The sequence below is a fragment of the Amphiura filiformis genome, unplaced genomic scaffold, assembly GCF_039555335.1.
Source record: "Amphiura filiformis unplaced genomic scaffold, Afil_fr2py scaffold_207, whole genome shotgun sequence".
In the NCBI taxonomy this organism is placed as follows: Eukaryota; Metazoa; Echinodermata; class Ophiuroidea; order Amphilepidida; family Amphiuridae; genus Amphiura; species Amphiura filiformis.
The window spans coordinates 1-102880 of NW_027305671.1; the positions used below are offsets into that span (position 1 = coordinate 1).

General features: G+C 37.2%; 4 protein-coding genes across 4 annotated transcripts; 2 read left to right on the plus strand and 2 right to left on the minus strand.

Moving 5' to 3' along the window:
* Positions 1-12182: 12182 nt before the first annotated feature.
* On the minus strand, positions 12183-13811 carry LOC140145302 (uncharacterized). Its single transcript, XM_072167061.1, has one exon. It carries the CDS (start codon positions 13809-13811, stop codon positions 12183-12185), a length of 1629 nt encoding a protein of 542 aa, XP_072023162.1.
* A 12366-nt stretch (positions 13812-26177) lies between these two features.
* Positions 26178-72063, plus strand: LOC140145303 (uncharacterized). Its single transcript, XM_072167062.1, has 8 exons — positions 26178-26243; positions 47186-47257; positions 58855-58926; positions 61453-61524; positions 62654-62725; positions 69539-69610; positions 71503-71574; positions 71988-72063. Exons 3-8 carry the CDS (start codon positions 58865-58867, stop codon positions 72061-72063), a joined length of 426 nt encoding a protein of 141 aa, XP_072023163.1. The 5' UTR covers positions 26178-26243; positions 47186-47257; positions 58855-58864.
* Positions 72064-77183: 5120 nt separating this feature from the next.
* LOC140145301 (G-protein coupled receptor GRL101-like) lies at positions 77184-78493 on the plus strand. The gene is given in 2 exon segments (XM_072167060.1): positions 77184-78081; positions 78084-78493. Coding segments are annotated over 2 exon segments (1098 nt in total). The 5' UTR covers positions 77184-77387; the 3' UTR covers positions 78488-78493.
* An 11055-nt stretch (positions 78494-89548) lies between these two features.
* Positions 89549-89869, minus strand: LOC140145304 (dipeptidyl peptidase 1-like). The gene has a single exon (XM_072167063.1). It carries the CDS (start codon positions 89867-89869, stop codon positions 89549-89551), a length of 321 nt encoding a protein of 106 aa, XP_072023164.1.
* Positions 89870-102880: the final 13011 nt, after the last annotated feature.

Consider the following 102880-nt stretch of genomic DNA (forward strand, 5'->3'; position numbering starts at 1 on the left):
CTGTTTCCATTGGGGTGTATGATTTTTAAAACGTCCAAAAAATAAGTTTTCCAACTGGATGCTCAACGCATTGGCACACCTCCACAGCCCTACCCACCCACACACCCAACAAAATCCCCGGGGGGGCACTTCAATTTGAAATGGATATAGGTGTAGGGCTGGCACTTTCGCACCCAGGGGCATTCGGTGAGAGCAAAATGTAAAAAATATGGGGTCATTGGGTGAGAGCATGATTTTTGGCATTCGGTGAGAGCAAAATGTAAAAAATATGGGGTCATTGGGTGAGAACATGACTTTTTTTTTTTAAACGGAATCTTTGGGTGAAAACCGAAACAGCGCCACAGAAACCTCGAAAATCGAATTTCTAGTTCTAAATGGCTTCAAATTTCTTTGTTTTGTTTTTCAAAATAAGTAACAAAATCAGTGATAAATGAAAGTTGCTGTTGAAATTGAACTTATAAGGGTCTTTGGGTGACAGATCAAATGGAAAAATAAGGGGTCTTTGGGTGACAGAGCATGTGTTCGTAAAAAAATACGGTGTCTTTGGGTGACAGCGATGCTGAAAAAGGGGGTCTTAACAGCCCTACATACGCGTCACCTCCAAAGTTGGAGTGCCCCCCCGGGGACAAAATCCTTATCCTCCACACCCTTACACACAACCATTGCTGAACATGTAGGGAATACAAGACAAATGTGATGTAGTTACTTCAATAACCATGAATTAATTGAATTAATCATAGCAACATTGACACACTAAATAATATTCGTTACGTTTCTTATGAACAAAGGATGGTGTGGGCATGTGTGGTCTAGTAGTAGAGGTCAGGCCTATGAAAGAGAGATAGGCACTCCGTTCACTGTTTAAATACAGGTTCGCCTCCTTTACCTTTTTCTTATGAAAATAGGATAGAGAAGAAAACATTTTTAATCAAATAACTGACAAGATCAACCATACACAAATCAAATTTTATTGGAAAAGATTTTTAGACACAGCTGATTAAAATATGTGTCTTGAATTTAACGAAAAATGTCACAGCTTATGTCACAGCTTTCAAAATGTGGCTGTACTATTATTTGTCTTCCCATTTCCATAAGTACTTTGCGGTTTTATCTGATTCAATGAATATGAAGAGGGCTTGCGATGCTTTTTTAAACATCACATCATGATGGCTTTTAATGTGTTGCCCACGTTACAACTTTATCAGAGGTGGCGACAATGCGTCCATAAATAAATGGGGTGACATATCTTTTGCATTTGCAGCACCGCATTTATGGAGTTTACTTCCTGAGCACATAAAATCGGCCAAAACTGTTGATGGTCTTAAAAAGAGATTTAAAACACACACATTAAAATGTGTACTGCCTATTATACATCAAAAATTTACTTTGTGTTTGAGCTCTTTTTCATCATTGTATATCTTCATGTTTTCTTTAAGTTTATAGTTTTGTTTTTCTTAATTTGTAAAAAGATATTAATTTATACAATATCAAAATTGAAACACTAAATAATACTCATTACATGTGTCTTATGGAAATAGGACAGAGCGAGAAGTAGAGCGACTGAATGTAGAATAAATCAAATAGCTGAAGTGATAAGATCAATCATAGAAAAATCAAATGTTATTTGCAAAAGAGCTTTATGTTTGTTATTCAAACGCAGCCATGACAGCTGGTCAAAATATGGGTCGAATAGAAATGTCATAATAACCTGTTGTAGAATACGTATACGGGCGTATTTTGTTTCACCCACAATAAGAAACTTAAGGCAATGGAACAGCAAACAAGTCGTCGTGTAAGAGCAAGAAATTCGTATATGCAACGGCTGCCTAATGTTATATTTTGAAATTGTATTGTAGAGGAATCTTATCTCATGAGGCATTGGGTTTTGTGGTTGTTCATCAGGGTTATTAAAGTTGATCCTGGAAGCACCTCAAGTCCCACTAACCTAAGTTATGACACCTTAAAAGCATGCTACAACCGGCAGCTATTGCACTTACGACTTACACTCAAATGACGAAATGTAATTATACAACTATGACAAATGGTCTATGCTATGATACACCTGTAGTATTCTTCTTCATGGCAGTCGGTATGACGTCATAGTTGTATCGTTAATGTACATTAAAGGCAGAGCAACTAGAATGGTTAAATGTATGGGAAGGAACCTTGTAACATGATTGACCCCCTTCATGTGTCCAAATATCTGCGTCCGACATATTCTTTGCAAATATACAGAAAAACAAACAATATGTTTCTGTCAATCAAAATATATGCTAACACAGAGACATGGCTATGTTATAGCCTATATAATTGACCGCTTTTTGAGGACGTAGAACAAGCAAAAACTAGTATAACTCTGTCAATAAGAAACATGCGTAAATACAGGGTCTCAAAATAATATAAGGGGATTAGCGCTGGGTCCCGACATATTCCTTGTTGAGAAATATAGCGAGGTTATTCAAACGAAGTGCCTAAGGTAGGAGTATTTTGTTTTGAAGTTTAACTAATAACCCACTTGACAAAACAAAAGGGAGACATTTTGTAGTAGTCGCTTACAAGCTCTTACACATGTCCTTCTTTTGATCGCCGAGTTTAAGCAACAAGACGCTGTTGGTGCAGTAACTAATCCGACGTTCGCGTTAAAGTAAATTTGAGCAAGAAATCCAATCGATATTTTCTGAAGTTGCAGTTGCAGTTGCAGTGAACTTTCAAACTTCATTTCGCAAACACTCTATTTAATATAAATTGTAATCATACGAATCACTAAATCTGGGACAAACAAACTATGAATTAACGGGGAAATGAATTGGAATTGAATTCATGACATATATAACAAAATTGACTTTCAATAATTACATTTTGTTGGAAAACGAAAACAACATTGTTTGTTACGGAAATATACTTTGATTTTGAATCTATCACAGAGGAAGTAGAGGTAAACACCCCTGAAGATGCACAATAAAACGGAAATAAGACCTCGTCGCGACAGGTGTTATGTGGAATTGACCATGACGCGAAAGTAAACATTACAAAGAGAGTGTGCCAAGTATATTGACAGTGATAGCTAAATGAGACATACAAGACGGTATTAAACATATTGACCGTTTATAAAGAGGCCCTACTCTTAAGCACACTTGAAATTGTTTAGTTTAAGGATTAATTTTTTTTTGTCAAAAATGATTAAGATGATCATGAAAATGACAGTAAGAAATCATCAGTGTGATAATTGTATTATGATTCTTTTATTGAAAGCCCGCGCCTTCGATGAGTTTTATCAATGGGTTATTCAAGTTGAAATACATACATCCCCAATGAAAGACATGGCCTTTTAAGGAAGATTAAAATAGAAATGTTTTCGATTTCACTCTGGTCTGCGCTCTTCTAACCACAGATTAATGGGTATGCTCTCCCGGAATATTGAGGTGGTTGGTCTTTGGGAGCTGACGGTGTACCTTGAACATTTTGAAAGGGGCTCTTTCGGAGCTGCGAACGGTCAAAATCAAGAGCTCTGTATTGGCTTTCTGCTTGAAAATAACCTGGAATAAACCTGAAATTGACTAATGATTATAATGAAGACGTATATCATGGGATGATGAATTGCCATCCGTTGGCTTTTCATAAACGACTGAGAGCACTGCGACATATCTAGAATAAAAATTTTATGTCTAACTATTACGTAATAGACAGGCATATAGATATGCTAAATTTCGACTACGGTTGGCTTCTCAAACTTTCTAGCATACTCTATAATCAAAGACAAAATTCAAAAGACTAGTTTGCGTCTGACGTCATCTGTCAATCAAACTCGAGCACGATTTGTTTACAAGTATCGTGATGTTGAGAGCTGAAAGCTGAAAGCAGGGCGCCTTATGGTTAATTATATAAACCGTCTCAAAAGTTAGGTCTTCATAGTAGGAAACAACTTTCTTTTCTGGGAGCATCATGTCAACAATGCCTAGAAAAGTTGCTGTAGTACGTAATTTCTCGCCTGTCTTTTTCTGAACAATAAAGAAACCAAAACTATTAAGAACATGAAATGCTCCAATTCTTATTTTATAATAATTATCTAAAGCAAACTCCGTAAACAAAGGCCTGAATTATGCATGATCATCTCGCCTGTGAGTGTACAGAAATACACTTAAAACGTATTCATTTTAAGACGTTTGCGCAAATTATAAGATTCTATTTGATGAATAACAACACAACGCCTCATCCATTGTCACATTTATAGCTTGTTATCTTTACCTTCGGGATATCAACTTCAAGGCGTCACCGTCTTGGCAAGCTTTCGTTTGAAGCGACTGACTGCAACTAAAACATATATCATAATCATGAACATTTGCTATGATAAAGTCATTTATGAATAATTGTGCTGTCAAATAAAGTCAAATGTGTTAACAAATCTCTGACAGGATAAAAAACATATCTAGAGAGCACTTGTGTTATCAAATTGTGTAATATATTAGTTGCCACTGCCTTGTAAAATCCTCACAACTTGAATTCCCTCCTGATATACTGAGATGACCAGATCACCAGGCTGTCATTATAACAAAAGGCAGTATATGACACAGATGGGTCCATGACAATACGTAAAATGCGGTATTTAGTTCCCAGGAAATGCGTTTTTCCTGAGGCAATTTATGATCAAATGTTGCTATAATACGTTTAAGTATGGTTTAAAGGTGAACCTCATTGAAAATAAAGTTATATATCAATGGAAAGCTTATGATGCCAGGAAGCAGAAAAGAATATTTTTTATTTGCCTAACGCACCAGGATAGACATAATCTCCATGCAAAGATTGGATATTGGCACCCCCCTAAATTACAAAACGAAATCGTTCAAATTGGGCGCTTTCGATGATGACGTCAACACGGGGACACACAGTTACTTCCGGGTTTGATTGTAAACACAATGTCCATGCATTACTGTGGCATGCATCGGGCCAATGCACGAACTCAGTCATTGCCAACTTACTTTACATGAAAAATATCTTCAATAAAATAAGAATAACACGAAGGAAACATCATGATCAAATCAAGAATGAAGTTCCTGAATAAAGTGTGTGGATTAAAAAATGGGAAAAGTGCTGGCCGGGATGATTTGGGATAGGCCAACCATCCACGATATGCAGGGAATATTACAGTAAAGCACGAAAGTAGTTAAGGTAGACTTTTTTCGAGTTGAGGTCAAAGGTCACGATGACGTCACTTCCGGGTCAAAGGTCAAGCGAGGTCAAAGGTCATGGGTCAAAGGTCACGATGACGTCACTTCCTGGTCAAAGGTCAACCGAGGTCAAAGGTCAACCGAGGTCAAAGGTCATGGGTCAAAGGTCACGATGACGTCACTTCCGTGTCAAAGGTCGCCAAAGATCGATTTGCATATTCATGAGATGGGCGTGGCTAATTTGAATATTCATGAGTTGGGCGTGGCTAATTAGCATATATGAATATTTACGAGCTGGGCGTGGCTAATTAGCATATATGATTATTCATGAGATGCTAATTAGCATGAATATTCACGAGGTAGGCGTGGAGAAACGTGACGTCATGATGTTGATCAATATGATGAAAGAGTCGCTTTCATTTTATTTCATTTTAATTCATTTTATTTCAATGTAATTTATTTCAGTTTAATTAATTTCGTTTGAATTACTTCATTTCATTCGAATCAATTAATATAAATTTTTTCATTTCGTTTTAATTTTATTTCATAACGATGTGTATATGTGCTAAAAATTACAAAACGTCGCATGACGTCATGATCAAAGTAATTTTCATATTCATGAGGGAGCGTGACGATGCATATTTAATGAGGGGCGTGTCGATGCATATTTAATGAGGGGTGTGAATGTTTCTAAAATGTTCTTTTCGCGTTTTAAAAATATTAACGAGACGCGATGTTTCAAATACGTGAACGGAGTGTATAAATAAGAGCGACCGAGTCTCGTTAACATCACTTTTCCTGAGATTTCAAGAGGATCGGATCGCAAGCCACGCATGATTACGGAGATCAGAGTAACGACTATCAACTGACTAAAATGACTTCGGAATGGAAAGAGGAGAGTGCCTTAGGAAAAGATATTAAAGCGTGGCGTAAACGGGAAAAAGCATCGCCGTATAAGAAACCTCACCCCTGGAACAACGCCCGATGAGACCAGCTGTATTATCCGACGAGATATTGAGGGTTCCTATTTCGGACAGCGATCGTTTCGTCGTCGTGCAATCTTTTAAAGGTAAAGTGTACGTGAACATCCGAGATTACTCCAGAGACCCCGTTACCCAAGAATGGACGGCCGGATTTCGACGAAAAGGGATAAATCTGACCCTGGATCAGTGGACGGCTTTGAAAGATGCCTCGCCCCAGATTGACGATGCCATACGGGCAATGGAGGATAAAGAAGGAGTTAATAATGAATTAGAAACGATTCTTTAATAAAAAATTCTAAAAATCAACACGGTTTTGTCTTCTTTGTTGTTTATTAACTAACTACAATGTTTACACGCATGCATTATAAACTAAATTCTACTTTTTAAAAGGTCGCACAATCTGATTTACTATATAATCCCCGTCGAGTACGTGTTGATTATCGTCGTACTGTAAATTCACAAACTCGTTGACCAGAACGTCGTTGATGTCCGCGTCTTTATGGAACATGCGGGTAATTTCGCGCATATCGTAACCGCGACATCGATGATAGAGGTAAAAGAGGCAGAATTGTCCGCATACGGTACTGAAATCTCCCTGCAATCTTTTATCGTTGTAAGAATAATTTTTGACATTGTTTTGTAGAAAATCCTCAAATTCTTCGGCTAACGATGGGGAGAATTACCGTAAGAGTCGAAAAAGTGCCCGTAATCTTCGTTTTGGAGGTAAAACGCCACCCAATGGCTACCCTCTTCTCGGCTACTGTCCGTATTGACGATGAAGGAGACGGGAAATGTTTCGATACGGTCGGGTAGTTTATCCCTGGGTAGGACCCCTCCGAAAGTTCGACGAACGACGTCGTCCGATTCGACGTTGCGAAGCAGCTCTACCGTATCCATCCTTAACGTTCAAAGTCAGCGATGACGTGTCTCGATTTGTTAATTTCCACCATGGAATCCCACTCGGCGTACACGATGAGATTGACGGTGTTGGGCAGCGGGTTCTGAAACTGTAGCTCTAGACGAATCGAACCGGTCTGTATAGGGTTCAAGTGAGCTCCGTCGGAAGCGTCGGGCGAAAGGTCGAAGGCGAACAAACTGTATCCGTCGGCAAACTCTTCACGATCGATAGGTACTCCGTGATCCTTGTGCAGGATGTTAGTACCCTGAAACAAGGTCTGGTACGCCATGATGTGATCCATGGCGTTGGGAGTGTCGAAACGAAGTCTGAGAGGTTTCCAAGGGATCGTCTCGCCGTTGCAGTGCAATGCCGCGTAATTGAGGTCGAAATGTTTAAAGTGGTACGGGTTCTGGGGGTACGTTCCGTTGTAGGCGGTGTTATCGACCATACCGAAGACGATACTTCTCGGCAATTGTCCCGTAAAAAGGCTCTCTCTGACGAAAGACAAGTTCCCCTGAGGTATGGAGAAACTTTTGACATCTACCCTCCGTATAGGATACTTGGCGGTGACTCCTCGCTCCAACTCTTTGGCGTGCTGCATCGTCAGGGTAGGATTAAGTTTGGCGGATCGAACCAGCAAGGTGGCGTCCATAATCTGAACCTTGTATTCGGGCTGGGCATCCAAGTCGTCGTCATTGGCGCGCAGGAGACAGAATGCGTTCTTGCTTCGGTGTAGTTTGAGTTTGAGTTCCACGCCGTTGAGCAGAAATTTTCCTGACAGAAGATGTCGGCGTGCAGCATTCCGACCATGTCCACCACTCGACTTTGTTGAGCAAATTGGTATCGTTTCTTCAAACCCAAGTTGGCTTGATTATCGGCGGCGGTTGGATTTGCGACGTCCATCCGGCCAGAGGTGTCCTTGTAGAAGAGCGAGCTGGTCAGTTGAGATTTCATCGCGTCCGAACCGTACGTCAACAGCGTCTCGATCATGGCGCGGTAAGGGTACGTGTTGGAAGCGACGCTCACCATCCTATCGTTCAAGTAGACGTCCACTTGATTGAACAAAGAGTGGAGAAAAAGGTTGGCGGGTCCGCACAGGGCATTGGCGGGTAGGTTGGTTCCATCGGGATTGACGATTTTCACTCGCAAGTACAGTTGAGTCTGGAAGAGATCCAAGTAGTTGTCCGGGGATCCGGGTACCGTAAATCCCAGGGGCCCATCGCTAGTCACGGCATTGAGGGGTTTAAATTCCACAAACTGACTACTCAAGATATCCGTCTGCGTGGGTGGCACGCTGAAGAGGTCCGTTTCGGACTTGGAACAAGGGCAAGAGTGATGATTAGCGACTGACATGTTGATTAACGGTCAAAGATATCCGGAGTTCTTTTAGATCTTTTCGCGATCCCGCCTCGCGAGGAAATGGTCGATTTTCCGTTCCGCTTGCGTTTTGTACCTTTTTGTCTCGATGGCTTCTTCCTGGCGATGTTCTTCACCGTTTCTAGACCTCGACGACGAGCCGCTTTTTTAAAATTCTGTCCTCTCAATACGTCTTGACCGATGTTCACGCTAGTACGTAGGGCTTCTTTTCCCAACGCTTTGGCCCCGCTCTTCAGGAAAGGGATGGCTGTACGGAACATACCGGAAAGGATGCTTCCTAATCCGTATCCTCTTTGCATCCTGGAGCCCCTAAACACCGGCATTTCGCTCCCTCCCCGAACGTAACCACCGTACTGTCTACCCACCATGTCACCTTTTAAAGTATTTGGTCTTGACGGGTCTGAAACAAAGTTTGGCGACGATCTTCCCGCGTTGAAACCGGATCTTCTCACCTGTATCTCGTCTGACGCGTACGGTAATAGTATCGAAATGTTTCATTCGAACTTTTACAAAATGCGGGGATTGGTAGGTTCGCGTGACGACGTCTCCGGAACCTTTTTTATCCATGTGAACGATGCGTAGAAGAGGCGCGAACGCGTCGCCAATGATCTGGTCTTCGATGATGTCCGTGTACAGGTAGAGGGAGTACATACCGGCGTTTAAATCGATCGGTAGATTGGCCTCGTGAGTACGTAGGAGACGAAATGACAGTAAACCGTGACCCTTCTCCACGAATCCTAGCATGGCCGCGAGTTCCGGGTGAAATTGTATGAAGGCGTTGTTTTTTAGTTTGACGCTGACTTTTTGAGTGTTCTTGTCCAAAACCAGTTTAATGTTGGATTTTCCGAGCGAATTTAAAAGTTCGTGCACTGCTAAGGACAACTCTTCCAGATCGTTGTAATAACCAGGCGGCACCCGTATCGTGTCGGAGTTTAATTCCGACCCATCCCCGCTGTAGAAGATTTCGTTGAAAGGTTCCGTGATGTTGTAGTAGGAAAGGGAAAGCTGATTTCCGTCAAAGCTACTTCCCATTCGCCGGATAGATCGATGGGTTTGAATAGTTTGGTGGTAAAATCGCTGAGAGTGTTGGAGGGGTAATAGTCGTAACTGCTGTTACTCGGCAACGTGACGTAAAACTCGTCGACCGCCATGTTCTCGTATTGAAATGTATTATTCGATATCCTGAAGATCCACGACCCAACTGTTAAATTTACCCGGCCAACCTAACCATTTGACGAAGTATTCGGTCGTTCCGTTCCGTTTTCTCTTTCTCAGAACTTTCTCCACCTTGAATAAATCGCCTTTGGCTTTGATTACTTTTTTGAATCTCCCAACCGTAAAATGTACCCTCGATTTCTTCTTCGTTAAAGTCTTTCAATACGTAAACGGGTATTCTTCTATCGATTCTCTCGGATACGACGAATAACTCTTCCGACCATTGAGGTAGATATCCTTTTCTGAATGGAAGTTTCTCCGTGGAAATACGTACGATATCGTCGGGATTGAACAATTTCTCCTTTTACGTCTTCTTCGAAGCAAGTGTCCGTACATGGTCTTCCACACGGCGCTTTCGTTGTCCTTGTTGACGCTGGCTGGGGCTCTTCGGATAGTTCTGTGATAGGCGTCGTTATACCCGCGCACCACATCTTGCAAGACGCGTTGATATTCGGATCCGTTCGTTTTCGTCAAGTGTCTAAAGATTCGACTTTTCAAAGTCCGATTAAACCTTTCCACGATGGAAGCTTTGGTATCTGGATTCTGAGTGGTGAAAAAATGTATTTTCTTTTCTTCGAACAATGCGCGCACGTGGGTGTTCAGGAATTCCTTCCTTTATCGCTCTGAATTTGGGTGGGTTGTCTTCCGCGATCGAAAATTCTTTTCAGCGCCGCGGCCACGGTCCGTCCTTTCTTGTCTTTCAGAGGTTCTACCCAGGCGTATTTGGAAAACACGTCGATGCATGTCAAAATGAATTTATAACCGCGATTAAATTTAGTCAGTCCGGGAAGCTCCACCAGATCCATCTGCCACGTCTGATCGATACCGTCCGAAAAGTAACTATTTCGGGAAACCGTCTTCTCGCCGGCTTGTGTAAAGTGTACGCGTCTTGAGCGAGGAGCCATTTCTCGACGTCCTTACGAGTTAATCCGACGCCATCTTCTTTAACCTTTCTGTACAATCTATCGATGCCCCCCAAACTGCCGGAACTCGACGGGTCGTAGTATATTCGTTTCAAGTAGGCATCCATTGCGAATCGCTGAAAAACACATTTAAATTCTACTCTACGGATTATCGCTAATCTTACTACTACTTTAAATAAATATCGATTAATCAAGTTCCCACAATTCCTCGTGAGGGAAAGTCTGACGACGCTTCTTAGATTTTCTTAGCTTCCGTTTCGGGGTGCTTTCTTCGACATGTTCGACGATCGATTTCCGTTCCCTCAAAAGATCGCGTCGTTTGGTATTGGCGATTAAAGATTCGGGGACGTTGTTACATACATACATACATACATAAAGGTGATTTAAGGCGCTTATGCAAAAAATTGATCTAAACGCACAAAACTACATTACCAACAACAAACAATAACCAGCCAGTGGAAAACAAGAAAAGTCAATGTAAAGACAAAATGAAAAATACTAAAAATTGTACAAGTGAGTTTTCAGCAGCTTTTTGAATTGTGGGAGAGAAGAAGCTTCCCGTACGTTCCGTGGCAGGCTGTTCCAGATGGACGGTCCAGCAGCTGTAAATGACTTATCACCACAGGTTAACTTGCACATGGGAATGTTTAGGAGAGTTCTGTCCAGGGCAGATCTTGTAACAGGGCCACTGGACGGTGTTGGCTTAAGACTAATTGAATCGATGAGGTATCGCGGAGCAGAGTCAATCAGGCACTTATAAATCAGAAGACAGAGTTTGAATTGGATGCGGTTGCTAATCGGAAGCCAATGAAGATTGTTCATGAGAGGTTTTGGATCAGTACGTCTAGGGACGGAGAAAATTAGCTTGGATGCTTTGTGTTGAAGGGATTGAAGGCGGCGAAGATCTTGAGACTTGAGTCCATAGAGAAGGCTGTTACCATAGTCCAAACGCGAAAGTATAAGGGCCCGGACAACATGATGTTTAGTGTCCGTATCCAAATGATGCTGTATTCTTCTGATGTTGCGAAGCTGGAGGTTGACAGAGGAAACGATGGAGTTCACCTGTTTTGTCATAGACATATGACTGTCAAAAATCACCCCGAGGTTACGCACATTTGGAGATGGTTTTATAATGCTTTGGCCAACTTTGAGTTCAAGATTCGGAAGCTTTTGAAGGCGATAATGGGATCCAGCAATGAAAAATTCTGTTTTGTCACTGTTCAGTTTGAGTTTATTTATATTCATCCAGTTTTGCAGTTCGTGGATACAGGCTTCAAGAGTTTGTAACGCCTTCTCAGCAGCGCCGGGATGTTAGGACAAAAGGAAACATACAATTGAGTATCGTCTGCATATATATGAAATGAGACATTATGTTTACGAATTATGTCCCCCACTGGCAAGGTATAAATAACAAACATCATTGGCCCAATCACAGAACCCTGTGGAACACCAAATACAAGAGGGCTTGAATTGGAAACACAACCATCAATAAATACACGACTACTTCTACAATTAAGATATGTACGAACCCATTGCAATACATTACCAGACAAACCAATTCTATCCTGTAAACGTTTGAGCATGATACCATGGTCGATGGTATCGAATGCCGCAGACAGATCTAAAAGTGCAAGAAGGACAACTTCCCTCTGTCTACGGCATTCAACACATCACTTTTCACCTTTAAGAGAGCGGTTTCAGTACTTGTGTTGGCTTTGTAAGCCGATTGATAGATTTCACCTAAATTACAGTCATTGATATGATTTGTTATTTGCTGAGTTACAACCTTTTCAATGAGTTTGGATATAAAAGACACATTTGATACCGGCCTGTAATTTTTAAGTTCATCATGATCAAGAGAAGATTTCTTAATGATAGGAGATATAACAGCTTTGCCAAGAGGTTCCGGGAAAATACCAGATGAGAGAGACACATTAATGATATGAGTAATTGATGGAATAAAACGCTCAATGTGGTCTTTCATCAACCAAGTAGGGATTGGATCAAGGATACAAGTACTGGTGGAGGAAGCATTGACAAGTTTGCAAACATCTTCCTCAAAGACCAACATGAAATCACTGAACACATGTTCAGTGCGGTAGTCAACAAATTGAGATTGGGTACCAGGATGCAAATCAAGACATTCTCTGATCGTGGTGACCTTATCATTGAAGAAAGTGGCAAACTGGTTGCACAAACTCACAGTGGAGTCTGAGGAAGGGAGGATCCGCGTATTTTGGTTCAGAAGGGTTTTTACATTCTCAAACATACCCTTGACATCGCTATTGGCAAATTTGTTTTGATAGAATTTAGCTTTCTCAGAATCAATAAGATTATTAACAGCATTCTTTTGATCAAGATAAGCTCGCTTATCCTCATCAGATCCGGTCTTGCGCCATTTACGTTCTAACTTTCTACGCACTTGCCTTTCTTCTTTGATAGTACTATTATACCATGGAAAGCGGGTTCTTACCGTGCGCATTTTAACAACCTCTGGGGCGTGGTGATCAAGAATATCCCGGACCTTGCTATCAAATAAGATAACCAAGTTGTCAATAGGATCATTAAGTTCAGTAAAGTATTCCAGTTCAGTAATAAGATCACTTCTAAATTGCTCGTTATCAATGAGTTTATAATTCCTTACTCTACTGGGTTTCTTGGTTTGAGGTGGCCTTTTCCGATTCAGGTAACAATGAACCATGCTATGGTCCGGCAGGAAAATGCCTTGAGAAAGACAATTGTGAACAAGATTATCTTCAGGTCTTGAAATAATCAAATCTAAAATGTTACCAGACCTGTGAGTGGGTTGGTTAACGTGTTGGTGAAACCCAGAGACCTCAAGGCATGTCAAAAATCGTCTGACATCAGATTTCCATGGTTTATTAACATGCACATTGAAATCCCCGAGTAACACAACCTTATTAGGGAACAAGGCTATCTCACCCATGAAATCCTCAAACTCATTAAGAAAGGTAGATGTTAATAATCCATTCTTTTTGGAATGAGGGGGTCTGTAGATGACAATATATTGAATGCCATAAGCCGGGTCAATTACAGAAGCAGATTCAAAGGTGGTAACACTATGTTGAAGCTGAACAGTGTGCAGTTTTAAAGAACTTTTTGAGATAATTGCAATGCCACCATGATCACTTGTACCTCTGGGTACATTAACAAACGAATACCCTGGAGGGCTACATTCACCAATTACAACATTATCATTCTGATTTAACCACGTTTCTGTTATAAACATAATGTCAACATTATCACCAATAAGGCAATCAGATACAGATGTAGTTTTATGTCTAACTGATGTGGGGTTCCATAAACGAATATTAAGACAGTCTCTTGTGTTGATGGATGTTGTGGGTCTACTTATTCTGGAATCAATATGTTCTGATGTAGGCCTTGATTTGAGTTTTTGCCACCTCTATTTCCACGGTGACGCCATCGTTTTCTCTTGTTAGTCTTTCGGGGTGGTGTAGATTCATGATGATGAGTTAAACATGGCTGCTTAAGAGATTAAGTGAGTCCAGTTTTTTACAGGTTTCAGTTGTTAGCGGGCAGTTGGTATAATTGGTAGTAGACAATCCACATAAGAAGAAAGCTGTGTATTGAAAACTTAATGTCATATTTGACTGAGATGATTTGGATGAGGGCTGATCACACTCCATATTGAAAATACATTGATTAGTCACTGGTAGTGGAGGATAATCACTTCCACTTGGTAGGATGATAAGTGGGTGATCAAGATGATAATAATGATCACCCCACTGGTAGTAAGTTGTAGTCAATAAGTTGTTTCCAGGCTGACTTGGTTGAGTAGGCAGATCAATCAACAGGTAACTGCATGATACTCTGTATACTGTCCATGTAGGCTCATAATAATACAGAAATGTTACCCAAAACAGGCACAAAATACAGAAAAATAGCCATCTATTTCTGTCTGTCTTGCCCATAGTGATGTTCTAGAGGTAAAACACTTCCATCAGTAAAAAGTTGATAACATATCATGGCCTGAATCAGCAGTAATGACTATGGTATTAGAGAGATCTGTGAAAGCAGCCTCTCGGCGCTGCAGCAGTATCTCTTTGTTGAGCGCTATAGCTTCGTTGAACGATTTCCACCCTACGGGATCTTCGTATCCTTTACGATTTCTCAGAGAGTCGTGGATGAGATCGACCAAGTTGGAGCCCTCGACTTTACTTCCCGACGCGATGATTTCTCCCGAAGGGGTCCAATCCAGATAGCCTTTGGACCGATTTCGTTTGAGATTGTTCATGAGAGATTTGGCTTTGGTCTTGAAGGAGGCCGGGACAGTTTCCAAAAGTTCCCTTTCCATCGCTTCGTCGACGCTCTTTACAGCTTCTTCTTTAATCTCCCCTTCTTCTTCTTTTTCTTCGTTCTTCATCCGTTTGACCGTAATGTTCAAAGGTTCTTTCGAACGACGTTTATCTTTTTAAGGAACCTTTGCAACGTCTGGTGGTAGAGTCGCATCATATCGTGCGTAGAGATCGGTGCGGTCAATGTGCGCTTCATATCCTTTTCCGTATCCCCTATTTTTTCATCGTCGTTTTTTTGGACGCGGTCATTGACCCTCTCCAGTTCCCGCGGATCGATCAGAATCATTTTCTTGGCGTATTTTAAAGTGGACATTATTTGAGAAGCAGAGGTACGAGCGCTCTTAAAACGGGAGCGAGGAATGCTCCGACGAATCCTCCGTGTTGCGTAAGAATGGTCTTCTTCTTCTTGCGCGCGACCTTTTATTAGTTAGAGCGCGCAGGCGTTTTTGTGCGACGAGAGTTTCTTCTTTTGTTTCGGATTGAGTCGGACGTGTCCCTTGAGGAGATTCAACGCGCATTCGCACAAGGAATCGATGAGACCGTTGTCGGCGTGCTGTATGACGGCTTTCCTCTGACGAGAAACTCTCGTCGCACAAAAAACGCCTGCGCGCTCTAACTAATAAAAAGGTCGCGCGCAAGAAGAAGAAGACCATTCTTACGCAACACGGAGGATTCGTCGGAGCATTCCTCGCTCCCGTTTTAAGAGCGCTCGTACCTCTGCTTCTCAAATAATGTCCACTTTAAAATACGCCAAGAAAATGATTCTGATCGATCCGCGGGAACTGGAGAGGGTCAATGACCGCGTCCAAAAAAACGACGATGAAAAAATAGGGGATACGGAAAAGGATATGAAGCGCACATTGGACCGCACCGATCTCTCTACGCACGATATGATGCGACTCTACCACCAGACGTTGCAAAGGTTCCTTAAAAAAGATAAACGTCGTTCGAAAGAACCTTTGAACATTACGGTCAAACGGATGAAGAACGAAGAAAAAGAAGAAGAAGGGGAGATTAAAGAAGAAGCTGTAAAGAGCGTCGACGAAGCGATGGAAAGGGAACTTTTGGAAACTGTCCCGGCCTCCTTCAAGACCAAAGCCAAATCTCTCATGAACAATCTCAAACGAAATCGGTCCAAAGGCTATCTGGATTGGACCCCTTCGGGAGAAATCATCGCGTCGGGAAGTAAAGTCGAGGGCTCCAACTTGGTCGATCTCATCCACGACTCTCTGAGAAATCGTAAAGGATACGAAGATCCCGTAGGGTGGAAATCGTTCAACGAAGCTATAGCGCTCAACAACGTCCCCGAATCTTTAATCGCCAATACCAAACGACGCGATCTTTTGAGGGAACGGAAATCGATCGTCGAACATGTCGAAGAAAGCACCCCGAAACGGAAGCTAAGAAAATCTAAGAAGCGTCGTCAGACTTTCCCTCACGAGGAATTGTGGGAACTTTATTAATCGATATTTATTTAAAGTAGTAGTAAGATTAGCGATAATCCGTAGAGTAGAATTTAAATGTGTTTTTCAGCGATTCGCAATGGATGCCTACTTGAAACGAATATACTACGACCCGTCGAGTTCCGGCAGTTTGGGGGGCATCGATAGATTGTACAGAAAGGTTAAAGAAGATGGCGTCGGATTAACTCGTAAGGACGTCGAGAAATGGCTCCTCGCTCAAGACGCGTACACTTTACACAAGCCGGCGAGAAGACGGTTTCCCCGAAATAGTTACTTTTCGGACGGTATCGATCAGACGTGGCAGATGGATCTGGTGGAGCTTCCCGGACTGACTAAATTTAATCGCGGTTATAAATTCATTTTGACATGCATCGACGTGTTTTCCAAATACGCCTGGGTAGAACCTCTGAAAGACAAGAAAGGACGGACCGTGGCCGCGGCGCTGAAAAGAATTTTCGATCGCGGAAGACAACCCACCCAAATTCAGAGCGATAAAGGGAAGGAATTCCTGAACACCCACGTGCGCGCATTGTTCGAAGAAAAGAAAATACATTTTTTCACCACTCAGAATCCAGATACCAAAGCTTCCATCGTGGAAAGGTTTAATCGGACTTTGAAAAGTCGAATCTTTAGACACTTGACGAAAACGAACGGATCCGAATATCAACGCGTCTTGCAAGATGTGGTGCGCGGGTATAACGACGCCTATCACAGAACTATCCGAAGAGCCCCAGCCAGCGTCAACAAGGACAACGAAAGCGCCGTGTGGAAGACCATGTACGGACACTTGCTTCGAAGAAGACGTAAAAAGGAGAAATTGTTCAATCCCGACGATATCGTACGTATTTCCACGGAGAAACTTCCATTCAGAAAAGGATATCTACCTCAATGGTCGGAAGAGTTATTCGTCGTATCCGAGAGAATCGATAGAAGAATACCCGTTTACGTATTGAAAGACTTTAACGAAGAAGAAATCGAGGGTACATTTTACGGTTGGGAGATTCAAAAAGTAATCAAAGCCAAAGGCGATTTATTCAAGGTGGAGAAAGTTCTGAGAAAGAGAAAACGGAACGGAACGACCGAATACTTCGTCAAATGGTTAGGTTGGCCGGGTAAATTTAACAGTTGGGTCGTGGATCTTCAGGATATCGAATAATACATTTCAATACGAGAACATGGCGGTCGACGAGTTTTACGTCACGTTGCCGAGTAACAGCAGTTACGACTATTACCCCGCCAACACTCTCAGCGATTTTACCACCAAACTATTCAAACCCATCGATCTATCCGGCGAATGGGAAGTAGCTTTGACGGAAATCAGCTTTCCCCTTTCCTACTACAACATCACGGAACCTTTCAACGAAATCTTCTACAGCGGGGATGGGTCGGAATTAAACTCCGACACGATACGGGTGCCGCCGGGTTATTACAACGATCTGGAAGAGTTGTCCTTAGCAGTGCACGAACTTTTAAATTCGCTCGGAAAATCCAACATTAAACTGGTTTTGGACAAGAACACTCAAAAAGTCAGCGTCAAACTCAAAAACAACGCCTTCATACAATTTCACCCGGAACTCGCGGCCATGCTAGGATTCGTGGAGAAGGGTCACGGTTTACTGTCATTTCGTCTCCTACGTACTCACGAGGCCAATCTACCGATCGATTTAAACGCCGGTATGTACTCCCTCTACCTGTACACGGACATCATCGAAGACCAGATCATTGGCGACGCGTTCGCGCCTCTTCTACGCATCGTTCACATGGATAAAAAAGGTTCCGGAGACGTCGTCACGCGAACCTACCAATCCCCGCATTTTGTAAAAGTTCGAATGAAACATTTCGATACTATTACCGTACGCGTCAGACGAGATACAGGTGAGAAGATCCGGTTTCAACGCGGGAAGATCGTCGCCAAACTTTGTTTCAGACCCGTCAAGACCAAATACTTTAAAAGGTGACATGGTGGGTAGACAGTACGGTGGTTACGTTCGGGGAGGGAGCGAAATGCCGGTGTTTAGGGGCTCCAGGATGCAAAGAGGATACGGATTAGGAAGCATCCTTTCCGGTATGTTCCGTACAGCCATCCCTTTCCTGAAGAGCGGGGCCAAAGCGTTGGGAAAAGAAGCCCTACGTACTAGCGTGAACATCGGTCAAGACGTATTGAGAGGACAGAATTTTAAAAAAGCGGCTCGTCGTCGAGGTCTAGAAACGGTGAAGAACATCGCCAGGAAGAAGCCATCGAGACAAAAAGGTACAAAACGCAAGCGGAACGGAAAATCGACCATTTCCTCGCGAGGCGGGATCGCGAAAAGATCTAAAAGAACTCCGGATATCTTTGACCGTTAATCAACATGTCAGTCGCTAATCATCACTCTTGCCCTTGTTCCAAGTCCGAAACGGACCTCTTCAGCGTGCCACCCACGCAGACGGATATCTTGAGTAGTCAGTTTGTGGAATTTAAACCCCTCAATGCCGTGACTAGCGATGGGCCCCTGAATTTACGGTACCCGGATCCCCGGACAACTACTTGGATCTCTTCCAGACTCAACTGTACTTGCGAGTGAAAATCGTCAATCCCGATGGAACCAACCTACCCGCCAATGCCCTGTGCGGACCCGCCAACCTTTTCTCCACTCTTTGTTCAATCAAGTGGACGTCTACTTGAACGATAGGATGGTGAGCGTCGCTTCCAACACGTACCCTTACCGCGCCATGATCGAGACGCTGTTGACGTACGGTTCGGACGCGATGAAATCTCAACTGACCAGCTCGCTCTTCTACAAGGACACCTCTGGCCGGATGGACGTCGCAAATCCAACCGCCGCCGATAATCAAGCCAACTTGGGTTTGAAGAAACGATACCAATTTACTCAACAAAGTCGAGTGGTGGACATGGTCGGAATGCTGCACGCCGACATCTTCTGTCAGGAAAAATTTCTGCTCAACGGCGTGGAACTCAAACTCAAACTACACCGAAGCAAGAACGCATTCTGTCTCCTGCGCGCCAATGACGACGACTTGGATGCCCAGCCCGAATACAAGGTTCAGATTATGGACGCCACCTTGCTGGTTCGATCCGCCAAACTTAATCCTACCCTGACGATGCAGCACGCCAAAGAGTTGGAGCGAGGAGTCACCGCCAAGTATCCTATACGGAGGGTAGATGTCAAAAGTTTCTCCATACCTCAGGGGAACTTGTCTTTCGTCAGAGAGAGCCTTTTACGGGACAATTGCCGAGAAGTATCGTCTTCGGTATGGTCGATAACACCGCCTACAACGGAACGTACCCCAGAACCCGTACCACTTTAAACATTTCGACCTCAATTACGCGGCATTGCACTGCAACGGCGAGACGATCCCTTGAAACCTCTCAGACTTCGTTTCGACACTCCCAACGCCATGGATCACATCATGGCGTACCAGACCTGTTTCAGGGTACTAACATCCTGCACAAGGATCACGGAGTACCTATCGATCGTGAAGAGTTTGCCGACGGATACAGTTTGTTCGCCTTCGACCTTTCGCCCGACGCTTCCGACGGAGCTCACTTGAACCCTATACAGACCGGTTCGATTCGTCTAGAGCTACAGTTTCAGAACCCGCTGCCCAACACCGTCAATCTCATCGTGTACGCCGAGTGGGATTCCATGGTGGAAATTAACAAATCGAGACACGTCATCGCTGACTTTGAACGTTAAGGATGGATACGGTAGAGCTGCTTCGCAACGTCGAATCGGACGACGTCGTTCGTCGAACTTTCGGAGGGGTCCTACCCAGGGATAAACTACCCGACCGTATCGAAACATTTCCCGTCTCCTTCATCGTCAATACGGACAGTAGCCGAGAAGAGGGTAGCCATTGGGTGGCGTTTTACCTCCAAAACGAAGATTACGGGCACTTTTTCGACTCTTACGGTAATTCTCCCCCATCGTTAGCCGAAGAATTTGAGGATTTTCTACAAAACAATGTCAAAAATTATTCTTACAACGATAAAAGATTGCAGGGAGATTTCAGTACCGTATGCGGACAATTCTGCCTCTTTTACCTCTATCATCGATGTCGCGGTTACGATATGCGCGAAATTACCCGCATGTTCCATAAAGACGCGGACATCAACGACGTTCTGGTCAACGAGTTTGTGAATTTACAGTACGACGATAATCAACACGTACTCGACGGGAATTATATAGTAAATCAGATTGTGCGACCTTTTAAAAAGTAGAATTTAGTTTATAATGCATGCGTGTAAACATTGTAGTTAGTTAATAAACAACAAAGAAGACAAAACCGTGTTGATTTTAGAATTTTTATTAAAGAATCGTTTCTAATTCATTATTAACTCCTTCTTTATCCTCCATTGCCCGTCTGGCATCGTCAATCTGCGGCGAGGCTTCTTTCAAAGCCGTCCACTGATCCAGGGTCAGATTTATCCTTTTCGTCGAAATCCGGCCGTCCATTCTTGGGTAACGGGGTCTCTGGAGTAATCTCGGATGTTCACGTACACTTTACCTTTAAAAGATTGCACGACGACGAAACGATCGCTGTCCGAAATGGGAACCCTCAATATCTCGTCGGATAATACAGCTGGTCTCATCGGGCGTTGTTCCAGGGGGTGAGGTTTCTTATACGGCGATGCTTTTTCCCGTTTACGCCACGCTTTAATATCTTTTCCTAAGGCACTCTCCTCTTTCCATTCCGAAGTCATTTTAGTCAGTTGATAGTCGTTACTCTGATCTCCGTAATCATGCGTGGCTTGCGATCCGATCCTCTTGAAATCTCAGGAAAAGTGATGTTAACGAGACTCGGTCGCTCTTATTTATACACTCCGTTCACGTATTTGAAACATCGCGTCTCGTTAATATTTTTAAAACGCGAAAAGAACATTTTAGAAACATTCACACCCCTCATTAAATATGCATCGACACGCCCCTCATTAAATATGCATCGTCACGCTCCCTCATGAATATGAAAATTACTTTGATCATGACGTCATGCGACGTTTTGTAATTTTTAGCACATATACACATCGTTATGAAATAAAATTAAAACGAAATGAAAAAATTTATATTAATTGATTCGAATGAAATGAAGTAATTCAAACGAAATTAATTAAACTGAAATAAATTACATTGAAATAAAATGAATTAAAATGAAATAAAATGAAAGCGACTCTTTCATCATATTGATCAACATCATGACGTCACGTTTCTCCACGCCTACCTCGTGAATATTCATGCTAATTAGCATCTCATGAATAATCATATATGCTAATTAGCCACGCCCAGCTCGTAAATATTCATATATGCTAATTAGCCACGCCCAACTCATGAATATTCAAATTAGCCACGCCCATCTCATGAATATGCAAATCGATCTTTGGCGACCTTTGACACGGAAGTGACGTCATCGTGACCTTTGACCCATGACCTTTGACCTCGGTTGACCTTTGACCTCGGTTGACCTTTGACCAGGAAGTGACGTCATCGTGACCTTTGACCCATGACCTTTGACCTCGCTTGACCTTTGACCCGGAAGTGACGTCATCGTGACCTTTGACCTCAACTCGAAAAAAGTCTACCTTAACTACTCACGAAGAACGAATATTCGCCGAAGAACCGGTATGAAAACAGATTGCAAAAAATAACTGCTAGTGCTACCAGTTCAGATCGTCACACCAAGTTGAGATGAACTTATCACAATGAGAAAATGAAGGAATAGAATAAAGTACATGTACGGGATTTTTTAATTATTTCTTAACTTTACAACCGGTCATGTATGATAGGCGAACTCGTAGATACATACGGGGCGGGGTGAACTCACTCAGTCGCCGAGTGTTCCGTATCCGCGACTGTACGTACTGTACTTGCAGACAAAATGACCGATTTGATATTCACATTCTGATATTTCCAACTTATTGCTACTTCATCAGCAAAATTTATTCCTGTAGATGTTCCAAATATAAGGGAACGATTGATCAAATCTGCTGAAACACGGCGCAACTTGAACTTGTGCTACCGGAGAGACGAAGCGAGTCGCTGTGTTTGCCCACCTTGATCGGCGCGGCTGCCTGTAATTTCTTCAGCATAAAAGCAGCAATTTACGCATCGTGTTCGGTAATCCATAAAACATGAATGTTTCACTTTTTCAGTACACTGATGGTAGTATCATTAAAAGAATCGTGACACAAGTGACAATATTTTAATTTTATTCAGAATTCCATCAAATAACGGTCTACTAAGCCTAAATTGTATTTATTTTTATAATAAAGTATCTGTTTCTTTCAATCGTGATTAAAGAATGTACCGGGAGAATGTATTACTGCAATGCGCTATAATATGAAAACCTTTATGGGCTGGATTTGATGAAATCGGCGGTTTTTTTAATTAATTTTTTGATATTTTTAAATGAATCAAGAATAGCGAATGTCACAAACAAGTTATTTAATTTGTTATTCGATCATGTTTATTCAGTCCATGACATGAACGGTATACGGTAGCAGCAATCATTTGCGCATGGAATTGATCCCAGCGCGAAATTCAAACTCAATTACCCAGTTATACCCAGCCAGTTATGACTGATTTTGTCAAAAATTTACGGAACATTTTCGTGTTGACAATAATTCTATTATTTCTAATATATATAGAAGGAATCAGCAACTTGAAGATTCTTCTCATTTCAAGCTTTATTGTGAAAATCAGACTTGCCGGGCAGCTTGCAAAGTACAGGAAGCAAGTCTTGTTTACATGTTTCCGAGTAGGATCACGTGACTGCGAACCCTGAGCTTACGTCACGAGCATTCTCAAGGTCAAAGACGATTGATTTGGGTGCTTTTTGGGCGCCTTAAAAAAGACCAACAATTCATTCATTTTTTTAATTTTTCAGCTTTATTGGCCATCAAAAAAATCGGAAAAAATTATTTTTAATATCCTGATATCATAAGCTTTCCATTGATATATAACTTTATTTTCAATGAGGTTCACCTTTAAGGGACAACTGCATTATGTTTGCCTGACAAGATGTAGAAGGTTGTATTTGAGGTACACATGCTTGGTTCAGGATGGTATTTAGAATATCAAAGGAAAGTTAATGTCATACCGGTATAACATAATATGCCTACTGCAAGTGCAGTAGCATACCATAATTCTCCACTGACGTATACAGAACATATCATTCACAAACTTCCATACTTCTCGGACTTTGAACAAGTAATATAAGTGATTAAACACTGGGTGATCTATAGTCAATAATTGTGCTCATTCATGATGTGGGCGTAACAATGATTAGTCCAATTTGTAAACCTGATCTTATGAGTAATAATTTTAGAGTAGTAATTTTAGTACTTTTTAATGGGTATTTAAAGTTTTAGTGGTGGTGCAAACACAGAACAGGATAGCGAGAATATCGCTCGCGGTCCCCGGGTAACAATGGTATACCACAATATAAGTTGCCGAAGCCATGGTTCAGCTTTGATGTGGTAACCGCTCTAGTTTTTATGGGCTGAAATCAACAGGGTCAACAGTGATCTAGATCGATATGGGTCTGGAGTGATCTGAGGTAACATAGTGTGGACGAGTAATTAAAACCGACTCCAACTACTAACTAAATTAAACAAATTGAACAACCCACAATCAGAACGAGAGTGCAATAATATTATTTCATCCCGTAACAGAGAAATGTATTTACCATGAGTGCACGAGTCGAGACTATTCATAAAACTTCAGCTCAGTAATGCATTCTTAAAATAAATGATGCACTATTGGTTTTTTTGTCAAGCGCCTCGGAATAACATATGTGACCGTACAGCACGAATGAGCCGTAAATGTCCTCAATTGTATTCTGAGTTACAGTGTAAAATGGGCATGAAGGTCATATTCATAGGTATTTCAATTTGGTGCTACGTGTATCTCATTAAATGAGGTACACGTAGCACCAAATTGAGGTACCTATGAATACGACCTTCATGCCCATTTTACACTGTAACTCAGAATACAATTGAGGACATTTACGGCTCATTCGTGCTGTACGGTCACATATAATAGATGTCGGCGCTATATAAATGTCATTATTAATGTATTTGTTGTCGTGTTCTTACACTTTCAATACACATTTTGTGTCACTCGGTACCAGGGGCGTAGCCAGCTTTTTTAGTCAGGGGCAAAATTAAATTTCGGGAGCACAGACGAAAAAAATACAGTTGCATCATACGTACAATACATAGAGACTGTATGTCTTCGAGCTTTAAAAAAGGTTTTATTGGGAATATGTGCGCGAGCGCGCAGAAATTTTGTATTTACACTATTTTCGGCCATTTTAAGGATGGAAATGTCCTTATCTTTACAATGTGCGAGCGTAGCGCGCAAACATTTTGTATTTTACACTATTTTGGCCCATGATGGGGCTGATTTTGGGCAGAAAAGGGGCTCCTTGCCCCCTTTTCTTTTCGTTTGCCCTCCTAATTTTCTCTGTCATTTTTTGTCAGGGGGGCCCTTTTTTATTTGCCCTCTGCCCCCCCCCCCCCCTGGCTAAGCTACTGCTCAGTATATGCTACGACAGGCTCAATCACATTATCTTGCTTGGTTCTCTTGTATACCTGCCGTCGTTTTATCTTTTCAGTTTCTGTTTCCGTATCCGTATCCGTTTTGGTAAGTCATTGTTATTCTGAAGTGGTAGCCTCCCAGGTGTGACCAATCTTTTATTCTAGCCTTTTGTTAGTTACAAATAATTTGAAGCAAGTGAATTTCAGTTTTCGTTTTGGTAAGTTAGGTTAATTTCTGACATGAGACCTTGAGATGAGAGGGTTGGTGCTAATCTAGACAAAAGAAGAGTCTAAATTTTACGGTCCTAAATTCGTGGTAAATTGTACGGCTTCAATTGACTTGCGTTTGGTGTATATGCACTTACGCCTAGGCGTGAGTGGCTCGTAAAAATAGTCTTGCATTAAAATATATACTAACCATGTTGCCAAGTTATAAGCAAAAGTCTTTCATATTGGCGATGAAACGAGCGTCTAAAATAGCCAAATATCTCCCAATGGAGCATTGGAGCAAAGATAATTTATTCTATTCATTCGTAACAATGGCAAGCTAATCTGATAATTGGTTGGGCCTATATGTCAGACTCGGGTTTATTTGTGCAGAGCTTGGATCAAACTGATAAATTTCGCAAGGGAGGGAGACTGAACAAGTGAGAGTGGGAGGGGGAGGAAGAAAGAGAGGAAAGGGAGAGACGGAAAGACTAGAAAGAGAAGAACTCGAGAGGAGAGAGAAGGGACCGGGGAGGTAGTGTGGAGACTGATCATTCTGAGGGGGGAGGAGGAAGCAAAATAGTAAGATAGACATTGATACGAGGGAAGGGCGACACTGCGGCCCTGCACAGGTGCATTGGGGTGCGACAGGCTCATAAGCGGACCTTTTGTGATTTAAGGGCTTATTTTCAACGGCCGGATTAGCATTTTGTCATATTAATGTGAATCAATTTAACAATGTCAAAGACAAGAGGGCGCTAGACCATTAAAAACACCGGTGTTAACACCGGTGTTCCATAATCGTGTCTCTCCAGCCTTTATTGACACATACATCCACATTTATTGAAATAAGCTGATTGATACTTCAAAGTTAACAATGAAGTCAGATTACAGTAAACTTACTTAATCCCTTTCGTTTTCGTATCTGAACAATAGACTTACGGAAACTGAAAAGATAAAACGACCCCTGGTATATAAATGTCCCATTCCACAGCTCCATAGGTCTCAATGACAATAATTATTAAGACAACTTTTCTTCTCTTTCTTTGCCTGTGTTTTTACAGGAATCTGTCAGACAACTCTATTACGAAGGTGGAACAAGGAACATTTGATGGCCTGAAAAATTTGGCATTTTTGTAAGTATTCTGAAATGTTTCTCTCTTGCCGAGAAGTGTAATAATGCTATACTGAAGCCAAAGAAAAAAATACTAGTTTTAACCATACAAAAGAATTGATTTTGTAATTTCTCGTTTTTGTTTGTCTTCCCGAATAAGGAACAAGAATGAAATAATAGAAACAGTGACATTTTAAAAACTTGAATGTGCTATCGTATGTTTAAGTTAGCATCGCATACATTTTAAAGTTTTACCTTGGCAGAATTATAAAATGCATGCGTGAATAGTGCTTGACGTTTAAGGAGTGTTCGACTTATATTAAAAGAATAGCATGCAACATGAGTGAACAATAATAGGTTAAACAATATCAAAGTACATATTTGATTTGAGATTTTGCTTATATTATCTTACTGAAATCAAATTTCTGTATTTCTATACCTATCATAAAGTCGACGGATATTAATATTTACAGAGAACATGCATGGTGAATATTTATAATAGAACGCTGACATAGAAACAAACTAGAACATCTGTATTTGGTGTAGTTTAATAATACTTCAGAGAGTTATTATTTCTATTCTTTTTTAATTTATTAAAGTATCTCAAACATCACATCAGCTTGAATAATGACTCGTCAAAGCAAACATTGTTAATTTCAAGACAATAATTGATCGTGGGTGAAACATTCCAAATGTAATAGTTCATCGACCGGCAAAAGAAAAGGAATATTCATAATGTTCATGAAACTTATTTTTTGAATAGAAATAAATGAACCGAAAGCATTGCGCTAAACGTGCGATACCCTTGACAAATTGTAACGTTTATTCAAAAGTATACACGGTACAAAAACAATTAACGTAATCTTAAAGATATTAATGTTTTACAGCTCAAACTGTAATATCTTTGATATGTTTCGTGTCTTTTGGGAACGGTTCGCATATTTGATTGTCGTTTCATGTATTTTTATTAAAGGTATAAAAAATTGTCACAGATTCGTAAGATACATTGTATCTATTATCTAGCGGGTCTAAGGAATGAAACAACGAGTTTCTCCCATTACACAGCACTGAAAGGCAATTAAAAACCAAATACAGCAGGTGATAATATTATTGATCTATATCACCCTCCTTTCTGAAGCTTTGTGCTTTCATAGGTAATATGAAAGATATGTCTACCATATCCAAAATCTCAAAGATCTCGATTTCAGAACTTTATGTTGAAGACCTTAAAGCCGAATTTATACTAATTTACATCGCTGAGCGATAGCGATTGGTTTCTAGCTAATGAGATAGCTTGCTTTTTGTTGCATTTGGTAAAGCGCGCTACCTTATTGGTCAAATACCAATCGCTAGTCGCGCATCGATGGAGTATAAGTTCACCTTTAAACATGCAATTAAAGGTAACGTCGCGATGCATATGCCGACAGCATTTTGGCCAAATCGGAGAACATGCCACGCAAAACAAATCACCTGTTAAATGCCCGTGGGTTAATTCCATATATGGGAATATAGACACGGTATTTCTTGACCTTTTGGTATCTTTTTTGAATGTTTCTTTTCCTGTTTTCCAATTCAAGGCTAAATTATAGTGGCCGTTATAGCGTTCAGTCTAATCAATTCGTTTGTAACATATCTCCCGTACTCATGTTTGCTAGCCTATTAAAGGGGCATGGAGTGAAATGTAAAACTAGACCACATTTAAAGTCAACAATCGTGATAACCAAAGTGAAATAAAATCTAATTAGAGTCGCATGTCTTCCAATTTCACTTCATCGTAACACGTATATGAAACTATGCGAGGAATGCACTGTGTCTACAAAAAGTGCTGAAAATTTACTATTGAGGAAGTTTCAAAATGGACTTTTCACAAAAATACTGTGCACCATAACTACTTTCGCTTTTCCTAGTTTCTCACATATTTGGAAATATGCTTTATCTAGACGAACTGTCGACGAGGGAAATAACCATTTTCAGAACAAGCTATTTGTTTAAATGATAGGTATAGGTGATACTTTGTTGCAGCAGTTAGACGTACATAAAGTGTCTGGTTATCACTTTAGAGAGATCATTTCACCTTAATGCTGTCCCCATAGTCTAGGATTCTTAGCTTCAACCTTCTAACAACACAGTCTAAATTGTAACAATGCATTGTCTGCGTCAAAAGATTCCCACAACGTCCCAAAGTCATGTCTGGTGGAATGCTATTTACATCATTGATTACTTTTGTCGGTTTCGTATCATGGTCCCTGAGGTTAACATGTCTGGTCTTTTATGTCGAGTTTGGTTTTGTTGATATCGTGAGATAAACCTGCAAACATGCTAAAGATCAGTTTCAAGCTTGTTAGTCTCATTTTTGTAAAAATTATAAGAGTTTTGGTCGTCAAGCATTTTTATGTGGCGTTTAAAGCAAGTCTTCTTACTCAGATTTCCACCATTGTGTTCTTAACCGCAAGGCGCTTCTTTAGATAGAGCGGTCAGACTATTTTGCGTGAATTTAGCCGAATTTTTTAAAGCCATAATGTACGATCTTATAATATGAAATTGGTTAAATTTTTTTCATATTTGTAATGTTTACACATGTCCCAACTTGCACCTAAATGGAATCGGCCAAATTTGTTGTCTTTGTAGGTCAACAGAGCAAAGTTCGACATATTATCATAATTTATAAAATTATGATAATATGTCCTCCCATAGAACTGCATGTTAAATGGCCAAAATAACCAGTAGGGTTTCTTTCTCTTACCTTATTTCAACTTAAAATGGACAGCAACCCTTCCCGGCAGTTATTACTAATATTATTTCAACATTTTGAATAATGAATAACAAAATTAAACTTTGACGGAAATCGTACATTAAGGCTTTAAGTTTAATATCCTTAAGTGATGTCCTTTCTGTCTGATTGCCTCGTCTAAAGTCTTTAGTAATATCCAAGAAACACTTTGGTTAGATAGAGATGTACCCAGTTTTATTTGCTCTATTAACCTAATTTCCGAATGCTGCTTACTAAGCAAATGTACCTTCTCCACTATTCAAATACTATCAGATATAATATATAGCCTATATGTGATTACATTGAGACACGTGGATTGTGAAGGAAAGAAAAAATAATCTCCTTGCTATTTGTAACTTATAAATAGTACGTTTTAATTACAATCAGTAAATTGGATAACACTCCTGTTGAGGAGTTTCAGGTAGCTTACTATGTTTTCGTAGTTTGATTCAAATTTACAAGATTGTGAACGTAAGCCAAGCACCGAGAAATTTATGAAACGTTAATAATGTTATCTCTCTCTAGCTCTCTTTATGTATTTGTATTAATCTATTTATATTTCGAAACTTCATGGATTTAGAATATGCTTTGCAATTTGATATAAACATATACCAAAAAGTAATTACCCCCCCCCCCCCTTTATTATGAGATATTAACTCACAATCTATGCATCAAGAACTTTCTGTTGAAGACCTTAAAGCTGAATTTATACTAATTTACCTCGCTGAGCGATAGTGATTGGTATCTAGCTAATTTGTTTTTGTTGCATTGGGTAAAGAACGCTACCTCATTGGTCAAATACCAATCGCTAGTCGCACAGCGATGGAGTATAAGTTTTGTCTGGTTTCTTATGTCGCGTTTGGTTTTTTGATATCGTGAGATAAACTTGTAAACATGCTAAAGATCAGTTTCAAGCTTGTAAGTCTCATTTTTTGTAAAAATTATAAGAGTTTTGGTCGTCAAGCATTTTTATGTGGCGTAAGCAAGTCTTCTTACTCAGATTTCCACCATTGTGTTCTTAACCGCAAGGCGCTTCTTTAGATAGAGCGGTCAGACTATTTTGCTTGAATTTAGCCGAATCTTTTAAGTTTAATATCCTTAAGTGATATTCTTTCTGTCTGATTGCCTCGTCTAAAGTCTCTAATAATATCCAAGAAACACTATTTGGTTAGATAGAGATGTACCCAGTTTTATTTGCTCTATTAACCTAATTTCCGAATGCTGCTTACTAAGCGAATGTACCTTCTCCACTATTCAAATACTATCAGATATAATATATAGCCTATATGTGATTACATTGAGACACGTGGATTGTGAAGGAAAGAAAAAAATAATCTCCTTGCTATTTGTAACTTATAAATAGTACGTTTTAATTACAATCAGTAAATTGGATAACACTCCTGTTGAGGAGTTTCAGGTAGCTTACTATGTTTTCGTAGTTTGATTCAAATTTACAAGATTGTGAACGTAAGCCAAGCACCGAGAAATTTATGAAACTTCAATAATGTTATCTCTCTCTAGCTCTCTTTATGTATTTTTATTAATCTATTTATCTTTCAAAACTTCATGGATTTAGAATATGCTTTGCAATTTGATATAAACATATACCAAAAAGTAATTATTTTTTTTTATTATGAGATATTAACTCACAATCTATGCATCAAAATTTAAAACTGAAATAGCAAAAGGAAACCCAGTTTTGTTTTGCAAATGTTGATGCCTCATTTGTCTTAAGGGGTGGGGTATGAACGTTTGGACAGTATTTATTAATGGGACATTAGAGCACATCAGACATATCAAATTGCATTCTGAATACGAAGAATGAAATTTGCAATGTAATACACATTTTATGGCAAATGATTGAAAATTGATATTTTTGATATTTAACAGTACTAAAGTAAACTTTATAAATCTAAAACGCGGTTCAGCGGTAGTGTACCGGCTACGTCGGCATCCACTACTCAAAATATTAGCCAGCCCATTAATTATGACACAATATTGATAGGCAAAAGAGAATTAAAATGCTGTCTTTTATTCTCCTATTAACTATATCTATATAGGACAACGTTTCCATTATTGGGCTAATCTATACTGTTTAGTCCAAAAAGTAAATGGAACTCGTTATTTGTAAATTAATCCGTAATGTTATTATTTTTCAATCACTCGCAATTTCATATCTCATATCATATTATGGTGAGGCATATCTACCTTCACCTTTACAAACTGTGAATTCTAACGGAATTAAGACGTCTTCAAAGTAGCCTTATCTTGCTCATCCAAGGCCCATAATTCCATAATTCGTATTTCATCATCTTTTCAAAAGATACGCGCATACCCAATCCACGGAAAGAATGACATTATTTCGACTATTATATATTGCTATGAATCATGGGACATGGACACGTCGTTGGTGACAACCTTCAATTTCTCGATATAATACCAACATAAGTACACCATGACGTCCCAAAACCGATTAATTTACGGGATTTCTCTTTAATATGATAGCATGTGCATATCTCACAACTGGATTTATTTTCGCAATATACCCTAGGGGGTATAACAGTGCTATTCGCATGTCACTTTTGGATACAGTTACATCTGAACCGCAAATATCAAGATCAAGTAAGATACTACATTTTCATACACTCCTAGACAGTGAGAACCAATCAGAGCCTCTGTTAGTAAATTACTAGCCGTGCATAAGTATTGTATAATTGTATGGGCGCGCACTCCGCGTAGTACCCGCGGTTTTTTCGGACGCGTTCATTTTTAAATTGCGGGTGGATGCATTTATATTTGCTTGCCTTTTCCAACATTTTTAGTCACAATTTCGTTATAAAAATAGCAAAAATCACGAGATTTTTTTCTCACGTATGAAATAAATAAATTAATAAATGCGTATCAATTGTTGCTCGAGAAATTGCACAAATAAATGCACTTGTACTGAGAGGTTAATGCGTCTAATGCACTCCCCCCCATATGGATGGTGCAAATCTATAGGATCGGACTGAATCTGGATTCACTTGTCCCGCTTAGATATCTTCAATATGGCTTTCTTGATTCGTCCGTTGCTCAATCTAGATAACCAATGATAACGTCGATGCCTAGAATAATGCATCTTATTATGGTACATCCGGCCATGATTGTGCCCCATTAACACACACAAAGCAAAATAGATTGCGATTTTTGAACAAGATATCATCCTACCAGACACGAACTATTGTTGACCTTTCTAGGCAAGATTGTCTCCTTTACCCTTGTAGCTGAATATAGCTTGTTGCAGAGATCAGAACAAATGCATAGCAAGCTATTAACAAACAGCATGGACCATAACACAAAATACCCAGGATAACCTGAAGGTTTCAACATTTGCTGACAAGGCAACCAAGAGACGGCAAAAGTACAATGTGAAATAATAAGAATTCAAATTATGTTTAAATATCTTGTATAGCTTTAGACGTTTCTAAAAACCTCATGGATATGTACACTTAGTACTTCTTAGTACTAAGTGTACATAAGTGTAAAGTGTAAAGTGAGGGGGGTAAAGTGTACTTTACTTCTTATTTTTGTTTTTTCTTCCATTTAAAAAATTGCTTGAATTAATCTCCTCAGCTTTCATGTGCGATATATAGTATATATACGTGATTATATGTTAAGAAATTTTAATTTGTTTTACACTTATGTTCTGGATGTTCTTTACCCATTGGATTTTTTCTGCTTAGTTCTTTATAAATGTATGTAGGGGTGTGTGTATGTGGGAGGTGTTAGTGGGGTGCGTTTGTTAATACTTCCAAACGAGGACCTACATATGGATACACACCATACAACCGAGGACACACCTCCGGCTGAGGACGTCCTCGGTTTCTTACTATGATCAGGACAACATACATTATACACGAATGCATATAAGGTCTATTATAGGGGGTATTGGACAGGTCACGGTTGGATAGTAAGTTGTCTGGTTTGTGTGTGTGACGTCCACGGTGTGTTGATTTTACAAAACGGGTGTTTGAGTCCTCGGTTAAATAGTATTAAATCATATGAGAATGAGGTCCTAAATTATGCAACTTAGGCCGTTATGTTAAGAGGGTGTTTGTTTCAGGCCTTTTGGCCTTCTGAGCATCTCCTCATTCAAATGTGTATTTATTGTTTTTGTTGTATTTTTGTGTTTTTTAATGAAAATAAAGATTGATTAATCGATTGATCAACGTAGCAAAGGTGTGCGAATTCAACCGCTCAAAACACTAATATTTGATAAAAACATGCCGTGTGACTATATAATTATGCTTATCTGAAACCTAGGGCGATTGATAAATTAACCGAGAACACAATTTTTTTCAAAATACACTATGTGTCTGACACCCTCAGCTTTTGCCATCATTCTGACAGGCCCGTGGCCCGGGAGCCCCGGTGGGTTCAGTTTGTATTTAAAGGTAGGCCGTATTACCGTTCCAGGATTTGAAAATGACCCCTATTTCACGGGGAATCGAGGACATTTGCAGTAATTTTACCCCTATTTTGCGCGAAATCAAGGAATATTTGCCCCCAAATACCTCCCCAATTTTTATCATTTTGAGGACGCATTTTCATTTCACCCCTTATCACGAGGAATCGAGGACATTTTTCCGAAATAAATACCCCTATTTTTACCATTTCAAGGATGCTTTTGAATTTTCCCCCCATTTCAAGGGGAAATGAGGGCAATAACGAAAACTGTAGCGGTAAAACGCGGACGAAAGTCCTAGAAATACACCCTATTTTTCATTTCAAGGACAATTTTGCTCCAAAACACCCCTAATTTGGACAATCGCGAACAGTTTTGTCTTCGAAAATTCCGCGGACATTTCTTGAAAAATACCCCTAATTTGAACCATCATGCGTACACATCGTCAGTGAAGACTGAACCCACCGGGCCGGGAGCATCTACAAAAAGTCTTTTCAGGACAAAAAAGTCTAAGAAGGTCCAAATAATGCAATATGGTAAATGTTAGGGTTTATTTTCTGTAAATAATGACGCTGTAAATAGCCATTTGTAAGTTTACAGAACGAGCTATTTGCAATTTGTTTTATAAAATATGACCAGTTGATTATTATTTGAATTGTTCTAAAACAAATCCAGTAAAATAGGTGATGTTGACATACCTCTCAATGACGTTTCGTGCTGTGTCACAGCACTTTCTCAAATTGAATGACCAGCTTTGACCTTAGACGTCTGTTGCTTCCTGTTGGTAGCTGACGTAGGTGGCGCTGTTAGTAGCTGATCATAGATGTGCGGAAGGAAGTAGTTTCCACAATCCCTGTTGAGAGTGTTAGCCTGCCCCCACTTTCGTATCCAAATTGATTCCTTTATATGCCTTCTTTTTCTGTTGGTTTCAATGTCTTTTATCTTGGCTTCGTCCCAACCGATCACGTGATTGTCTTCAGCGACATGGTCCGTGAGAGCGGATTTTCTAGGGGCGCTTTCAACCGATGTTTTTCTTTGTGCCCTGGTGTAGGGTTTTTCCGAAGCTGCGTCTGATTCAGATTTGTGCTCTTTCATTCTCGTAGATTTGAAGTTTCACCGATGTAAGATTTTGGGCAACCTAAGCAAGGGATTTCATAAACACAATCAGCTGTCGTTTTGACGTCCCGCTTATCTTTAGGATGAACAAGATGGTTTCTGAGTGTTTTGTGTGGCTTGAAATTTGCTTGGTAACCGTGCTTCTTAAAGATTCTCTTTGTCTTTTCCGAGAGACCCTGTTTGTACAGGAGACACACAAAGCCGCGGCTTTTTGTTTGCGACTGATCTTTAACTACTGGCTTGCTCGGTTTTTGAACAGATTTAAATGCCCACTCCGGGTATCCACAGCGAGAAAGCGCTTCCTTTATTCTCGTTTCCTCCAACTCTCTATCTTTCTCCTCGGTGACAACTTTATCTTTCCTGTCCATAAGAGTCCGGATTACACTGAGTTTGTGTTGTAGGGGGTGGTGCGATTGGAAATGCAGATATTGATCTGTATGTGTCGCTTTTCTGTAAACTAAGAGTCTAATTGAACCGTTGGGTTTTTTGACTATTAGTGTATCCAAGAAAGGAATTTGCTTGTTTTCTTCCGTTTCAAAGGTGAACTTAATATTGCCGGTTTTGTCTATTTGATTTAGATGCTCTGTGAGAGGTTCTGCGGATCCTTTGTTAACAATTTCCAGCACGTCATCCACGTAACGTTTCCATAGCCTAGGTTTTATGTCAAGGGGGCTGTGACGAGCGCTTCTTGTTCAAGCCACTCCATGTACAAGTTCGCTACAATCGGGCTGACCGGCGAACCCATAGCTGTGCCAAACCGTTGTTGATATATTTGGCCCCGGAAGGAAAAGTAGGTGGTGGTTAGTGCAAACTCAAGAACTTCCATGATGTCGTCTATGGAAAGCTTAGTCCTTTCATTAAGCGTGTTGTCATCTTCCAGTCGCTTCCTAATGATCTTTAAAGAATCGCTGACCGGGGTGTTAGTGAAGAGTGATACTACATCGTGAGACATAAACTCTTCTCCTTCGTCAACTAGAATCTCTAGACCCTCCGCTAGGTCTTTAGAATTGACTACGTGGTGTTGGGTCTGACCTACCAAAGGACCTAAAATACGAGCCAGTTCTTTTGAGGTCTCGTACATGATGGAACCACAATAATCGACAATAGGTCGTAACGGGGTACCAGGTTTATGTATTTTAGGTGTACAATACATACGCGGCGTGTTCTCTGCAGTGGGGTACAGTTTCCAGTACTCGCTAACTCGCTGAAGACAATCACGTGATCGGTTGGGACGAAGCCAAGATAAAAGACATTGAAACCAACAGAAAAGAAGGCATATAAAGGAATCAATTTGGATACGAAAGAGGGGGCAGGCTAACACTCTCAACAGGGATTGTGGAAACTACTTCCTTCCGCACATCTATGATCAGCTACTAACAGCGCCACCTACGTCAGCTACCAACAGGAAGCAACAGACGTCTAAGGTCAAAGCTGGTCATTCAATTTGAGAAAGTGCTGTGACACAGCACGAAACGTCATTGAGAGGTATGTCAACATCACCTATTTTACTGGATTTGTTTTAGAACAATTCAAATAATTTTCAATGGACAATCCTGATGAATCTATTTGCGGATGACCAGTTGATACTTTGTTGGAGCAGCTTTAGTCATAACATTGTACTTTAAGGTCTCTGGTTACACCTTTAAAGAGATAGTTTCATCTTGATTCTGTCCCCACAGTATGTGTTTCATAGTTTCGATCTCCAAACAACATAGTCTTAACTGTAACCATGCATTATCTACATCAAAAGATTCCCGAAACGTCCCAAAGTCATGTCTGGTCGAGCATTATTTACATCATTGATTACTTTCGTCGGTATCGTATGTATCATGGTCCCTGGGGTTAAAATGCCTGGACTCTTATGTCGCGTTTGGTTTTGCTGATGATCGTTAGATAAATCTGCAAATATGCTAAAGGTCATATTTAAGCTTGTCATAAAGTTTCATCTTTGGATATTTGGATGGGTTTTCAACCATTCTATTAAGTGGTGTAAACTAAATCTTTCACAGAACACAAGTCTTATTCTGAGTTGTCTCCCATTGTGTTCTTAACCGTAAGGCACTTCCTCAAGTAGAACGGCTAGACTGTTTTGTATGATTTTAGATGAATCTTTTACGTTTAATATCCTTTTAAGATATCCTTTCTGTCTGATGCATTACCCCGTCTTGAGTCTCATATCCTAGTAATATGATGGAAAAATTTGCTCTATTAGCCTGATTTCCGAATTATGCTTTCTAAACGAATGTACAGTCTCCGCCATTCAAATTATGAGCTATTTTGTGATATGCATTAAATTGAGACACGTGGGTTATGAAGGAAAGAAAAAACCTCGTTGCTATCTGTAACTTATAAATAGTATGTTTAATTAAAATTGTTGAGAAATTTCACGTAGCATACTTTGTTTTCGTGTTTTGATTCAAATTTACAAGATTGCTCGAGAAATTGTACAAATAACGCACTTGTACTGAGAGGTTGATGCGTCTAATGCACTCCCCCTTCGGGGCTCGTGCATTAGACGCATCAACATCTCTGTACGCGTGCATTATTTTGTACAATTTCACTTCCAACAAGTGATACGCATTTTTTAACCTAATATAGACTTAATATGGATGGTGCAAATCTATTGGATCGGAATGAATCTGGATTCACTTGTCCCGCGTAGATATCTTCAATATGACTTTCTTGATTCGTCCGTTGCTCAATCTAGATAACCAATGATAACGTCGATGCCTAGAATAATGCCATCTTCTTATGGTACATCCGGCCATGATTGTGCCCCATTAACATACACAAAGCAAAATAGATTGCGATTTTTGAAAAAGATATCATCCTACATTCCTACCAGACACGAACTATTGTTGACCTTTCTAGGCAAGGTCTCCTTTACCCTTGTAGCTTAATATAGCTTGTTGCAGAGATCAGAACAAATGCATAGCAAGCTGTTAACAAATATCATGGACCATAATACAAAATACCCAGGATAACCTGAAGGTTTCAACATTTGCTGACAAGGCAACCAAGAGACGGCAAAAGTACAATGTGAAATAATAAAAATTCAAATTATGTTAAAATATCTTGTATAGCTTTAGACGTTTCTAAAAACCTCATGGATATGTACACTTAGTACTTCTTAGTACTAAGTGTACATAAGTGTAAAGTATTTTTTGTTTTTTCTTCCATTTAAAAATTGCTTGAATTAATCTCCTCAGCTTTCATGTGCGATATATAGTATATATACGTGATTATATGTTAAGAAATCTTAATTTGTCTTACACTTATGTTCTGGATGTTCTTTACCCATTGGATTTTTTCTGCTTAGTTCTTTATAAATGTATGTAGGGTGTGTGTATGTGGGAGGTGTTAGTGGGTGTGCGTTTGTAAATACTTCCAAACGAGGACCTACATATGGATACACACCATACAACCGAGGACACACCTCCGACCGAGGACGTCCTCGGTTTCTTACTATGATCAGGACAACATAAATTATGCAAGAATGCATATAGGGGGGTATTGGACAGGTCACGGTTGGATAGTAAGTTGTCTGGTTTGTGTGTGTGACGTCCACGGTGTGTCGATTAAAACGGGTGTTTGAGTCCTCGGTTAAATAGTATTAAATCATATGCAGAATGATGTCCTCGTTTGGAGGTATTTACAAGTAGGGGTATCTCATGATCTGTGTGTGTATGTATGTAATTAGATAAATTATGCAACTTAGGCCGTTATGTTAAGAGAGTGTTTGTTTCAGGCCTTTTGGCCTTCTGAGCATCTCCTCATTCAAATGTGTATTTATTGTTTTTGTTGTATTTTTGTGTTTTTGAATGAAAATAAAGATTGATTAATTGATTGATCAACGTAGCAAAGGTATGCGAATTCAACCGCTCAAAACACAATTATATGATCTTAAAGTACTAATATTTGATAAATACATGCCGTGTGGCTATATAATTATGCTTATCTGAAACCTAGGGCGATTGATAAATTAACCGAGAACACACTTTTTGGTCAAAATACACTATGTGTCTGACACCCTCAGCATTTGCCATCATTCTGACAGGCCCGTAGCCCGGGAGCATCAACAAAAAGTCTTTTCAGAACAAAAAAAAAAGTCTAAGAAGGTCCAAATAATGCAATATGGTAAATGTTATGGTTTATTTTCTGTAAATAAATGAGATATATACTTTCAGGTTTACGGGTAACATGCTATGGTGGTTCCACAAAATAAATGGTTGATATACATTGCGAACAGTCGACGCTGTAAATAGCCATTTGTAAGTTTACAGAACGAGCTATTTGCAATTTGTTTTATAAAATAAGACCATGCTCAAACAATACGTAGTTGATACTTTGTTGGAGCAGCTTTAGTCAAAACATTGTATTTAAGGTCTCTGGTTACACCTTTAAAGAGATCGTTTCATCTTGATTCTGTCCCCACAGTATGTGTTTCATAGTTTCGATCTCCAAACAACATAGTCTTAAGTGTACCCATGTATTATCTACATCAAAAGATTCCCGAAACGTCCCAAAGTCATGTCTGGTCGAGCATTATTTACATCATTGATTACTTTCGTCGGTATCGTATGTATCATGGTCCCTGGGGTTAAAATGCCTGGACTCTTATGTCGCGTTTGGTTTTGCTGATGATCGTTAGATAAATCTGCAAATATGCTAAAGGTCATATTTAAGCTTGTCATAAAGTTTCATCTTTGGATATTTGGATGGGTTTTCAACCATTCTATTAAGTGGTGTAAACCAAATCTTTCACAGAACACAAGTCTTATTCTGAGATGTCTCCCATTGTGTTCTTAACCGCAAGGCACTTCTTCATGTAGAACGGCTAGACTGTTTTGTATGATTTTAGATGAATCTTTTACGTTTAATATCCTTTTAAGATATCCTTTCTGTCTGATGCATTACCCCGTCTTGAGTCTCATATCCTAGTAATATGATGGAAAAATTTGCTCTATTAGCCTGATTTCCGAATTATGCTTTCTAAACGAATCACAGTCTCCACCATTCAAATTATGAGCTATTATGTGATATGATGCATTAAATTGAGACACATGGGTTATGAAGGAAAGAAAAAACCCTCGTTGCTATTTGTAACTTATAAATAGTATCTTTAATCAAAATTGTTGTGAAATTTCAGGTAGCATACTTTGTTTTCGTGTTTTGATTCAAATTTACAAGATTGTGAATGCAAGCCATGTACCGAGCTAGACAATTATGAAACTCAGCAATAATATTATCTCTCTCTAGCTCTTTTTATTTATTTTATTAACTTATTTATCTTTCAAGACTTCAAGGTTATGAAATATTCTTACTAATTTGATATACACAGTATAGTTGTTCTTCTCTAAATGCTATTTTCTTTTTGCTTCCATAAAAATACATGTTTAAGTTCGAAGGACAAATAAATACTTTCTAGAAGATGTGTATAAGCTTATATGTGATGCGATCAAGCAAAATCATTCGGAACTCGGAAATATTGATTTTGAGATATAGCCAAACAAAGGAAATATTTCCTTTTGTTTCTTTTTGTTTTGGATTTAATTACTCATATCTTTGGAACTGTTTGTTCAATGGAAATGGAGTTTCTGCAAAATACAGCTTTGTAAATGCATTTAACTAACCTATAAGAAACTGAAAATTTAATATTTCCGAGTTCCGACTGATTTTGCCTGATCGCATCACATATTAGCATTCCATTGTATGACTTAATAAATAGGTTATAGAGTTTCGAGTATTGGGCTAATCTCTTTCCCGATACAGTTTGGTCTAAAAAATATAGGAAACTCGCCATTCGTAAATGACTCCGTAATTGTATTTTTCAGTCACTTTCAATTTAAATTTAATATCTCATAGTATGGTGCTGCATCTCTATCTGCACCTAAACAAACTGTGAATCCTAACAGAATTAAAATATCTCCAAAGTAGCTTTATCATGCTTATCCAAGGCCCATAATTTTCATCATCATTTCAAAAGCTACGCTTACGACACAACCCAATAAGCCAATAAGAATGTATATCGAGATTATTGCATACTATTTTGCTATGAATCATGGGATACGGACAAGTCGTTTTTAAAAACTTTCAACTTCTCGATTTAATGCCCACAAAAGTAAACCATGACTTTGCAAAGTCGATTAATTTAAGGAATTTTCTTTTTAAAATGGTAGCATATCTCACAACTTGATTTAGCAATATACCCAAAGGGGTATTATTCGCATATCGCTTTGGATACAGTTCTATCTGAACCGCCCATATCAAGATCAAGACTACATTATGTATCCTCTTAATATGGATGATGCATATCTATCGGGATGAATCTGGACTTTCTTGGTTTGTCCGTAGCACAATCCAGATAACGCCAATGCCTAGAATAATGCCATATCTTATTACCCCCGGTCACCATGGTCACGATTGTTCCCATCAATATACAAAGTATATTGTGATTTATGACAAAGATATCATCCTACCAGACACGAACTATTGTTGACCTTTCTAGTCAAGATTGTCTCCTTTCCCCCTTGGTGCTGAATATAAGTAGAACTAGTGGCAAATGGTGGTCATAGACCACAAACCTAGCTGGGGGCATATTGGTGTTTTAGAGGTATCTGACCCCTGCAAAATGTTCCAAAAATGTTCCCCTGGTCATGAGGTTTGGCGTCACCGAGTTTGAGTCCCATACTCCTTACAGACGCCGAGAAAATTAAATTAAAATTAAAGATTTGACCCAGATAACCTTTGACCTAACCACTGCACAGCGTTCCAAAGTGTTCCCCTGGTCAGTAAGTTTCTTGTCACAAGAGTTTGAGCCCCGTATCAGGGCCATGACACTCTATTCACGTGGTTTCTTTTCCAACGCTAAAAGATTACGAATTTTGGTGGTTTGTAAATGAAAAGTGTCCGCACTATCGATTGATTACGTAACTGTTATGAATAATTTATTAGTTTTTCAATGCAATCGCCTCGACCCATTAATACATATTATCTGTATTTATCAAAGTACTTGGAATAGCAATCTGGTGAGTTCACTGAACTACGCCCAAATACTGATGGAGTTTTAATGGCGCTAATCCTCTCCATACACAGATGAACAAATACAATAGGAGAAGGTCAACACATATGACCTCCTATATGACATGTTATATGAGATGTACAACAACCTGAATATCATAAAGATCAGTGTTCGTTTGTGCATATGAACTGCATATTTACAATACTAAATATTACTCGTTATATATTATGTCAAATATTGGTATTATGACAACACGGTATATACATTGTATATAAAACGACTAATAGATCCTACTATCATGGCGTCAGGTCATTGGTTCATCATATCCCGTATGTTTCTTAAAATTCATTCATATTTGAGACAAATTTCTGTGCCCATTTTATAGGCGTACAGGTGGATCCGTTTTTTTTGTCATTTTCATTTCTTTTTGATGAAAGAATTAAGGTTTTCCACTGCACGGAGGCCACTATGTGATACTAATTTAATGCTGTTTGTAAATGAATGCGGATTCCCGGTTGTTGTTTTTCCAAGGTGTGACAACTGTCCACCCATCCAGACAACATCATCACATAATAAAACGTCTGTATTTGTACGATGAGTAAATATTAAACTGAACTTTGCCTTGGAACATTGTGTAAGACGGTGTAAGATTTTGTGGGCGCCTCAACATTATTATCCTCTTTGTATCCGTAAATGACATGGCATAGACTGTGTGAATTCTATGAAGACTACTTATACATGGGGTCATATCCATGGACACAAGTAACGATAATTGACAACACGATACGCGACTGTATTTAGGGAGGCTAACCACTAATAATTAATAATGCCGGGTAGGGCCTACTCCTGGGCGACTCGTGTGGGCAAGGACGCTTAGGACGGTGACCAAATGAGTCTCAAATTTCACCGGGGAGGGGAGGGGCACTCAAGTATGATAATGTAGACCTATACGCATGTGTGGCCAACTTTTTTAAACACCCCCCTAAAACGAGTTTTACCCTACCAGCAAATTTAGGATCAATAGGCCTAAGCTAACTTTATACACTAAAGGAAGATTTGGATGAGAAAACGGACATTTTGATGAGAAACGGTCAAAATGGTGAGAATTTAAATTTTCTCATTCTTTTGGATGAGAAACTTCCTGGTGTGTGTGTCAATCATTATTGTCTTATTAAAATCCGGGACTTTGGTTGACCTGCTAGACTCCAGCACATGTTAATGACGCAAAGACAGTTGTGGTAACAATGGTCGCAGACCTGCAAAAAAGCTCAAAAACAGATAGTAATGAAACCAGTTTTTATTTTCCTTGCTCTAGCGAGTTCACAGAGAAGGTGTTTCTAGTACAATGCAGCGTCGGACTCTAGCTGAGAGCGTAGCCTGAGTCCAAACGGACTCCAAGAAGGGCTCTCCATACACAAATGAACAAACACAAAGGAAAGTAGTCTCCTCCGTGACCAGCTTGATTTCGATGGAGCGAAACCAAATTGGCTGCAGAGGAGACGGGTAATTTTGCCATGCAAATGAGGTGAGTGCCCTCTCAAGAATAACTACTCTCTGCCCGTATCCCTTACAGATGTCCAGAAAATGCATTTCGAAAATTTGACCTCTGCATGACCTTTGACCTGACCCCTGTAAAATGTTCCCCTGATCATGAGATTTGTTGTCACTGATATTGAGCCCCACACCCCTTACAGATGTTGAGATAAGGCAATTGTAAGATTTTACCCCCTTAATGACCTTTGACCCCAATTCTGAGTGCAAGGTATGGGCACTGGGTAAAGCCGATGCACGTGTGTAAGTGACGTCATTGTGCTATGTAATATGTGGCAGAAGAAGCATTTTGAAGGTATTTGGTTATATACCAAAAATGCCCCTTTAATGACATTTGATCCCAATTCTGTTTGCACCCTATGGGCACTGGATATAGCCGATACATATGTGCAAGTTACGTAATTGTAGGGTGTAACATGTAGGAGGAGAATCATTTTGAAATTTTTGTTGCCAGAAGAAAGAAAGAAAGAAAGAAAGAAGAATCGGAGAGCATTACAGTACCTAGTAAACCCCCAGCTAGGTAAAGAAAGAAGAATCGGAGAGCATTACAGTACCTAGCTGGGGGTGTAAACCCCCCAGCTAGGTAATGACGATTTAGGTACACGATAACTACAGCATAGGTAAGCAATTATGGTCATCATAAAAGTACGATCGACTTAAGAAACTTTTTTCTTATTTTTTTACATTTTGGTCTATTTCCGATTCTAGGCATCATTTTGTGCAAATAGGTGTGTGTGAATTTTGAAAAGTCCATTTTGATGCCTTATATTGTCAATATCTCAAAAAATAACGCCAATATAAAAAAAAACGGTTTTTGGAATGGTGCCCCAAGATTAAGAAAAAAACAAAACAAAACATTTTGGAAAGGGCGTTTTTTTGTTATGATGTACTGAACAAAAATTGCCAAATATTCACTTTATTGTGATTTTCTTCATAATTGTTTTTTTTACACCAAATCTGTATTTATATTGAGATTCATTGATGTCTTGCCTGTATAAAAATGTATACTTTTATATGTCTTGCGTGAATAATTACAAAGTTATGGCACTTTTACTACATGCATGTCTGAGAATACACGGCCACCTTAAAGTACTACCGTATTCTTTTGGTAAAAAAAATATGTGCCTATCAAAAACCTAAGGCGATTGATAAAACTACACTATGTGTCTGAAACCTTCAGCTATTGCTATCATTCTGACAGTTCCGTAGCCTAAATGGATAAAATATATTCTGCTTCAAAATGTTAAAGGTCCAAATAATCATAAAAATGCAATAAATAAAAGTACAATATTAAGATTTGTTGTTTGTAAATTAATGATATAATTTCATACCTTTAAGTTGGACAGGTAATATGGAATGGTGGCTGCACAAAATGTGGTGGGCAATTCCTTTTTATCATTTCATTTCACCTTGATGCTGTCCACATAGTCTGTTTATATAAAAGTTTCGATCTCCAAACAACATACCGTAGTCTAACCCGGCAGTTTAACTTGTAACAATGCACTGTCTACATCAAAATATTCCCAAAACGTCCCAAACTCATATCTGGTGGCGCGGACGTTTTCAATCATTGATTGCTTTCGTCGGTATTATGTAGCATGGTCCATAAGGTTAAAATGTCTGGACTCTTATTATCGTGTTTGGTTTTGTTGATGACCGTGAGATAAATCTGTAAACATGCTTAAAGTCATAATGTTTGTACGATCTTATGATATGAAATTGGTGGGTTTTTTTTCAAACCTGATTTTGTGGCATATTTGTAATGTTTGCACATAACCCAACTTGCACCTAAATGGAATCAGCCCGTTTGTAGGTCAACAGAGCAAACTTCGACATAGTGTCATTATTGATATTATGTCCTCCTATAGAACTGCGTGTTAAACGGCCAAAATAACCAGCAGGGTTTCTTTCACTTTACCTTGTAATTTCAGCTCAAAATGGACAGAAACCCTTCCCGATAATTATTATTACTGGCATTATTTCAGCATTTTGAGTAAATAATAACAAGTTTAAAATTTGAAGGGAATCGTACATTAAGGCTTTAAGGTCAGTTTAAACTTGTCATAAAGTTACATTTTTGCAAGAATTAGAAGAGGTTTGGTCGTCAAGCATTGCTCTGTGGTGTAAACTACTGTTAACAAAACACAAATCGCCTTAATCACCTGTCTACCATCGTGTTCTTTTCCACAAGGCTCTTCTTCATGTAGAATGGCCAGACTGTTTTGTTTGATTTTGGCTGAATCGGTTACATTTAATATCCTTTAGTGATATCCTTTCTATCTTTCCGGCTTATTTAAAGTCTCCTGTTCTAGTAACAAGAAACACTTTGAGTTTGACAAGATAGAACATTGCGTAGTTTTATATTTACCTAATTTCCTGCTTACTAAGTGAATGTCTATTAGTACTGAACATTTTCATCAAGACTGAATTTGAAGCATATTAGTAGAAAATTCATATTTCTAGTCCAATAAACCAATGCCTACTGTGGACGTTTCAAAGTCTAGCTGAGCAACAGGCATCATCTGCGGTAAACAGAATATCGTCTCATCAACAACTTAAGTGTTGAAAAAGAAGTTTGCTAGACTTTGAAATGTCGGCAGTGAGTACTGTTTTATTGGACTAGAAATATAAAATGTGTGCTAATATGAATGTCTCGACTATTCATTTACGGTCATGTTACTCGATCCTAATGTGTACAGCCTTAATTATATAGATTTCTGTTAGTCATTTGCACGATTTAGTCAATCTACATATTGATGACTTTAAGATGAATCTAATTTGCAAAATTACTCCATATGCCCCTTTAATAGCAAATCACGCGTATGTGATATATGTAACAAACGATTTTGTTTAACGTATCGACCGCTAAGGCTAGTATAATTTAGCCTTCGATTGGAAAATCATTCAAAAAGGATCCCAAAGGGTCAAGAATATTCCGTTTCCTATTCTGATATATGGATCTCACTCGTGGGCATTTGACAGGTGATTTGTTTTGCTTGGCGTGTGCTCCGTTTTGGCCAAAATGCTGTTGGCATGAACATTCTGAAGGCCGATGTTACCTTTAATATTGTACGTTTAAATGTGTACAAGTTAAAACTTGAGTTCCTTAAAATTTTGGATGCAAGCACAAAGTTTAAGACAAGGAGGAGGATGTAAATCAATTATTGCCTGCTGGCTTTTGTCATTTTGCTATCAGTGCTGTGTAATGAGAGAAAATCACTGTTTAATTTCTTATAACTGCTATATAAATGTAATACAATTGATCTAACGAATCCTTCACAAATTGTAAATATTTAGTAAAAAAAAAAATTGCTGCCCGGATTTGTTCGGTCGATGAACTATTACACTGTGGGGTGTTTCACCCATGATCAAATTTTGGAAATGTTCGCCATGAAGATTCATTATTCAAGCTCAAGTGATGTTTGACTTTGAGGTTCTTAAATATTAATCATTCTTCGACGATAATGAGGATCGACAAAGACTGGTAATACATGACTTGGATAGTGGAATTAATTAATTCTTTTCTGAATAAATGGGAAAGACACTTCATTTGGAAATTTTAATACCGGTATTTCAATATTTATTCCGACAGCAGCTGCATAGCAGGATATGGTGGTTTTGCAAGTTAAAGTGTGTTTTATTGATGATTTTTTGCTCTGTGAGGTACAAAATGAGATGATTCTGGGGAAATTCGGAATTTTAAAGGTTGGACAAGATTTAAAACTGGTCAAATTTTTAACTGTATCGCTAATTAAACCTACTTCGATATAAAAAAAAAAACCACGGGTATGATTTCGGTAACTTTGAAACGCAGTGACCGTTTTGCACTACATACAGTTCTGCTGAGGATATGTAGATTGCTCAAAGCATTCTATTTGTATTGTGTACCCTTTCATAAGAAACATAATTTTGAGGGTAAGGATTTCGAGACAGTTTCCCGAAGCAGTCTGTACAATCTCCTGATCTTATACGTTTCCACAGCATAATTTATTTTCCATGCAAATAATTACACCTCTCTTTCGGCCTATCCTAACAGATAATGTTATCATGCCTTTGTTTCAGGGACCTGGCAGGAAATAATATTACGTTGCTTCAGCCTGGAGCGTTTCGTGATCTTCAATCTTTGACAGATTTGTAAGTTAATGGGCTATTCTAGTTGAAATCCATACACTCCCTATGGAAGACATGGCATTAATCTCCCACACAGAATTCAAATGGAGTCACACATTCAGGTAACCTCATTTGAAAATCACACTCCCTGTGTGGAGGATTGAGGTGATGTCTGCCATAGAGGGTGTGATTTCATTATTATTATTATTATTATTATTATTATTATTATTATTATTATTATTATTATTATTATTATTATTATTATTATTATTATTATTATTATTATTTATTAGTGTTATTATCATTATTATTATTATTATTATTATTATTATTTTTATTATTATTATTATTATTGTTATTGTTGTTTTTGTTTATCATACCTGTAAGTTGATGGCTTTTTTAATGACTTGGTATTCTTACGTCATCAAAACTAACTAACTGTTATTATTTAGTCGAATCTAAGTACTTTTTGTCAGTCATCAGGCCTATTCCAAAGCCGTATGCAAAAATATAATCAGCAAACCCTCAAGTTGTCAAGTAATCGAAAGTCCTCGCTGCCACTCTTATGCAAATTACAACATGCTTGTTAGGGTCGCACCATTAGTTTTCCAGGGGTGGTATGGGATTTTTCTGAAAAAAAAAAAATTTCGCCCACTAGTGAGCAAAAAATTTGCCCACTAGTGAGATGCAAAAAAACACTTTTGCCTCCCTGATTAGTAAAAAAAAATTCTCCACCCAAATCTGTATAAAGGTATACATTAAAATTTAAAAAAAAAGCTTCGCCGTCGCACGCGGCGAAATTTTTTTTTCCTGACCCAAACTCCCATGCCCCCCCGATAATCGAATGGTGCATCCCTATGATTTCTATTTCTCGTCCACTCTCTTGTTCAGTCAATATTATGAGAATGGAGCGTCTAGGCGGTCCAATCAGTATTGAATATTGGCAAGACGAGACAGCGATTTACGTTAATATCAATATAAAATGTTTTTACATTGTAAGATTTCATGATTCTATAGTATGTTGGTAAATAATAATAATAATAATAATAATGCATTTATAATGCGCCATCTATCTAGACAACCTATTCCGAGGCGCAAACATTGAACAATTAAAAATTAACACACAATTATAAAAACAGTCACATATAGAAGTCAATTGTCATAAGCAATCTTAAACAGATGAGTTTTTAAAGTCTTTTTGAAAATATCAAGTGAATCACAAATACGCAGATTTAAAACGATACGTAAAACAGCTATATTGTAAGAGGGAAAATAATACCCAAAGCTGTACTTAATGTGAAAATGAGAAATGTTTGTGAACACAAGCTGCCCTAGGCAATCTGTAACATCAGAAATGCAATCATAAATTGTTATCTAAACTTGAACTAGCAATATTTCCCCAAGTATCTCGAACACCAAGAACCATCCTAAAAGCCAAAAGCAAAAAGTTTCCATCTTGAACACGTATCAAAAGTTAAATAGCTGAAAGCAGTTGGCGCAGCGAATTGAAAAAAGTGGACGCGTGACGCCATGTCCCCCATTGATATAGCAATTGTGACTTGATAACAATTTCATTATAGGCCCAACTAGAAGTGATATATTTCGTTTATGGTAAAACTATTCGTAAGATTGATTGAACCTCATTTTATGTCTAGTATTCGTAGTATTGGACCTGGGCATCATGATATTTCACTTTTCTAATTTTTGAAGCAGTGACGGTAATGAAAAGAAAATATTATGTACATGTGGAATGCCATTGCGTGACAGATTGCTGGCTGAAGTTGCTAACATTAAGCGTATCAGATATATAGGATAGATCAGACGTTTCGTTCATAGATAATTATGGGTTATTTTAGTTAAGGCAATCAAATACATGTTTATCAATGATCAAATGCTACTATGATCAACGTATTTGATGCACTGTTGCAGAATCTATGTTGCCCATTGTTTTTGTGTAAGCTTAGATAGATAGCCTATCACTTAAATTTTCGTTCTGATACATCAGAACTACAAGATCTACAGAAATAAAATGCAACCGTTGGTATCCTTGACTCATTTTCGATAAGATCATATCAGTTCTTTAGTTGAATGCCAAATATAGACAAATATGACATGACATGTGTTTATTTTTTATTTTCTTTGTTGTTGCCTAATCAAAGCTGTATGCTATAAATATTATCGGCAAACGTTCAAGTATCAAACAATCTGCCACTTTTCTATATATGGTCAATTCCAGCCAAAGCGGGACAAAATTCTCTCTGAGAGAAATTTTAAAATGTTTTCCTTTTCAATTCTAGACTTATCAAATGAGACGATCATATCTAGTGAATCATCAGGTGGAAGTGCCATCGCATTGAAACAAAACTTTTCTTGCTAGAGCAAATAAAGTGTTAATTGTGCATATGCATGTTACCCACGAATTCAAGCCTTTTTCACCTGTTGTACGCCATACAATTTCACTTTCTTTAACATCTTTCAATATTTTATGTGTGACTTGTATACACAAGAAATCGGTGAAGACTTTGAACGTAAAATAGCATTTTATTACATATATCTACAAAGAAAATTTTTGGTTATTACAAATTTTAAGAAAGAACCAGGTGTACAGTTAAGATTGTGTCAATTCTTCGAACTCTTTCCAAAGTGGCTGTCATTTAACATTACTGTATTATTTCGAAAGATTAGAATAAATGCTTCATAGAAATATAAAGTTAGAGTTTGTATCTCGTCGCAGGATGAGGATCTCGGATGGATTCGTGGGTAACAGCGTCTGAAAAATAGCAATTTCTTTAAAAAAAATAAAAATTACTTGTCCGTATGTCAATAATTCAGGCTGCAATGGCACTAAAATGAATTTTAATCAAAATGCAAACTGAATGGAATATTTAGAATTGATCATTATGGCATTTTGGGTATAAAAATTGTGAGAATAATGAAGTTGCCAAATTCAAATAGACAGAGCAAACAGTTTTATATTAGTATTTTAGTAAAATCATTCCATATTTTCATGCAGCAATATTCTATTAACTCGTGTTTGACAGTTCCTATGAACTAAAACACTATCAATACATTGTTATACATTGTTAACTATAATTTAAGTAGAGATTCGTGGGTAACCAAAATGTTCGTGGGTAACACATATTTGAAGGTATGTATTGGTAAGCGGCAAAATAGAAAATATTACTGAAGGTTGGAAACCATCATGCGGTTATTCCTCCATTGTGTTTCAATGATTCCCGTTTCTCTAACCAATTGCATTTACCCAAAAAATGGTAATTTAGGATAATCAATCAAAACTTCATGATACAGCTTCAGTATACCTTCAAGAGGACGCTATTAAACAGTGCTGTTTTGGAAGCTATTTCGCATGTTTTCAAAATGTTAAGATGCATAAGAAACATATAATTTACGAGTAAATCCTTGGATTCGTGGGTAACGCCGAATTCGTGGGTAAAGCTATAAGTTCTATAGTACCGTTTGGGGTTTGCGTTTCTTAGGTGCATAAACTGTAAGTACTGTAAAAATCATAGCATACCCATGGCTTGAATATGTGCTGATTTAAACTTAAAATAAACAATCTCCTTGTTTTTCAAGGTTATTATCTATTCGGGATTCGTGGGTATCAAAAGTTTAAACCGTCGTAGATTCTTTTTTAAAACGGTGAACGTATTTTTACGATTTACAATGTTAAGCGCTTGTCAAACTAAATTCAGTGTCCAAAGTCATTAAATGTTAATTTAAGTTATGGCAATTATATTTGCTGGACTCGTGGGTAACAGTTGATACGTGGGTAACGTAAAATTTGATTTTATGGAATTTTATGGGTAAAATGTATTTGCATAAAAAAATCACTTGGACCTCAGAATTATAGAACGAAACTTCGTTTCATGATATAGTCATTTATGGCATATTCACTTAACATTTTTCAGAACGATCATTTTATTTTTGATCCGCGGGTAACAAAATTTTTAGCCAAATTGACTTAATGGCCTCTAGAGTCCACAAACTTTGGTGGAATTCAATCGTTTTACATATGATGAGAGAGCATGCAAACGTCTTTCTAACGGTAATAATTTCATTTTGATTGAAGGACATTCAATGACATATATGGTGCTTTATCTTTGAATTCGTGGGTAATGCCAATTCATTTAAGCCATCATAACTTGTCCCCTGGTATGACTAGCTAGTAAAGGCCTATGCTCAAACAGAGCACATTGGACGTGACATGATATGCTCCATCAATAACGTGATTTCCTTTATTAATGACATTTTAAAGTGGAAAGTTAACATAGAGAGAATTTTGTCCCGCTTTCGCTGGAATTGACCATATACATTTAAACATGCTTGTGAACATAATGATTTCTATTTCTCGTCCACTCGCCTCTTCAGTCAATATTATGAGAATAGAGCTTTAGGCGATAGAATTATTATTGAATATTGGAAAGAGAGGAATGACGATTTTAAGTTAATATTAATGTTTAACATTGTAAGATTTCATGACTCAAGTATGTTGGTCAATATTTAAACGATACATAAAGCAGCTATATTGTAAAGAGGAAAAATAATACACAAAAAACTGTTCTTAATGTGAAAGTGAGAAATGTTTGTGAACATAAGCTGTCCTAGGGAATCTGAAACATCACAAATGCAATCATGAATCCAGTTGTCTAACATTTTAATAGCGATATTTCTTTAAGGGCTGGGGTATGAACGTTTGGACAGTATTTATTTTGGGACATTAGAGCACATCAGACATATCGAATTGCATTCTGAATACGAAGAATGTCCTTCTGATATCAAATAATTTTGATTTTTGAAATTCGCAATTTAATACACATTTTATGGCAAATCATTGAAAATTGATATTTTTGATATTTAACAGTACTGGAAGTAAACTTTATAAATCTGATGATTTATACTTGAAGTGTGTAGGTGGGATGAAAAGCCGACGATCAATTGAAAATTTTGACCTTTCGTATTGAAGATATGGATTTTTTCCCAAAACACCAAAAAAAATTAGGTCTTTTTGGGAAAAAATCCATATCTTCAATATGAAAGGTCAAAATTTTCAATTGTCCGTCGGCTTTTCCTCCGTGCTACATACACTTTAAGAATATATCATTAGATTTATATGATTTACTTCGAGGACTGTTATATATCAAACATTTGAAAAATATCAAATTTTTATAATTTGTCATAAAATTTGTATTATATTGTGATTTTAAAAAATGAAAATTATTTTATATCAGAAAGACATGCTTCGTATTCAGAATGCAATTCGATAGGTCTGAGGTGGTCTCATGTCCCACAAAAAGTACTGTCGAAACGCAATAAACGCTCATTTTCGATCCCTTAAGTATCTCGCACACCAAGAACCATCGCAAAAGCTAAAAGCAAACAAGTTTCTATCTTAAACACGTATCAAAAGTTAAATAGCTGAAAGCAGTTGGCGCAGCGAATTTTAAAAAGGGGACGCTTGACGCCATGTCCCCCATCAATATAGCAACTGAGACTTGATAGTAATTTTATGATAGGCCCTACTAGAAGTGACGGATTGCGTTACACAATTGAGAAGATTGATTGTATAGCATTTTATGTATGGTATGTCTGGTATTAGAGCTGTGTATATTTCACTTTTCTAATATGTAAAACAGTGAGGATAATGAAAAGAATATAATTATTGTGTAGATGTGGAATGTCATTGCGTGACAGATTGCTGGCTGAAGTTGGTAACATTAAGCCAATGGGATAACAAGATAAATCGGACCTTTGGCTACTTATGGTTATTGAAGTCAATGTATCAAATCCATATATAATCAAAATGGCATGTGATTCACTTTGACCATGTTGACTGAACACAAGATGACTAAACAAATGAGAGTATGGGGTGTCCCAAAAAAGAGGCCCCTCATTGCGCCCTCTTTTTCTCCTATTTCAGAAAAGTTGATCAAGTATATGTTGGTATGTAAAGAAGCCTTTACCCGTTAGCTTTAATAAACCGAAACAATTATTTCAATCGGCTCATAACTTTTGAAGATATGCCCTTTTAAATTAATGTATCCGTTTTTCACTCTGTCCACGGAGGAGGTTTGGCTACTTCAAAGATTGAAAAGTGCATAAACCATGCATGAATATAAAACATTCCTCGATGATAACTTTATAAAATAACAACTTTATTTTAGGGAATGTGATTTACCGGTGGGCTTATGGGTTATGCATTTTGTTAAGTGTCATTAATTTGGGTGAAATTGATGTGAGATGGGACTTCTTTTGCTATACTTGCAATTACTTATGTTTTTCTCGGTTATTTTATGCATTTTTGTTTTATTATGTTTCTTACTTTCTTACTTTATTGTTTCTTGCTTTCTTTTTATTGACAACATAAGTCATTTCTCTTTTTGGAATAAAAGGTAGCCCTGAAAAGGGTTGTTTAGTTTGTCTTTGGTTCTTTTGAAGTGAGTTTACTGTGCTGCTCTGCCTTCTATCTGGTTGCCTCCTTGACGAATACAGGTTTTAGCCCTAGTCCTCATTGCATCAATTGCGTTGCGTATCAACCTTGTGCGCCGGATACTTGCGAATATAGCAGTAATATGTTTGCAAAGATCTTGGATTTTGCCACAAATGAAAAAATCAAGTGGTATGAGGTCTGGTGATCTTACAGGCCACTCCGCAGCATGACCCATCCCAACCACTCTGTTTGCTATCCGTGGACAGAGTGAAAAACGGGTACTTGTCTTTAAAAGGGCATATCTTCAAAAGTTGTGAGCCGATTGAAATAATTGTTTTGGTTTATTAAAGCTAACAACTAAAGGTTTCTTTAAATACCAAAATAGGCGAAATAGGCGAAAAAGAGGGCGCAATGAGGGGCCTCTTTTTGCGGACACCCTGTATTAGGGACGATGACACTATGCGTTTTATTTACTTTAGTCTTGCAACAGACAATATTTTCTTGTTCCTATGTTCTTGCCGCTGTTTTTAGATGGTTTTGCCAAGTGTAATTCTCTTCATCGCTAATTATTGTTCTTGTAGTGTAAAATGTTAATTGTAAGATTGCTATTCGGCGTAGAAGTAGTGATGTAACAGGATTAATTACCATGTAAAATTTCCATGGAAATTTCACATTATTCAGAGTCCGTGTACATTTCACTCGCACCTGTACGATTAGTGTCTTTGAAAATATCGGTATTTGTTTTCAATTTATGATTGCACACATACACAGACATGGCATGTGATGAGTGCAGTCTACTTATAGTGCAGGGCAATGCATTAAAAAAACCTATTGTTATGGTAATCAATCCTGTTACATCACTACTTCTACGGATAATTGTGGTCAATCCGAGAAATCCAAGGTCAAAAGCTTACACACGGCTTGAAATTGAAACTGTTGACATTTAGGTGAAACCCTTACTTAAATATATTCATCCGGTCACAAGGATTCCGAAAATGTATAGTTTGACCTATTTATGACTTATCATTCCGGAGTTATGAGCCAAATGGGTAAGACATGGTAATGCCCTGAATTTTACTAGCATGGTTTCAAGTGTTTGTAACCATTCCAATCAAGAATACTTTCAGTATTTTTACCATTGTTATAGCATGCCCAGTGAGAATGATGTTCACCTGCAATAACCAACACATTCTTGGTAGTGCAAACTATTCTTTATTAAATTTCCTTTAAAAACAAGAAATATTACACCATTTTGATCACAAAGAGGGTACATTGTGGACCTTTGTGGAGCCTCGCATCATTTGACCTGTGTATTCATAACATCGGTACAATAAATCGTAGATAGAATATTGAGGAATATTGTGGTGTGGAGTGTACACAATTTTACATTTTGATCCTGTAGGCATAATATACACTTTGACTTTGGTATTCCGGATACGGTAGCCTACGGTTGGCAACTGTACAACCTATGCATGATCTCATAGTGAGCCTCTCTAAGAGCAATAGCAGTGTGACAAATGCTGCAACTTGAAAACCATCAAAGATTCTCTGCTATACCGGACTGCTTCCTTCGCTTACAGGACCAAGTCTTACACAAAGACTATACTTTTACATTTACTTTTGCACCCTCTAGCACACACGTCTATGTGACACAAATAATCATGTTCTCGTTACCGGAGAGGTTATTCTAAGTAATATTATCATGTTAAACCTTTCTCAAATAGATTTTTTCGCAAGTTGTTTCAAGAGGCAATCTTGTAAGCTGATGATTTGTAAAACAATATTCTATTGTAATTCTACACGACACATCCACAATTCTTATTCCTAATAAAATCATCACCGCTTTGAGCGAATATTCAACTTGACATAGAATACCACGTAAGGTGTTATATTGTGACTCGACTCTAGATAATCTATAATAATGTAAAGATACTACAATATGCTTCTTACTTGCTACTCTGACTCTGTTACAACACTTGCCTTTTCAATTCCTGAGGGGCCTACTATCATGAGCATTGAACATTGTTCCCATCATGCACTATTATTCAGGTGACAGGTCATGCATCTGTCTTCTAACTTTGGACTGTTATTCAGGGATTCCAGAATATTTTCCCGATATGCCTAAAATTTCAACCGAACACAGAGCATAGTTCTTTTTTATTTGATTTAATTTTAATATAGATGCTTCATATAACCAATCACAATATAAATATAAAAGTATAGGCTATAGATGAGTTGACTTCTGACGTCAATGCCTGGCAGTATGCGCACGCATCATCATAATTTCCATTGTTTTTTGCCTGGCAGTATGGCGCGCATCATCTTTTTTCAGGGCTCGTGTTTTTAAAACTCCCGCTACATCACAATAAGGCTATTGAATAGTGTAGTGGTTGCACGAGGTTCACTCAAGCATATCGATATACCAGTCCCTTGCCTTTGTTGATCAACATTGAAGTCAACTCATCTATAGACTGGGGTATCCATTTCACTCATGTGTGAGTTAGTTAGTTGTGTGACTTGACGGACTAATTTAAACATTTACACATTCAACTTGCGGAATGTCCGTTTTGAATAGCTTAGCCACAAAACTTGTATTTTGCATTTTAGCTATGTATGAGCCAATTCGTTCTGTTACTTGACTTTCCTTTAGGGACAAGCTTGTATATAAACAGACAGACAAACAACATGAACAGGTTTTTTTTGTTAAACACGCGGCCATATATAAATATTGTGATGCATGCCGGGAAGGTGTGAAACTGGTTTCTAGTAGGAATAAGAGAGTATGTAACACCAAGCATCGACCGTTGTTCAAGCTAAAGGTGACATTGAGCTTTTTGCGCTATTCCTATCATATTTCTCCTCCATTTCTAAGCCTTCCTTGCGGGAGGAGTAAAGTAGTTGTGAAAAGTAACTACGAGGCAATTTGAGTACGAAAATAGTCACGTATGGGAAAAGTAAGTGTGATGTATTTGCTAGTGAAAAGTGACACAAGCATTCTGTCATGTCTACATTTGAATTCACTGAATCTTGAGAATAAGTGACAAAGACATTCAAAACTTTGAAATATCTGTATGGTTGCGTATTTTGCCGTAGTTGAAACAATGTGTTACTTAACTTTGATATAAAAAAATACTAATTGGTAATCAAATTTAATTGGTACATATCAAGCAAGATTTATGGCACTTTTATACATTTTTTATAGCTCACGGTAGGATTTAGCACCGATATAGCCAAATTGGTAATAATTTCAGGTATATTTTATTAAATGTCATAGCAGTATTAAAACACTGAATTGCGACACAATTTACAATTTATAAACATCAAAATTTACACATTAATTAATACAACATAAAAATATATATCTATGTACAATTTCAAAGTAATATATTACTACATCAAAAAAACATATTTAAAAGAAAAAGGGATTATAAAAACACAATTAAATCAAACTCATAAAAAGTCAAAGAGGTAAGAGTAGTGCACTGGTGGGGAGCTCAATTATTGCACAAATACATTTATTTTATATTGATTGAAATATATAATACATGAATATTGCACACTGTTTTGGTGAAAGGTTTTCACTGAGCATAAGCTAAACTGCACTTTAATAAGAGTTAAGAAGACACGGATGAAAATCATGCAAACAGCTAGCACAACAAAAATGAGTGATTTAGGACGTATAGGAGGGTAGTTCATTTGGTAAGATAGGGCAGTGGGCTGTTCTTGAATCTGTCAGTTTTGAATCGGTATGGTTTGAATTTTGCTTGTTTTCGGAGTTGCATACTTGACCTGAACTTAGAGCAGGGGAACCACCTTGAGAATCTTTCAGAGCTGCTAGCTTTGATAGCAAATTCCTTGCAGATATGAATTCTGCGGTCCACAAGAGATTGAAGGTTGAGGACTTCCAATAATAATCACATTATTGTTTTCATATCGTATACTGCATAGGAAACTTCCCAGTGATGCCCAATACATGTATGTTGTCAATGGAACGATTTTACTATTGTACCCCTTTATTCATTTGAAGGTGTGAACAATCTGTTTTAAAATCTTTATAAATGTAGTTAAAATGTGAAAATTTTGAAACACGTCATCTATTTCAAATATCATGACAGGCATTCGATCGCTCAGTAAACTCAGTTTTTGTAGTTTTCATTCGCTGCGGAAGGTGAAGGATAACAACACAACTTTTAAGTAAATAGCCTTAATTAAGCTTTTATATTCTTAGTAGGCCTACGTGGTTGACCTAGTCATTCACCGCCTTTATCTAAACATTAATAACACGAATTATCAAACATTAACATACCACATCGAGAAACCCATAAAGGCCTATTTAAGACAGAAAAAAATAGAAGAAAAAATAGAAGAAAGAATGACTAACTGACATTTACATAAATAGGCAGTTTTATATGATTTATATTTCGTAGATCAGGTAATCAGACGAGCACGTGAAACACTTTGATGTTTATCAAAGCACAGAAATAATGAAGATATTTAAAAAAAATATGGGCAGCTGATATTTTTTAAATAAGTGTAAACGAAGCTCGTAAATCTGTCATCAAAAACAGATATGTAAAAATCGACAATTTGTCAAAAAAGGGTATGTCAATGCTTTACTATGCCAAATCCATTTCTTACAGAATCAGAGTAACGAAAGAATATGTAAGGAATTGGGTTAATAGAATTGATTTATACTGTAATTGATTGCTGAATTTATGTCAGACGTGATGCTGTCATTGGGCTGTTCCAGATGAAATCCATACACCCCTATGAAAGACATGACCTTAATCTCCCACTCAGAAGGTGCAAATATCAAATGGAGTCACCCATTCCGGTACCCCATTTTGAAATGCACATTCTCTGTGTTGAAGATTAAGGTCGTGCATTTCATAGGGGTGCAATGATTTCAACTGGAATAACCCATTGAGATTTATAGCTCATTTCTCAGTAGTAGTTTTATTTTTCTCTTAGTAGGTAATATGATTAAAAGGCACCTATCATGTTGATGTACTGTCGCCTACCAAAAAAAAACCCGCAAAACTATGCGTGCAGATTATACAAACACCCCAACAACCATCACACGAATAGGCCAACACCCCATTAAAACCACAATATTGTCGCGACTTTGTGTCGTCTAATTTTTCTTCTGGTTTTTAACTTTATTTTATTTCAGTAAAGTTTCGATGCAGCCACTGACAGTTCTGGAATATAATATGTTCTGGGGATTGAAGAATTTGACTTCGCTGTAAGTTGATTTAAAATTAATATTTTTATACATTTTGCCTAAATTACTCACAGTCACGTTATAATATTATTTTAACAAATGTCTTTGGAATTCCATGTGTCATTTTCTCGTGAATTGTTTTACTGTCACATCGAGACAGTGCATTTGTTGGAAAAACAAAACATGTATGAAAAATAAGGAAACTACTGTCTGTTCAATTAGCTTAGATTCTTGAATTTTTAAGATATTTGAAAAATACAAAATTGCGGTCAAAGTCATCAAAGAAAAGTGTTAGCACAGCCTTAGACCTAACGTGATTTATACTTTTCAAATTCTAAAGTTCAATTTAAAACCCCATTTCTTTTCAATGTTGGTCTTTTCCCGCGATATTTTCAAAACAAGCCGTAGAACGTCGGGTACCATAAACTTTTTTGAAATCCATTTAGAGCAATGGGGACGCCGGACGATATGTCACAATGCGCTGAGTTAGTATTTATTCGACCATCCGCATCAAGAATTGTCCAGCAAAATAGCTATATTTGTCAGTAGGCCTATTTCAGATTTGTGTTGAAATCCTACTGTTGAAACATCACCTTATTATTTATGAACTACATGTAAGTTTTCTAAAATAGACCCAGCATATATAAATACATGCCTTGCGATTTATTTATTTATTTATTTATTTATTTATTTATTTCTTTATTTATTTATTTATTTATTTATTTATTTATTTATTTACTTTAAATTTATTTTGCAATGGATCTGAGAAGGTGTAGGCATTTAGGCCTATTATAAAACTACACATTTATTTTCAATTAGTTATTTCGTTTTGTTTGTTGAATACAAACTATTTTGTACAAGAAAATATTATTCAAAAAATCAGGTTACAGAAAGCAATTTTGAAAAGTCACTGTATCTGAAAATGTCAAGCGAATGCTGATATTCTTGGGAAGGAATGATGGTATTAAACAAAACTCAATTTACATTGTAAACCAGTTGAAATAAGATGGGAAAAAAATGTTTATAATGCTCAGAATAATGTTATGCATAAAACGTAATCGCGCCATATAACTTCGTGTAACAAAAACGGTGGACCATCATCACCTATAGAACCTATCCAATAACCGGAACGGTATAACAATAGAGGCCCTGCATCATTTTATCGACTGGCTCCAAACAAAGGATTTGAACCGGTGTCCTTCACCGTAATGGCGGAGTGCAGTTCATTCAATCAAATGTTGTCATCAACCTATTTGATCGGAGTGCAGTGTTATGTCTGTGAGACGAACTGCCACGGTAGATTGCAATCATGATTTGAGTGTCCGCCATATTTACGGGATGATACGTCACATGCAAGGCCTCTATTGAAATTTGGTGAACAGGTTGTTTTGCTATATGCCCTAAGTTGAGAATGGACCGTCCCACTCGATTTGTAAAAGGTCGCGAACCCTTTGTGGACCCAAGTAACTGCCTAAAATGAGGCAAAATTGAAAAGAAATCGTGTTTTAAATTGAACTTGGGAATTTGAAAAGTATAAATCACGTTGGGTCTAAGGCTGTGCTAACACTTTTCTTTGATGACTTTGGCAGGATTTTTTTATTTTTTCAAATATCTTAAAAATTCAAGAATCTAAGCTAATTGAACAGACAGTAATATAAATTTTGTACTATTTGTCACAATTCAATAACACATGCTAAAATGGCCCAATTTTTAAAACTACTTTACAGTGACAAATGGGTATTAACATGAAGTCGTCAAGTATTTCATCTAAAAACATCATGAGGGGACGTAGACAGACATTTTGTCTGGAATATGTTGAAGAACGTGTAAATGAAAACATCCCCCGACATATACTACTTTGAATTGCTGGATATAAACAAACATCACAACATTATTATATTAAGGCCGTGCACTCTTAGTAATTTTTATCAGCGCGCCGTCTCGGTTGAGCGATGGATGGTTGAATCTGATATTGACTCCTTCACACCCTTTTTGAAGTATATATCTTGCATCCCGGTCCTATTTGTTTGTTGAGATAATAAGTTCAAATAATTAATTATGAAGTCTACCATCATAAGCTAACATAAATGAGCTGTCATTCTAATTAATATACCGCTTTTGCCGTGTACGATGAGTGCCAAATGAATGGTATTTAGGGTTTTTTACTGCTCGAAATAGGTTTGCTTCTGGAAGTTTCTAGATAATCTTCACTAAATAATATTGATACATTTTTGCTGCTAGTCCACAATAATTTATAGCGTACTCTAAATTATGATTAAAAAAAACCAAAACAAAATGCTATATAACATTTACGTTTGAGGTCCTTAGGTTTGGACTATCATTTTGAAATTAGTTCCTCATGCAGCTAGTAATATTATTTTAATTATAAACTGAAAATGTGGAAATAATGAATTTTCATTTATAAGTAATACGTTTTTCCAGAAATTATCATCTTAAATCGCCACTTGACTTCTATAATGTACGCTTATTAATCTGAAAGGCTATGTTCTTACATGCAATTAAGTGTGTTCAAATATTATTTTTCAGAGACTTAACAATGAATAAGATTTCAGTAATTGAGATCGGCGCCTTCAAAGGATTGGACTCGCTAAGAGACCTGTAAGTAGATGACTTAAAACTCATTTTGTTTCATTTGTGCATATTTTGTATTCAAAAGTAGCATTCGCTTTTATAACAGAAATAACATTATTGTTACAGTCTATTTGTTCTGATGTTGTGTAGATGTACAAGGAGTATTGCAATGCTATTAATGTGTTAATGGCAGTCAGAGCCAGATATTTGGTATTGGTTGTTGGGCAAGCACTAAGCGAATGTTCTCAAGACAGATCCAAAAAAAAGTAAATTAGGTACTCACAAGAAATATTTTGATTCCTGGAATCTTGTTCACTCTGGTTTTGGTGAATGGTAGTGTTTCTAGATCTTATTGGCAATCTTTGTGACTGGTCTTGATGACGTCACATGGGTTGCTTGCCGATTGATGATCTGATCGTAGATTCGATCAAGTCTTCATGATGGTGTTGCCAGCGGGTTGTTTTGTTGGCCTCTTGGTCGATGACTTTGGCCTCCTCCTACCCAATTACGTGATTGTTTGTCATTGACCAAAGTCATCGACCAATATTTCTAGTGAGTACCTAATTTACTTACTTTGGTTCTGTCTTGAGCACATTTGCTTACCAGTGACGTTTATGAACGATCCTGATGAATCTGTTCAGAGGCGGGTGGGCAAGCAATTATGATAAAAAGTACCTATGAACTAAGCAAGTAACGGGTGAGATGCAGTGGCAAAGCCCCTTGAAGCTTTGTGAATTTGTTCTTTTTTTAATGACTAAGGCAATTTGTACATTGTTTGACATAGCTAATGTGGCAAGAGGCAAAATGGTATAACAGTACTTTAATGTACATACCTGGTGCCCCAGTAATTTTACTGGGGCACTAGGGGGACTTAAGGGGATTTTTGCATTTTTTTTGCGTTTTTCATTGATGTACCACTTTGTAGCTTCTACCTTTAAAAGCATGTAAGCTACATTGATACCGATGCCACCAATAGAACGAAAGGATTTTCCTCTTCATTTTGCACTTTGTCTATTTTTTTCCTCATTTCTTCTCAAAATGCAAAACAAACGCAAAAAAATGCAATGGGTGTAGTACCCCTTAAGTTATCTTATCATTCTTGTACCATATGGCACACCATTTATTTGTGGCGATATTACTTTCTTTTATTTGTCAGGATTTTATACGGCAACCAAATTTCCATGGTCAGAAGTGGTACCTTTGCAGACCTGCATAACTTAGAAAGCTTGTAAGTAGATCATTTTAGCGCTTACACTAATTATAAGTGGTAAGGAAAGAATTTAAAAAAGAGAAAAGCCGCAGTTACTGGGCCCTAGATGTAAATGAGTATAGGAGCTGTAGAACTGACTCATCATCCATGGATTTACGAGAAAGCAACCCTTATGTGGTTCTTCCCATGTGTGGTTTTTACACATACATTAATTTTTGAGTATTTTGCCACCACGAAACAGAAAGGAACAGTATTATGTGATTGCGTGATAAAGAATTTCAAATATTAAATTTCAAAATCACACCTCATTTTACTCATTTTCAGTCCACGAGATATGACCTAGTCCGCTATAAAGGCTGCGATCACATAGAAGTATACGGTATACGGCATTCGCTATACGAAATACGCTCATTCGATCAGGCTGAGTTCATACCCGAATAGTATACTTCTATGTGATCGCAGCCTAGTGCTTGATACTTCAGGTACAGCTCACTGACTGATGTATTGAATCAGCGCCCAGGATTCAGGATGAACTATCATCGTAAAAATCTCTATTACGTCAAGAACAAAAGCTAACATAGAAGTAGATTTTCAATATTCAAAAGTGTATGATATGAAAGCTGTATTGTTACACAATTACATAAATGATTCAATATTATTAGGTATGTCACAGTGGCTGCACAATAATTCTGCCACACTGTGCATGCAAGCATAACAGTGAATTGAAAAGCGCGCGCTTCAAAGTTGACCAATTTTAGAAAACATCATGTCAAAAAATGAATTTCCTCATAATGCTTCATTTATCCAAAAGTTTTGAATTTTTAATATATGGTGTGTGAAGACTTTCCGAGGCTACCATCGGGTCCGCAAAAATTAAATATCGTTTTGTTTAAGAGCTACTGCCTGTTTTTATGGATTTTTGAAGATCGCTCATAAATCAGTAAATATAGGCCTATTGAAATAAAGGGACCTACCACCATTTAGCTGAAATATTAATCTTTCTTGGCATGTAAATTATTTCCGTCGACAACGAATGACACACTTCCCTTGCCTTGAGTAAAACTAATTAAAAACAAAACATTATCAAAGAAATTTTTAGGGAGTAATTTTCCAAACCACAATAGCTCTAAGCCATTGTGTATGTCCAATGCCATACTATTTTTGTATACGCGATACAGTAGAATGGCTGTTCTTTTTACCACTTGTCTTCCCGTGTTAATCCAGATAGCAAAATGTTAATTTAAAGTCTCATTGCAAATGAATTTTTATTTTTACTTTTCGGATTTAGCTTTGAGCAATGGTGACACATACTATGTTTACAGAAAAAAATGAAATTTCTATTCCAGACATCGTCAAAATGTCAAACTTTGTATTTTTTGTATTATATTTAAGTAATTAACTGCAGTTTCTTTATTCAACATCATAACAGGTTCATACTTGACAAATTTATATGGTGAATGGATAGACTTTCATTAAATATTGAAAAAACCCAAAACTACTCATGCCTAATTTACATAATAACATCATGAATACATAATTAGCTGTAATTAGCTAATTTGCATAATTAATTACTTTTTGTGTATTTTTTGTTATCAATTGAAATAACTTTGTATACATATGTGTGCAAAAAAACCCACACCCTGATATCATGTACGGTTTTCTAATTGGCATCAATTTTGCATATTAATTAGCTGAACTTAGTCATTTTTTCACCTTTAATTTGTCTGCAGATTGGCTGAAATAGCTAAAATAGTATATTTGGTTAATTTATTATAATTATTCAATGATAGATTTTTAAATTTTGTTTTCTTTAACGAAGTACGGAAAGATAGGCATTTAACTTGTGATACTTAAATTAACGCTGCTTTTTCAAGCAAGGGTCCAAATAAACCTTCAAAATCTCGAAATGTGCCAATTTTGTCATTATAGCCATTTGTGGCAGGTTTTAATTCCATTTACGAGCATCTTAAAATTGACACTACATCACAATGCATTGACCGATTTCAATTCCGTTTTTGATTTTTGATTCTTTAATAAAGCTCATTCATGTAGAAACATTAAATAACGTGTTTCTGCTGCGCTACGTATTCATTAAATGAGGTACACGTGCACCAAATATGCCTAAATATGACCTTATGGTTTTACAGTAACTTTAAAACTCATTCGTGGTGTAAAAATAACGTTTCTGCTGCGCTTATTTTTGGGGTGATATGCCTAATATTATGGTTCAGATTTAAAAACTACAAAAATAGTTTCCGACTGTACAGTTCTTTTATAGACAGTCACACCCTGTATGATTCGCCCTTTGCACGGATCCGCCATCTTGCTACCAAAACGAGGTTCTCCCTGCAAACGCATGTGCAAAAAGTGCGCTTTTCTAGCAATGCGTCAAAGGGCTTTTGCATAGCATACGCCGCAGTTAAAGCATGCGTTTGACAGGCGTACGCACACGCACTTTACGTACATGTAGAACCTCGCTTTTAGATGACCATGCGATCGGCGAATAGCTGACAATACTTGTTCTGATCTAGCAACGTCCATTAATGCGACCATCAAATCATACCTTCCGATCATTTACCCACATTTGGAAGTGATGTTTCATTTTAGTTCCATAAAATTATAACCAGCGTGAGCGGTAAAAATTGTGTCGGCCCTTCTGCATTTTTTTTTCAAACGCTCCATAGATCTATGACCGGTTTGAATATGTCAGCTGAAATTTGAACCCGGAATAATATCAGGACTCCGCATTATCTGATTATAAGGCGCATGAGATTCCGTTGTATAAATGCAGTCACCGACATAATAAACCAATAAAGGGTCTAATTTCAGCGTCAGTTGTACTAAATATAAAGGGTACAAATGTAAGGTGGATTTGAAAAAGAAAAACAGGAAAACGTATGTTATTTCGTGATGTCCACTTGGACGTATGTAAGATACTCAGTTTTATACCTTTCGGTATGCAAATGGCAAAGACGCTGACAAAATTTCCGAAGGCTATGAATTTAAGGTGGTACTAAACCCTTTGATAAATTTGTGACTATTATTAATAATTAATAATAACACACAAGTTATGTTAGGGGCAATGAATCCAGTTACTACACTGGAATTTCAGTGACTCAAGACAAACGGTACGTTACGTTATTTATGATAAGAAAGGAGGTACCGCTAGAATGTATCTCATTTCTTAACATACCGTACATAATGAACCACGTGTCTTGAATCACTGAAATTTCAGTGAAGTAATTGGATTCTTTGCCCCTATAATATACATAACTTTTGTTACCAGTTATAGTGTAGTCATTTTTGGGGGAATGCAAATTAGTCACAAAATTTATCAGAGGGTGTAGTACGTACCACGTTAACAGTCTATTTATCGCAGTTGTTGCCACCTTGCATATTGTAGTCAAATAATTGTATGTGAACTATAAGTCCCAACACGGTTTACTTAACGAATATTAATTTGCTGGGTAAGAAAATTATGTTCTTATACAGGTAGCAACGGTTACAATGTATAATTACTGCTCGGTGCATTTGGGACTGATAGTGTCCAGTCGAGGTTAATATTAAGTTAATAGAGACTTTGCGGAATGATGTTTGAAAATTTACTTTAACTGGAACGGCAACTTCAGAAATATCGATTGGATTTCTTGCTCAAATTTACTCCAACGAGAACGTATGGTTGGTTACTGCAACAACAGCGTCTTGTCGCTTAAACTGGGGACATGTGTATCAATGTGCGTTCAAAAGAAGGGCATGTGTAAGAGCTTGTAACCGACTACATCCAAATGTCTCTCTTTTGTTTAGTCAAGTGGTTATTAGTCCCACTTCAAGACAAAAGACTCTAGCTTAAGAGCTTCGTTTGAGTAAACCTGAATGAACTCGCGATACTACTCAACATGGATTATGTCGGGACCCAGCGTTAATCTCCTTGTCATATTATTTTGAAACTAGCTATACGTTTCAATTAATATTCTTACGATAGTTATAGGCCTATATATATAATATTATTTAATAAAGGCTAGTCAGCTTTGTCAATGTCATATTCCAATTTACTTCGCAAAGCCTAATGAAATACATATTCTTATTTTCTTTCCCCTCCTTCTGAATCTCTCTCCCCCTTCCCCTCCTGTTTCCCCATCCCTACCTTCTCCTTATTTTCCCCTCCTTCTCCCCTCTATTTGTACTCGCTCTCTCAAACTTGACCCTCCTATAATTACCCACTCGCACTCCTGTTTCCCCCTCCCCAGTGATTTTGTCAGAGTTTTTCTATTAGGAGGGTGTGGGCCGATTCTCAAAGGAAAACGTTTTTACAAAAATGGGCTTAAAATGGCAGAAAAAGGCCTAAAAGCGTAAAATATCACGGCGGCCAGCATCCAAAAGGGGAGGGTCAAGAAGGAAGACAAGATGTCCCACGGGGGAGCCCCCCCCCCCCTGGCTACCAGCAAAGCAACTCCCTGTCCACTTCCAATGCCCTCCCTCTCCTCCTCCGTACCCCCTCTCTTACCAGGCACAACCTATGACATGTTATATATAAAAATGTTATGCACCTGCTTTACTCTTCCAGAAGTATCGTATACTGCTGGCTCAAGTAAAACCAGACCATTTTACGGGAACTTAATCCCTTGGCGTTGAAGTCAAGCTAAAAACTTGGTTCCGCAAACTGATTTGGTGTACGCCATGAGCACACACAAATGTATATATCAAGTGTGACGTTTGGAACAAAAATTATTTTGATCTAATTCAATCAATAATTTTCAGCAACATGTAGCATGTTTTTTACCCAAACCAAATTAGATTTCCAATAATTGGTCTATTAACTGGATAATACCGCGTGTCCCAATAAAAGGTTACATGTAGATTTTTGAAAATAATCTAGGTTAATGTTAACAAATATAGATATCCTTCTCATGGCATAATCTATGTACCCTGTACTAGTAGTCCTGTGAATGTCAAGTTCACACCCTACGTACTTATCCCGCATTCCAGACATTCCTGACCAAGCTCTTTACGTGACATAATGCAACACGAGGTTCATTATACCACCGTCACAGTCATGTGCATTTGGCGGGGCACTTGAGTAGGCCCAGCTATAGCATGGCAGATACAGTATTTTATTCTGATAAACAAAGAATAAAACTAGTTTTATTTCAAGAGTTCAGTCAGAAATGTAAAAATAAACAGCATCGATTTCAAGTCAACAAAATCCAAGCAAGGCCTACATGCGAAAGATTGTTATTCATTTCACCTTGTTGATGACACTGACCATGCTGACAGGAGTTACAGCGTGCAGGACTGCTTTCACCAAAAACGTGTTCTTTTCTAATGACCATCTTCCTTTATTGTTACCACCAAGTGTCAAGAAGCTCTAAAACTTATTTATTTTCAGTGTGCAATATTGAGTTTTTCAATATGTTTCTTTTGTGCAATAAATTCAACAATGAAAAATTAGAGAAACATAAAAAGTAATAAAGAAAAAATCTGAAAACAAAGTCGTGCTTGTGTTCAACTTTCGCTGTGCGATATTTTGATGGTTAGCCACTCTTGACACCCCTATCATCTTGCGCTCCTAAGTTAAGTTGCTTTGAAGATACGGAATTGAAACTTGGCAAACAGTTACAAGAAAGATGAATAAATGATATCTGAAAAAATGCGGTTAATTTTCTACATGTAACCTTTTTATGGGACACCTTGTACATAAGTGGTAATTATGTAGTCTATGTGGCAAACTATTGTTCTAAATTATGACGTATTTCATCATAATTTACGGCACACTATAGATTCTCGCGTTAACTTTAACTTCAAGCGGCTTTAATGGCAGAGTGGTTTTGAATACATAATCCTCTATAATCCTCTAGACGTTAAAGTTTGTGGTTTCTAACTTCATTTCGCAAGGTCTCTAATAACCCGTCAAACCAGTAGGCGGATAATCACCATATCATTTCTATTTGACGTTTGATATCTTTTGACATGTTTCTTCATGTGGCTATTCCAGTTGAAAGCCATACGCCCCCTATGGTAGACATCACCTTAGTGTGAAATTCAAATGTGGTTTATACCTGAATGTGTGACTCCATTTGAAATCTACACTCCCTGTGTGGAAGATTAATGTCACGTCTTCCATTGGGGATGTATAACATGTATAATGAATTTCACCTGGAATAGCCCATTTTAAGTCTAATTCCTACTACTGTAGTACACAATAGTATAAGACAATAAATATAATCAGGTGGCCAGTCTTGGCAAACCATGTAAAGCAACATAATCCCGTCACGTATAAATATCATTCAACCGTCACGGTTGTTTGATGTATATAGAATTGGCTTCATTATTAACTAAATGCAAACTATAGATGGCGCTATTTATCCAAAATCATATTTCTTTATTTGCAAGGAGTAGGTGATTAATGCTGCCATTAAAACAGCTGGAGTAGGTGATACAAGCAACAAGGAAATTTTATAAACATATTTTATCAAACAATAAAAGGAATGGAATTATTTATATTAAAAGCTTGAAAGAGTAATTTCCAGTAAATAAATAGCGCCACCAATTTTGTCATTAATAGATACATTTTATATCCGAAAAAGCTTTAAAAAATACTATAAAAGTAAATTAATTTTGTAAAAGAGGGAAGTTAAAGTTGAGAATGACTCAAAAGCATCTGTATACATTAGCATGATATCACTTTTAGCGATTTACGCCTAAATTTTGGTTGTACATGATGTTCCTACTTGGGTGATTTTTAAACTCTTTGTTACAATATTCCTACTTTGTCGATGTTATGACAAATTCTTACTTTGGCGATGTTATATGATGCGTATTTTTTTTCCACAGGCATTTGTTTGACAATAATATTACCAAGATAGAACCAGGGGCTTTTACGGGATTAATTAACACAACATTCCTGTAAGTTCTAATATATTTCACGTGTCTCGCGCTTATAATGTGCCCATCCGCATTTATATAGTATGCGCATACCTACATAAAAAATCTCGTTCCCGTCCAAGCTGTCCACATCATCCAATCCATAATATATATACTTCCTTTCTTGCCAAGATTGTATCACACTTATCATCACTCAACACCCTTTCTAGTGTTATTTATCAGTTGACCTAGTTGTCCGATTGTTACTATCTATCAACGACCACTTGATCTTCTCTTTCACATATTTCCAGTCGGTTCTGCTTTTAATCATAACACCTTACTTTGCAGTTTCTAAGTGAAATAATGACATACTGCTTCATCTTTCACTTTAAGTTTGAAGTAGATTGATCTCTCCATTTAATTAAGTTTGCTCGGTCATTTCACTCAGTATCATTACTTGCAATTTAACATTAATTAAGTGCTAAATTCAATCCGATATATTATTAGAAACAACGACGACAATACACGTAATGTTTGTTACAGAGGTATTATAGGTTTTGTGGCTCGGGGTAAGAATATAATGCACTATTCGGGAAATTACCTATTCTAATCAAGCTTTTCTTCCCAGCTTTTTGACCGTTTATTATAAAGCGAATTTCAAAAAATCAAAATTATTTGATATCAGAAGGGCATCCCTCGTATTCAGAATGCAATTCGATATGGCTGATGTGGTCTCATTTCCTAGAAAAAATACTGTGCAAACGTTGCTATCCGAGCCGAATATAAGAAAAGTGTGTATGAAAAGAAAAGAAAGGAATACAACACAAAGATTATTTTAATATTTTTGGTAAGGGGTGCGCCATGCATACATCGTGTGTTTTGTAAAATAAACTGCTCAAATAAAGAAAGTCCGCAGTCATACAACCCATCCTACACCAAAACCTGATCTTATTATGACAATTTGATTGATACGGTCGTATGCAGAATCTTGTTAGCTCCAATTTGATACCCAATTTGCTACCAAACACTCAAAAGTGACAAAGGTTGATACCAGTTTATGGCATTTGGTGCATTTTCGAAAGTTGCAAATCAAAACGAAGCACGCGGTCGAAATGGCTTAGCGTGGCAATATGGTCAACCTTGCTTGCCCACGATGGGCCCCTGTCCACTATCCCAAATGCGCGCTTTATTCAATTGTCAATTTAAAACGCATGGATTGCTACAGTGATTTACTGATGAATACTAGAGCACGATGCGATCGATATGACCTAGCGGTTGTTTCGGGCTATGTCAATATGTCAATGGTCGTGCTCTGCCATTCACCTCTACAGATTTTTAATTTGCAACTTTTGAAAATGCACCAAATTTCATATACTGCTATCAATCTCTATGAATTTAAGATTTCGGTAGCAAATTTGGTACCAAATTGCAGCTAACAAGATTCTGCACACGACCTTATCAATCAAATTGTCATAACAAGATTAGGGTTTGGTGTAGGACGGGTTACATGACTGCGGACTTTCTTTATTTGAGGTGTTTATTAACAATGCATTAGAGATGTAACAGGCTTAATTTGTTTGAATTCTACCCCAGCAGTATAATAAGCGTGCTGCACTCATCACATGTGTGTACAATCATAGATTATCAAAGAAGGCATTTTTATAGAATTACGAGCCCCGTTCTTTGATAATCTGTGGTGCAGTGCAGAGGAACAGCTGTTATGATGACGTAATGAAGTGCAGTGCAATACATTCGCAAATAATGTACACGCATCGCTATGGTAATTCTGTTATATCACTACTTCTACGGCGAGTTGTCAAGCAATCATATGGATAGCAATAATATTTTGTTATTTGTGCATGTTTATAATTAAATTTTTAAACAAAAAATACCATCATCGCCATCTTCTTTATTTTTCTCGTATTTAAATACAGTGACCTTGAAAAGAACAACCTTAAGAAATTGGAACGTGGAATGTTTCGGGGGCTTCCAAAACTTGACTGGCTGTGAGTATCAGTATTAAACCTTTTCTTAAACATGTCACAAAATCTGTTTCCTCTCTAAAAAAGAAAAGAAATATATTATACGGCCCCGACCTACCAGATCTTTTTTATTTTGGGATATATTATTTGCTGTAAGTACTTAAAATCGAAAGGTTTAGCCCGTGTTTCCACACACAATGTAGGATGATACAATAGGTTGATTTTCGTTTAGTTTTTGAATTACGAAAAAGCTATAACAGTAATCCTTCTAAATGACGATTTACTAATCCAGCCAAAGAATATTAAGAGAACCACTCCAATCAACAGCACAGAGTGTTATTCATGGATGAAAATGTTCACATAATCATTTTGTCGGCGAGTTACAAATTGTAGATCAATGATTAATACCTTCATTTCAAATTCTTGTGTTTTTACAGTAATCTGAAAGGAACACCTATCGAAGACATTGAGGAAGGAACATTTTTTTATTTTTTTATGATTACAACTTTGTAAGTAATAATAATTATCATAATTATTAACGTCACCTCTGTAGTGGCACTGGTAGGTGTTGGTTATTGACTTTTCAGTAGCTGTTCTTGCCCGATACATGCGTTGTCAATGACGACAGGTAGTAATAACCATGCATGATCTCCATTGTGTCTGCTTGATGTACGCTGACATCATTTTAATCTGGAAAAATACTTTCGGCATCAGCGAACGGTGAGAAACAATTAAATAAAGTCTTATACAGGCTGATACAAACTCTAACAAGTCAATTTGTACCAAAATTCCTTCCCAATAACAATATGCATGATGCATAACAATAGATGCACTTCAAGTTCAGAGGTTAAGCCATCTCCTTTGTTATGCAATACGCATACTGAATAGTGGGAAGGGATTTCGGTCCAAATCGACATCCGGTAGAGTGACCTTAAACTTTAAGTTAAAGGTGCGTATTAACAAATCTTGTACTTTTTCTGACGTCACTGTCAATCAAATTCCCTACCACCCTAGATTGGTTAATAGCGCGTTAAAGGAAGGTCAATTCATCTGGTGCCAATCAGAGAAAAGGAATCGCGAGAAATGGCGATAAATTACGTACTTTTTAAAGGCAAAAGGCAACTTATCTAGGCATTGTTGACATGGTGCCTTCAGAAAAGAAAGTTTCCTACTATTAATATCTAACTTTTGAGACGGTTTGTATATTTTGGTGCAAAAAAATAAGATTCCCAGTTTTACCGCATCGTCCAGGATCTCATATCACGGAATATGTAGACAAAGCGTGCCCGAACTTGATTGACAGATGACGTCAGACGCAAACTAGTCTTTTTCTGTCTTCAATTATAAATCCTTATTTCAGGCAAACCTGATAAATAATACTAAATCAATTTGCAAATCTTTTCAAATCAAAAAACTTTGTTTAATGAAATGATGATTTTTATTTGTTCCTGCAGATCGCTTCTTGGCGCCAACATAACGAGCCCAACAAGGGATATGTTTCGCGGATTGCACAACTTAAAAACATTGTTAGTATATTTCTTAATCGCTTGTATTATCCTATAAATGTTATGATGCATGTAACAATGGGCAGTTCCAGAAATTTTCCACATCCCCCATCCCCAGATGATTTAATTTAAATTTGAAAATAAAGTATGGGATTTCGCATGAGAAATTTTGCCAAATTAAAGCGATTTTCCGAGCCACCCATAACATAAAAGTGGGATTCCAAACCAAAAATTTAGGGTGTACATTTGGAAAATGGGATTTATATGCATTTACACCAAAAGGTTAAGGGAATTCCCACTTTTTACACTCCGATGTGCACCCCGACGGGAAATGGGATTTTCTTTTGTCTGATTTAGTGATTTATCTTCACACCACCACCAATCAGATGCCCGATGAAGTCCGCTGGTATTGGATGCAACGTAGCAAATTAAGTTGCCATAATTAAGTTAAGTTTCAGTAAGAAAATGGGTTTTTAACATGTACCTTTTTTTCTTATAATCAGTTATTATTCCTTTTCTTTTCTTTGTTTGGTTTGATGCCAATAAAGAATGATTGATTGTTCAATTGTACCTCATTTATTATGCATACTGTATGATAAGCTGAAGGCATACGAATTCGAACAACTATATTTTTCGATGACAAATCTGGTTTTTCTAGGTTTATGATTATATCTGCGTGAAATAATCTTTATTTGCCTCTTCTATGGTAGACTTAGTGGAGTTTTATCCACTTTTGTGAACGTCTAACCAGAGCATTCACAATTTCCAAGAGATTTCTGGTTGTGATTTTTATTGTCCTGTTAGGGGTTGTGCAATAATTATGTGTACCCCGGGGTGGTGAACTCTCAAAGTGGTCTGCCAAAAATGGCTTGCCCCCCTTTGGCTGTGCCAAAAAAATCTTTGCCCCGCCCCTTTTTGACGTGCCAAAAAATATTTGCCCCCCCCCCCCTTTTACACAAAGAGAACCCAAAACTTTAAATTGAGTTATCATATAATGCGAGTGCAGCGAGCAGGAAACTTTGCATATTTGAACGTGTTCCTAATTTTTTCCTACACCTTTTTAGGGCGTAATATAGAAACGCTACCCGAAATATCTATGCCAAAAATCGCTTCCCCCACTTTCGACCTGCCAAAAATCGCTTGACCCCCTTTCGACCTGCCAAAAAATGCTTGCCCCTCCCCTTTTCTGAGGCTGCCAAAAATGTTTGCCCCCCCAATAATTCACTACTCCAATGGTACACATAATTATTGCACCACCCCTTTGCATGGTAATAGGTCATTACCAACGAAAGGAGACCTCAGCCTCATGACTAACTATAGCGGGATCACACTGATGTCCATTGCTGTAAAACTACACAACAAGATATTGTTGTTGAGAATTAGCGATCATTATATATAGATTCAATAATAAGGAAGAACCAGACCCGGGAACCAGACCGGATTCCGCCTACAGCCACAGACACTACTTCAAGTTTATGGCACGGTTGTTTGATGGGATCATTTATTAGTTTTTCAAACAAAACATCATGTACAACCAAATTTTAGAGTGATTTTAAAGTGATATCATGCTAATGTATACAGATGCTTTTGAGTCATTCTCAACTTTAATTTCCACCCTTTTATCATTCTCAACTTTAATTTCCACTCTTTTACAAAAGTATTTACTTTTAAAGTATATTTTAAAGCTTTTTCGGATATAAAATGTATCTATTAATGACAAAATTGGTGGCGCTATTTAGTTACTGGAAATTACTCTCTCAAGCTTTTAATACAAATAATTTCTTTTATTGTTTGATAAAATATGTTTATAAAATTTCTTTGTCGCTTGTTTTAATGGCAGTATTAATCACCTAACCCTTGCAAATAAAGAAATATGATTTGGGATAAATAGCGCCATCTATAGTTTACATTTAGTTAGTAATGAAGCCAATTCTATATACATCAAACAACCGTGATGGAGCGCCTATCAAGCATGTATCCATCAATGATGGTCTCTAGTACCGGATACCAACAACGGTTTAAAGCCAGATGCAATCGCCTCACTAGCTATGGAGAAACTTTGTAGTCGCCTGCTCCGCATTCGAATGTGCTCTGCGTATATTTTCTGTATACCGTCGAGCTGAGGGTGCCGTCAATATTTAGCACATAGCAGTCGAGAAATGCTAGTGATTGTAACTTGAAGAAGGATTCTGGTTAATTTTTGTCGGCAATAATTTCTCGTCAACAAAACGAGGCCACAATTTAGGAGATTTGTCCTGATAATTAATCAGCACTCCGTCAATGATTTAGTGATTGCAACTCCTTTTCCATCAGTCAATGTGATTTACTTGTTGCATGGAAGCAATGGATGAAAGGCAGCAAGGATGTAGCAATAACTCGCGAACCACAATCAAAACGTAAATTATCTCGTCGGTCCTGATTTCCCCCGTGAATTTACAACAGGCGATTGCATCGATCACGGGTTACCGTTACCATAGTTACTCTTAATTACGAAATCTTGCACAGTATGCACAATAAATAAGTTACCATTTGTTAAATAACTTTACAGCCAAAAATGAGGATAAAGTGCAAAAATCAAGTCGGCCATAAGTGCGCAAGGGTCTTCTCTTTAATTTGAGACGGCAAAATAAAATGCAGATATGAAACAAAGACCGATGGAAGGTAGCGATTCAAAGATTGCACTGTTAATAGAGCCTGCTTTTTTATACGGTAAACGTGACAGAAGCAAATGGTGCAATTTTTAAACATGTACCTTCCATCGGTTTTCGTATTAACTGTTCATATGCATTATATCAATTTGTAAGTCATAGTTCACTGAATTTACAACCGTATGACAAAACAGGCAAAAATAGTAACTTTTTGCACAACATTTGCTATTTAAAGAGAATTGGTCATTGCTCATTAAAACGGGGCTAGTATATGGACAATATGTGGTAAATATGTTGAAAACGGCCTATCCCAGCACAATTGTTGACCAAAATGTAGGTTTTAAAAGTCAGAACCTCAAGTGTTACTTACAGTATTTATCACATTTTATATCATTAAGTGAAAAAGAACACTTATATTGTCCATATACTAGCCTCATGAGGATGGGCAATGACCAATTCTCTTTAAAATTGCATATCTTGTGCAGAAAGTTACAATTTTCGCCTGTTTTGTCATGCGGTTGTAAATTCAATGAACTATGACTTTGCTAAAGAGCGCTTACAAATTGATTCCTTTTCTTTTTTATGTAAATTTAGATTTTGTATTATTGTAGCTATTTGTCTCTTGACTATACCTTTATGTTTGGTTTGATGTCAATAAAGATTTCTCCATGTAAATGTTAACAACATTGTTAGAGAAACTATGGTCTACTATTTTATGAGTTTGTTTTAAACAAATAAAATGTGATTCGTACTTGATAATTATTTTTCTAACCTGTGCATAATGTTGAGATTGCCGGGCCTTCCTTTAACGGTTTAAATTTTAAACAAATCTATGAACTTGTAACCATCTGCCTGACTGTGTACTTCGGTTATATAAATGCGCTTTTATAAATACGCACGTGACCACCTCCGCGCTGCCATAACGGCTTATAGACAGTAAGTCTCGAGGCACAGCACTCCACGCCATACATAAATTCTGCCAGCCACATTTCCCCAATATGAAATTTAAAAAAGAAGTAAAATTAAGTTTGGCAGAGGTGGGGTTCGAACTCACGGCGCACCGCTATCATGGATACTCCATGAGCCTAGCGCCTTAGACCACTCGGTCGTTTCTTTTAATTCTTTAACAATGTTGTCAACATTTACATGAAGAAATGTGAATGCGTTAACGAAATCTCACTTTTGCAAGTAATCTTTAACAACTTTGTGGCGTTCGTTGTCAGGAAAGCATGTGACAAGGGCGCTCTCACCGTTGGAACTTCTGCATCCCCTTATCCGCTACTTGGGTATTTTTGGATTTTCCGTTGACAAAGTCCTGCGTGCTAACCACATGGTGGGGGACTCTTAACAAGGGGGGCCTTTGTTTACACCACGTTCATGGACTTGTATGCCATCTTCACATCATTACCAATCAGATGCTCGATGAAGTCCGCTGGTATCGGACGCAACGTACTACGTAGCAAATACAGTTTCAGTAAGAAAATGGGGTTTAAACTCGATTAATAGTGTACACCAAGATATTTGAATTAACAGTTGCTTCGGCATGTCTAACTGTAACTAAAATGCTTATTTTGATATCTCTATTTTTAACAGAACCGTGGATGACCATCGCCTGTGCTGCTTGTTTGATTATAAGGTAAATTGCATCAATACAAATCCAGCCTTTTCGTCATGTAATCGCCTGATGCCAAATGGCGCGCTCCGATTTTTCATTTGGTTTCTTGGAATCGGCGCCGTAATCGGCAATTTCCTTGTCATGGGACTGCGCCTCAGTGAACTTGGTCGACGTGAGGGTAAAGTTCAATCTTGCCTCATTACAAACTTAGCTGCTTCCGATGCACTCATGGGGATTTATATGCTCATAATAGGTGGCGCTGATCTTTACTATGGACGTGATTATTTTAAATATGCCGATGACTGGCGTAACGGCGGCTTGTGTAAAGTTGCAGGATTTCTTTCAATGGTTTCCAGTGAAGCTTCAGTATTTCTAGTAACGATAATCAGCGTGGATCGCTTCATATCTATTGCTTTTCCATTCAGTCGTTGTAGTCTTGAGACAACTTCGGTGCGCATAGCGTCAGTACTTACGTGGGTTGCGGCAGTCATAATCGGTTTGTCGGCAACACTTCTTGCGGATCATATCAAGGGATTCTACGGAATGTCTGATGTTTGTGTCGGACTACCTCTCAAAACAGACCCGGTGAATGATACCAGTTCTTTTGTGTATGATCTTGCCACACAACAATACGTCTATAAAATCAATAAATCAGGAACAGAAACGCCCTCGTGGGCATTTTCAATCGTTATTTATTTAGGATTAAATCTGCTCTGCTTTGTCGCTGTATTTGTTTGCTACGTTAGTATCTTCATTATCGTCAAAAATCACGTCGCCAAGCGAGAAGATCGAAAAATCTCTCTAATGAAATCAAAGTTGCTGCCAAGATGGCGCTCATCGTTGGAACTGATTTTGCCTGCTGGGTTCCCATCATCATTATGGGTATTCTTTCACAAACTGGTGCCATTACTATTCCAGAACAGATGTATGCTTGGAGTGTGGTGTTCATAATACCTATTAATTCATCTATTAATCCATATCTTTATACATTGTCGAACGTAAACTCAAAATGTACGCAAAAACGTAAACCAGTTGGAGTGAGAACAATTGATACAATACGTCAAACAGACACTCACATGACGTCGCCTGTGTATAGCCAATTGTGCGATACACCGACCGCGATAACCATGCCTGGATATTCTAATAACATTGGCAGCTCAAAATTATAAACAGTTTCGTTCTTTCATTTAAAGTTTTCGTGATCTTCCTCTTTTTATGATATTTTTCATTATCCACGAAAAAAGCATATTCCCAAAATTTCAGTGATTCATTTTGCGTTTGCGAGTATGCATGATTATGCGTATTACACTGCTCCATAGACAAATGTCACGATATCTTTGCAAAACGAATTAATCTGCAAGAAATATTTTGTACATAAACATTATGTAGCCAGAGGTTTCCAGTGATATAAAAATCTCAACTTTTTTTGTATTGCTTTTTAAATAGTTTTCAAGAGCAACATTCCGTAGTAAACCCCCTATATTATAGCAATTACTGTAATTACCGATAGCTATGTTTTAATACAATGTTCTATCTACCACAAATATAGAGTTCACATTCCGTGTTACCCCTATACAGCAATTATTGTAATTACCGATAGCTTTGTCTTAATACAATGTTTTATCTACCACAAATGTAGGGCTTACATTGTGTGTAACCCCTATACAGCAGTTATTGTAATTACCGATAGCTATGTTTTAATACAATGTTCTATCTACCACAAAATAGGTCTACATTCCGTGCAACCCCTATACAGCAATTAGTGTAATTACCGATAGTTATGTTTTAACAGAATGTTCTATTTCTACATCATTAATTGACTAACCTTATGACATGATCAGGACAGCGACAGAGACCATTCCTTGAACACATTCACCGATACCAGTGATTCAAGACATAAATTTAAATAACTGACACGCAGACAAAGTTCCATACCCTGACTGTAAGTTGGCAACGAGGCCTAAGTTAATTATCGTTGCTCAGACAAACAACTGGTAGACCATTAGACAACTGATAGACCATTAGACATACGAATGATGTACAACGACAAGGGGTAAATCAAAAGAGTCTATCATATTCAAAATAGACAGACCGGCTTATTCGACATTCGACTTTCTTTCTTTCTTTCTTTTTTGACTTGGACGAAAAACTTTGAAAGACAAGTCTGTGGTTACCGCAGTTTCAAATAAGTTTGTAAAATTAATGTGTGACAAGTAGCCATTTCAAACTCATTAAAGTTTTTTTTTTTTCAAAAAAGCCATTAATATAGGAGGCAGATTCCTGAATGTAAGGTAGAATCTAGCTATCTTGGCGCCAACCCGTCAACGTTATCTAAATAGATTTCCGCTGCTAACACCTAGATTAGCATTGACATAAAAGATGAATTTTTACATTTTGAACCACATACAAGCTATAATTTTCGTTTTGATGTACCTATAAGCTCCTATATTGACTTCGTCGATTATAAAGGAGTGATTACTGGACTTATATTATTTCGGTAGTAAGGCTATTTCGGCGTAACAACATTCATCATTTGACTATGTAAACATGCCCGAACAACCCGACACAACTAATATTGTCTGAAATGACGGTTCTATGCCGAGACAACAAAGTAGCACTGTTCTACTCCTAACACATATGACTGAGTGGTGTGGATGTTATAATTTCTATTTATTTGACATCGACCGACTGGGTGACCTGACATACGACGAACCTGACATCGACAGATGCGACATTGACATACAGAGACATTGCGATTGGCTATTTTAAAGCGTCAAGATTTCTACCGACAAATGAGTTTATATTCAGATATTACTGGTGCAGACAATGACAAGTGACCTTACAAGTGAAATTATTAGACGACTTTCTACCGCTTTGATTTGAAGATGAAAACTGACCGGGTTTTCATAATTTTGTAACGAAAGACTCCACCACTTTTCAAATAACACTTCCCGACGACGGTACATGTAGGAACACATACCTGTCACAGGTCCGTGTGGATAAGACGCTTTCGTTGTTAGCTACTTCCGCCTACGACAGAAGATGCAAGGTCAAACGCAGGTACGCAAGGTGTTAAAAGTTGCTTAGGTCCGTTCACTCAGAACCCTACTGACCACCCTCTATTGTTATGCAGAGTTGATAGATATATATTGAATCAACCCAATTCTGAGAAACACCTGTTTACTTTGAAATTTAAAAAAAAATCGGTCAAATAAAAAACAATAATTGTATTTTTTTTTCAATAATGTCAGATAAAACCATTTGATATACCTTTTTTTTTAAATCCTGGCGTTAAAATTAGGCAAGAAATTGTGTATTTTGGTGAAGGATTTTTTAAAATTATTTTACAGGCTTGATCTTCGCCCGTGAGCTTGTTAACTTTTTAGCGTAATACGAGCGTAGTTCGCACGAGCTTAGTTCGCTAAAGAAAGATTTTTCCACCTCTGTGAGGCATATCGTACGGTTCTATTTGTTTTAGTTTTAGTTTTCATTGGACCGTTTTAACTTCAGACTGATATAATGTCCAACTCAGTACTTCGAAAGTAGTGTTATTTCAATGCATTGGAATATGAATTGAATTTGATTTTGGCCATTTTGCAATTATTCAATTCAGTGAATTGGATCGAAATGTTTGGTTTTTCATTTCAGTTCAATGCATTGAATCGAAATGTTTTATTCTTTCATTTCAATTCAATGCATTGAATCGAAATGTTGTTTTTGTTCATTTCAATTCAATTCATTGAATCGAAAATGCATGCCGTATGTATCTCTCTGAACTACTTTTAGCCAAATGACCGGTAAAATGTATCAGTGTTAGTAATAAGAATTGAATTTGAATATGAATTGAATTCAAATGCTGTGGATTGGAATTGAAATTGGTTAGCAGTTAATTTCAATGCATTGAATTGGGATTGAATCAAAATTATTTAAACCAGAGAATTGAATTGAAATGGCATCAAAATTATTTTATAAAAAAAAGAATTGAATCTGAATTGAATTGAAACACACTGAAATAACACTATTCGAAAGCAATCAGCAACCTTGGAGAATCATAAATCCATGGGTATATTCACGCGTTGATTTTCAACAACTTTCAATCGAAGTGAAAAATGTTGAAATCAAAACGGAAATTTTAACAAAGCTATAATGATATATAGTTCCCGATGATGTGCGTTAGAGAATTAAGACAAATCCTTCATTAGCTCACTGGCCAAGTTGAAGCCTGTCAAAATCGAAAATCTTACACTAGAAAACTAAATTTGAGGCCTAAGTTTTTACATCAGGAATATACAGTATCAAGCATTATGCGTTTTTTTTCTTGACAATTACTGAAAAAATGAGCATTATTCCTTTTCATTTGGCCGAGAAAATGTATTTCAACGTGAAAAGGTGTAATTCAAAATTTTGCTCATTTATACACCGAATTCGATCGTTCCAGTTCCTAACTATATGACAGAGTGGGCCTTGTATAACAATAGCCAGCGAGTGACTAACGTTCTGAGTGCATTTATCATTGGGATTTATCATCATACGACGATACCAGATAGTAAGTTTAAGACATGGCTATTATCAGGGCTGTCTCGCGCATTCATGCTAATTAGACTGTGTTACCTCCAGGTATTGTTCTACGGCACTGGCTAAATTAGTCACGGTTGTGTGATGTTTGTATAACTAAATTTCTCCAAAAAAGTTTGGAAAGTTTTTTCAAGCATCTATATCACAGATTATTTGGGACATGTTCATATTGTGTTGCATATCAATGGACAACTAATTTATTCCCCTTTATAATGATACCACATGTGAAACAATCACCCTTTTCACGGCTGAGTACACGTCTTGTGAATGTAGTTGGGTCTCAAACAGAATGTGCCAAATTGGCCATTATTCTAAGCTCGACTAACTTCAATACTCGTAGCTGGTGAAAAATACATACGCAGCCACAACAGCTTGCACCTCCTCCTATTGCTGCTCACCAGCCTGGTCACACGATGCTGTGGGATGACATTCCATTCTTCAACCAGGATTCATCGCAGGTCATTCAATGTGGTTGCATTGGCTACTGCATTTGGCTACTCTACTCCCGTTGATTACCCTGGCTCTGTGAAGGTGAGCGTTTTCATCTTGGAGAATTGCATTGCTAGGTTCCAGATTGCGAAGATATGGAATTGTAACTTGCTGCACAGAATTATGGTCAATTTGGCACATTCTGTTTGAGACCCCGCTACATTCACAAGACGTGAACTCGGCCGTGCAAAATGTGATTGTTTCCAATATGGCGTCTTTGTAAAGGGGAATAACTTAGCTGTCCATTGATATGCAACACAATATGAAAAATTTCGTAAATAAACAGATATATGGATGCTTGAAAAACTTTTCAAACTTTTTTTTGAGGAGTTTATTATAATAGTCACTCTTACCTAAATGTGAAAACTGATGGCACTATTTATCTTAAATCTTGTTTACATAGACACTTGCATTCCGCAATTAAAACATCAGAAATTAAATTGAATAACAAAATAGCAAAGAAAGTTCCTAAAAACCTCTTTTATCGCGAAATGAGAGAATTCATATTATTTGATTAAAATGTAAATAGCGCCCTTAATTTGCACACAAATATACAGTTTATGGAATAAAATTACCACATGAAAAGCAGGAAAAGCTGAATATTATAAAATGATGAAGAAAATCGATGTTGAAAATAGGCTTTTAAAATATCTGGTATTGTTAAGATTTGTCTAGAATCGATATTTTGTTAGGCAAAATAATAGATATCCCCATCAAGCAACCGTGTAGTGCCGCAAACTAAAAGCGAACGCTTGTATTGCCCTATAACATGTAGGCCTATAACATGTAACTGCGACTAAAGCGTGAAAAAACGACTAAAACCGTGAAACAAAGTCAATTGTTTGCAATTATTTACTTTTCTTGGTCTATAAACATTGGCAATGGTTCTAATATAGAGAGCTCAAACAAAGTCAATGATGTTTGCACGATTATCACTTGTTACCTATGACTTGACTGTATTTCCTATTGACCTGTAGTATCGCATCAGCGGCTAATGTGTGCCTTTTGATACTCAATTACACCCTTGATGGTATGACAACAAAAAGGTACTTTTCGTTATAGTAGCGCTTTCACGCGACTTTCGTCTGATCACTTATTGACAGCAGCCTGCTAGGTGAAGCGATAATACACTGGCGGGACAGCTGACCGATTTAATGGCGGAATCCCTTTGTCCCAAACAAAAGGTACCTTTCGATGAATAGCTTGTCCAGATTTCAAATCGGCACAAGTGTACAATGCGTATCAATCAACAGAGAGTGTACATTCAACGTCCAATTTCGAAATTGGGTGACTTTAGCACATCTGATGGGCGTTTTAAATACGTAACGCATAAAAGGCATTGACATCGAATGGCTGCCTATAGTGCTGTTAGTGACATCATACAATCACGGAATAAAGCAGTTACGTGTATTCCGTAAGCTTTCATGTCATGGATGGTATTATTCCAGAATGCCTGAATTTTAAGTTGCTTATGCGTTCCCTCTTTTCGTCCGCTTATACTCAAGACATTCCTGAATTCTTTGTTTAGTACGAATATTCTGTCTTTTTCAAATCGACTGATTGTCTTCTCTAAGGTGCTTTATAGATGCCGTGACATCATTAACACTAAATTAAAGTAAGTGTGTTACTATCGTTATCATAGGTTATATACCACTAATTACTCCCAATTACCGAAAAATATAGCGCTATTTTTTTCTGTTTTGCCAAAGAAACAGAGTTAAATCCTAATCCTTTATTTAGGTCTAACGTGCAATGAAAGTCACATATTAATTTTTGGACAATTTTTGGAAATAAGGGTTAAAAACATTCGTTTTTAGGGTGTTTTTCATATGCGAAAGACTTATATCAAGTAATGCATTCTAATTTTTGAAAAACATATTTTCTAATCTTTTTCATAACCAATTATCAAAAATAACATAAAATATTTACATTCTGAGCTCATTCGTAGCCTATACTCAAGACTTGGAATGCTTAGTCTTATGCCAAGTCATGGAATTTTGTGACTACATTGCATGTTTTAGCCCATTTTCCCTCAAATTGCAAAACAAAATTGACTTTTATTGCCAGTTAAAACTAAAGGATTGGGATGTTTCATTTGGTAAAACAGGCTAATAGTTTTATAATACAAAACAATTAGTGCTGTATTTTTCTGGAATAGGGAGTAGGCGATGCATACAATACAATTGAATGAAGGACATTTGTAGGCTTTAAAATCGTTAAATTTAAAACGATACCAACTTGCGTAGGAAAAATGTGCAAATTTGGAATTTATTGCTTTAAAAGTGTAGCTGTCTGTCACTGTTTGACAGCTTTCTTAAAATGTTACCAATCCATTGTACGATTTGTCGCGTAGGGTAAGCATCTATAGCCAAAGCCAGAAACGTCAGTCATTTGGATTTTGCCGTGTCAGATTCGAATCAGTGAATTCAAGCGTTTGCGTCACCAGTGTACTGACAAATCGTCCTACTACGCGCGTGTATACACTACGCGCGTGTATACGCTCACGCGAGATTAGGTTAGGGTTTGTGATTCGAATATGCTACTGCACAATCCAACATGGTGTTACTCACAACAGTATAGTATGTAGTCATATTTTATAACACTTTACAGCTCCGATGATACACTGCCATTCAAGGAGATTTCACTATTCAGAACGTTAAAGGACAACTCTCAAATGTCAGCTAATGTTGACATTATGGTTATTTAGGGCGGGGTTTCTTGACCGACGGTAAGACCGCGGGTCTAGGCTAATCTTCTTTCTTCAGTTTGGGAACCGCGGGTGTAAAGCAGCTGTAAGAGATCTGAATAGTATAAAAAAACTGCACATATCTGAGCATTATAGAATATTGATATTGATATTTGCGAAACTAGAAAGAGTAGTTTCAATGTAATACTATTTCGTATTACTATCTAACCTATATTATGTAGTGTTACGTACAATCAAACTTGTATATACGGTCTTGTACTATTTTAACTATTAAAGTGATACTATTTTAAGAACTATTTGCGAGTTTGTATGATTTTTTTCGACGACTTATAGAAAGATAGGAGAAACGATTCAGTGAGTTGTTGTCTTCATTAGGATAAGATTACATTTTACTTCGCTGAGCCTCAACATAAATTTATACCAATAATTATTCCAAATTAATTGGTACGTTAGTAACGATAACATAATCAACAATAGCGGTGATATGCTATCCTGGGATGCTATCCCGCGCACCAACCTCTGCAGAATAAGCAATACAAGAGGGTTCAGAGCCAAAAAACCCTAACTTATATATGACCAGCTCTCACAAAATGAGCATCAAGTTAGCTCCTTTCTTTGATCTACAAAAATCAGTATTTCCACCACAATGTCTTTTGTTTTCTATCCAATTTTGTCATGATTAATTTACTCTATCCTCTATAGTGCCCTGGCGACTTTATACTCATTTTGTGGGAGCAGATTATTGTGAGTTGATGCTTTTTGGCTCTCAGCCCACGAATTTTTTGACATGATTCTTTTCATGCAAATCCAATTATAATGACGGTGTTAAACTCACATTTGTAATGACTTTTCACAACTACACTAGTGGTTTCATCTGACTGGCAACTCATCACATATGACCGCTTCCTTTTACAGGAAACAGGAACCACTATGGCGTGATCGAGTTGGTCAAAGATGTTGTTGAGTGAGTAAGGCCCCTCGTCCTTGTTTAGAGTGTCTTTTCCTTCTTGGCGTATCCAAATGGTTTCGTTCAGCCATCTAGTGGACTTGACAGCTTCTCTGTCAATGACTTTAGAGTCCTTCAAATTGGTAGTATATTGATTGATAAACAAGGACGAGGGGCTTCTCACTCATCATCATCATTGACCAACTCATCACGCCTGTTTCCGTTGCTTATAAAAGAAAGTAGTTAGATGTGATGCGTTGCCAGTCTGATAAAACCACTAGTGTAGTGGTGAAACGTCACTAAAAATGTGAGTTTTTACCTTCATTATTATTGGATTTGCATAAAAAGAATCATGTCAACATTTTTTTTTTTGCGTTTCAAAGATCCAGAATTCTCGCTTTACTTTCATACAGAAATACAACATTTTGTACGCATGCAAAATAGATTATTGAGAAACGGATAAAAGACACGCTACTAAAAAAGATTACAAAAATAATATTGGAATTTGTTTTATTATTCTCTATTCATTCAAATTGTTAAGGGAGTACTACACCATGTTGTAAATTTGTGACTATTTTTGCATTTTTCTCAAAAATAATTACACACTGGTAACAAAAGTTATGTATATTATTGGGGCAAGGTATCCAATTACTACACTGAAATTTCAGTGACTCAAGACAAGCGGTTCAGTTTATATGATAGGAAACGAGGTACATCCTAGCGGTACCTTATTTCTGATCATAAATAACAAACCGCTTGTCTTGGGTCACTGAAATTCAGTGTAGTAATTGGATTCCTTGCCCCTATAATATACATAACTTTTACCATTACCACTGTGTTATTAGTTTTTGAGAAAATGCAAAAATAGACAAAATTTATCGAGGAGTGTAGTACCCCTTAAGGGCCTGTAGAATTTTAGACCCAAATTACCCTTGAACATCATCGGCTTATTTCAGCACTGCTTAGAGGTAGTGCATTTAAATAATAAACTCCGTGATATTACGCCCTTCTATTTATTCAAATTCACTACCCTATGGCGGAGCGAGGTCGCTTACTACTCCGGTATTGAAGATTATGCACGTACGAAACGAACGCGCAGACAACGTAGAAATTGTGCAAATTTGTCCGTTTTACAATGTATTAAAGACATCCAAGGATATTGCGCATAGGAAGGAATATGATACATGTGTTTGTATCAAATCATTATAATAAAGCAACAATGATGTGTACTTCATTCATATGTGTGCTTCATAAGTGCAGATTATCCAATGGAGTACGTGTGAGCTCCCGGGGTGAGCTCGGGCGTATAAAAAGATTACGATTTCGTAATAACGTGTAACGTGGAATGAATGACGTTATTGAATTTTGTTTTCATTTTGAAGCCAAAGTCATGATAATGCATGATTGTAGTGGCCTTAATCTACCAAAATATTGTGTTTTTGGCACCCATAATATCGGGAAACATTGAAATGCAATAATTATATTTAAACGGCATGCTAGTCCTGGTTATAGTCAAAATCATTAATTCTAGACCGCTAAATATCTTGCTTGACGCCCTCTTGTAGCCAGCACAAACGTTTGTCTCGATCACAGCCGTCTTGTACTCCTTCGTGACGAAGGAGCACAATTCAACTTGGTACCGAGACTATCGATATGTACGCACGTGGTGTGAACGCCCGTACATATCGCACAGTACGTACGGAACGTCGCAATCTCTAATGACGAGGTTTATTTGCTTATTAGCTTATGATATGGATAAAGTGGATAATAGATTGTATGGCCTTGTATAGCAGATTCGCAGCCCGATCTATAAATAGTTTGATTATACGGTATCGATCTTCTGCGTTTCGGTATATACATTTTTATGAAAGTTGGATCGTAAAGATACGCGTACGAAACATATTTAAAGCAATCATAAATTAAATTAAATTAAATGAACATATGGCATGAAAGTAAATGTTATGGTTGATATAATAAAGTCAGGCTGGTGGATTAAAAATGGGAATATAATAAGACGGGAAACCGGAGATCATGTACTGCTTTGCAGGTACTATGTTGTACCAAATTCAGGTCGGGATATTTTAGGTATTATATGTGAAAATAATAGAGGTACTTTTAGACACTACTTTAACAAGTTGTTCAGATTTTAAACTTTTTTTTTTTTTTTAAGATGATATTTATGCGAATATAACATAAACAAATAAATTGTGAATATATCTTAGCACATCTTTCTTGCGGAATAATGTGTCCGAAATAGATCCCGCTATAACCTAGCCGTAGTTGAAACAGTGGGTCATTTTGGGTTATAGCAGCAGCAGTAGGTCAGCTACATTAAATAATCGTCTCAATTGAATACATGAATACAAAAGCCACCTAAGTCCATGGGAAGTGATTTTGAGAGAAAAACCTGTGTATCATTTTAATTCCTTCAGTTAGATTTACCTGGTCAATATGGTAAGTTTTACGTGCAAATGAGTGGATTAACCTGTATTAGGTATGACGATTAGCATTTCAGGGACTTCGTGGGGTTCATTTTAAATTTTGGTTTTTTGAATCATATACAAAGACAACAATGTTAGAATGAGATTACCACTAGTAAGATAATACAAAATAAAGCGCACAGGTATGTATAATGTTGATAAACATTCTGCCATGTAATATAAACCACACACTTTCCTTTATTAAACCCATTTTTTTTTTCAAAAGTCACTCTCTAGCAATGAATGTGTTACAAGTGGACTTTTATACATACTGATTTTAATCAATGTGTTACAAGACTCAAATCATGGAATTGGGTGATTCTTTCATACATGCTATTTTCACATGCTCAATAGACACAGAGGATGAATTTGAGTTGTTCTTTCATACATATGACAGGCCTATGTAAAGGAACACTTTCCCATGCTTAACTCAATTTGGTTTAAGTATGGACTTAGGTGGCTTTTGTATTCATATATTCAATTGTAAACCCTCTTTGATTTCTGTTGTATTGAATCACAACTCATTAGTCGAAGAACTTGCTGTCCAATTACGAAAATTCCTAGGCGTTTCTGTAATAAAAGTTTCAACTCCACAAAAAGATATTTCATAAGACACGTCAATCAGATCTGAATAATCTTTACAAATAGCTGAAAGTGTAGTAATGCTATTCTGGATATTTAACGGCCCAGTATAGCCAATATTTTCCTAAATTAATATCCAAGCAATACAAGCTAATGACACAATTTAATTGACACCTTTCTTCTTGAAATACTGCACACAACAGGCATTAAAAGGGATATTCAACATCTCTATGGTTATCAGTGTTCTTGTAATCTTGACACGAGGCTGCGTTGTAGTTACCCTTACGCCAAGATGAAAATGAAAATAAAATGCATGATTTTGTTCACGATTAGCATAGCTGTTTTGTGAGGGTTTTGATACGTACTAAAGCGCTTTCGATGCTTAATGTGCGACAAACTTTCTTATCATGGCACATGTTTTGCAAAAAACGATCTACTTCTGGTACATTTCTCATATTGTAATAGGTGTTGTAGCAACAGCCATGCTTTCGATATGACACTCATTGGTACCCCTCAGAATTCGAAAGTATCCATCTTCGCCCCACTCTGTACCCCAAGTATTTTGCACGATCCAATATTTCACGCCCGTTTCTGGAGTAGCGCCTTCATATCCGTAGCCAACAATGACAACCACGTGATTTGTCGTCTGCCATGGATTGAAGCGATCCACCAATCCCGTGTGATAGTAGATACCTCTTTGGTAGAACAGGAAGTCGTCATAGACTTCAAAACTGACAGCGATTGGTCCATTTCTGAGCAGCTCGATCTTCATCAAATCTTCATTGCATGCTCCGTAAAATCCGCCGATGTAGTGATATTGTGAAGTATAAAACCGGCGACAGGGTGATGTTTGACACGGAGTTACACGGCCAAGATATGGATAACACGAATCGTCAACAAAGCCGAAATCTTGACCGTATTTTCCTGATCAACGAAATCAAACAATTTTGGAAAACACAGTTAGTAACTTAGTTATTTTGACAATAGCGAAGCAAAGTTTAAAAAAAAGACAATTAACTTCAGTACAAAAGTAAACGTGCGTTATGTCGGGGTGTGTTCGGTAAACAAGTGTGTTTCAACAGCTCTCGTAATTATATTTGTATGTCAAGTTCATCAGCACAAGGTACATTGAGCTTTACTAGCATAGCATTCATATTCTAAACACATTAAACACCTTTTAAATAGATATAAACACGTAAATAATCCAAGGTCAGCAACAATTGAGGCCGATCAGGATTTTGAAGGTGTTATTTGTTTCAATTGTGTGACTTGCCTTCTTTACCTTATTTCATACGTAAGGCTTTTCTGACCGTTTAAAAAGGGCAACTCACTTGAATTCAACGTATTGCATTTGTTTAACCTATAACACTAACTATGAAGGGGGGAATTGCATTCCCAATATTATTTCATATTAAGCATCATAATTGATACCAATGTATAGCTATTGGTCTAATCTATTATTTGATACCAAAATAAGTACAAACATTCCCCATGTAGTATCGCTATAACGTCATAACGTAGAAATTTTGGCTATATACAAAAAGTATAGGTAACATTTTTCTTCGGCAATTTGCTATAATGAAAAGAAAATACACCAGGCACAAAGAGAAACTCGTCAGTTATATTCATCCTTGCTGTTCAATAACTTGATAATTTTGGATTATTCTGAAATATACATTTTGTTAATTGGACTTTGCTTTCTTATTTGACACCCTGTTCGTGAAAAACGAACAAGAATTGACCAAGATATGCGCCTCCAAAGCCTCAAACCCCAAAATCAAAAGTTGCATTTTCAACGATTTTCAATGGGAACGCATCGTTGTATTGCACACAAGCACCACGGGCCAATCAATAAAGCACACAGTGTAACAGGCACAATTGAATCGTTAAAATTGCAAATTTTGATTTTGGGGTTTGACGGTTTGGAGGCGCATATCTTTGTCAATTCTTGCTCAATGTTCACGAACAGGGTGTCAAATGAAAAGAAAAGTCCAATTAACAAAATATATATTTCAGAATAATCAAAATTATCAAGCTATTGAACAGCAAGGATGAATATAACTGACGAGTTTCTTTTTGTGCCTGGTGTAATTACGTTAACCATGTTAACCTAAGTACCAAGTTTACAATCCGTTTCCCTTACATCCCTTATGCGCCTGTCACACTACACCTAATAGGTCTTCCGTACAAGAAACGGATGGTATTTTAGTGAATCCGTTGTTGTTCGTCAATGATCGTTTTATGTTCTTTTTATGTCCTGCTATCATCCGCCAAATGCGTTTCGTGTTAGGTGATGTTCGTTAGAGTCCGTCGGCAAGTTTTGTGCATGCACAAAACTTGAAACAGAGTGTACCGAATACACATGTTCGGTATTTATCCGATGTGTGTTCGTATGGTGCTGCATATTGCCGGAGTTTGTTCGCTCTCCTTTCGTTCATGTTCGTTCTTTGTTCGTTGCACTCGGCCCGTGTTCGTTGCAAATACGTTCCTGTGAGGCCTTCACCACCGGATAGCATATTTTTGCATTCGGTGATGTACGTTGACCAAGACCGTGTTAGTGTCACACTACACCGGATCGGTCTTCCGTATAAGAAACGGATGGTATTTTAGCAAATCCGTTAGTGTTCGTCAATGTTCGTTTTATGTTCTTCATATGTCCTGCTATTATCCGCCAAATGCGTTTCGTGTTAGGTGATGTTTGTTTAGTCCGTCGACAATACGTTTCAAGTTTTGTGCATGCACAAAACTTGAAAAGGATGTGCCGAATACACATGTTCGGAAGTTGTCCGATGTGTGTTCGTACTGTTCTGTATATATACCCTGGGTTTGTTCGTTATTCTTTCGTTTATATACCGCAGGTGTTTGCAAGGTTTCGCAGGCGCTTGTGCCGGATGTAGGCCTATGGCGAACATGTGCCTCGATCATGGGGGGGGGGGATTTGAAGGGTGTGTGACGCAATATCATATTTCCCCCAGTACTTTAGTGACTGACAAGTAGAAAAAGGGGGAAAGGAGGGAAAAAAGAAAGGAAAGTGAGAAAAATTGAAGAGAGAAGATCAAGAGAAGAGAAAAAGTTCAATTGCACGTAATTTAGTAGGCCTATGCATGTAAGTAGTATTGAGGGAGGGGCACTTTCGGACGTTGAACGATTGAATATAAAACGCCTGCAGGATTATTAGCGGCCACAACGCATAGAGAGACGAACGGGAATCGGACCCCCAAATCCGGACATTTTTCGGACGTTGACCTCCAAATCCGGTCATTTGTCGGACGTTGAACGATCGAATATAAGACGCCTGCAGGATTATTAGCGGCCACAACGCATAGAGAAACGAACGGGAATCGGACCCCCAAATCCGGTCATTTGTCGGACGTTGAACGATCGGATATAAGACGCCTGCAGGATTATTAGCGGCCACAACGCATAGAGAGACGAATGGGAATCGGACCCAAAATCCCACCGAATCTTCTGCCGGACTGGTGATTTTCCACCGAATAAAATATTTTTGTATTCGGTGATGTACGTTGATCCAGTCCGTCGTAGTGTGACAGACCTATTACAGTAATTTCGAAAGAGCAAAATAAATAATTCAACCTCGATGTTCGGTGGTCGGACTTACCCCCGGGTGCGGTGGTGGGTTAACATTTTATATCACTGCAATGAGCGCAAAAGGTGGATCTACAATTAGCTTAAGTCATTTGAGTGAAATCACAAGCATAGTAGTGTACCATTGTGCAAGATACAAAAACCTTTAGGATACCCTATTCGTAGTAGGAGTGTGAAAATATTAATGTAAATAATTATGTACACTCTTATTTCGCCAATTAAAAAAGTCTTAAACAATCTTAATCAATCTTAAACTCGTGTTAGTTACGTGGTCCTCTCGTCGAAATATTGGTTAAGGGCCCTTAATTTTCTTGTTGTTTAAGGCTCAAATCAATAGTTGGTTAAAACTTTAACCAATAAATGCATATAACTCGCACTTTAACCAGCTTCAAGTTTAAGTGCTTAACCAACTAGGTTGTTTAAGGTCTTTTAATCAATATTTGCTCAATAACTCTAAACAGATAATGATTTATATGTTCTATTTTATCTAAGGATTGTTTAAGAAATACAACTGCTTAATCAATGGTTGTATTGGATTTAATTATGATTGGGACTTTCTTTCTCTTTTTAAAAAAATTTTATATACTGAAACATAATTCATGATAGATTTGAAGTCATCAGATCTTGGTCAACTGTGAGATTCGTTCAACAAAAATACAATTTAATGCATAATTTTTTTTTATCAGTTCAACCCGCTATGTATCCGGGCAATGTATCCGAGTAAAAAATTAAAATCTAATAAGCCTTTCTCTCTCGCATGCATTACGATACAATGCTAAAATACAATACATCAACGCTAATAAATTCACACACTCGATACGGTATCCAGCATACTGATACTTCAATGCATCTCGTCTACATTGTAAGCTATTGTGCGTCATGCCCAAAACTGAACATCGCGGTACACACATTGGTGATATACATGTACCGTGCACGTAGAACAGTACAGTACAGTATCGCTAGAATGTCAATCCCAATGACGTTGTTAAATCTAGCAAATGAACGCATCAATATCCATCCTTTATATGTCTCAACGATGTCTATGCATAACTTATCAAACGAATCTCGAGTTTGGTGCAACCTGATTGACTCAAACCTACCTATTTGAACGAAGTTTCAGAAGACCATAAGCAGCACGACCAGCATTCACTCGTGGCCGCCATTTGCTTTTGTCATTTAAAACAATAATTGGTTAAAATTCCGTGGCGCGAGATGTATCGTTAAACAGGTAAAGTACAATTCCACTAAACATTACACAGTTTAACGCCTTTTAACGTAACAAAAAATAACCACCTTTATACGCTCGAGTTTAACAGTCTTTTAACATACGTTAAACTTTGCAGATTAAGCGCAAAATCACGCCTTTGAACATTAATCTTAAACTTTTCTTCTTATACTTGGCGACTGTTAACTGCCGGAACAAGAGTGTAGGCAATAAGAAAATAAGATGAATTTACACGGAACAACTGGGACAACAAGAGCCATTAACGCACGTACTGCCACGAGATAGGGAATCCCTTCGCATCCCTGGGCATACTTTAGAACAGCTGACGATTTCTTGAGGAGAAAAGAAGTACCTAAAGAATAGACAGAGTACAAAGATAGAGACAAGTAGTTTAATTAACTTTTGACTTAAGTTAAGTGTAAATATTTTGTCCATTGAACAAGGAAGTTTGCTTTTTTTTTGTGTAAATATTTAGTCCATGAACGATATTTAGATACAGAATAGCTTTTTGATTATGGACAATATACTATGTTTAATGGGGCATATTGAGATTGGCATTGTGGTCGCATTTCATTGGTCAAAAATATTCAATATGAGATTTTTAAAAATAAACATATATTTTAAATTGATTCATAGTGTTTATCATGCGGCGTATTAATATCACCACCCAAAAATCACGTGATAAAAAGGCATAATATTCTGAACGTTTCTCCGCATTTTGTGAATTTGAAGGATGAAATAATTACAGAAACTACAATCAACGGTGTCAATCTATATTAAGGTTGTTAATATTCTGTTCATTTTTTCTAGCACCTTTTTACAAACTGTTTTAGGATTTTAAGACAATAAGCAGATTCAAGTTTGGAAGTGATAAGACTCAAGGATATTCTTAACTAAATTAATGTAAAAATAATGTAAGTTGTCCCTGCCAAAACAATCATTAGTGATAATAGGCTTTGAACGCAATATATTATCAATCAGACTCAATCATATTTTAAAGGTTGACATTAGAAGATATATAATTACTTCATACACACATGTACGTACATACAGACGAGGGCTTTTAAATAAAGAAAATAAAATCAACCTATCAATCATCCATCAATTAGTAAATAAATAAATAAATAAATAGGCTTAAATACGGAGAGTTATAACGCGCCATTTGATCAAGATCATAGCTCCTATCATGCAATACGAAAATAATAAAACGACCAATTGAAAATAATTCAACAAACAAACGGTACAAACAGTAGGACGAGATGTTAAACCTGCACTCCCAGTTTAAATGACCTGGTTGCTTCATTGGACTTTTAATGGCTGAGGACTTCTACACTCTAAGAAATAATGGTTCTAAAAAGTTTCTAAAGTTGTTCTCAGGAGAACCCTTAGAGGGGATTCTAAAAGAACCAAAAAATAGTTCCAAAACCGTCAAAAAAATGGCCCCAAATGTGATACTGTTTTTCAGATCTTCAGAGAGCTTTAAGGGTTCTCGTAAATTAAAGAACCCTTTTTTAGAGGTTCAAGAGGGAAGGTTCTCCTGAGAGGACAAAAAAAGGTTCTATTTAGAACCTTTATTTCTTAGAGTGTAATGGCTCCTACCCTGTATGTGTTGTTGGTCATTACACGTAGACGAGACTCGTGTAAAGCGGTTGATGCAAACGCATAGCAACTACCACAGTAATACTGATTTCGTACTGGTGATACGTAGCTTATACCATCAACGTCATTGCCATAGTCAAAGGCATCAGGCAATTGAGATGATGCTGCAACATATAATAAAAGTATTAAAGAAAAGTTATAATTAATTGGTAAAAGTGAGTGCTAGTGGTGCTGTATAGAGATGTTCACAATCCTAATAACGAATACCAACAATATGTTATTATAAACAACATTTTGAAAGTATATGCCGACGGAAACGTTTACAATATAATCACAAAATAGACAATTTTGCTGCAAAGTTTCGCGTTGTTTACAACCTTCCATTCAAATGTAGGAATACCAATTCGCTATATGTAGAAGGTCACTTCGAAACTTACCGTCTACAAGCTGTTATGGCAGCACGGATGTAAGTTCACGTGCGTATTTATAAATACGTGTATTTATAAATATAGTCGAAGCTTACTGCTAATGTATACTTCCCTTACACGCACTTTAACAAGAATAGTCAGAACGTATAAAGCGTGCACAACAAACACCTCCAGCCCAGTACAGCACACAAACCCCACCCCACCCCACCCCACCCCCTCAAACACCCATTCACCCATTCACCTCGCATACATACTCGGCCCACACATATACCTTTCCCACAGACATATCACTTCTCTACACTCTCTGACAACATTTCTTAAGGGTCGAGGAGAGTCAAAACAGATAAAGTAATTAAAGAGATAGGCAAGCAAACAGAAATATAGGAAAATGGCGGATTATAGCTTACCCATTAGCAGTATCCTAGAGGGCGCCATTGGTTCTGGGTTCCCCATCGTCCATTGTTGTCCCCAGCTCGTCTTCTTATTTGTTGTACTGTCACATTTTTTTTATACGTTTTGTATACTCTAGCTTTCCAAAATTTTTGTTTGGAATTGATGTCTAGAAAGCAAAAAGAAATATTAAACCTTAACTGTTACCTATTCATACAAATTGGAAATCCGCTTTCAATTTCTATTTCTACTATTAAAGCTCATAATTTGTGATTTGCATAAACTAATGAATTAGTCAAACTAATGAATTAAAACGAACATGACGAAGAAGAACTGCTATTTCATTCAGTGCATAGAATGCGTGTATTAGCTCTCCGATCGTATTATTATCATGATTATTGGCGGAACGTCATGCAGCTGGGATATACAAACAAGACTTAAGACGAACAGCGATATGCACACAGTTTATACGTCATGACGAAAAACGAATAGCGATATGCACACAGTGTATACGTCACTGATTCAATGATACCACTGTGATGATAAACATGTACGAAATGTGTTTAGCCATCACTCGATCGGTGATTACAGAATAAACCGGAGATCTCCGGATTTAATATAAAATCTTAAATTTTACTGTAATTAAAGCACTTCAGGCTTAGTCTTTCACGTTATATTTTAGTACTCCACTGACATTGGGGCGTCGCTGTGGGCAAATCACACATTATGGCTTTTAACTAATATAGAACATACAACAACAGGACATATGGTCCAAAAAGAGCTTTACCCTATTTCAAAGATTTATTTCTCGGAGTTTAGAACCACTATTCACAATATTATTACATATTCTAAAAACATATATTGTTTTAAGAATGTGTGGTGAAAAAATATGAAACAAAAAGAAGTTAAATTATCAAAATAGTGCAAGTATTAAGTAAGAGGTTCCAAAATTACTTTGTCCACGCGTAATTCAATATGTGTCGATTTACCATCAGTATTGCGTCTGGTATATAAGAATGGTCAACTGCTGATCCGTCGGATAACGCTTTTTCAATGGGAAATGAACGTTGCTGCTTGGGTGTCACGGTGAGGTTAGCATTTATTCCGTATTGAAAATCGTGTTCCGACAGATCTGCACTCGACTGGCCTCATATATACATATAATAAATTGATAAAAACCTCGACTGGTCATTAAAAAGTGATGAATATTTTATATGCATGGATGAATTACAATCCAAGATTTTTGTCACTTTTGAATGACAAGCTGCGGGTGTGAACCAATAATTATTTTATGTATGTCTAACTCTTTGCAATACTGTTGGTAATCTGACACATCCCTTTGAATTACGTGCGGACAAAGTAATTTTGGAACCTCTTGCACAATGTTGTTAATTTAGCCTCTTCTTCTTGAATTTTTTCACCTTATATTTTAGCAAAATATATATTTCGAATATATGTAACAATATTGTTAATAGCTGATTAACTCTGAGAAATTAACATTTGAATTGGGTAAAATTCTTTGTGTCGCACTGTATAGTAGACGTAGAGAACATAGAAAATACACATATTATAATATTTAATTCAGTATCACCTTTTTAAAATCCATGATATCTTTGTTCCTTGAAATCCTTGAATTTAGTATCACCTTTTTAAAATCTTCATAAATATTATGTAAAGAATTATTTCTTGACTTTTCCATGGTATTTTGAAATAAGATTCTATACATCACAAAATCGTGGTCTTTCGATAAACATTTAAATGTTTCAGTTTACTCATTCAGTCCTTTGCTATTTAAATGATCGTTTATATTTTGGATCTTAATAATAGAAATTAATAAAAGTGAAGCTTTAGCTTAAAAAATAATCGTGAGAGTTACCATTAACAAAACTCTGGCTCGGTTTATACTTCTTTTTGGGAATCGCTTCCAAAGTCATCTAGTTCGTATATGTTCGCTTTACTCGACGCTGAGGGATATTTAGCTTCAATTTGTTCGGCACGAAAGCAAGCCCAATCACTCTGGTCTATGTTATGTGCCCATCCGCTGCTCTCATTACAATAGCTGCTAGCAACAAACTGCTGATGTTGAATTTCATAACGACTGTATCCAAAGAATTTCTTGCCATGTAGAACTACTTCAAAGCCTTGATTGTAGATCATGGTCCATAACCTAAAAATTCCTGAAAAATGATAAAGTTGTTTAAAAATAATACCTATACAATAATGACAGCGTTTATAATTATACCACAGATGGATGATAGAAATCAATCATAACAAATATGTTTATATTCTGATAACATTGAGATATTATTAACACGAATTATGCTTTATGACATGATTGAAATTGTTAAAACAATTTAAAGTAGCAACACCAATATAAGTTAAACATTATAAAGACTGCACAAAAAAGTAACGTAGCTGTTATAAATACGCCTACAGTTTCAGAACTACTATTTTTTTCATAATATTGCAACACAGAAAGAAGGATGATCTATTTACGCGCATTTTGATACCCTATTCGTCTAATTTCGTTCATTATTAACAACACAGCAGTTGTTTTAAAGAAAAATACCCGAATTTAAAACTTGCAGCTATTTGTATTGATTTCAAGTCAGCGCGAAGATATTTAATGGAAGGTTTTTACGTTACACAGTGTTTACATAATAACCATTGATCGCTGTAAACTGCAACTTTTAAATTCGGGTATTTTGCTTTCAAAGTACTACTGTGTTGTAAATATTGAACGACATTATGGGGTATCAAAATGCGCGTAAATAAATCACCCTTCTTTCTATGTTGAAACATTGTGGACATAATTAATTGTTTGATAACAGTTGCGTTCCTTTTTGGTACAGACTTTATTGCGGTATTACAATCAGAATAGGAATTAACGAAGACAGTAATATTATGAACTTTTTTCTACCTCTTATTTGTTTGAAAAGAATAAGAAAATATAGGAAAAAAACCCTGTTCTATGGGCAGACGGACCTTTTAAGTTGGGTCGATCGGTCGATTTGGAAATGACCCCAAAAAATCACCAAAATCTGTAAATATTTGCAATTTGGGAATACAAAAAAAAATTGGTTCCTGAAATTGTCGAAATTTGGGGTCATTCATTTGTGGCAGGAATTTTTTTCCAATTTGTACAAAATCTGGGTCGGTCGGGCCCGTAGTACAGGGTTTTTGTCGTCTAAGCGCCCAAGTCTTACCATCTTTATTTACTACCACATCGGGAAAATGGAGGTTCACCTCAAAACTAGTGACTGGTTCCCATGGTTCTGTACATGCTATTGTTTTATCACTACCAGCCTAGGGGAAAAAGAGTACAATGGAGACAGGAATATGCGTAAAAGTTCCATTAATCTTAATTAGATTCCCCCTTTCTCCTTCTTTTTTTTTTTTTTCTTGAAAATCATGTGAAAAGCTATACAGAGAATAAACATCTCGTTTGGATAACAAGGATCATCTTTAATAAAAAGCAAACATCCTTTTGATCTATTTAGGTTGATACCTGGTTTCTCATGTGTATCGATAAGAATTCGGTGGTCCCCTGGTTTGCACGGTATCTATTTTCTTGTAAAAGACGTTCTGGATTTTACACTTTATAAAAAATAATTCCACTTAGAACCCTCAAAGTTAATTTCAGAAAATAATAGATTAGAGTATCATTAAAACGAAATGGAATTTTTATATAGATATTTAACCACCTTTTCAGTCTTCATTTTCACTAAATTAAAACGGATTATAAGATTAACACGAATACTCTTCTCAGTGGAGGTAGTAGGGGTCATCATATGGGGTACCGACCGTGATTAGGGCAGCACCGGGTCTGATGGGGAGTTAAGCTGTTAAGTGAGGCAATTTTCCTATGGGAGCTTGAGTTTTTTAAAACTCCCACAGTAAAATTGCCTAAAAACAGCTTGTTTAAAAAAAACATTTCAGATCGATTGAGGCACGTGTCCCCCGTGCCCCTATGACGCTACGCCACTGACTCTGCCTTCTACACGAATCGTTATTATGCAGATGTACAATATTAATTATATTCGTATATTCTTTTGTGCATAGGATGCATCAGTACATAAACAAAAAAAATATTTTATTGAAAACCCTCCCACTCGGCTGGTTTTTCTAAAAGGTAATCAGGCTTCCTTAGCCTGTGCAATAAATTAGCATTAAATGAATTACATTCTAAAACACTTTTAGAAACATTTCATTATAGCGTGTAACGCAAAAAGACCACTTATCACCACTTTAGCAGACCCATGGTAAATCGTTCCGGTTTTAGGTAAGAGGAAAGAAGAATGTACATTCTTAAACACTTGAGAACGTTCCTGCAATCTTATTGGTTCTTACCTAGCTTTACCCGTGTGATATGACACGACATCACACGGGTAAGCGCGTGTGCGTCAACGCGATACGCGTACTCGCTACTTGGACCAATCGGAGGCGCACAGCAACAACGAGACTGATTGATTTTAAGCCCTAGGTAATTCTTGCTAAATGTAGGTTTAATTTGATTAAAATTTGTATGATATTTTTATTTGAATTGAAGTGTTTAAGAATAAGAATAAAGGTATTGTTTTTAGTCAGCTGTCGTGCATCTATCGTCTCATATAACACGGGCGACATTATTATTTTTATGCGTAAAACAACGAGGCGAATATAAATGATGTCGCCCGTGTTACATGAGACGATAGATGCACCCAGGCTAAAAACGACATGACATTTTTTACAATATTAAAAGATAGTCGAGATTAATATGTAGCCTAATTATGTTCATGTATGAGCCGATCAAGCACAATGAGGACAATATATTGTGAACAGTTTCAGATTTTTGCATCATTTTTTCATCAGCTTTTAATAATTTGATGTATTGAGAAATCAATATAACATTTGAAAGCCACGTTACACAAATTTTAGTGTTAAATCACTTCAAAACAGTTTTGGCAACATTACTTGACCGGGTCACGTGTATACCCAGATTAAAATAATTTCACGTTTCAACAGACGAATATCATAATTTGCCTTGGCCGGGGTGAGAGCAATTTTTGTCGTAGCTCATAAAATTAATATTGAACAGCCTCTTTATAGCATCGAGAAGTATTTTTAAAAATACAAACAATTGGCAACTCGTATAATGTGGTAATAAAAAGGCAAAAACACATACCTGACCAAGATTAAATGTCCATCTTCCTTCAACTTCTTCAAAAAGAACAGTTGGTAGGTGTATCCGCAAATATACCAGTTATAACAAAACAATAAAACAGGTAATACCAATTTATGCATCATCAAAATTGCACCACCGTTACACATTATTAACAATGTACTACGACGAACTCCAAATTTTGTGTAATGACGTCACATGAATGTGCACATCATCATCATCATCAACATTTTCATAATGATTGAGAAATAGAAACGGAAGAGATCATTAGCTGTCAAATGGTACCCCAGATGCCAATATTTTATGACGAATTCAAATCCCTTCAGGTGTGGATAAACTGAGGAATGTACTCTCTGCAATCAATCAGGCGATAATAGCACAATCCTGACGGCACGGTTCCATTACCTTCATTTATCAACCAAAGATTAACGAACTGGACCTATTCTTTTTGGAGTGTGAGGTTTAGTAATTTCTACATACATCAGGTTTTATCATGGCGTGTAATGTTTTATTGGGGTTGAAGAACGAGGTCTTTTGAGAAATAGAAAGTGTTACAATCTTGGTGTGTAATATACAATTTATTAATCCTTTGCGTGCTATATTACTAATCACACCACAAAATTACTTGATGTTAGCAAAAAAAAGGCACATTTTAAAATGTATATTTTCAAGAACTATTCCATTCCCCTATTAATTTAAAAAAACTTTAATTTTAAAAAACTTTAAATTTTAAAAAACTGACTTTCTGACTTTCATTGAACTCAAGCTAAATCCATTGCTTAATCACAATCATTCCATTTGAAAAAGCTGTCATATCATAGCCAGAGTTAGATAATATAATTTCCTTTTAGCACGCATGCACTGGTTGCTCATTGCTTCCAAATAACTCCAATTTAAAGATTAACTAGGTCGAAAACTCGTCTCATTTTATATGATGAAGTGTTTCTAGTAAATATACGATTCCGATTATAACAATATAGTATAATGATTCTTTATAACGAAAAAAAATATAGTTAATATAAATGATATGGATTTAAAGAAGAGCATGATACATTTTCTAGCTAGTGCTTTATATTAAATTGTTTGGTTTTTTTTTTTTAATTGTTTAGGAATAATTTTCTTTATCAAATATAATTTTCTTGATTTTCATCGTTTGGCCTTTATCAGACCAATTATTCACCTCATTACATTTTCATACTAATAGTAATTACATTCTTATAACGCACACCTACTCCATCATTTCAATCAGAGGTTTCCATTTTTCAAGGACTATATACTGATTTATTTCTACACTATATCACTATTTTGGCACTCTGCCCGACTGGTCTAGAAAAAAAAGGTAGGCCGCGCAGTATGTAGGGCATGGTTTTAAAT

Coding starts and splice junctions, on each gene's coding strand:
- LOC140145302 (XM_072167061.1), bottom strand. CDS start 13,811: ATGTTTATAACAGAAACGTGGTTAAATCAGAATGATAATGTTGTAATT.
- LOC140145303 (XM_072167062.1), top strand. CDS start 58,865: ATGCAGCCACTGACAGTTCTGGAATATAATATGTTCTGGGGATTGAAG. Junction 58,927..61,452: donor TTGAAGAATTTGACTTCGCT/GTAAGTTGATTT, acceptor ATTATTTTTCAG/AGACTTAACAATGAATAAGA. Junction 61,525..62,653: donor TTGGACTCGCTAAGAGACCT/GTAAGTAGATGA, acceptor TTTATTTGTCAG/GATTTTATACGGCAACCAAA.
- LOC140145304 (XM_072167063.1), bottom strand. CDS start 89,869: ATGAAGATCGAGCTGCTCAGAAATGGACCAATCGCTGTCAGTTTTGAA.